General features: G+C 39.1%; 3 protein-coding genes across 3 annotated transcripts; all 3 read right to left on the bottom strand.

Annotated features, from left to right (window-relative positions):
• Positions 1–13,864: 13,864 nt before the first annotated feature.
• Positions 13,865–36,935, bottom strand: slc6a2 (solute carrier family 6 member 2). Its single transcript, XM_062441991.1, has 15 exons — positions 36,896–36,935; positions 36,024–36,489; positions 33,848–33,979; positions 32,535–32,772; positions 25,332–25,470; positions 24,774–24,908; positions 23,849–23,952; positions 21,764–21,888; positions 21,428–21,540; positions 19,667–19,795; positions 18,764–18,863; positions 17,781–17,881; positions 16,018–16,185; positions 15,054–15,125; positions 13,865–14,170 (listed from the first exon to the last, which is right to left on the bottom strand). The coding sequence occupies exons 2-15, from the start codon at positions 36,310–36,312 to the stop codon at positions 14,147–14,149; spliced, it is 1,869 nt and encodes a 622-aa protein (XP_062297975.1). The 5' UTR covers positions 36,313–36,489; positions 36,896–36,935; the 3' UTR covers positions 13,865–14,146.
• A 5,365-nt stretch (positions 36,936–42,300) lies between these two features.
• On the bottom strand, positions 42,301–53,450 carry lpcat2 (lysophosphatidylcholine acyltransferase 2). Its single transcript, XM_062420295.1, has 14 exons — positions 53,183–53,450; positions 52,654–52,796; positions 50,271–50,488; positions 49,585–49,697; positions 49,236–49,296; positions 48,731–48,789; positions 48,424–48,458; positions 48,190–48,244; positions 47,714–47,796; positions 47,283–47,408; positions 46,947–47,100; positions 46,641–46,739; positions 45,622–45,763; positions 42,301–44,683 (listed from the first exon to the last, which is right to left on the bottom strand). Exons 1-14 carry the CDS (start codon positions 53,291–53,293, stop codon positions 44,505–44,507), a joined length of 1,578 nt encoding a protein of 525 aa, XP_062276279.1. The 5' UTR covers positions 53,294–53,450; the 3' UTR covers positions 42,301–44,504.
• Positions 53,451–54,500: 1,050 nt separating this feature from the next.
• mmp2 (matrix metallopeptidase 2) lies at positions 54,501–69,037 on the bottom strand. Its single transcript, XM_062420283.1, has 13 exons — positions 68,713–69,037; positions 68,281–68,507; positions 67,240–67,388; positions 66,160–66,288; positions 65,224–65,397; positions 64,264–64,437; positions 63,277–63,450; positions 62,762–62,917; positions 62,491–62,617; positions 58,822–58,958; positions 58,032–58,191; positions 57,714–57,823; positions 54,501–55,667 (listed from the first exon to the last, which is right to left on the bottom strand). Exons 1-13 carry the CDS (start codon positions 68,866–68,868, stop codon positions 55,564–55,566), a joined length of 1,977 nt encoding a protein of 658 aa, XP_062276267.1. The 5' UTR covers positions 68,869–69,037; the 3' UTR covers positions 54,501–55,563.
• Between the last annotated feature and the right edge of the window lie 33,301 nt (positions 69,038–102,338).

Below are 102,338 nucleotides of genomic sequence, written 5' to 3'. Positions count from 1 at the left end.
CAAAAAAATCAGCTTTATACCCTTCAGGTTATCTTTAAATCCCTCTGTATGCCACTCAATCCCTCTCTAACTTCTGTGGACTGCAGCTCCCACACCAGATGCTCTGGCTCAGATTTTAAATGCATCTGATAAGAAAACAGCTCAGATGACTTTGCCTTAGTCTTGTCTCTCCTCACAGATTTAATGCACAGGCTGTGTCTTATCACAGAGATATGGTGGCAAAGTAGGATAACTGACTGTGATGTGGAATACCTACTGCAGCATGTTAAATCATATCTACAAGAGAGAGCCAATGTCAAATATCTTCAAAAATTATCCAGTAGTAAATTAATATATTTTCTTTTTGTTTTTTGTTTTATGTTGTCTTTAACATAGTTTATTATTCAATGATTTTCCTACATTGTATTTATGTAGTAAACTACATGCTTTATTGAAGTAAGAGCATTGCAAATTTGCCATTACAACTTTCTTTCTTATTTGGTGTTTCATACAAACGCTTAGAGTTGTGTCCAAAAGGGCACACACACACACACACACACACACACACACACACACACACACACACACACACACACACACACACACACACACACACACACACACACACACACACACACACACACACACACACACACACACACACACACACACACACACACACACACCATCCTCCCAGGAAATCTACTGCTGATGTGCCTGATAACATCAGGACCATACTCCTTCTCTGACAGATTGCAGACTAGGAACCAGCTCAAACAGGATTACAAATGAGAGAGTAAAAGAGATACAGCACTGCATGATGTAAACAAAAACGTTGGCCAACAATATGAAGTTATAAACACCAAGCCTCTCTTCTTTATTCAAATTATAGCAGCTTACAGTCATTTACAGTCCTTGACCTTTGTCTTGGTTAACTTACAAAGTGAGAGGTGATGTTGATTAACTGTCTACAGTTATCGAAGATGTTGTAGTGGACCATTATTGACTTGGGTATTCAATAATGTTTGTAGGTGTCTTCTTGTTTCTATCAAAGAAGCATTAATGTATGGACTCACAAGGTCCAGTGTAGATTTAAATGTTGCCATATTTAGTCACTTTCTACAACATCTGCAAGTCCCTTTCACTCACCTTCATCTTTTCCAACCCACCTTTCCCTTTCCACACAAAATGTATTGTTTTTTCCAGGTTTAAAGAGAGAGTTAAAGAGAGGCAGTTACACGTAAAGTCTCAGGGGGATTTTGAGATAATATGAGGTTTAAGAATATAAATCTGGTGTTATTTTATCGTTTATTATGACCTTGAAAAGAACAAAAGCTCACTCTCTGGGTGGTCAGTGCTTGTATTGATGGTAAATGTGTTCAACTATGCTCTTGATCTCGTTGCATTGCTTGAATGTATTAGAAACAGCTTTTAGCGCATTATCAGGGCTAAAGGTGTTTGTCATTGTGTGCTGTAGACATACTAAGTGGACCATGGACAGGGTCTCCCTTTCACTCATTGAAAATGTGTTAGGAATCAAGTCACAAGTTGGGTCATGTGTGATTTATGATTTTTTTTAACCTGTTACAGAAAGGCTGGTAGTCATGTTTTTTCAGTTCTTACCTCCACTTTACTTCTCTGTTATTGAAAGATCTCACACATCTCACTTAGCTTGTTTACTATTTGTCTCAAGCATATAGGTACAACTATCATGAACATTCAGTTCATCACTTAGCTTCAGAGTTGATTTTAGTGGCCCCTCTAAAAGAACAACCGCCTCCAGTCTGGCCTGTAGTTTAAATGAGCAGGAACCGCCAATGATTATCACTGGTGTAAAAGTGCTCATAAGGATCTACAAATGTAAGCCATATTACACTAACTCTAAATAAAAAGGGAAACTGCGTTTGGAACATAGGCATGCATGGTCACATGTGCCCTTAAATGAATGCACATGTGTACACTCTTTGTACACAAACATTTAACTTTAATATGTGCACATAAACAAGCAGTAAAACATAAACATAATATGCCATAAATACATTTTTCATTAATAAGTCATTGCATTTCATGCATGCTTTTTAAAATGTCTTTATTTTCCAGTTAAGTCCAGCTGGATCTTGGTCCTGATTTGATTCATTTTAGTTTCAACTGTATATGTCAAAGCAAAACAGATAAACTCAGAACGGTTCCTGTTGATGCTGATGCTTTAGAGATAAGTGTGGATGTGAACTGAAATTTGGGCTCAGCATAACTCAATCTCATTCATCTGTTTTTGTTTATATTTAATTTGTTTATCATTGAACACAAATGTTTTCAGTGTCAAAAGGAAACATTTTGTTCTGTTTTGTTGTCACAAAGATTTATTGTCCAATAACCAGTGAATTTATTACATGCAGTTATTACATGAATTTCAGTGATGACATTATGGATTATAGCTGCACCATGAGTGACATAGAGCGAGAACAAAAAGAACAGGAATGTTTTCAGATCATAAAATCAAGATCAACACCTTGATATGTCATGAAATGCAGACTATGAAGATTTTTTTTCTGGACAAAATTTGCTACTTTTTGTGCAGGCTGGTATTTCAAGTATGTGTCAGTGATTTTCAGGCTTACGTTCTAAACCCAATTTTTAAATGGATAATTTGTAGAACAGTACTATATAACTACTACAGTTATTTTTAAACCTAGACCTCACGGTGAACCTCCCAAAAGGATTTATATCAGATTTTTGTGGTCTGCAATGGAAATATGTGTGCGTGTTCTTTCCCAAGCTTACATACAACTGGCCAGTTTTCAGAACACTGGATGCAGCTACTAAACAGAAACAATATTTTTAAAGTAGTTCAAAAATGTAAACTGTCAAAACCAAAATCAATAAAACAATTTTTATATAAATGCTATTGCAGTGTGACAGACTTAGATTTTGATATGAGGTGATGCAGTGAAGGATAACTTATTAAAGGAGAAATATGTAACACTGACAGCGAGCATTTAAAATGGGTACAGTAGTCCAAACTTAAAATATTAGAGAGAGTTGTCTCACCCCCATTTCACCCGGTGGAAACTATCTCAGTTGATACAGTTTGTTTGCTTGTTTCCATGACTGCAGCACAGTGTGTTTGCATGCCAATGTTTTATATCTAGTAACCTGGGGTGTCAAAATGGGCGTCAACCGGATCTCACAGAATTACGTAAAATGACTATAATCTCTTAACACCACATTACATGATGGTGGCATGGCATGTTGCCTTAATTTCTGATAACATATCATGGACAATTTATGAGTAATTACAGTAAATATATGACATATTGGTCCTTTAATGTCTGGCCAGCAAAACAATACTTGTCTTCACTGTAGCAAAGACTTAAGTCATAAAGAATATATTTGTTTAGATAGATTTGATGTCTAACAATGAAGGGATATTGACTATGGCTTAAATAAAAACATGTTCCTACAATAACTGAAAGGTACATGTTTATGTTCTCTAGAAATGAACTCATTTGAGCTTCACTGTCCAGGACCTGGGTCAGAAGTGTTTACCAGGAGTTCTGAAAAGCTGTGGCCATATGAAGCCATATCTAATGTGGCAATCACAATTTGGCTTCTATTAGATTCATGTCCTCTTATGCTTGGGAGACAGGAAACAGGCACCACATTTTATGGAAACTTATGCTACAATGGATAAATAAGAATGGACTGAAATCACAAATGTGGAAGAAAGGGAAATCAACTTTACATCTGGACCTGGTCCAGGTCTTCCATGGTATTCACAAGTGGTAGAGGTGGTCCAAGAAATAAACAGGAAACACATCATCCAAAGCGTGTGCCCATGGGACGCGAGGAGTTTCCTGCCAGTTAGGAATGCTGGCCATCATGCCGTGCCCACAGCTGCTCTTTGGTTACTGTATGTCCATGTTGGTCATGTGATTTCACACTGCTAAACCTTCAGAGACCCCAGCGAGAACACAGTGTAAAGCCTCTTCCACCCCCCCTTCCCCCTTCCTCAACCCTAACTATAGGAGAAGTCCTGCAAATAACAAAGTTCAGCATAATTAATTTAATATAATAATTCAATGTAGCACACTGATGTGGAAAACAGTCAATGGGGCATTTCATCCATCATAACAGAAAATCAGTGGACTGGAGAAGCAGGACTTTCATAGATACCTGCAAGTCAGAGACTATTATAATAAAAAATTACAAATCAAGGAGGAGAAGGAATACAATTTAATTTCTATATTTCATGAGGCATATGAAAAGAAAGATAATAAAAAGTTGGTCTCAAGAATATACGGAAGTATACAAGCTTCTAAGAATCACTCTACGTTATCCATTAAACAAAAATGGGAGAAGGAGTCAGAAACACAAATATCAGAAGAGACCTGGATAGAAATATGTGAGACACAAGCGACCACTGCAAATTCGAGATCTTTAAGAGAGTTCGGCTGGAAGAATGTAGTGAGATTTTTCATAACTCCTAAATTAACAGCACTACGAACAGGCACACAGAGCCGAGGCTTTTGTTGGAGACAATGTGGAACCCCTATGGCTAACCATTTTCATGTATTTTGGGCCTGTCCGAAAATCCAGTTATTTTGGAAGGAGGTGTCAACCGAGATAAATAAAATAATAGGGGTGGATTTAGATTTTTCGTTTGTTATTTTATATCTCGGTAAAATTCCAAAAACAGTCTTGCATAAGGACAGGTACTTGTTGAAGATTCTTCTGGCAAGTGGTAGGAAAGCCATAACCAGAAAGTGGTTGCAACTAGATCCTCCAACACTGATCCAGTGGCACGGGATCATTCACGAAATTTACTGTATGGAGAGACTCACTTTTGTTTTAAGACTTCAGTTGGAGAAGTGTATGGAACGCTGGGAAAAATGGATTGAATATGCACCTTGAATAGTGTGACATTTGACTATGATGTATGTGTGTGTATGTATGTGTAGTAGAATATTTTGTTTTTAACTGTACCTCCCATGATGATCTCATGTTCTTTGTTCATGTATGTAGATAAATAAAAAGTTTTAAAAAAAAAACAGAAAATCAGTGACATGCTCAAGCAACAGCAAATATTTTTGTTAAACTTCTAGTATTGCAAGATTATTTTTGTCACAGTTGGACATCATGGTGGAAATGCTTAAAGTTTCAGAACCAGAGAGTAGTACTGATGTCTTACATTCTCTGTTAGACCCACCCCAAAGTAACCCTCACCCTAAAACTTTATCAGTCGACAAGTCAGGAATGATGTAAACATCACAGATGAGTGAACAAAGGAAAGGGCTCACACTGCATTGTAGTGGATGAATTCCATGTGACTAGGTTGGAGAGTTGACATGAGCCTTATAGATTAGGGTAGATCTGAAATCTGACACATTGCTCCATCTGTATTACACATAATGATGGCATTTCATGAGGACCTCCTAAGCATAAAATTAAAACAATGGTCCTTCACTGTAGTAAACTCAGATATAATCGTATTTAACATTTGCCACAGAGGATCTTATAGCTAATCTTTCCATAACAGCACCTTCACTGTTCTGCTTGTGTCAGGATTCTCTACATCAAGGGCTTCTGCAAAACACAAAAGGATTTTACTGCTCAGTCGCATGGATTATTCTCTGGCAATTGGATTATGAGTATAGAACAAGTCCTCAGTCTAAAGAGGCGCATTAAAAAATGGCTCGCCTTTGCCCCAATCACATTAGTGCTGCACAGAGCTGCCAATTAAGAGGCAGTCTATGGTGGTCCGGCTTGACTTTTATTGGCTAAACAAATTTGATGAAAGTTTGTGGTTTTGACCTTTTTCTTGCATTAAGGTAGAAATGGGGGAATTGAGAAGCAGGGCAGAGATGAGATGAGATGGAAAAGCAGACAAATCAAACCCTTCTTCAAAACAACAGATCAAAGGCACAAAGAGTTAAAGTGATTATAAGCTATTGTTCAATATATCTCAAGCAATTATTCATATGTTTATTCATCATCATATTTATCTCATGTTTCACCCTTGTGCAATAAAACAGTTTTTTCCCTCTTTGTCAATTATCCACTTTCTAGTGCAGTATTATAGTACAATGCTACACACCATGTGTGTATGTAAGTCATATCTATATATGTGATAGGTGTGTATAGTGCATATGGTTTCTACAGTTTAAGTTTTCCATTCACTCATTCTTTTTCCTCTAATTTTGAGCCGATGTAACAAGTTAATTTTCCCTGTGGGGATCAATAAAGTTTTCATTCGTTCAAAGTTCATCATCAAATTAGATGGTTATCTCCTTGCAAACTGTTAGTTCCAGTTTGCAAATATCTTGTTCCATTAAACTGTCCTAGCCACTTAATATCCATGTCCAATTCAGTGAAAATGGCCTACTGCATTGCACTGAATTGAATTTGAAGGCCCAGCAGGAATTTACAGCCAGCTCACTCGATGCTCATAGTAACATTGACCACATTTTTCTATTTATTTTTTTCCTCTTCTCTTAATTTAGTTTTTAGTATAATCTGCATTACAAAATAATTGCACTTGTAAATGATACATTAGGTGTATGAAGTAACATGAAGATACAATACAACAGAGCATGAAATAAAAATGTAACAGAACAGAAGGGATGAAAAGAAAAGAAATGGAAAGACAACAACTACAAAAACAACAAAAAGGGGGGAAATAAATACATAAAATGAAGCAAATAATAAATAAATAAATAAAGTTATTCAAAGGTCAGCCAGATCAAACGAGCAGTGTAGTCCACATTTTAAGCTTTTTACAATGCCAAAATTCATTATGCCCTCGCTACTATCTACACCAAGAATAGAAATAAGAGAATGATAATAAAAATACACAAATTACATATACATAATTATCTACGTTGCTTAAGATAAGAGAAAAAGGGGTCCACCTTGCCCAAAATGTATTTATAGACCCCCTAAGTGTATGTTTGATTTTTTTCCAGCTTGATGCAATTTAAGATATCTTTAATCCAAAGGGCACGGGATGGAGGTGCAGGAGATTTTCATCTGAGCAAGATTAGTCGTCTCACCAACAGAGTGACAAAGGCAATCACATGCTTGTTAATTTTGGTTAGATGCAGTGCGGGTGGAGAAACCCCAAATAATGCTGTTATGGGCTTGGGTTAAATGCCGCTAATTTCTGAGAGTGTATTAAAAATGTCTTCCCAGAAACCTGCTAGAGATGGGAAACCCCAAAACATGTGGCCATGATTCATAGGTGACTGGTTACAGAATAAATTTACTTTGGATACCATGCCGAAGACAACTGGACGATGTATGCACCCTCTTGAGTGCGCCTTTCCATAAGTCATCCTATATTTCCTCACGTATTTCCTATTCCCTTGCCTTCTGTTTAATATTGGCATATCAAAGAGAAATATGTGTGAGAACCAAGGATTAACTCCATCATAAAATCTCTAAACTTAAAGATATTTTCATTCGTCTTCTTAAATAATCAACCTTTATACCCAGTATGAACATTCGTACACTGTTGAGCCCAGTATCTCATATAAGAGTCTTCACTAATACTGTCAGGTCTGCTGAAAATGTTGAATTGAAATGAGGAACTGTTGGATTTTGGACATACCTAACACCTTCTAACAATAACTCTCTTGTTTCATTGTTACTCCATTCTTTTTCCATTTAGTGATTGCTTTTGTAGTCAATTGTAGTGTTATACCAATTCTGGGTCTCCTGAAATGCTGCTTGCCTTTTCTTATAATGTAATACAACTGAAAGTTTTGTAAATCCTCTGCAGCTACCCATTTGTTTTGCTGCCATGGCAGGGCACAGAACTCCCTCTTTCTCTCTCTCTTTGACTCAGACTTCTCAATTATGTAGCTTTTATGACTTAAATATATCTATCTCAATCTGGACATTGGTCTTGCCAATTAAGTTTTAAATCTCCTTAGGACTTGGCCAAGACTAGCCCTTTTTTGGCCCAGTCTTCCCTCTGCTCCTGTGATGTTACCTTGAGGGTAACAACAGCTAACAATATATGATAAGCAGTTTTAACATATAAATGGTTTCACCTGACGATCTATAATTATATTTTATATATTAGAAAATGCCTCGTGACAAGTGATATTGGCTGTGTGCAGTCAGAATGATAATTCAAGACTGCAATTTCAGTTTTACTTTATAATAATTCAAGGCTCTGCAATTGCAGTTTTACTGTAAGATTAATACTTTGGGTTGAAGCAGCAGCCTAAGCAAGGAAACCCAGACTTTCTTTCTCAAGGTTTTCTAGGTGGATCCCATGATGCTCCCAGATGGGATATGTAAATCCTCCTCCTTAATGAAGCACACTCTTATATCAACTTTTTTAAAATGGCAACTGCCATCCCACCTACCATTCTACAAGCACTGTCCCTGACATCCAGGTGACGTTGAACGGTGTGTTACCCAAGACAGCTCAGCAATATCGCAAACCTCTGCAAAAGAGTAGCTAAGTCTCCCCTTAAATCTTCCAACCCTGCGCCCTACACAGAAGTCATGTTGGTCAGGTTCAGGAATTCCCAGTAGGAATTAAGCAGCCAATTGAAAGCAGCCCAGGCTAAGCCTCCCATTCTTGAGTCATTAGCCAGTTAGCTTCTCTGACCAACAGTTCTTTTCCATGGCTTCCCAGAGGTCCTCCCACGTTGAATTGTAACTATAGTGACTACTGAAGCTACGGGCCTTCCTTAACAAAGCCTGAAAGGTCTCTTTATGTAGCTTCCTGGTTTTCTATTTCAATAAAGTATTGAGGTGCAATACCGAACCCTACCCTACCTCGTCTTTACATTATACCTGTTTGATGTGTGATTGGGGGGTCGAACTCTCCTTGACCTCCTTGAACTTTTGCTATGTTGACTACTGAAGCTACAGGCTTCTTAAACTAACCTAGAAAGTTTGTTTTTCTTCAGTTTAATGGTTTCTAAATGTACAAATTATTGAAGTACAATATCCTACCCTACCATACCACATCCATCCATTATTTATACCTGCTTCTCCTTTAAGCAGGTTTGCAAGGAGCCTTTTGTAAGAGAGATTGCCAGTCACAGGATCCGATTTAGACAGACAACTATGCACACAAGTAAATTAAAGCTCCAGAGTCATCAGTTCAAACCCTACACCTTCTTCTGTGAGGCAACAGTGCAAACCAGTCCACCACCATTTGCACCACCTTGAGCACCCAGTCTACAGTATGGGTTAAGGTAGAAAGATTTAAACTTGAGCTGCAACTTAGACTTATGATGGACTGAAGTGGTCATGACTACAGCCCTGCCTTATGTACACGTGATGGAGTTGACATTGTTTTGGTTTTTGGCTCTCTAGTTTTTAACTTAAGTTGTGTGTTGAGTAGGAGCCAGATTACATCAACCTCATTTATATCTGTACTCTACACAGAAGTCAAAGCCAAGTCAGGTCCACCAATAACTTGCAACAAATACTCTGACATCAGAAAGCTTAAAAGCTTCCTGTGAAATTCACTGTATGTGCCAAGAATATGTCTTTGGCATAGAGTATTTCTTTAAGGAGTATTATTTAAAACATTTCAGCCTGTCTTCACTAGAAAAATGACAGTATACGTCTAAAATTCAGGCCAGCAAAAATGACCTACAGTATATTTACATGTACGTAACTGTGGTACTTATGACACAGTGAAGTGACGCAGTTCAGATGATATCAATATAAAGTGACGTGATAAGATAATTTTGCCTAATTGGGAGTAGGCGGATTGGGTGGAAAGCTAAATGGTTAGATGGAAAATAGTGGACTCTGCTGTAGTTCGCCTACCATTTCCAACTGTCAGTCGGGGCATTTTTAAAAACCGTAACACTGTGGGGTTTACTGTTGCCATAATGAAGGTTGTGTAACTTTAAGGAAGTATAAACTATGTTTCAAGTCATCTTTTTAACCCAAACCATCCCATACATAAATCTGATATTTTTTATAACTACATAGTGTTAATGTCCATGTGTGACTTACACATATATATGAGTATAGATATTATGTACATATAAGGCACCATATATACCCATGTGTGTCGGATACATTTTAAAATATAACAAAAATGGCCACTTTCATGTCATATTTTACATATGTAATGAATATATATCTGTTGCATAAATGTTAATAAATGATTAACTTATATACTGGTTTTCATGTTATGTATCCAAAATATGTAATATGTCCATTAAAATATGTTATGTTCTTACAAGTTACATGTATGTATGTTACATGTGTGTGTGTACATATTTATATATGTACACACACACACACATGATATGTGTGATATTATGTCTAATATTTCTGAATACAGACAAATAACTGTTTATTGCATGGTATATATTGTATTCGAAAATTGTTGTTTTTTTCCATCAAGTTGATTTTTCAGCTGCTGCCAACTGAAGCCATTTTTCAAATTAAGGTCACTCCCCTTTGTCCTTGGGTTACCCTCTGGTGCTTCAACATAAGTGCATCTAGGAAGGCAGAGAACAAAGTAATCAGTTTATAACACAGTCTTCATACTGTTATGGATTAACTTATTAGTTTACCATTAGTTGAAATGTACAGTAGCATGGTTTCTGTAAACTTAATAAAAGTATGTTAACCACATTATGTATGGTAAATATTCACAGCCATAAAAGCAACCTCTTATTTTACATGATAGACTGATAGATGGACGGACAGACAACTAAGTAGATAGACAGACAGACAGATGGAAGACAGGGAGATGCAACTTAACTCAGAAAGAAATTAATAAAATCTTAACTCACAAATAACGGCTTTAACTGACCAATGCCGCTCTGACGCTACTCTCATTTTACAACTTTTAATTCTTTCAAGAGAGTGGGATGTTATTATTTGCTTCGAAAATAATGGTCCTACTTGAGTTTAAAACTTTATTGACCTGACTGGTCAGGTGCAACACAGAATACTGACCCCTCAAATTCTTCTCAGTGTTCTATCATGCCCTGCAGCAGAACCCTGGCCATAGACATCCTTATGGCAGCCAACCAGGCCAAATGCCAGGACTCAATGCCACCAGGAAAGCCAGTCACCCAACCACCAGTATATACCGTTGATAGTTAGCATCACACAAAAAGCAGTGGAAACATAAGATGGGATGAGAACTAGCCAGCACTCGCCACAATATTTAGAGATTATTGCATTACCTCTGGGTACATTCCAAGTGCATAAGGCATCTTTTCTCATGATCTTCGCTAACCCTAACCAAGTGTTTTATGAGCCTATAACCAGATCTTAACCACAGTGTTGAGACCATAAAATATAAAAATCTTTTTTTAAATTATTTTAAATTTTAGACCTATACTGTTGTTTAGTTTTGAAGATATGTTCAAACATTTAGTGACATTTGTTAAAAATGTGTTTAATATATAATAACATATGCAGTGTACAATTTTGAAAAGTATATCTTCAAGAGTAAAGGATAAATGTGGAAACGTGTGCAACAGAGGATCATAGACAATAGTCTAGTATACAGTAGCTTAGCCAGAAAAGGCACAAAGAATGGACACTGAAGGCCCTCATGTGGGTGGTACATCAGGCTAACAAAGGGAGAGGCAGTAAAAGGCAAAGTCAGCCACTATGAGAGGCCCTAAGTCAGCAGTAAAGCAAAACAGAGTTAGTCAAGTTGCAGGGACCCTACACTACAAAGCATCATAACGACAAAATGGCAACTATTAAGGGCTTAAGCTGAATATTATTTTCATTACCAATCAGTCAGTTGACAAATGCCCATCATTTTCGCCATTTTTATCAGCTATAGTCTATGTATACCGAGTACTTTTAGAGTACTCCATTGATTTATCATTACCTTTCACACTGTCAGACTCACAATTGACAGAAAAGAAGAATCAAAATCAATGCAGCCGAACCATATATCATCTTTTTAACTTCTCAAATTCTTCTTCCTAGTAAAACCTTCATTAATCACACTGCAACGCAACTTGAATGTTAATATTCGGGTGTGTGATGCTAGTAGGGGCAAATGCAGCCAGGCAGAGATAAGGAGTAGGCTGCAGAGGTCTGGTAACTTAACTTCTTTTAAAGTCCACACCCTCAGCTCCCCCCCCCCCCCCCCCCCCCTCTCTTTTTTCAGATCAGATCCCACTGACACTACCTCATGTGGCAATTTGTCAGACATTTTGCATCTCCCTTTGGAGCCACAAAACTTTAAACAACTTTTTTCACGTAAGCCTCAGTACTCCCAAGGCAATACTATACAGACTTTGATGTGTGATACTGGTGGAGTTCCCTTTAATATTTTACACATCAAAGCAACAACAGTGCTTCAATGAAAGGTGTTCTCAAAATCAAGGTTTAACTTATATTAAATCACAGCACATAGCCTTCAAGTGTGTGTAGAAGAAATTCTTTATTATCATAGTGTGAATACTTCAGACTTCTTCATAGATAGTTGTCACTCACGTTCAATAGGACATTGGTATTGTACACAGTATTTTTTGTAAACATAGTCCAGGAAAGCCAGGGTGTATTTGTTCACATTCATATGTGACAAGGTAGCCCAGAATTACACTGAAGAACATTTTTTCTTAACAGTTAATCTTAGCTATACATCAAACACCATGGTATGACAGTAGACAGGTACGTTTAAAATACTTTACATTCACGTTTTGTTATAAACTATTTGATAAATACAAGATTAGATATAACAAAAGAATATATTTATATATTTTATATCTTCTTATATATTCCACATATATTTGTTTTTTTCTTTGTGGCTTTATTCCTTTCGGCAAGGGTATTCTGTTATGATTCAAGGTTAAAATTCAACTTCAGCTTCATTCCAATAAATAAAAAAATAGAGGAACAGAATCAAAAACATTACTAAAGGACCATGTTGGCACTTCTATGGTGATGCAAAAAGAGGAACATCACAAGATTTGTTTCAAATGAAAATATAAGAGTTGTTATCATGCATTAACATAATAGTTAATATGCAGTACAGTGAAAGAGGCCTCCTCCATGTACTGTATACTAACAGCATACTATATGGTTGGCAGTAAAATCCCGAATACACACACCCTATCTTTCTCTCTCTCTCAGTCTCTTTGGAGGAAAAGCCACAGATATTCCTCAGAAGCACTGAACAGACAAAGATTTAGAAAGTTAAAGTCACACAACAATGATACAAAACTGTTTGTAACAGTTACGCCATTTCTTTAGCTTCACCCTCATTGAGCAGCCAGGCACTGACCACATTCAACCTTAATCTTTCTTTGAGATGTAAGGCCTGCTTGTGAGTCTGGCCTTTCAAAACATAAGAGGTGAATGGTGCCTGCCACAGTTATTTTAAAGCTTTGGAGTGATGCAAGCATTATTCCCTTTTCTGTAACACAATGTGACATAAAAAGCATTACGTCAGGCCTGTTTTCTCTTTGCTAAGGAGCTTGACCTCGATATGCTGATGACGTCCAGCTCTTTGACTTGGCTATCAAAGGGCTGGGTCATAACCAAGAGATTCCCATTCACAAACTGTGGTTTGATTTAGTGGGTTCCTGAGTCAACACAGTTTATTTGATTTCTTCCTGTACGGACTGTGAGAAATATGAAGTGTCTCGCTTGATAAGGCACTGACACATATAAGCCACAAGAAGAGACGTTTCCTTCCAATAATAATATAATCATAGATAATCACAGGCCTAAAAAAAAAAAAAGGTTTAAAAACTTTAAATATTTGGGTCCCCTGTACAGTAATACACAGGGAAATGTGATTGTTTTGGTTTAAATTTGAGTGTCTTTCCCTTCCAGGAGATAACAGTCACATCACAAACTATACAAAATCATAACTAAAGTTATGATTAATTTAAATATTTCATATAGACCAAAATGATGTCCATGGGCAAATAACTGTACATCTTCGGCTCCTGTCTTATGAGCTGAGTTAAGCTGTAGGATGGTTTCAAAATGTTAATCGGAATAACTTTGAAATCAAAGTGCTTGAAGCTACTGTTGACAACAAAGGCCTTGGGTAGTAAATGCACACGGAGAAGAGAGGCTGTTGAGAGACATTTTAGCCTGTTGCTCTTCTCTGTCCAACCACTGGTGGCACACAGGAACCCCAAGCATCAGTTGTGAGGATGGATGAGGGACTTCTGTTTTTTTGTTTTTTGTTTTTTCAGATTGCCAACCAATGCTTGAGCTGAAAAACAAAAGAAAGTTTTGTTTTGTGACAGAATGTTGTTTTTGCTAAACCATTTTCCTACTTCTTAAACAATATCATTCACAGTAGTCATTTCCCCTTTAGCATTTCAGTCTTTGGTGCCTCTTATTCAAATGCTAGTTTATTTAAAAGTATTAGCAAAGGTCAGTGCACAAGTAAATTCACAAATAGTTAAATGTGTTCAAATCCAGAGTAATTGCAGTTACATGCACGCTATTTCTTATTATGATTGAAATCATTCTGAAGATGTTGGGTCAACTGTTTACATGGGATGTGATGTGAGCATGTGATCTAATACATTCTGTTGTTTACATGCATGCATTTAATTAGAACAGCTGTGTGACATGCACAAAAGTAATGAATACATTAAGTTAACCCATTGTTGCTAACTTCAGGGCTAACCCCCTTCACTTCAATCAGCAGGTGGTAAGCAAGACACAGGAACTTGGTTTGGGTCTTGAGGAGTTGTAGCATTTATTCACTGACAAATAGCCCAAACTGTACACATGGGATACACAAATATACTGATAACTTCATACTCTCTATTGCACACATGCTCTCTCTAACATCAAATCATTACCTACATGTGGGTAAAAATGTGCAGAAATAATATGTATTCCAACCAGAGAGAAACTGATTGGATTAATCATTTACATAGTTAATAGGCACTAATATTTTCCTATGGATTATCAAAGGTTTATACCCCTTTCAACCTGATCAAAAATTCCTTTGGATCAGGTTCCTTCAGACCGATTGAGGGGGTTACATAAGCCATTTTTATTCTGATTGAGCTATTATTCTGACTATTAGTGGAATACTAGGGTAAGCATAGCCATCGAGAGGTAGACAAATTTGGCCTTACTGTGAACTGCCGAATATTTCCTTCAGCCACCAGATGATGTTCATGTTCTGGAGTGATGCAATAGGCTATCCTCTGCAAAACAAGTAATTACAGCACATCATTATCAACACTTTGGATGCAGCAAGTGTATCATCTTCAAAGCATACAGTAGATAACCCACTTATTATGTTGACATATTTTTACACACAGCCATCAAAGAGCTGAGGTCCTACTTTAGATGTAACAGGATATGCAATCAAATCTGATCTCAGAAATGAGAACAAAAGTCATTATCATTATCTCTGGTGAATGACTTTAAGCTTTTTCGGGACCTGCAATGATCCCGTATCAAGAACTTCAGATATGTTTGTTCTGGTTATCATGATGAGGATGGGACCAAAACATGATAGGTATTTTTAGGTAACCAAGAGTGTACCATGAACCTGAGAAGAATCATTAGTCCTGAGTATGAACAGGAAATGCCATGGGATGTGGGAATTGTTACAGTAGAGTGAAGCTGACAGTGGTTGACTGCTGAGGGATGAAAATAGCTCTCTGGTGCTTTGATGATTACGATCATAAACTCTCGATGCTTTGAAGCGATCATATCATTTTGAGAGTGTTCTCACAGTGAAAAATGTCACCAAATGGAGGGAAAAAAGTTCACTCCAAAATCAGATTGTTATTTTCTAGTTGTGTTTGAAAAAAGAACGTACTGTATGTCCCAAAGCCTCAATCATAATAACAATGTTTGCCCTGGCTACTGTTAGGCATTGTGTAGATTCTATTTTCTTTGTAACAGTACAGGTCAAATGTTTGGACACACTTTCTCGTTGAGTTGTAATTGTCGCTAATATTCCCTCCTCTTTAGTGCTCACACGAGTGCTTATTTATGTCAATGTACGGTGATTCAAATGTCTCCTAAATAGCTTTTCATGAAGCAGCTTACAGTTACTTTTTCACTCAACAAAGTGTTGATACTGACCTGTTTGAATGTTCCTGGCACGCTAAGGAATTTATAAATAGCGTAGATGGGGACAAAGAGCATGGAGGACATGCCCACACCCCAGCCGACAACATTGGACCAGTTAGGGAAGACGTAGTCATCATACTTCAGTCCTGATGATGTCACAGTACTTGCTATTACCACAAACTGTAGAAAGAGGCAGAAAGTTGAAAGTGAGAGAAGCAAACTAGAGAGAGAAACCCAGGTGAACTGAAACCTCTTTAACAGAACAGACAGTCCCTCTGTAATAATTTTTGTCCATGTAATGAATTGAATTGGGCGTCTGTGCACACTATAATAAACCTTTCTTCCTCTCTGTAACCTGATTCACCTCTTCTAGACTAAATTCAAGACTGAGCTACATGTGGTCTGTTTTTCTGAAACATTGTTTGCAGTCATGTATCATGGAGAGGTCAATATACCCCTCCTATGTTTTGACTATCAAAGGCCATAGCACTCTACTTTGTCCATGTAAAATGTCAGATTTTATAAGTGCTTCACGCTACCATGGTGATATTAAACTGTGTTTCATTATGTACAATGTTGCAGTTTTTAGATGCTGTAGACTTTAGATCACTCAGCTGCTGTAGGTTATGTAGTTTGCATAATCTGCATGTTTAGTCCTTTCAGCGAGAAGGTAGATCTTAGAAAATGGCAATGTTTATTTTATTCATAGCTCTTTGGTGTAGCTGGGTGTGAGAGGCAGTGGGCCTCTGGGGGCCACAAGGCTGGACTTCACACTCGTAAGCCCTTATTTTTTACCACTCAATCACAATGTGTAGCACAAACCATTGCCTCATGTACTCATGGACTTTGAGAGCATAGGCGCACTAGATATTTTCATTAAGTGCAGTGCACATGAATGCTACGAGAAAAAGGTTTGATGAAGTGGAGTATAATTAGAAGGGTGCAGTATTGAATCATTATTTTCTCCATCACATAACTCATCTCCCACTAGCACACTGGTGCATGATGTTAAAAAAAGCTCTCTGACAGAGAGGACACACTGTTGCACTTAATAACATGTGCACTCTTTTAGAGTACAAAAGCTTGTCATTGGGGCGGCACCCGATATACCAAAATATATCTGTAAACAATGATAAAAATAGTTTTTTTTTTTGCATTTGTCCCTTCTTCTCAAAATGTAGAATGACCACATCAACTGTTGGCCAGTGGAGGGTGTAGACAGCAATTTCTATTAGAGGAAGCACATGGCTATCTACACCATCCCCTGCACAACAGTGCAAACAGCTGTGTGCATCCTCTAATGCGCCAGCAGCTATTACACCATCTACTAATTTCACCTGCAAGCAAAGAACTCCAGAAAGATGTACTGAGGTTCATCTATGTTCCTGTGATACACCTCTGGGTACAAGCCAGAATTACCCCTGCTGATAATTGAAGCTGGGCCTCTGTGTTGGTGGATGAGTGCTTTTTCCAATGTGCCACCCAAATCATTACATTAGTTTACTTAAGCTGTGGGTGATAGGGATGCAATTAACATTTTGATTTTATGTTCAATCTCACAGCTACTGCATGGTGGAATGAACAATACCTTAATACAGCTTGCAAGCATTTGTGAATGATACTGGGAGACACCAGCCATCAATTGGCACGTCCTAATATGTCCACTGAATGTATGGACTGGATTTGACTTCAGTTAAGAAACAGACATTTCCCTATCTAAGAAAAACCTGCCCTGTACTATATGTAACTCTTGTGATGTACTGTAATCCTCTTACCAGAAGAAAAGCTGGACTGACAAATTTCCAGCACAGCCTCCAGTAAAGACCGGGCTTAAAACCCATCATGCGCTCAATATCTTCACTGAAGCGGTCCACACCTGGAGGGAGACATACATCGAAAGTTACTGTGGTGAGTAAAGTCACACACGTTAAATGATCAAGCTGTGTTCCTTGTGCCAAGTATCCAGTCTCACCGGACAGTAGGAGTAATCCAGTAGTAGGATGGCCTACACCCTCATACTGTACTCCACAAATTTTGTTTTTACTCCAGCTTGACCTAGATTGACCTAGAGCGAACATGACTCATCATGTGTCTTTGCTTCATTATCTCATCAAGACTGCCTTGTTGCTGTACCTAATACTTGATTTGTTTTGGCACTGGTTGCACAAGTTGCCTGCTGTCAGATCCCTCTCCCTCTAGTTTTGTTTTCCATAATATTTTTTTCCAATGGATTTTTCCCATGCCTCTAAGGGTCTACAGATGTTGACAATATAGACTAGGTCTTATAGGTTACACAGGACAGCATGTGATCTTACTATATGTATTGTGTTTTGTTTCTTTCCTTGAGTCTTTTTTATTTGTTTTGCATCATTCTGTCCTGTGGTTGATTTTGTTCACTCCTGTTCCGCACAGGTGAATATATGTCATGAAGTTGATTGCTCCAGTAAAGCACCTGAACAATGTAATTCACAAACTAACTTAGTTTCCTTATTGTATTTCAGATCTTGGTGTTCAACGTTAGTTTGTTTTTTTGTCTCAATGAACCTAAGAACAGGTTTATATTTTATAACTTTTTTTAGGTAGTTCACTGATGATTATTCTATCACAGATGATTCCAGTGTTTTTATTTTTATTTTTCTACTTTGAGATTCAAGCAAGCAGTAGAGAAGTGTGTGTGGACAGGATTATTCATAAAATGTTTCAGCATTACATATAAGAATAGCAAATAAGAAATAAAATTTGATGTAGAATATCTTACCATAAAACCATGACACTCCAATGGCCTCGATCAACACACCAAATAGTATAGAGGTCCCTGCTGCATACTTATCTAACAGGGTCAGCACATAGATCCCACCCTACATAAGGGAAAAGGAAACCAGAGATAAATGACTGTGAGTGTGTGCGAGGAACATAAATCTTCAATCTTGAAAATAAGTGGACCCTTGTGTGCAGTCAAAAAGCACTGTACTCTCAGACTAAACAAGATGTACTATATATCCCTGTTTTTCACTTTGAAGACTTGACATCTGAGCATAGACAAGCATCAAATGGACGATGAGGGGATTCAGTGTGCATTTTAGCTTTTGTACAATACGTCTCTGATTTTTTTCCTCAGTGGCACAATCTGAATCTTGTGCCATGGTAACAACATAATTAATTCACTTTTTTCAATAAATTCATTGATTTGATTAAGTGAAGAGACCATGTCAATCACTGACAAAATACCTTTCTGTCTCCAAAGTCTGTGCTGAGACCATGTGGATGAATGGAGACTGCAGAGAAAATTAATCCTTTGCTTCCTGGATACAGTTTTAATTAAGGTCTAATTTGTTATCAGTGCATGATGCAAGAGCTCTTTTTATCATCTCTTTGAAGGAGTTCCGTGACATTTTTTGAGCAGTTCATCTGTGCCAACATGACATCATCAATCTTACATAATATCCTCAAATTAGTGGTGGCATGCAGTTTAAATTTCTACACTATGGTCTATTCATACTTGAAGTATACCACCAAATAAATATATATATTACCTCTACAGTCGAGCAAAAAGTGAAATGTTACATTTTAGAATTGGCGTTATGTTTAAAGTGGGTGCTTGAAAGGTAGTTCATTCGTGTTCAGAGTGTGAATATATGGCACTATGAAACCTGATACTGACATTGGTAATGCAGAACAGGGCAACCAGGAAGGTTCCAAAGGCTGTGGCGAAGGTGAAGAGCTTCCTGTGTCTCTTGAGGAACTTAAAATCATCCGTCAGACCTGTGATGACTGCCTCCATGCCACCCATCTGGTGGATGAAAACAGAAAGAGAGATTCTGAATTCTTTACCCACTCAAGATGACTCACTCTAATGGACACAATTCCTTTTCCCAGACTTTTCAGTTTTATAGTTTTATATGCTGCTGGCAGTGGTTTAGTCAGGCCAGATCAGGCAAATATATTTGTCTTTGATACAAATGTTGTATAATCTCACAAAACCCAATAAAAACAGGTTTAAAAATAAATTAAAATAAAAGAAATAAGAGTGGGTAAAATGAGAGTAATCAGTCCTACTTTTTAAGGTTTTGTCACAACTTTTGAGCCATAGGACTAATATACTTTTACACCTTGTGTTATGGAACAACCAATAACAGTAAATATAATTAGAATAAATACCAATAAACAATAACAATAAAATGACTGTTGAGATGTATCTGAAGGAGGCATTTTTAACACACTGTAGATAACTTTGCTCTATATTCCCATTTAGGAGTCATGTACAGTCTTTTAAAAATACAATAAAGTCTTAACTGTAATTGATGTGGATACATTTTAATTTTTTTAAATGGTAGGTATATGAGATAACTTAAAAAAAACTTAAATTAAACGGGGTTATTTTGCAACAACAACATTGTGTCCATCAACACAGATTGATAGATACTGCATATTATTCAACCAATCTAATCCAACCAGGCCTTTAGTCTTACCTCAATAAAGCAACAGACATAAAAACAGCACATAAAACACTGAAATACACAAACCCAGTACATGAAAGTGAACATTACTGAAATGTTATTCATCTGATCTGCTTGCTGATGGATAGAAGGTGGTTTAACTATTCTTTGTAAATGTATCACCTGAGTGATTAAATGTACAGATGGTTTATTAGATTTGAATAGACTTTTGGAGGAATTTTTGATATTTGATGCTTTAATGTTGACCAGACTGAAACATTACTTTAAACCCACTGATTACTCATGGCATCATTCATAAATTATAATATTGATTCACAGTATTTACAGTTCATGGACGTACACTTTATTATTTGCCATTGAACAGCTCTCTTCTAAAATACAGCCTGCATATTTATTTACTATTAAGTAGTGCTTATTTGTTACTTAACATCCTATTGTAATATTATTCAGGAGAACTAGAGCGGGAAAAAATCAAATAAATAACTTGATAAAACATTACACATGACGTTATGATGTGTTTAGCTCAGCTTTTTACAATTACAAAACACTTTGTGGTATCACAGTATTTCCATGTCATAGCAGACTAATTGCTCAAGTGATGAGTCATGGTGATCTCAAATCACCCAAAGCTAATGAGTGCTTTGAGTAAACAAATGTACAATTTCTCGGAGACAAAATTGCGCAGAGAGCACGACATGGTGATTATTTTCGGGAAATGTCAAGTTTAATGGGCAATCAGGCTAAAACAATCTTCTAATGTGATACATGGATGTCATTACTGTTCCCAAGGTGTTTCAACATTCAGCTCTGTTTTTTTATGTGCAGACTAAAGGTAACACTGTTCTTCTGCACCACTGTCCAGATTTAAGTGCTATGCTCACATTTCTTAACCATTTTACCACTCCACTTCCATCTTATTCGTGTATTTGCACTATTCTACTGGTGCAGTGGTAGTTTGGACTCACCGAGCTGTCAATACCCAGGGTCAGCAACATGATGAAGAACACAATAGCCCAAAATGTTGAGCCTGGGAGTGTAGAAATCGCCTCAGGGTAGATGATAAACACCAATCCTGCCCCTGTATACAGTGTGTGCACACAGAAATATTCATACATATATAACAATATGTACTATATGGTAACAACAACCTAATATTGTATTAGAACAATAATTCAAAAGTATTCTTGGCATTCATAGGAAGCAAGAAAAAGATACAAACTGTTCTCATTTGATTTACATTATCACGTCATTAATGTGTTATGGTGTTGGTAAAGTGTCTTTTTGTATGTGCAGCCACTTACCCTCTGTTGCCACATCTTCTATTTTCACCCCATGTTTGTAAGCCATATATCCAAGCACAGAGAAGATGGCAAACCCTGAGAAGAAACTGGTAACGCAGTTCACAGTGCTGGTCAATAGCGCATCCCTAGAGAAAGAGAAAGCATAACAAAAACAAGAAAGTGCACTGTAATTAATATTGTTGAGCCACTGCTAGTATCAGTTCTGCATTTTTTCATAGTGTGAGCTAAGTACAGTTAAAATGGGGCTTAATTTTTTTTTCTCGGGTTGATATTCAACCTGTTCTGTGTCTTCATGTTAGAAGATACAGAGGAGATATTCAGCTTATTGAGAAGCTTTTGTTCCTTGTTCTTGTTTTGTGGTTTGATCAGTAATTAGTTTGCTGCTCCGTTGCAACAAACCTGCAGTGGTCTGACAAAAGGTGGTTTGAATAAGGTCAGCTTGAACTCATCCACCTCCCTCCTGGGCCGAAGGAGTAGAATCATCTCATTGCAACATTTTTTCCCCTGGACTCTCCCTCTGAATTTTCTTTCCTTTTTGTATTATGTGCAGGCAGCTGTGATAAAACCTTTGAAGCTTTTATTCACTGTAGTCAATCAGGTCCACACAGGTGCTGCTACACATCACCAACTCATACAGTACATTAATTCATACATTGTATGTATAGTGCATTAACTATAACTGTACTGTTTTTTATAACTATATTGTGTACTGGAAAAAGTACAAATTCTCATTAAAGCGAAATGATAAAGAAAGAAGTAGGATTTTTTTTTTTCGTTTTCCAATTGGAAGCTTCCAAGTTGAAGAGCAGTGCCAACTGTGTTATTTTAACTAAAACTTCCAAGTAAGCTTTGAATACTATTTCAAGATTTGATTTTCTTTCTTGTATGATGAGTATTCTAAATTTTAGAATTTCCTTTCTTGCTACAATTGCTTATATAGCCCAGTTTGGTTTCAATTTAAGCTCAGTTTAGAAAAGTCTTATAATAATAACAGGCTAGGGCAGACACAAGCACTTTTGAGGGCACGTATTTAACATAGTAGACATATTGAACAAATTGGCAGCAGTACTGCAGTTTCATACTGAGAGTCCCTCCCCTGATTGATCTGACATTTCTAGCAAAAAGAAGAAAACCTTTAAGCCTAATGAAGAATGAATGAATGAAGATGAACCAAAGATTGGAGAACAAATTCATATAATTCATTAGTTTTAGTTTCTGTTAAGTATAATTACCTTGTTTTTTGTTTGCCACTTAGCTGTAGGGTTTTATGATTTTGTGAAGGAGGATACACTCCTACTCACACTACCATGAGCAGACGAGTATTCAAACACATAAAGCCTGTCTTCAATGTTTATTTTTCTAACATGGCTGCATTTTCCAGGCTGTTGCTTTTCCCATAATTCAGATTTGTTCATTTGTCACTGAGGGCATAATGCAAATCCCACCTGCCAGCAGTCTACGCACATCTTTAAATGGGACATCAAAGAGGAGGAAAGCAGGAGGCCCTGTGTTGGGCTAAAGAAGGTGGAGGAAATGAGAGAGGACAAGAGAGGAGGGGTGCTTAATGTGTTTAACGTGCTGTATTACAGTAAGTAGACCGATTTAGCTTGGAAGTCTCTTGTCATGACACTTTGAATTACTCATCAAGAACCATTTTATTTTGCGTAGCTTTAGCAAGATATGTTGTATGTTTTCTGGCTCCAATATATGTACAAGCATGATAGGTTATAGTGCTGTTTTCCCCAACAGCATCTGTCTCCAACAGTTGCACTGCATCTATTAATGTGGAAAAAGATTATCTAAGCTCACAACTGATGCCCGCTTTCCCTGAGGAAGAGCAGAACTATGACAAACCAGTCAACATGCAGCCTTTGGCTATCACCTGGCAAGCCTTCCTGGCCTGTACTTTATCTATCCTGTTAACACCTGGCCACTGGGGTAAACTGGACAGATTAGCATCACCTCTGCTGCTTCGTGATCCGGTTACACAGTGAGAAAAGCAGACTACATGAAAACAGCAGGATGTTATGTTGCTGTGGGCTTGTTTTCATCGTCATCAATCACAAACAGAGCATAAGCTCTTACCTGTAGCAGTTGTTGTCAAATTTGTTGTAACTGGCAAATGCAATGAGCACACCAAATCCTGCTCCTAACGAGTAGAATATCTGGGTGGCTGCATCAATCCACACCTATGGAAAGAGAAACAAGAAAACTTTTGAACGTCAGGAAAAAGAGATGCTTCAAGGCTACAATATTGAATAAAGATTTTAAAGTAAACACAGATTTTTTATTATTTAGAGCATAATGTCATTTATTTCAATATTACAACCAAGCTATGTAGCTTTCTTTCGAAAACACGTTATTTACCTGTACTTTTTTTTTTTTTACCATCCAGGAATGCTTGGTTCTGGTTTAGTTAGGACTACATGTAATTGCCAGTAATGTTCTGCAAGACACGTAACCCCTTCTCCACCCTTACAAATATCATCTCAGCTAGTTGGAGATTGCATCTGAACTATGTAGGGATAAAGGACATTAATTTATATACATACATTAAGCATAGGAGGCACCAGTGGGAATCAACTGTAGCCTTTAACCTTCAGAGTGTGATACTCCACCCAGTGAATTACAGTAACACAGAAAGGCGGTTTTCAAACAGGTATAGATGTAAATGTTCCTCATAGAGTCCCATGGGTTTACTCAATACCCGACGACCACAAACTGAAAGCTTGTCCGATATTGACACTTAACACACACAACAGGAAATTATTTCTCACACAAATGTTTTTTAATAAAAGCTGTACACTGGTGACCCACAGCTAAAGTGAAGTACTTTCATTAAAGGGCAAATGTAATTGTCAAAACAACTGCATACGTTTCTCATAAACTTGATTTCTATGATTATTTATGGATTTGTTATGGCTTTACTGTGCTGCAGTAGTAAAGTAACTTACAGATGCTACAGAATTGCAAATATGTTCTACTTTTGCGCACAAGCTTCATGTCTAACCTCTAAATTGTTTAGCCTTTTGAAGTCAATGTGGAGGTAGGCTCTGATTCCATCCATGGACCCTGGTAGAGTGACACCTCGGATCAGCAACACAAAAAGGACCACATAGGGCATAGTAGCTGTGATGTACACCACCTGAATACACACAGAGAACAAACAAAATGGAAGAGGGATGAAATCTGTAATACTGCTCATTTTTCACCATTTTAAAAAAAATCAATAAACAGACACTGAATGTGACTGACATTTCTATATTAAGAAAAAGAGAAAAAAAATCCTGCTCAGCTTGTCTTACTGACCTCTGATGTGCTTGCAATACAGCATGTTCATATCATCCACTGTATGGATACTATGAAATCCACTATGAAGTGTGTGTGATAAAATTACATTTTTGATCAATGACAATATATTGATCATATTGTGTTGAATATAAAAAATAAAAAGGGAGAAAATTCACAGTCTTCAAAATATTTTATCACTATCCCTTGACAAAACGATTTCAAATTATTCATCTATGGGAGAAAAAATACAGAGAGCAAAAATTGTTGTCATTTGTACCTTTCCTGAGGACTTGACACCCTTCCACAGGCTGAAGTAGAGGATGAAGACCACCACAACCAGACACAATGTCAGTTCCCAGCGAGGCAGGCCCAAGTCCTGGATACCCCTACTCTCATGGAGATGCAACACACCCCGTCTGCAAATGGACACACAGGCAAACAACAAATACTGTATTGGTACATCCAAATGGCTTTCTTTAATTTTGATATACTGATATACTGTATCCTACTGTAAACTACTTTAATTTTTTTACTTTTACGTTTTAGTATTTCATATTTCAAAAGAAGATATGATATTGATCCAGGGTTTATTCTGTCTTAAGATACAAAACAATAAAAAAAAAAATCTTCTTGGAAAATGTTGAAGTAATAACTGCTTTATGTATCCTGATTCATAGCACTGTTAAACACTGATATTAAATATAAGCACCTAAGAGATGCATTGAACTGCAACAAAGCACGGCTTTAAATACTATTTGGGATGCATAATGTGATTTTTTTCTCTATAGTATGGTATTTTCTTTTTTTGGCTAAATCTTAACTGTGAGAGGTATTTTTGTCCAATAGGCCAACCCAGTTACCGCAGCAGAGGGAGTCTAAACAAAACAGTCCACACTGTGGGTGTCTGAGGAAGAGATGGGAGATGAATTGACCAAGGCTCTCTTTGGACAGGCATTACAGCGCTCCACCCTAAGTATTCAGTTATATGACTTAAAATAAATAAATTTAACTTGTAATTGAGACTAATGTATATGACTTCTTGAACCTAAAGTAAAAGCATCCATCTTGGTGAAAGTCAAGTGAAGCTGGATCATATAGCCATCTTTCTCTTTGCTACCCTCCTCCAACAACATACTAAATGCTTTGAACGTGTCAATAATGATCTCTGCTATTGTTTGGCTGTTATCAACTATTCTTCTAAAGCCAAACACTTACTGTCAGATAAAGGTCAGCGTTCAAAGGTTCAAGTGTTTTATTATGACATAATTAAACAATGGAAGACAAATTGTGTCTCTTCCTTCCCTGCCTAAATATTGTTTCCAGCTGCAAGCTCATTCTTTGAATGTCTCAAAGAAGCAGTGGGAAGGAAGCGTACAACTTCAGTTTACAATAGTAGATTAGGGGCAAAGTTCAATTGTTGTGGCCACTGTACTCAGACACTTCTGTCAGTATGGTGTCCTGTTTACCTGTCAGACTTCAAATTAATTAATATTTCTTCTCAAAACATTGTTCAATTCATTTGAAGTGGCTTGCTTCAGAAAATGTACTTTATACAGGTGATGATGTTGAAAGAAATAGCTCAAACTTTTGATAAATGGACATACAGTAAATGCTTTCATTGAGTGAGATAAGAGTTTTACTATTAGTCGCATGTTTGTGTTACATGTGTGGAGCTGGAGCCTGGATGTGATGATCATAGCTTATCATTGAGAGTGGAGGCAGGGGGAAACAGCTACCGTGGCTCTGCCCAAAGTGAAAAAACTACACCTATAACAATAAGCAGACTTATAGATATGTTGTATTTTATTTGTTTAACCTAGATATAATCAGAAATATAAAAACACATTGTATATTTGAGCTTTTATGGGGAGTTATGTGCAGGAGCTTTTTCTTTGTGAACAGCAGACGGACACAGTAACCGCATATCTTCCTCAAAGTGACGCTGTCAATTTTACATTTTTATTCACTGTGTAAACACAACAGCTTTAGCTTTAAGTTTTAATGCTATGCTAGGCTAAACATTTCTTGACTCCATCTCTGTACACACCGCACAGACATGAAATGGTTATATATCCCAGAGACAAAACTAAATACCTAAATCAGGAACTCAAAGTTCCTTTTGCACATCCAAAGGACAATTAAAATGAGACAAATTACACTAATAAAATTCCACAGATTTGTTTGACAGGGAAGTTTTGAGACATAGCAGAGACTGTCAGACACTGTCTCAGCCACTGCAAAGAAGGTCTTGGAACGTTGTGGTAGTTAACTAGATGTGCAATGGCCGAACCAACCACTTAGTCTTCATCATTTAAACTTTTTCTCTGTAATTGTAATGAAATATTGTCTGAAAACATTTCCAATAAAGTGTAAATCTCATCTTTATGTGGATTGTATAAATCTGTCTTAGAGTGCAGCATCAAGTGTCAACTTTGACAAGAGATATTAAGGTAAAATGTATACAATTATATGTGTAATTGTTTCCCAACAGTATTTTGCTGTTTAATAATAAAAAAAGACTTCAAGAATGAAGACTAATTGGTTGGTTTGGCATCTCCATTGGAGAGCAGTGCACAGCTGCTTCCACAAGCTATTCCATAAGAACCATCTGGGACTGTCCCCAACACAATGGTCGAGACAGTCCCAAACAGGTTAAACGACCCGAGCTTACTGGAACTCATCACCTCCTGAGTAGTGCTGACATTTTGGTTTGGGAAACAGAATCCATTACAACGGATACACGTTAAGTTACGGGTTGTTAAATTTTTATAGTGAAAGAATGTGTAGCTATTTTGTTGGATATGATACATCTTTGAAACCGTTACGGCCTTTATTGTTCATATTGGCTGTGACCACAACCAATAATTGCCAATCATGACAAATGCAGCTGCTCCTGGGGCCATTTGAAATTGGTATTATAGATTAAAGGGTTTCTCCCTGTTATTATGCTGATCACAAATTGAGGCTGAGCTGTTCCATGGCATAAAAAGGCTTTGTAAAACAGCCCTGTAAAATACCGTATTCAAAGGGCCTCAGCAGATAGAAGATGTCTGAGGACTTATGATGGGCAGACAAGAATCCCAAAACAAAGACAGACTATGTGAGGTTTTAAATTGTTAGATGTCTCTCCAACTTTCTGTAACACAAGGATCAGGTTGTATTTTATTTGGATATCAATTTCCTACAGGGAAACATTTAAAAGCACATTCGCTCCCTTCACATTTGTCCTGAGACTTTACTCCGACAAGATTCAATTTAGTCGGCATGTGATGTTATGGGTTGATAAACAGTGGGAAAGGATTTGGATCTGATACTCAGGTTGCTTACACAACAGCCCGGCACAAATAAAACCTCTGGAAAACACGCAAACTGAAATATGTTCAGACATACAATCCTAAGGGACCAAGCGATCTGTAAAGCTCCTTTTAGCATTTACTTATCTTTGGATGATAATAAATTCAAAGCTTTAACGTCTTTGGGGAGGAAGATAACGTCATGTTCATATCAGTTTTTAGGGAAGTGAAATTTTGAGTCTTTGCTCTGACCTGGATGCCTCGTGTCGATGTTGTAATGCCCCAAGGCCTCCTTGTTCATCTGATAGAATTGATAGTGTACTGCCAGTAAATGCTCACTGTAACATCAATCCAAGTCCCCTTGGCCCAGTTACTCTAAACACATTTACTCTTATCGTCACTCAGCAAGCTGGTTACTGTATGCTGCTATCCTCACACTCAGTCTTGCCATTAGTTGGTCTCTGTATACTTGAGGCTGGCAAACGTTTGCATGCAGCCTGGTCTTAATGTTGATTAGAGAATGAGAAACAGGGCATTCCAAAAATAAATAACTAAAAAGGACCACAGATCTAAATATCAAAACACAGCTGAGGGATTCTATCTAATTTCAACCTGATTTATTTAATTAATTACAACTGATCCTCAACTTGTTATTTTAAAAGTAATTCTTTCAACAAATATGTTAAATTGTGTGTGAGATTGAAGTGAAAGCAATCTTCTCAAGTGTCTATGTAATTGGATCTTTTTGTTTAAATGAGGGCTATTTATCAAGTCTACTTATCCTTGACATGAAATCAGATGAAGTGCCTCAGGCTAGACCTGAAAGGATATGGAATAATGTGTGCCAATTAAACAGGTTGGAGTCACTGTCATTTTAAAAAAAATGATTTGAACTTTAGTTTATATGCTCATCTACAGTACAGGTACGTAAAACCTCCATGCTTTGACTCAAAAAATACTTTTGAGTAAGTTAAATTAAATACTCTGGAGGAAATAAATAATAATTTATTTCTGTTCCTGAAACTTAATATTTTGTAACGGAACAGTCTCCTTAAAGCATGATCTATTTCTGTTATGGCTATACATATTATACTACTTGATTGATTCCATCTGTCGACAAGGAGATTTAAAAAGAAAGCTGTGTTTGTCCTATTGCATAATTTATTTTGCAGTGTCGAAATCCCCTGTATATGTGTAGTCTGTCCTCTACCCATGTCTTCATGGTGATGGAGGTTGCATGGCTCAGGTCCTATTCTGTTTTTGGCAGTACTTTGAAGTTGCTCAGCATTATACTTGTCATCCTGTGTGTCCATGCTGTATTTCTGTAATTTTTCTTTCTCATTTTATTCTGTACACACAACATCTACGGAAGAGGATTCCTCCTCTGTTGCTCTTCCTAAGATTTCTTCTATTTTGTACCAATTAAAGAGTTTTTTAAGGGAATTTTTCCTTATCTGAATCAAGCATCTAAGGACAGAAGATGCTATACAGATTGTAAAGCCCCCTGAGGCAAATTTGTGATATTGGGCTATGTAAATAAAATTGACTTGACTAGACTTGGAACAATAGTGTCCATGAACACCACATTAAAAAATCAAGGAGATTAAATATGATTATACTCCAATGTGTGTACATTTGGGACTTGAATATTTTTGAATTTTTTGTCTGATTCTTTGGCCTCACATGTGATTTGCACCATATCATGCTGTGATTTGAGTTTAACATCTGGGTGGTTTCTTTAATCTCCTGAGGCTGCACAAGTTATCAAATTAATCACAGAGAAATGCCCAGATCTCTGTTTCCAAGTCAGTTTTTTGGCAGAAACTCTGTTTTTGACTGTCTTCACACAGCCCTCTTGGCTCCACATCTCCGTAATAAGATCTGACACATGACTGAGAATTCACTTTCATATCACCCACTTTGAGTCAAGCCATATGTAGTTTTATAGTATGTTATGTTAGATAAGTGTGATTTAAAAGTCACAGCAGCTTGTTCCTCTCAGCTACAATGAATTTGACTGAATTTATCGCTAGGTGTATCAACAGAGTGTCCATAATGAGACATCTTATCAATAACAACTTTATTTGTATTAGACAGCTTTTGGAGAAGAAAATGTCTGGTGAAATCAATAAAGTCTATATAATTAAAGTGTTTGTTTTACTGTGCTGATATTCAAGCTGATGAATTACTCAAGTGATTGAAAAGGACTTTGCTGAGTTGCAAAGTTTTAAAAAAAAGAAAAAAGAAAAAGAAAATGACTTGTTCTATTACTATTCCTACAGGTGGAAGAACCTAAAAGACTAGAGTGTGCTTTATCTTTTATCATTTCTTTTTGGGTGTACTGGAGGAACTGTGTTTTTTTTTAGCATCTTTCAGCACATTGTTTTGGTTTTACGGACCTCAGCTTTACGGTTCATTCTCACCGCTCCCATCTGTATCATTTTTAGAGATGTAGCTGTGATCAACCCATTGTATGCTGCCTGCACAGCAAGAGTTGGCAGACAGTGAACAATATGGAGCATTTAGCTGCTAAAGAAACTAATATTTCCCTCAGGACTTGGTGCAGACCAAAACAGAGGTGAAAGGAAAGTAAAAATTTGAACTTTGTCCGATGGCAACAAATATGAGTCAATGTTGCTCAATGACAGCTGGATGTATGAATATGCAGATTTTTGCTCATACTTTTGCCAGATCAATTTTATGATCATATGATAATATGTCAATGATGTGCTCATTGCTTATTGCATTGCCTCCAAGTGGATAAAGGAGACCTAGGTCACCAAATCAATGAATCTGCATGAACTTGTGCAGGTGTTAAGAAAGACTTAAAGAATGATAAAATTCAATATTTGTTTTAACTGTTGAATTTTTGCTACAAGCTTCGCTCCTGACAGCCAAAGACAGTAGACTCATGAGGGTTTGTGGATGTGGCACAGTGTAAGAGGTGAAGCAAGAAAATTCTTCACTCAGTCGGCCTCCCTCTGTCATGCTGTGTCTTGGCATTGCTTCTGTGCTCAAAGCTAGCTGCAAGCAAGTGGATTTAAAGTCCCCAACAGAGCCTAACCCTATGTAAGATCTGACCTGAAGTACCCTATTGTGATCAGTCTCAAGTGTAATAGTTCACCTGGAATAAATAGTCTACCTTCTGATTTTACAGACTAGATCATGCGCTCTTGCACTAATATTACATCACTTTTCTGAAGGACTGTAGCTGGGGATTTCATGTTAAATCTTGGATCTTCATTTTGAGTAAAAAAAACCTTCATATATATATCAAGTTTAAGGGCTCCTATTGATTGAAATAGATTTGGAGCCCAGCAGATTGGGAATGGATATTTATCAAGCTCGATTATTGGCTAGCATGCATGCTAAATGTATTCTGTGCGTCACGCTTAGCATGTGCCCCTTGTATTGTCCAAGTCATTTCACAGACTTCCTCTGCGCTGCACAGTCAGTCTTCACAGAAGCTAGGGAAGAACTGGCTGTCTTTGAAGTATAAACAGATGGAGCGTTTTTTTCATGCACTTCAAAGACTGCATTTGAACTTTTTATGTATACACATTTTAGTGCACAAACATTTATGGCTGGGAAATTTTAGAGTCTTCTACTCACATTTCAGTGACAAGTCACCCTCTTCGTATGGATAGTAGTTCCTTGGGGATCAATGTGCTGCACTAATATCATTTAGACTACACTCCAAAAACAATGAAAGCATAACGTGCACGTGACGCTGTTATTGGACTGACTGTACTGACTCAGCCAAACTATATCAGTTATAACTGTCCAAATAAAACAAACACCCAGCAAGAGACAATGAACAAAATGCCCAAACATAGACAGTCTTATGAACACAGCAGCTACATTTACTTGCAAGCCAAAGCTTTGATATTTCTTCAATCACATGAATATTGTGATCAAAATATTTAAGCAGCAGCATTTATCCCTGACAAAATGATAAATCCCTGCATTAGTAGTTTGACTACTTCATTTATATGATCTCGGGATAGGTTCAGCTTTTGTATCTATATAAAAGCTTTGCCAGAAAGTTGCGTGGGAGACACTTAACTCCAAATTAATTTGGAAGAACCTTCTGTCAGGGAGTTTAATTGTTAGATGTGATTCATAGGATATTGTATTCATCTTAAAACTTGAAAGTCAGATCTTTTTTTTTTTTAGAAATCACTCACTCATAATACTCTGCTGCCGGGGTGCTCTTGTACTTGGCGTAAGATGTTCCATTTCCGAGGATGGATCCGTTTAAGGCTTTTGGGTCAGTGCAGTTCTCGCTGTTCCAGCTGTTGCCACATCTGAGCCATGGAAGCTCACGGGTCATGGAGGAGAATAGGTAGTGGAGGGACCAGGCGATGATGACATTGTAGTAGAAGCCAACATACAGGGCTATTAGGATCACAGTGTAGCCCACACCTGAAGAACAAAGGGTTATCAGTTATACGACCACAGTTAAAATGTTATACAACCACAGTATCTGTTCAACTGTTTTACAATGTGCATTGCATCACAATATAACTATTTATGGGCCAGTGATATTTGTTTATTACGTCTGATAACACTAAAAAAAGTATATTAGGTTTTTATATATTTTCATAATCCCGGACATAAGAATATGGGCATTTTAATCTGTTACACAAGAAATGGCAGCAAACAGCACAGTCAACAAATCATGGTTAATGTGGAAAGGCACTAGTGATATAATGAATTGGGAGGCTGAAGCAACAATATCAATCAACTTAATCAAAAACTGCTGAGAATATCTCCTGTCCATTACTACGTCTTACACAATTTTGATTAAAAAAAGGAAATTTTTCTTGAGGCTTTATGAAATGGTTCTCTTTTCTTGCCTTATATCTGAACACATTTTCAGTCTCCTCCACCATCTTATCATCACCATAAGGTACAGAAGGGTACACAGGGGTGTAGTTTAGGGTACACACACACACAAAGTTTACACAATATAATTCTATATCAGCTGAGTTTTATATTGTGCTCAAAGGTATCTATAATAGAATACATAATAGATCCTGTTTGAGTTTTCTTTGTGTTTCTGGTTAATTTCGTTGATTGACTTGCAGTGAAATTGACTCTGTGTTCCTCAGCATGCTGCGGATATTAGACTGCTACTGTTTTTTTTTTTTTTGTTTCAGACATCACTCATCTGATACTGACATTTGCAAAAACATAGACAGGGGTATAAGGTTGCATGAACGAGCAGAGTGAGAGATTAAAGAAATATAGAGAGGTAAAACAGAGAAAGAGACGATGTGACAGAAAGATTACTTACAAGTTGCCACTTATGAACCTATGAGGGCAAAAGGACAAGAACAGTGGGATGAAATAAAAGGGCAAGACATGGAAGGGAGGCAAAAACAACCGCGACTGAGCGGCAAATAGAGTTTAAGAGGTTAGAGAAAGGCAGAGGTAAAGAGACATTTGGGGAAACACGTGTCCGTTTATGTGTACGTTTGCATGTGTTACAGTTCACCTTTAAAGACTGGGCATATTTTCCAAACTGTAGCTGCCCCTTCCCTGTTGTACTGGCCCAATGCGAGCTCCATGTAGAACAATGGCATCCCCGCAATGACCAAGAAAAGAATGTAGGGGATCAAAAAGGCACCTGGAAAGAGAGAATTTTTAATTTTTAATTAACTACATTTTAATATTTATACTTGAAACAAAATACTGTAAGCATAAATCCCTGGATTTGTAGTATTACAAACATTATTGCGAGGAGTTAATGGGTCAGAACCACAGCACACAAACGATGGATATTAAAAAAATTTCCAGGATTAAGATCATCCATAACAGAGGGGAGCTAGATAATAAAATAAGTGCCAGACAAAACAAAATACCAAAAATGAATAGGAAAAAGACGAGGGTGGGGGTTGGAGTCACATTCTAGGAAAAACAACACATGATAACAGACAGGCAGGAAGGCTCACAGCTATTTTCATGCTGTACCACAGTAGCACATCAACCAACAAGGAAGGAAATGACCCCTCATAATTGAATTGTTCTTGACATTGTCCATCACAAATGACACATTATCTACAGTAATGAATACATTTTGCTGAAGGCCAATATGATTGACAGGCCAGTGATGGAGTTGACCCTTTGGGGCGCTCAGCACAACATGTTGATTTTCGCCACGTGAAAGGACACGCAGACAAACAGAGGACAAGGCACACCTTCTAGTGAGCACTCTGTTGTCATGAGTGTTGAAGGTAAAACAACATTGTGTTTGAAACAATCCATTGTTGGGTCAACTACACACACAATACTTTTCTTTTCTTTCTCTCACTACAGTTCTGTGTCAGTGTTCAATAGTGTTGAAAACAGTCCAGGTTGGCAATCTGTCAGCTTCTTCAGTTCAGACTTACTAAGTAAACCTGAGCAAATACACTTGTTAAAATGTCAGTAAGTTAAGGCAAATAAACCTTACAGTTTATTTAAAACCAGACGAGTAAATATTCATATTCATATTCTTATTCTTATTCTTATTCTTATTCTTATTCTTATTCTTATTCAACTTCCAAGTAGATGCTTCAACCTTTCATAAATATTTTGATCATATGAATGTTGACGGTTCAGTTTTAGAGCTACAGTGGATTTACACATGTACATACCTATATCATAGATGATAAAAACACTTTACCATCAAGGAATTGAGAGTGACACAATAATAAATCAACTTTAGAATAAAAATGTAATGTGTTATTTAAAGCATGTGTTGTACTATGGGAGGACTTATTTTGTCTCCACTGGAATGTGATGTCCTTACATGAAAACAGAGAAGCCATAAACCCATCACCCACTCATGCTAAGGAGGAAAAAAACAAACCCTCTTCAGTGTTGAAGCCAAAAAAAACAGTGAGTGGTACTGATTCAATATTGCAGACAGCAGGAATGCTGACAGTATTTAAAACTTTGTGCATCAAATAATACTCTGTTAGACAGAGACCAGGTCTTATGTGCATCTCTTTTCTAGATCTTGCAGATCTAACCAACCTGTTGTCACTGATTCAACTTTTCGATACAGTGCATCCTCAGTTTTCAGAAGAGTGAACATTGTAACCATGAGCCCAGGAACTGGTGTTCTCATATTTTTAGATAAAGTTGTAACTGTATATTCATATAAAACGAATCATGAACTTCCTATGAACCATCTGACAATTGCTGTAAATGTTTAACACAGTATCTTTTTCAATGTGCATGATTAAATGAGCTATTTCCTTCATCATGTAAGCTTAAATGCACCTCTCCATTAATACGCCTGGGACCATTAAAAGGCTAATTGAAGGAGATTAAAGGAACTAAAATTAGAACAACATAGTAACTCTGAAATTACATTGCTGTACTATTAAGTTGGTCACTGAAGACAACCCTGTCTCGTTTGGAAAGTAAAATGTTTGCAGCTGACTCTTAAATGAAAGAAAATAGAATAGAGTATCACTGAAGAAAAGAAATGTATAATTTTATTGTGAGAACTTACTAATTTACAGTTTACTTCCTATTGCAAACAGGCCTTTTTTGTTTGTATGTCATAAAGAGATTAAGTTCCTGTACCTGGCAGCGCGCCATGATAAGTTTTGTGATCTCTGTTATCAGTCTAAATTTTTAAGCATCTTTGCACGTGCATTAATCTATCAGAGTTTACTCACCTCCTCCATTTTTGTAGCACAAGTAAGGAAATCTCCAAACATTGGCCAGATCCACCGCAAAGCCAATGACCGACAGGAGAAAGTCTATTTTCTTGCCCCAAGTTTCTCTGTCGTCGTCACCGGGACGATCTATGGGGTGGCCAGGCGTGGGAATGATGGAGGAACTGGTGTACTGGACACCATTCTGGTCCTTCACCAGTATCAGTTCAACCTCTTTTTTCTCCACATTGCACTGTTTCAGCGGGGCCACTGACGAGAGCTTATGTTCTGGCAGAACCTGGATATTCATCTTCGCTGCGGTGCGTACGAAGCCCAAGCTGGCCCGGTGCTCTCACGGCCCCCTGCGGGTTCTGGCTGGGGTGATGGTCAGAGTCGGTGCGTTTTGAGGATGGTAATCCCGCTGATAAAAACCGGTTAAACGAGTGTTCTCCACAGTAAGTACAGCTGACACCTTCGCGTACATGAGCTATAGAGGAGAAAAGAGACACAGAGTTTGGAGAGGTTTGGTGTTTGTGCGTAAAGTTTCGATGAGTACAGTTACGCACAGCGAGAAATACAAATAACGTTGACATTATTCCTCCTATGGCAGACAGACCTAATGGCTGTGTGCTACTAACACCATTACAGCATTAAGATAAAACATTGTATCTGTGGTCTGATGCGCTGCAATAGCAGGTGACAAGTGAAAGATTCAGAAATCCATACGTCACCTCGCTCACTGACAGCATTTTGCGCATAACAGTCTACTCAATCAAACAATTATCTACAAACATTACTCAGAAGGATAACATTGAAAGATAAATAGGTATTTTAATATGTCACCGTTACTTTAGTAATATAAAGCCCTGCAGTGGAAAGGCTTTGCTCCGTACTTGGTAAAGCTAGGGACACCTCTCCATGACCCGATGCTGCTGTTGTCCAGATGCATCTGAGGGGAGACCGCCCATTCTGAAGTAGCTATAAGACTCGCCTTCTCCAGCAGAGACGATATAAAATGCGAGCTTTTAAACCGGTTTCCTCTCTCTCTCTTCCACGTGATATTTTATAATTGAACGCTTTCTCTCCAGTTTGATGTCGACTTGGCATGATCGCTTTTTGTCTGAACTCAAGTTTCCATAAACTTGTGCATTTGCCCCTGACTTCATAGCGCAACAATCAGTGGGCATATGGATAAGAGGTTAGAGAAAGGCAGAGGTAAAGAGATATGTTTGTAATACTACAAATCCAGGGATTTATGCTTACAGTATTTTGTTTCAAGTATAAATATTAAAATGTAGTTAATTAAAAATTAAAAATTCTCTCTTTCCAGGTGCCTTTTTGATCCCCTACATTCTTTTCTTGGTCATTGCGGGGATGCCATTGTTCTACATGGAGCTCGCATTGGGCCAGTACAACAGGGAAGGGGCAGCTACAGTTTGGAAAATATGCCCAGTCTTTAAAGGTGAACTGTAACACATGCAAACGTACACATAAACGGACACGTGTTTCCCCAAATGTCTCTTTACCTCTGCATACATATAGAATGGATATGAGGACATCATTACTGGACTTTTCAATAAATCAGATATTCTGTTGAGACCTTGGTGTAAACTTCATAAGCCATGGGCTTGCTTGTTTATTTGATTTAGAAGTTTTCGCATGTCAAGAGTGAAAAGACAGGAGATGTCTTTGCGTATCGCGTTGGTGTTTGGATTTAATGTTTCACAACAGACATACATTTCCTTTACCTTAAGCTATATGTTAGTACTTGATTTTTACATACAACAAAACTTTTTTAATGCTTTGATTTGGACTTTATCTGTTTCTCCTCTGTACTAAACAGATTGAATTACAGTTTTCTAAGAAGCCGTAAAAGCATTGTGTTCCATGTGTAATTCAATTCCACAGCAGCTTTTGCCAGGGGCAATGATTTCTATTAGATATGGTTGATCAGTTCATCCCATTAAAGTCAATGAATGTCCTCTTTGCTCTCCAGTGCTTGTTTTATAAAACCCTAATAGGGCTGGTTTTGGGCGTTTTGTTTGTGAAGATTGAATAACTGCAGTGATGGTAAAGCAAAGGACCAGGTAACAAGGAAGAATAATGTGTTATTACTGTTATTTTCTCCTGAATTAGTTATATTCTTTTGCACTTTGTTTTGTAGTGACAGGTAAATTTAAATACGCTACCTCTGATGAGGTCATAAGCCAAGAGTAACCAATAACCAAAAGTTATGAGGATTGTTGGCTTATTTCTGAATATGCAGATATGTTATGTTGTACATTCAACATTTGGGCTCTTTCACATTTTAGGGCACAAGTAATATACATCAGCATATGGCACGTGTTGAACCTCTCCCTCAGAAACAACTAACAGGTGTGTCAGTGCACACTGTAAATTCAGCATGGAAAATAACAAATGGAAATTGAACCTATAACTTTGACCATCATGCTTTAGTTGTTGAAATGCACAGGATTGCTCAAGGCAAAATGATATCATTCTTTACCTTTTACCTTGATCATTCTGGTTCCCCTTCTCTTGCAGCCTGTAATTCTTTAGACTGCCCCTCTTCTCTCTCTCTCTCTCTCTCTCTCTCTCTCTCTCTCTCTCTCTCTCTCTCTCTCTCTCTCTCTCTCTCTCTCTCTCTCTCTCTGTCTCTCTCTTTCTCTCTCTCTCTGTCTTTTAATGTTCAGGTTCTCCCATGTTGACCTTAGTGATGAGAAGCTAATGAAACAAGACGCAGCCTCTCAGCAGTCACAGTATATGACCCTCTGGATTTAACCCGAGCATCCAGTTTTCCACATCAAACATTTGTATTTCCGTTTCTTTCTGTCCTTTTGCCTCTGTACTAACTGTGCACATACGTAAATGTGCACAAACATGTTCAAATTACTTCCTTACATGACATGATGTACACACACCCTGAGTTTTGTGAGTATTTAGTTGACCTCACAGTTTCAATCCCAGTAGTTCCTGCTAACTCTACTATCAGAGTTGGCCTAGTCAGAAAAAGCACCTCAACTCCATTGTGTTTAAAAGAATGACTGAGCCATTTATCAGATGTTTTATGACAAAACATTACAGAGACTTACCAGACTGTAGTGAGTAAGAGCCAGGATTTTAGGGTGACATTCTGACGTCATAGACCTTGGTCTCACAGATGCATTTCTTGTTTTGTCATTGCTTTGACTTAAAATACCAGGTCATTACAACATGATAATCAGGTCATGGAATTAGCATTGAGTGGGGTTTGTTTTGTTCTGCACTACCATTAAAGGTCTCTGGTTTAAATCTCTCCATGCCTCATGAAAGGCAGAGTGTATTTAAGCTTCTCTGTCTGGGCTTTAGTATCTGCAAACATTTAAGCACCTCAGCAATGTTAAGTCTTTTTCCCTGCATGCTGTATTCCGTCAGTGAAGTTGAAAAAAAGGCTTGTGAGACAAATGTCAAGTCATTGAGAATGACTTTTACCAGCAGCACATCTGGAAAAAATGGTTTACTGTATGTTCAACACCAAAAGGTGCAGGCCAATAAAGAGAGCTACATAGCAGCACTGCGTCTTATGTTTCAGCACACATCGAAAAAAAATCTCTGACAATCCTCAATAAGTGTAAAATAATAACCTGTTTTGTTTGGCAATCTCCTTCATCCAAAGAGTTTTATGTTTCTGAAGGTCACGCCCCTTCAGTCTTCAAGACACTAGTGAACACAACACAATAGTGGATACACACAAGTTGAGTTTGAATGGTGGGTAGTAATTAGGGGACACAAAAAGCGAGGCTTGACAGAAAGAGGATTGGCATGGTTGTTGTTTGTACCATGAGACCGCCTGAAAAAAGGAAGAAAAGGCTGCAGTTGATTGACAAGTCTCACAGTAGGATTCAGAATTGGTTAAGACACGGCTCAGACTAAATTTACATTTCACATAAGAGTCAGAATTTTCTTGTGTAACAATACAAATCACTTTTGTAATATTGTTGCATGAATGAACACCATAATACATGATACATTTCCTTGATTGGTTCCTAAAAGAAACAGTGATTACAATGATTGAACATGTTTTTTCTTATCTCGTTGATATGAGTTTTGATTTGTTTGGACACTATAAACACTTCCACACCATATTGGCTCATCTAACTGACAAGTGAAAGACAAATTGTTCACAACCTCACCCTGACCCATCTGCAAATATTACACAGGAAAAGTTGATGCCTGTCATTCCAAAAAGCTATCTGGAAAAGAATCAAGCACAAGATGTGAAATACCCAAAACATTGAGCAAGAAAATAAACCTGGGCTGCAAAAAGAGGCCCTGGGCCACTGATGTTTCATACGGCTCCCCAAAAGTTTGCCCTAACCAGGACCTTCACTTTTCCTACAAATCATCACACGGGAAATGAGGAACAATCCCTTTCCTGTGAGAATAATAGGAGAGAAGAAATCAACAAGGTGTCATCTGGTACGATAAGGAAACGTAACAATGAAGTTTGGAGGAACTCCCAGAGGAGCTGAAGGAGACAGCTTGCCAGGTTCAAGCCTGCAGGAGTCAGGGCTGGTGGGATATGTATGTGTGTGTGTGTGTGTGTTGTGTGGGTTTATGTGAAATAGCTTGGTTCACATGAAAATAAATGTGTAAAAATCTACACATGCCAGTGTCTATAGAAGTAAACACCCCAAAGAGTTAAATGAACTCTTTGCACTGAGCAGCTGGACCGAAGCCATATCTGCTCTGTGAGCAGCAGTGTGTTCATCTTTACAAAGTTATATCATGCTGCAAATTCAGAGAGCTTTACTGTAAATCAAACAGGATATCCCAAAGATTGGCAAGATATCCAATATGCCATGCTTTTTAAAAAGAATGTGTATAAAAAATATATGTATTTCCTTTGGATGATTGATGCAGCCATAAAAAAACATGACATGGTGGGTTTAGATAGTTCACTGTGTATTAACATCAGATGGCTTACAGTACATCACATACATTACTCCTCAAAAACACTGTTCCAGTTATGTGTGAGGTATAGGACTAAATTCAACATTTCCTCTCTTTATCCAGCATTTACAGTATTTTTTCTCATGCAGAAGTTCTATCCAGCAACTTTTACAGTTCTGTAGGCTACTGTAAATGTAGACTGCACTATATATCCATGTTCTTTATGCCGGACAATGGAAAGGTCACAGGAGTGTATATAAACACCCAGGCATCCTGTTGTTATAAGCAGGAAGGGTAAGCAGGTTATTCAACAGGAACATCAAGCAAAACTAACATTGATTTATTCCTCTTATGTAACATTCTTACAATATACTTGCACCAAAGAAATGTTTGTTCATATGCATTTGCCCTGAGTATTATTTTGGGTTACAAAGTAAGAAAGATGTTCCAATTTATGTTTGACCTCTAAAGTCAAACCCATCAACACTTCGTACTAGTTTAATAACTGCAAAGTTTGTGAAATATATGGTTGACTGGATCTAAACTTGTAGCGCCGAACTCTATCAGTACTTGTCCTCATTTTGCCTGAGAAAGCCGGGCTACCTGGTTAAATTGAGGCACACAGTAGTGTCACATCAATTTAACAGCGAGGCCTGTTGGTTCTGACCTTTCCTTCCAGCTTGGCACAGTGAGTCCATATGAAGCCTGTGTCCAGCTTGGGTCCACAAACAGAGGCTGCTCACTCACTCAGGTCCTGAGGAGACCAAATCAGATTACCAACGCGTATCTCCCACAATCTACTGCGACAGGATCGCCCCCCGGGCAGGGCTGAAATGGATACAGCAATATACAACAGCCATGCAGAGAGAGGGAGAACGGAGAGTGGAGTGGAGAGAAGAGCAGGAGATGTGGGTAGGGAAGGAGTCACAGTGTTGTTAGGGCCGCAACAATGTGACTTAATTGATTCCATGCCATCTCATCAATTTTGATTAAAATGAAATGAGCCTCTGTACGTTTGAAAAGGTTAAAACAAATTGAAGGTGGAAATCACAGCTGGTAATCACAATTTGTCTAACAGCAGGCTTTTAATGAAGCGACCCGCTCTCCATCATTCATGTCAGCCTCCTCTGTGCATTTGGAGCAAGACTGCATTTTCTGTGTGTGCGTGTGTGTGCATGTGTGTGTAAGTAAGTACATACACATACTGTTTTTACCACTGCATACAGTACATTAGGTTAGAATTAGCATTATGGACTCCTTACTTAGATAAAACAGGAAGCGGGAATACGCACAACAGGGTCCCTGCACTTAAAGGCTGTTTTGACCAATAAACAGATGGAAAACTCATTTTGTACAAAAAAAAATATCTGATTAAATGTTTATTGGATGTACAGGTACAGTTTTACACAAATTCTCTATGAAATGATCTGAAGTTGTATTGACAATAGATGAAGGACCTATTCTATCTGACAAGAAAAACAAACATTCTCATGCTAAAGAATCATTTACAATCTGTGAAAATTCTCCAAGTCTCGGTTGCCTATTTACATTGTGTTTCTTTAATGATAAATGAATGGTATGTTACGTGAATGCATTGTATCCGTTCATTATTTCAACCTCTTAAAGCAGGTTGGGTCAAAGACAGGCCAGATAAAGAAATGAAATATACACAATGCACACTGCAGTGCTGACAAATAGAGCAATTATAGCACATAATTCATTAGAACATGATTATTTTCTTTAAGATATTGCTAAAGCTTTCCATGCTTTGAACTAAAAAATGATAGATTTCTTGAAGTCTGTTTGTTTAAGGTTTTCTGCTGGTCTGAGACTGTAAAGATGATAACAGTAATCATTCATTTTAAACCTTACTTTATGTTCTATCGTGAGGTTACTCATGATTAAATGTCACATTTGCAGCAATTCAAAATATTTGCTTTGCATAAGTGATGCTTTAGTTTAAAGCAATTTCATGACTCCATGAACCAGAAAAAATGTGTACACAGAACGCCTGCCTATATGGTTTTTGCATTGAAAACATCATTGTTCTCCAGAGTCATGTTACATACAGAATATATATACACATTCTCCAAACCCCAACCCATAACACTGCAAGCCAGACCTTAAACCTGGCTATCTTAAACTTCATTGTTGTTTCACCCTGATCACTAATTTAAGGACAGGCCAAAATGTCTCAAACTCAAACTGCTACTAATAAGCATGGATGAAAAAACAACAACAAATACCCCAAAGAACCAAAGAAATCCCCACACACAAATCACAATAGAACTGTAACAGGTAACTGCTGGCACCTGGTGGTGGCTCAGAGAATGAGATATTCAGCAGCAGCCCATCCACTGCATTTATACTTCGTTATAAACAAAGTCTACAAAAGTCATTACAAGTTTCCTCAGTGGTTAATATAAAAACACAAGTTAGGCATTAGTTAAAATTGTATTCTTGTTTTATTTTAAAAAGCAAACTTTGCAGTGTTAACAAAAAAAAGAAAGAAAAAAAAAAAATCACATAATTGTAATGCGCCCTGCTAAATAAATAACAGTGCCGCTAGTTAATCTGAAAGCATACCCCGCTGGAATATGCTGTTGTGAAGAACCACTGTTGCCTTTTTGCTCACAAATTGCCCTATTTTCAGTGGTTGATTTGCTTTAGTAAACTTAAAGCTGTGTAGACGCTCTGCTGTCTCAGCAACAAAAATCTTCAGTAGAAATGCAAATAGATACACATGCAAAGCAAACCTCTGGCTAATTATACAGCCGTCTTACAAGGTCTGTGTCCCTGAGCGCTGGAAAAAAGTGTAATGCACAGCATGTATGCTCTTCGTAGACATAGATTTAATACAGAGCATCGGTGGGTTGCCAGATTGAATAGATCTTAATAAAGCTTACTTTACACTAATTATACTGCAACACAGAAGCACAAGGACTCTTCGCTCATATTGAAAAAGGTGTTGGTTTGGCAATTTTTCCACTAACTTACAGAAAACCACAAAGACAAAAGTGGATTTCGACGTAGCTATGTTCATCTAAATCTGATCAAAGGTAAACTCAGTCTAAACAGAATAACGTATCCGAATCAAAAACATGGTGAGGCTATTTACTATGATGTGGGAAAAACATTCAAGTATATCATAAAACACTGTCACTGACACAAGGACTCTAAAAGTCTTTCAGGGTTTAGTTTTCTTCCATATTTTTATCCTACGACTAACTTTTCATTTGCTCTTTTCTGATAAACACGTGACAAAAGCTCACACATGCAAAACTTTACACATGAAAAGGTCTCCAATAAGACATTTCTTGTGCACTGGCAAAGGGGAACTTGATTTTGTTTTGTTTGTTTTTAAATCTCTATAAGGCACTAAAACTGAAAATAGAAGCACTCTAAAAACTGTATAAAAAGGCAAGCACATGATGTATATGGCTCTGCTGTGGTAAATGACTTGAATTTGCTAGATGTCGTTGGGAGGGCAGATGGCACTCTTACATCTTCCATCTCAGTACAGTGTTTACAGTGTTCTGTCTTGCAGTCAAGCAGAGTTCACAGTTGTACTCAGTCATCTTTCTTGTCAGAGGTGCTGTCCTCATGTTTGTCTCCTGAGCTGGTCTGACCAGTCAATTCCAGATCACCTGGTCTCGCCTCTTTGATCGCTTGGTATCTCTGAAGCTCCAGGTAGGTGGTGAAGAGCTTGGCATACTCTGGGTGCGTCGTGGCGAAGGCTTGAAATTCACCTAAAGAATCACAGAGAGAAAGGAAAGCATCAGGATACAGTACAGCTTAGAATGAAGGAAATAAAAAACATTAAAATACAAAAACAGTACGCCTTTCACATATTTACAAGGCATTCCTCAAGTAATTATTTTAGAGCCATGTCAATTTTAAAAATAAACTGATAAAAAATATTACTGCTGGTAATATATACAGTAAGGGAGGGGGGGGGGTACATTTTACTATGTACCTGGATTAATGAAACAATAAGACATGATTTTTATTTGACCTTAAAAAACCTTAAAAAAACCTTAAAAAAGTCTAAACTGAGTCCAAATAAAAGCTCTGTAACTGTTTATGACCCATGTGTGAAATCAGAAGTGAAAATAGTATGGGAGGTTCGTGGAGAATTGATAAAAATCTGACAAGCTCCCTTGGCTCATTTTCATGCACTTTTGAGATAGTTCCTAAATTCAGCTCATCAGTTTTCTGTCTTGTGCCAGGCTTCACTTTGTGATAATGATGTAAATAATAATACAGCATTGCTATATGTATGAGTATTGAACTTGGTTGTATGTTAACATTTTGGCAAACCTGCATCATGCTTTTTATATGAAACTACCTTTGATGTATGACAGAGATCCAGATGGCACTATATGATATCTGTCTAGATTTGATTGAGTTACGACCTCAACAAGATGAGGTTACCTTTGTTGGACATTGTGCACATCATGTGTTATTTTTTTATTTATATGTATGTTATCTAACAGGAATAGTGCACATTAAAAAGCATTGCTGTAAATGCATCACGGTTAGCCAAGAGGCTGTTTTTCAACTGTATTCCCTGGACATATGTTAATGATGATCTATTCAGAGATTATCATCAGTGCATATCCAGATAGCATTTAATTAGTTTACACCCCTATTCTACGCCTTTATGAGAGTAAAACAGTTGACTCACTGAAGGTGATGAAACCAGAGCAGTCAGCATCAATCTCCTTGAAGAGCTTGGCCATGTTTAGATCTGACACGCCCAGAGCGGAGCGCAGAAGAGCGGTAAACTCCTCTCGGGTGATTTTCTCATCCTCATCTGTGTCAAACAGCTGCATGAGAGGGACAGCGAGGGAGAACATGTATTTCACTTTCATGTTTTCACATATCCAGAAAAAAATAAAGGTTATACAAAGTATGAAAATTGGTAGATGGGTGAGAGAAATCAAATATTAAGGAGGGAAATTAAGTTTTGCAGGTGTGTAGTTTATCCTAAATTAGTTGAACAATAACTTCACAGTTGAAATATATAAAAACTAGAACTGCTTGTCCAAACCCACATTTGACCTTATGGTCTGGAAAATGACTTAAAAGTCTTCCATGTTCTCCACAACAGGCACACATTGTTAACTTGACATTATCCAAGCCTCTTTGAATGCTGCCTATGTTCTTCCCCACAGTCCTGCCACAGCTCTGACCAGCTGTCTGCTCTCACATCAACTACATGCAGAGCTGGGTGATGTAGCCTTTTAACTTTTAACCTTTTAGCATTTTTAAAATAATGATGGTTGATTTCTTTGTATATGTTGGTGTTGTTTTATATTTACATGTATGCTGTAGATATGCAAACATAAGATGTCACCTCTCCTAGTTCCAGCATTTTTTCTTTTAAATCTCTGATTGATCTCAACCAAAGTTTGGAGAATGGAGCAATAAAATCCAGTCAGGAAAAAAAACAGCACTTAAAAAGGCAGTGGGAAACTCATGATGCAATGGAAACAGCAGTATCGATGAACATTCCTGATACAGTGATGAATAAAAACACTGGAGGGATGAGGTTGTGTACAGAGGCAAAAGGAACTAGCTACTAGCTTGGGTGACCCATAAGAGTGGATATTACCATAGAAATGTCTGTGTATTTGTACAGACTACTGCATAAGCGTCAGGACTTATTAGGAGCACAGCAATGTCAGAATATGTCTGTCCAACCTTGAAAGCCATCAGAAGAACGTCTTCAGTGTTCGCTGGCCGACACAAGATGGTCACTCCGATAACATACTCTCTGAAATCTATGGTGCCATCTCCATTCTACACAGAATTAAGCACAATAAAGATACTTCAGTTAGTAAATGTACAGATTATTATGATGATAGTACTCTGCCCTTTACGGTCTACAAATACAGGCTTCTGTCTCGTATCAAAACAGTTTTGAATGTCAAAAGGAGTATGGGGAATTTGTAGGGCGATATGTTATTTGGACAACAGCTTAAGTTATTTATACAAAACGTCTCTCACCCTGTCAAACAGTGCAAACAGCTCCTCAAGGGCTGGATTGACAGGCAGCTTGAGGAAACTGGCAAACTCTGCGATGGTGATGCGTCCTCCCTTACAGGAGCTTGCCATAGCTGCAAAGCCCTCCAGATCTTTCTTCAAATTGTCCCACTTCAGACTGAGGGAAAGTGACCACAGCATGAGGAGGAAATTGTGTTGTGTGTCAGTAACATTAAGTAGAAAAATAATGACAACCTCCTATAACACATAACTGCTCTCAGCTCTTTTGGGAGTATATTAACAGTTTACACACTCTACTGATAAAACTGATATGCTGAGAGGAGAGTGTGAAGTTCTTACTTGAGTTTTCGACTAATTTTGGTAAACTCCACCAGGCCAGCCTCCATGGGTAGCGTCAGCTCCCCAGCTGAGATCATCAGACGACAGTCTTCATATGTATGGTCTGTCACTGGAACACCCAAAGCCCTGCAAACACACAGTTTCAAACAAAGGTCAGACAGACAGATCAAAGGATTGCACAGACTGGACCGCCTGCATACCAGTGTAGATATAATGTCAGTCAAGAATTATTGGTTTCAGTTAAATTGTAGCCATGATATACTGATATTTTTATTCATCTTTAACACCATGCTCTCAATAAGTGTTTCATTTTCAACTTACTCATACTCCATATTTGTTTTACATGGTACTGTTAATAATATAAGCACCAATCATTTTTATTAAACTTTTTTCTATAATGTGGGCTTGGGCAATACACAGAAGACACTTACTGGGCCATAATGTCTCTCACTCTGCTTGCAAGCAGAGGCGGGCTTTTCTTCTCCTCCTCTGTGGGTGTGTGAGGTGGCAGGAACTGAAAAACAGAGAACACATAAAAGGAAAGGTCTTAGCAAGGTCAAGCAGAAAGTAAACTCTTAAACCTTTGTGTAGAAGCCAAAGTCCCCTTGTGCAGATAACACACATCTGCCTTTGCGTGGTAGAATACCTCTGATTTAACTCAGCTGCAGAGAATGGCACAAATACTACTGGGAAAGCTGCACAAATAACTAAGAGAAGTAATCAAATGTTTTCTACAGACACAGATACACATTAATGATTAGAGAAATAACATGTATTAAATGTTTTATTATAAAAATGATTGCTGCACACCCATGTGTCATATCTAAAGGTTAAAACAAATCTTTATAGTACTGCAGCTACTATACATGGAAGCACATACATGAAGTGAAGATAGACATTCTGTTACCTCTATCTCGACTGTGGTGTACAGCTGGCAGAGAGTTAGAAGCAGCAGGGTCTTCCTGCAGATAATACAATTTTGAAAAACACACAGTTGGTTACATGTTTTATACCTTCTTCAATACTAACAAAAGTTATTGCAATACAAGGAAAAAACAGCAGCAGACCGCCCCCTTGATCAAACATGCATACTGTCTGTTAAACATTAGAAATCTCTCATGATTGTGGAAAGTATACTTACGAGCTGAAACCTTGCCAAGTCCAAGTCACAGTATCCTAGAGGGGGAAAAAAGAAGAGATTGCATAAAGCTTCCTAAAGCATAAACCCTAGGATAAAGTACACATTAGCTGGGTAGTTGTGCGTGAATGATTCTAATGTCTGATGCACTCAAAAGCCTGTAAACAGTTTAACCAGACAGCTTAATAAGAACTGAGGCAGAAAACATGGAATAATGAAAATAACACTGACTTATAGAAAACTCATTTAATTTTCTGATTGCATGTGCAGTGAAATATATTAATGATCAGTTACAATCACAATCACTCACTAGTTTGTTGGGATATCTCATCAGTATAGGCTGCACAGGAACTCCTGGGATAAAGGCACCTAGAAAGAAAGGGTGCAAACAAAAAGCATTACAAGTGAATGAGAGTTGAGTAATTATGATGTATGATGTATGACTAGACTGAGATGATTCTTCTCTCTCAAAACCAGTTTGGGGGTATTAGCTGAAAACAAGTCAAATCACAAAACACATAATTAAAACTGTAATTAATGTGAGATCAAGGGTTCCATCTGTTGCGTGGCCTTTCTGAATGATGTGACATGGTAATGCAGAACATGTTTGCAAATTATGGAAAAATTGGTTCCACATTAACAAACATGACCTCCAAATTTGTTTGAAATGTTGTTATTTTTTATTATCATTATTATTATTATTAGTAGTAGTAGTAGTATATGATTTGTATTCATTTTTGTCTGTTATGTCTTTCCTTGTATTTGGAATTTTTCCTTGCAAAATAAAAATGAAAAGTTTCATTTTTCTATCTCACCTTGTTTGAAAGTGATAAGACATGAGCGATTTGTACACGTTCCCTCAGGAAATATCAGAACCTGAAGAACAAAACATCATTAGTTAATGTTAAAATCATATGCTGTGTCACTTCTACTTCATGCTGTGATGGTGCTTGTTAACATGCACTGTATTTTGAGAAATACTCTGACAGAAGCATAATTATAGAATGTAGGCCTCTAAAACTAAGAAAGGAAATGAAGAAACCAAACCAACATCCTGAGTTTCTGCTTTTGGGTTTTTTTCTCTGCAACTATTTTCTTCACTAACACAAGTTTAATACTAGTCCTTTGCTCCTGAGCCTGGGTTTTTTGTGTGTGGTGACAGACCTGTGGCCAGCTGCCTCCTGACTTGGCTCTACTGTCAATCTCTTGGATTGTGTTCTTCCTGGAGTCTGGGTCCTTTCTTGACACCAGCACTGGCTGAAGACAGCGCACAAACCCTGCAGAGAGGGTAAAACACACATTAATACACACATCAAGAAGAGGAAAATATGAATAGTTTTTTTTGTTATGCTCTTCACATATTATTTTAATGTAAAACAATGCTTTGTTCGCATCATGCAGTATATTGCAGGGCCATTTAAAAGAATGGTCATTTACTGATTAACGGTAAACGGACTGCATTTGTATAGTGCCTTTCTAATCTTCTGACCCAAAGTGCTTTTACAATACAAGCCACATTCACCCATTGACACACACATTCATACGCTGATGGCAGGCTGCCATGCAAGGTGCCTGCTCATTTCTAATGCTCACACACATTCACACATCGATGGAACAGCCTTTGGGAACGATTTCAGTATAATATAGTAGTAGTAGGACATCCTACAAGCAGAATGATAATGACTTTGCATGTCGAATCTTACCAGTGTGACACACGTTTACGCTCGTACGCTCTCATGCATACTGCAGGTTGTGAACACAAAGAGCAGACCCCCTCCAAACCACACACACACACACACACACACACTTTCCTGTGCTGAAAAAACAGAGCAAAATGGAAAGTGTCTCACTGCCAAAGATGGGTGTAGCCAGATTTTCGACTCTGGAGACGGTGGAGGGCAGGCCTGCTACAATGCATACAATCCCATCAAAAAAGGTGGAGTGGGGGGCCACAGCCAGGATGGGGGCCTCACTGCTGTTGACTTGTTTGCCCTTGACCACCACCCTGAAACCCATGCAGAAGTAGTAGGTCCTCCCCAAGGCAGCCATCACCTTCTGACACATGAACCTGGGAATGACCAGAATCATTTAAATGACCAGATTCATGAGATTATGTAAAGAGATGATGTAATGCATGCTGTGTTTCACACTGGAATCAGACATGTTAAAAATGTCTTCACTGAGAGCTGCGCAAAGTATGAGTTTGAAATATAAAATATACTGTATACAATTTTTTTTAAATGATTTTACTTTAAACATTGTTATTCTGTTGTGCAACTTGGGCTGACGAAATTACTAGTGCTTTTAGTAATAGCTACATAATTGTGTACTTTTCCGTATCCACAGAATTACAAAGACGCTGACTTCCGCCACTCACTTCCTCATCTTCTGGAGAAAGGGTAGTAAGTCTCATATACAGACTGAGAACCTTTGCAACTCTTTCCGAGTATGTAGAGCTATGAATATTTAAAGCTCTATGCTTTATAGGGCAGGAGGCTTAACGCACCTTTGCTTCCTACACACTACCAACAGATCAGGTTATCATGGTTGTATCCTGAGCATATGAGCATAGAGCTAAATAGTTTTTTATTTGGGGTTGTGTTTCTCACCAGCTGTCTACCTCATATCCAGAATTTGCAGGTCTTTTAGCTCTGTTAAGGTCCTAAGAAAAATATCTTCACCAAGAACTCATTTGCTGCCCTTTTGCCATGTTGCACTGGGTAGGAAACATACCACTTGTGGGCGTACATCTGCCCACACTTTAATTGAGGAAGTTGGTGAATGGGGTTGGGACTCATTTGATTCATTGTTTACAACACAAATATTACTTAATGGAGCTTAAATGGTCACTATTAGTGAACACATACTCATTAAAGCTGTGAAAGTTTATTTACTAATCTTGTCCTTTCATAGTAGAAGCTAAGCTTCTCAAGTCATGAGTTCTTTAACCACCTTTGACAATAATTGAGCTCATTAACAGCACAGCAATAAACAGACAAAGTAAAATAGGACAAGATAATAGCTTTCTCTTTCATTTGTCACCTTCACCACATTTGATCATAGTCATATAAAAAGGTGTGGTCAAACATCAAGAATTTTCCTGTTAGCTGCAGAACTGTGCAATGTGTGTCTGCAGCACGTACTAGCCGCCCAATTTAACATTTTAAAATGCTGCAGCCTGATTGGTACTCACAGGTTAAAAAAAACTGCAAGCCAACCACTAGCAATGTAACATTTGTGTTGCTGTAAGTTATGATATGGAAAACACCTTCAAATTAATTTACACACTGCATATAAATATACACTAATATGCCCAATCATATGATCTATCCCAGTTCCTTCAGATATAATGACAATATCAGAAGATCAAAAATGTGTTTCTATTAATACAATAAAGATAGAAATCACCTTTTCAGGTCCTTTTATAAAACACCACTGACTCTTTCCTCTCTGGGCACTGATGGGAACTGAGAGCTGAACTTATGATTGTGGCGCAGATATGATCTACAGAAACATGATTCGGCAGAAGCGCAAGACTCTGCACATTCTTCAAGTCATGTCAGGAACTATTATTTTGAGAATATGCCGCCTTGGCTGTGTGTTCCTTTCTAGTTTATGAATCCAGAAACACACTTCACTGCTTTTGCCAATTCTTGCTTTGGCAAAATTTTCTGTTGTATTCAGTAAAGTGAAACTACATTTATAACTACATTAAATCTTAATAGTTTTTTACATATCTTTCCAATAGCTATGCTTGTTATGCACAAAGTGGCATTACTCACTTATGAAAGCAGCATTACTCCCCCTTGTTTATGGTTTAGGTGGATAGATTTAGTTTTAGGTTTAGTTTAATACATGGTGACACATTTTTATCTCAGTGCAGCTGGTTTGCAAACACTAAATGTTTGCATAACATTGCACATGTAGAAGAATGCAAAAAATGTGAAAACAGGTTTCTGACATAATGTATGCATCAGGCCAAAAACCAAGCTAGTTGCGCGAGCGGTTTTAAGGGCTAAATTTCCCATGCCAGTAAATAAAACGGATGTAAAAAAAAAAAAAAAGCAGAGCAAGAAAGATACACTACTTGGCAATACCTTTAAGCGATTTAAGTTTTCTAGTGATTAATAAGTGTGTATGTGATCTAAAAAGCATGCCAGTCTGTAAATGGTTTAAGTGTGAGCAGCTCTGTGGGAGGCTGTGTGGCAGAGAGATGTTTGTATCCCTAGTTACCGTCTCCAGCCCGTCATTGGTTCCACAGTTCCTTTCAGAGGATGCTTGAAGGTTATTATGACAGCTACTGGCCATGTCACCATGAGAACCAGGGACAGGAGGATGGCTCGAATAGGGACCAGGAAGATACCCAGGAGGACACACTGCAGAGAGAGACAAAGAGAGAAAGAGACACACACACACACACACATACAGGTTATCAGTAGGCCTGTATGTAAAATAACCCTGTTTATATATTTCCATAGAAATATGCACGAGTATGGAAATCCGCATCACTGAACAGCTTTATAGAAAGCACACAACGGCTCTCATTGTTTGTGCTGCATAGCTTTACAAGCCGATTGTCAAAGCCTCGTTGGAGAAGATTAGGCCCTGGTCACCCTGCAGCCTGTGTGTGTGTGTTTGTGTGTGTGTATAATCTCACACTTCAGATATGAGACACCGTGTGATGCCAAAAGCAATGGCTATTTCTGAAGAGCTTGCCTTTTTCTATATATTCATGAGCATTGAACTCAGACGCCATACTCACTTTAATAACCGCAGCTTTGGTTAGTTGTGTGTCTTGAACAAACGGGTTGATGACCGGTGGCAGGAGCAGAGACTGCTGTCTCGGCAGGGCAAACACTCGCTGTTGCGGCATGGCAGTCCTGGGAACCACGAAACACAGAAATGTTGCAGTAGTCGAGGCGCCGCAACCTTATCATCTCACTTCCTCAACGGGGGCCCTGCTCGCTCATTTCCCCCCATATCAGGCGATCTTTGCGGGCGAAGGCGAGAACACACACACACCAGCGAGAGCGGAACCGGACTGCCTCAAGCTCCACCTCCAACCTAACTAACGGTGGCCGCCTGGGTCGAGTCCGATCAGGGTGCATTTGAAGGTTGTATACGAAATTGCGACAATATCTACAATCTGTGATCATTCATCGAATGGATGCATGTCGAAAGGATTCTATCATCTTATTCGACTTATTTCTAAATGTGATGCAAGTCAAATGGTGCTGCAATGACAGTACGTGTGTGCTTTGTGGATAAACCACTGCTTATAGAAACAGAAGTGTTCTAAATCTGGGCAGAAATAGCCCCGAATATACTATAGCTATGATGAACAATTAACGAATGAACAGATTTCAGAGGAATAATGTGACGTACCGACACAATGTTTTTTTAAAACCTCCCATAAATGTCCACTAGATGGCACCGTTTCATTACAAAAATCCTCATGTGAGACAGTCCATCATGTCATGTTTTTTTAAACAGTTATAGAAAGTAGATCATGAAGATAGCCTTCATTTACTCAATATTATTCTTATGTACGTTTTATTAGCCTTCACATTTTCATTTTATGCTACTTCTTCATTTTTTGAAGAAATTATTACACCACTACATTCATTTTAAAGCTATAAAGTTACAGAGTAGATTTTCAATACAAAAGATTTATCTTATAAACTTTTGTAGATAGTGTAAAGGGTAGATATACTTATATACTTAATACGTTTCTGACAGTGACCATAATTATCAACATCAAGAGAATGGGTCAAGTCTTTCTGCTAAAGGGTCCCTGAGCATTTGCCTAGATTGCCCGTATGGTATATCGGGCCATGGCAATATCCGTAATGGTACTATTACTTAGGTATTCATTTTAATGCAGGGTTTTTACTCGTAACAAGTACTTCACATTGTGGCTAATTATACTTATGTAAATATGAATACTTCTTTCATCACTGTTATTTAGTATTTGCTGAATGTATAAGCTTGATTGAAAGCCCATAACTGTGTCAATCACTCACCATTCTTTTTGCTTGTATATGGAGACCTTTGTTTGTTTATCACTGATCCACATGATATTGACCATCTTTATTGATGACAGTAACAAAGTGCACAAGCATTACAAACAACAGAAAACATTGACTGTATTGTCAGATCCCAAGAAAGAGAAATGTAAAATCTTAAAAATAAAAAAAAAAGATTATTAAACAATACTACTGTGGTACTCTTGTCATGATTCCATCATGCAGCAAACCTATACAGCCTCTACAGGCAACCTGTGCCTTTAATCTTTCTGTACCTTTAGTCAAGGGAAATGCATAGTTGGAGTTGCCATGACAATCATTTGGGCTCCATATTGTGCAGTTCCCATATATAGTCCTATACAAAGTGCTAACCAAATGGAGAATAATGTGTGGCTGCGAATACTACTTTCTGACATCCAGAGGATACTAAGTAGTCCCATCAGACATAGTTACACTGAATATAAAGTGTATAGATATATAGGACTATATGCAAAAAGCAATTTCTAAAGCACCATTTTCGGTCAGACACATTGTGCAATTTCATTTTTTTCAAATGTATTGCACAAAAATGAGAAAATTACTTAATTAAAACTGATACATTTATAAAACTGTAAGTTGTACATACAAGTAATTCTAAGCCAACATGAATTCCTCATATGCTTCACAACAGAATCAAATTTGCATAAAAAGGCAATATCTCACAGCACAGTACAGCACTGCTTTCAATGCAGTGTGGACATACCCGATGTCTGAGTTTTAAAAACAAACAAACAAACCAAAATAAACATAAAACAAAACAAAAAACAGGGGGTACACATTGTAATAAATCTGCATCAGCATAACAAATAAAAAAGTCATTATCACACAGTAATATAGCAAATATCCAGTTGCCTAAGTTCAGCCAGTGCAGAAGGTCCCGAGGTGCCTTTCTACAAAGCTGGAGGCTGGTTATACAGGCTGGAAGGGACATGACTCCCACGGAAGCGTGCAGAGTTGCCAAGATAAAAACATTACAACAGTGTGCACTGCGGCGACCTCAAGTTGTGTACAATATTATGGCAATGTCCTCATGAGGTCATCACAGGAATTAGCCAGTTGCAAGACATTTTGGAAATGCTCAGCAACCAAGCCAGTCCTTTGTGATTTCACCCAACTTGACAATTTTCAAGCTCCTGTCTTCAAGTTTGAAATAGTGGTTGCCTTTGATGAAGTAGCTGTAATCTGGTAAAGACAAGCACAGTACACACATACTGTGTTTAAAAAACGATTCTGAAAATATAATTTCTATTTTCCATAGCTTAAAAAGGAGTTGCTTAAAAATCAAGGTGAAAACAATCAAAGCATAAACAGTAAAATCACCAAGCTTCAATAAAATAATATACACAGTATGAGTTTCAATCAATGTAAAAAGTATTAAAATTACAAATCAGCTTCTGCTTAAACCAGTGTTGAGCCTCTTACTGAATTATGCTAATCAGGAAGCATACAGAGGCCCCTCTGTAGAGGTGCACAGACTTGCTTTATATAAATGTGTTTGTTAGCTGTGTGGGGAAGGGGCTATGTGACGCTTACAGTACTGTGTATGTTAGGAGAGTAATGGAAAAATCCCTGGTTGCTTGCCATAGACAAAAATCTACATACCACCTCTAACCCCAAGGAGGCTGGCGGTGTCAGTCTCAGAGGAAGTTTACCAGTATCATGCCTAAAATTCACCACCTTATGCTATACTGCTTTCACATAAACTGTTGTGTGTTATTCACTCACAGTGAATTAAAGCTTTGAGTAAGAGATATGAAGCAACTGCTCTCTTCCTGACTCTATTCTATCAACATCCAACCACAGATGACTCCCTAACTTCGGAACTACTCCCTTTGGCCTGATTTACTGTCTCATCTTCTTTGTGTAGTCAGTTCCCTTAAACAGCTCATTTCTTGCTAGATGGCGTCATCACTGCTTACTGGTTCTGGTATATGAGGAGTTTTATTGACAGGGGCACAGAGCCAGACCCACAGATAGAGCCGACTGGATTTGTCTGCAATCTAACTAGGAATGCCAGTCTGCAGACACTCAACTACTGTAGCATGCAGAGCACCAGCCATTATGATCAAAGAACCATCACAGTTTCTACAAAATCCTCTTTCTCCTGGCTTTTATGCAAGATTTAAAGGAAGGGGTAGGTGCAAGATGGATCATTGTTGGTTTACTTCTAGACTAAATGATATCGCCCTTCTCAGAGTAATTGGTAGAGTATGAAGTGGCAGCATGTTGTCACAAAGTGATGTGGTTAACTCCTACCAAGATTATACAATATCAGTCTTTCAGTTACTCAGTCCACCAGTTGGATCCAGACTGAAACATGTCATCTATCAGATGAATTATCATATCATTTTGAATAGACATCCATGGTCCCAACAGAATGAAGCCTTATGACTCTGATCATTCTCTGACCTTTCCTCAAGCCCCACCAAAAGGTTGACTTTTTCTTTGTTTTTTAGTTAAATGCTCTAACAGGTATTAAATGGATTGCCATGCAATTTGGTACAGACATCCATGCTGCCCAGAGGATGCATTTTGATGAATTTTCATCAAATGCTACCAGCAGGTCAAAGTTTTAACTTATCCAGAGAAAACTCTTAACATCTACTGGATGGACTGGCTCACAGCTTTGTTCAGACATTGAGGTATCCCAGATACAAACACTTTCTGACTTTTGTGATTCCCTGGTTCATCTCATGCCACTATGAGGTTGATATTTGTGGTTTGACTACTATTTAATTGATTTCCATAAAATTTGGTAAACACATTCATGTCCCTCTCATGACTGTAATAACTTCAATGTTCCTCTGACATTCTTCTAGTGTCCTTAATGATCTCAAATGTTTTATTTGTCCAGTATTTCAGTTTAAATATTTGTAAAACTAATGACAAACTAATGGCATTTCCTGTATTTTTTGTTAAGTGCTGATTACTTTAGCACAAAATTAAGGTGGTGACAATGGTAAATATTATACGTGTTAAACCTCAGCGTGTTTGCATCCTATTTTTATGCTGTAATGACTTGACCTGCAACCACTAGCTGCTTGGAAAATGCAATAAGGAAATCCAGGTGATACTGATGGTATATTTTGAATAATTGTATGTAGTAATGTTTAACATGTAAAATTTGTAACAGAACACCATGATGCAAATCTTCACTGGTTCTTTAGTTTTTCTAATGGCTTTAGTGTACAGATTTACTACTATACTAAATAAATAAAAAATATTTACCAATTCCATTGAGACTGAAGGCAGAGTCAATGCCATCTGGGATGCCATTCCAGGAATCAGCAATAAGTTTGGGGAAGCCAGGGTCCATTCTCTGTGTATTTTCATCGTATCTGTATACAAATACATATTAAAGTGCATTTATAAACTTCATAAATATTTCACAACTTCCAAAAATACACACACACCATATCATACCAAGCACTAAATAAATCCAGACGTAGCCCAGTACAGTAATAAGAGGTGATGACACAAATAAACACAAGCCAGGGTGTTTCACAAACACTAGAGCCTAGTGTTTGTGAAAACTTTGCTTCTCACCTCCAGAATTTGTCCCCAGAAAACAAGTATGTCTTCCCGTTCTTTCTAAAGTTGAAGGCAGCGTCGATTTGCTGCAGGTCGGTGGGGAGGTCAAGGCTGGATAGCCTCTTGGGGTAGCCTCTCTCCAAGTTATCTCCTTTGTAGATCCAGATCTCATTGCCTGGGAGAGAAGTAGGAAAGTAGAACTAAGCTAAAATAACATTGAGAACATATGTTTTCTTGATGCAAGGTAATTATTTAAACACAGAACTGTCTGTTCAGGTTATTATCCCATATTCCAACAAATCTATAAACCAAGTATATTATAATGTGGACTGTACAGAATATCATCTGTGTGAAACCTTCAGTTAACTTTTCAAGGTAGAAAGTTTCCCCAATAGCTAAACCAGCTCTGCTGTTAAATGTCTTCAAAGCTGACAAATATATTATGTAAATCCCATCAGTATTCAGGAAGGTTGTCATATTAGTAAAATGCAAAGAATGCATCATGAACCACTAATAAGCATTGTGGAATATCTCAAGTGTCCCAAGAGTGCACACCACACAGCAGAGTGCTCAGCCAACATTCCTGCTTCTCCTAATGTTTCAGTTAGTAGAAACGACTGACTGTTAAGGGAAAGGCATGCAAATGGTAAAGAGTGAAGACACCTCTTCATTACTCATGGAAGTGGAACTGTCTCTTTTGTCTGATCACCGCAAAAGCACAGGGATAATATGAACAGTTCATCTGACATAAGTCTCAGGTCTAAATCAGACGTTTCTTTCCAGTTCCTTGTTTTCTCTAGCATACCTGCGAAAAAGACAGTTTTTTCATCCACTGGATTTTCATAGACAGCATCTATCTTGGCAGGCAGGTCAGGCCAGTAGGTGGCCACTAGTAAAGGTCCACTGGGCTTGCTTCTGAAGTTGACTGACCTGAACAGGAACCTGGCAGAGAGAGAATGAGTGGGTGAGTGATCGTGAGGTAGATGAGCTGAGGATGAAATAAGAGTGAGAGTGAAAGAGGGGCTGGGGGAGATGATGAAGATGTGAGGGAAGTGTATGTGTGTGTGTATATGTGTGTGAGTGTGTGTATAAAGGGGGTTTTAGTGCAAGTGTTCACTGGCCGAGTCAGCCACAATGGCCTGATTCATGAGCATCTGGTTCTCGTTAGGACTAAGGCTGCCGACGCCAGCGGAACAAGACCCATCTTGCCCGGATTTCCAATACACAGCTGCACAACAACGGCAGCTTCCCAAACTCTTTTCCACTGACCTATTTTTTAAAAAGAAAAAGATCTGCCAACTGCAAAGAGGAGTTAGGATAATGATAAAATGGAGATGAGCATAAAACTTCACTAACATACATGAATATCATAAAGTATGTGCCGCATACCCAAAGTTTTGTTTGCATTTACGGGGATGAAAAAGGATACTTTGACTTTGAAACTAGCCAAGAATAAATTTAATTATATTTTTTTGTGTGTTTGTGTGTTCTGGTGAGTTCATGCTGTGCAGCAACAATATCCAGAGGGCTTGAACTGTGTATTATATTTCTAATGTTATCCTCTTATCGCTCTGTCCTTTTTCTGCCTTTACTTCCTGTCTCTATTAAATAAAATATATATGTATCAGCCTAAGTGGACTGCATAACTGCAGTGATAGTGGCTAGTAAAGAGGACAGACTTGCAAATATAGTCAAATTACATACGATACCAGTCAAAGGTTTAGACAAACCTTCCCGTTCACTTGAAGAGAAAGTCTGTCAAAACTCTTGACTGTTACTGTATGTGTTTTAGATTTTTTAATGTTCATCACCTTTTAAGTTGCTACTTTTATATAAAATTGAGACTTCATATGTGTTGCAGTGTGGTAATGCAGGTTGATGTTAATGGTCTGCACTGCTTTATGATGCAACAATAATCTCACTTTGAAATCAAATGTTGCAGCCATGATGGATTCTTAAAGTCTGCATGTTAAGAAACAATTTAAACATCAAAAGCTACATCACATAATGCCTCAGAAAATTGTTAGCAGTGATGTAAAGACCGTGATTAGCAGTAAATGGGTGCAAAACCCACTCTTTTAGCCTTTAAATCCAATGACAAGTCTTATGCATCAGTCTCCTTGCTGTCCAGTGGAGACTTGTTAAGGCTGCAAGTCAGTTAGAGAGACCATCTGGCTGTGAAATATGTCCCCAGTACTTTTACAGAACCGTGGCTTCATATGTATTACTGTATGTACTGACTTGCTTTAAGGAAATACTGCCAATTACAATAAGCTTTTGTTTGCAGCAGGCTAAGATATAAGCACACACACAGAGGTTCTTTGAAACAGATCACTGTGAATATTTCTTTAGTAAAATTGAGCCATACATGCAGAAGGAACCTAATCAGTGGGTTGGGTAAACTGTCTCTATGAGACAGACTTTATAATTGCTTTCTCCAGACAGGCACACACTTTTATGCTGAGCTCAGGGAGTGCTAAAAGTATTACTCATTACATCATGTCAAGATTTGTCCTATATTATAAATATGCTGAGCTGGGAAAGAAGGGGGGGATTCCACTTTTAAAACAGGGGAGTTAAGTTAGTATTAGTCCTGGAGCCCAGAGGTCATCACTTTTATTTGAAGTTATATAACCTGGCTTGTAGCAGCTTACAAACCTGACATGGCCTTCAGGCAACTCATTTAGTCTCTGTGAAGGTCAGACTCAACAGGCCCATAATGAAACTTAGTAATCTCAGACTTTGGAGAGATATACTGTACTATACTTTCACTTCTGTGCCTTGAGAATACTCTGTCCTCAATTTCTCTCCCACGTCTATGCATCATTTCTCAATCTTTGACATGTTTTAAGACGTACCAAATCAATAATTGCTTGAAAATATCAAACAAAGGCTTATGAAGTCACACAGGAGAGCCAACAAACACAGTGCACAGCTAGACATAGCCAAACATGAAGCCAAATGTTCTTTTGATGTTGAGAAAGTCTAAATATACAATAAGTCAATGGGATTTGAGTGAGGTAAATGCAACATATCTTTACTGAACTTAAACTGTGATTTTTGACATATTTAAGCTACTGTACTGTACTGGCTGAAAACCATTGTGCTGGATTATGATAGTTTAAACATTCATTGAGACTGGGCCAGCTGCAAATAACTTAAGAGTGGTGTAGTCCTCTGAATCAAATAAAACTTTATATAATGAGTAATATAGCTACCAATACCCCAAAAGCAAATCAACGATTCAGACGATAATCACATACATCCATTTGCCTGTTGTAGAGTTCAAAATAATTGCTCTAAATCTTAAGACTACTAAAGCATCTTGAACCACAGTGAATCAAGTTTCAGCCCTGCTTGATTTACAAACAAGGGGCCAAAGTTTCATGGTCTACAGAACGTTCTGTGAGTTCCTGTGCTGCACCGCTGATCACTGCAAATGTATGGAACAGAGCCAAAGCAAGGTGAAAAGTAATTTTGTATTAAAGCAAGATTTATGAGCAGGATTGTGGCTTGTTTCTCAAAGTTTCTAACTAGAGGGTTCTCAGGGAGGAAAACCAGGCTACCTGAAAGACTAGACTCTTTGGTACGGCAGTCTGCTGGCCTGTTTGCTTTGGACACATTTCCAGCGAGGCCATGACAGATCTACAACTCTGTTGACCCTGAAATTGCAAGACGTTGATCTTATGCAGCACAGCTAGAGATGTTTACACATCATAACTAACAAGGATGTTATTTGTATTTTGTATCAGTTCTTTTTCTACCACATTATTGTTCTGAGTAAGCATCTTGGAAAATCAGAAAATGTAACAATTGTGATGAAAATGTTCATCTTCCTACGGGAAAATACACTGACTCACAAAGGCTGTCAACCAAACCGCATCACTTCATGAAACTCCTCTTCCACATGGGGTCAGCCAGTAGACACACAGTAAGCTTACAAGGCTTTTAATTCAGTGGCGCCTGTGGAGGAGTGTACACAGTGTTTATGACTAATGACTACTTCGACTGTAACTGGGTGAGTAGCGGAACAGCCTGTTTATCCATCGAACTAATTGTCACATCAGGAAACAAGTATATAAACCACAATCTTCACGTGGCACAAGATTCCAATATAAGAAACAATAATTAACAGGAAACCTCATGTCAAACTGCTCATTGTTGGTGAGGAAAAATGATTATGAGATCCAGCTTGTGTAGGCTGCCCTTTTCATTGCAAGTATAAAAAGGCTACTGGTTTGTTTGCATATTCACCCCATAGATCATAGATAGGAAATCAGGCAGAATGTGGAAGTGCTTTCAAGTTTTAAGAGAGACAAATAGACTTCACATCACATCATTTAGAGCCAGAGAAAACATTGGAGCTAGCATTTGGTACTGGTCCTATCCATTTGATCATATCTGTCATATGTACACTTACTGAAGTCTAGTTATGGTCAAAACAGCGTTAACATTTCCTGTTTGATTTGATTACCTGTCCTTGAAGAAGAAAGTCTCTCCTCTGATCTGTGCTACAGCATCAAAGACAACTGGCTCTTTGCAGATGTCCATGGGAGTGACGGGTCCCTGGGTTGGAGGCACAGGTTTGCCTGTTTGCGTACCTGTAAATAAGAGAGTAATGACATACTTTACACACGTTCATCCTTCCTGGCTTGTTTTAAAAATCACATATCTTCTTTTTTTGATTCTTGTATTAGGCTTAATCCCTGTCTGGGAAACAAGCCATGAATCACATTTCATCTCACCATAGAGCTCCTGGATGCCTTTGATATCATCCTGAGAAAGTCTGAAGTCTTTAGTGAAGGTATAAATGGGGGCCATCAATGCTCCGGTGTCCTGAGAGTGCTCCAAGCCAAGGGCATGACCAAACTCGTGGGCTGCAACCAGGAACAAACTGTAACCTGGAAACATGCAACATAGTGAAGTATCTTCCTGTTATAAACAGTACACTCAAAGAATGACAAATAATATAAGAGGCATCTTATTTGAGCTTCCACAATAAGATGGAAATACATTTCTTTCGAAGAACAGATTTCAACCATCAGGACAATTCAGATAGACCTGACCTATTGCATGATTTTGATACTTGTTGTGAATGTGCCTTTTACAGTAAGTAAGTGACTAATGCATAGAGTTCATCAAAACCGTCTGGAACTCATTGCATTGTCCTAAGTGGGAAATCCACTTTGTCTGCTCTTCCCAGCACCACAGCACGAACTGTCCACGAAAACTATTGGCCCATGTTTTCATTGCGTCATACCTTGGTCAGGACAGAAACCCCACTTGCGGTCATCATCGTAATTCTTAGTGGAGGCACACCACATCTTGCCATCACTGCGTCCAGATGAGGTACAGGAATCGTACGTATCTCCCAGGAAGGTGAAGGGGAAGACACAGGGACTTCCCTCTGAATTTCCTCCAACTGTTGACATGGCTGGAAAGAGCACACAAAGACAAAACTATGAAAGTGAAAAACTTAGTTCTTTTCTCTGTCTTATGAACTCATTCATATGCCAACATTTCCAAGTACAATTTGGTTTATATTATATTGTGAAATGAGTGCAGATGGTGTTGAAAACAGCATCATGAAAGCACTGACACAATACACATGACATCAATAACTAATCCACTAGGCACACTACCAACAAGCACCCGCCCAAATTGATTTTCTTTCAAAGAAAGATCATTTTCAATCTGGCAATCTGGTTTTTCTGCTGTTTTTCTTTTTTTTCATTTTTTTCAAGAAAATAATTTTTTATTCAGCACAAGCTATCACACAAGGCTTTACAACAAAGCTACATTCCTGCTCAATTAGAACCAGATGAAAACCCCAGTGGTCATACCTCTCTCAGTCTATCTCACTGTCTCACTTTTTACACTACCTCAACCCTAAAATCAGTCCCACTGACAGAATGGAAAATAAGCCCCGCCACTGCACATTAAAATACTTTCACAGCCATTCTGCAGACCACGAGCAAGACCTAAAACCCCAGCTGGAGCATTCCTGCAGAGCCCAACACACGGCAGGGCACCATACACTGTGTATCAAAATTTACCATTCCAGTAAAACACACTTTGTCTATTACCTTCAACATAAACAGGAAACATAAACTGAAGACAATGTATATGCTAGCATGCAAACAAATGTTGATATCTGCATGACCAAAACATTTTCCTTGAAGCACTAGGTAGTATCCTATTATGTGAAAAACATAGTCTGACATAATAGATATATGACACCACCTACCAGTCTCAGGGCAGAAGCCAAATGATTTGTCACGGTCATAGTCCTCTGTAGTGGCACACCAGCGATACCCATCATCCCTGCCCTCAGTGGTGCATCCATCATACTTTTCTCCCTGAAAGTTGAAGGGGAATTTACATGGAGCACCATCGCCATTTCCACCCAGGGTAAAGAGCACTGTAAAACAAATATCAACAAATACAAAGAAGTGTTACAGAAATCCAATAACATATAACACTGTGCATTTTTACATATTTCAATGTAAAACAAAGATCATGATCATTTCAAGCAACTAAGATCTTTTGACCTTTCAGTAATGATGAAAGACAAAGGTTCCCGGAAGAAAAGAAAAACTAGATGCACAAAAACAGGTGGAGTAGATTGTTTTTTTTCTTTTTTTTTAACATCAGTGTAAAGGCTTAATAGAACAGACAGCTCCAGTACAAACTAGCCTCACTCATGTTCCCACCATATAAAACAACTTTGTACATGTGTACTTTGGCAGTTATCTGTAATAGGCATGCGATCATGTTAGTACCATGGACAGCAACATAACACAGATAAACAAAATGTTTGACAAAGCCCAGTGTTCTAAAGTGGGGCAGTAACTTGGAAAAGAAATATTCCATAATCCACTCCAAACAAAAAAAAACAACACTTTCCTGGCATACTGTCCAACCTACTTTCTTTCTGTCCAAAAGCAGCAGAACAGATTGGAATATAGAAATAATTTGATATAAAGTATTGCCTGGTCAGTGTGAATAAACTAAACCACTGCATTTCTTTTTGGTGCTGTAAGATGCAAGTAGGGCATGACACTAGTGCTGCTAAGGTCGGGTAAGGTCATGGCATTACAAATCATTACAGATGGAATACTACAAATGTGTTAAAAGAAGACTTCTTAATGACACACATTGCTGTGCTACATTTTTAGGTCAAAAAGGAACAAGACTGTCAACTCACACTCATGAGGACAGAAGCCATATTTGCCATCTTCATCAAAGTTGTAAGAGGTGGAGCACCACAGGAAGCCGTCGTCACGTCCCTGAGATGTACAGCTGTTGTACTCAGTGCCCATGAACAGGAAGGGGAATCTACAGAACTCTCCATCAGCATTGCCGAACTTTGCCTTCACCACTGTCAAGGGGGGTATGGATCATATTTTTATTAATTTATTATAAAACATATATTACTCTCATACATTTTTCCAAAACCACATTTCTATTCAACAGAGATTTCCTGTCTCAATCAAGTTTTTAGCTCCTGCAGGTTGATTTTCATCATGTTTTGAACTTAATAGAAACAAGTAGATGTCTAGAATATGAGAAAAACATCAACAAATGGTGAGCCAAACAGACGCAATATAAAGTGATGAATTGTTAGTGAATGGGATAAAACCTGCAAACGCATTGATATGATAATAAAGAGTTCATCTACATGTTCTGAGACTTCTTTGGCACCTTCATACAGGAGAAAATAGGTTTATCGATTACTTCTGCACTGTGATGAATCCAGACAAGAGGATCTAAATCATAGGAAATGCATGAACCTATCTGGGTCAATGTGTGCAAATACAAATGTGTGCAGAGATTTTTTTTTATTTTTTTATTCAGCTTCCAGATGGCTGAGGTTTGTCATATTGAGAGCCAGAAAGTTCAGACAAAGTGAAAATAATCAAAACAAAGTATTTGAAAGTCAAATTAGTCTTATAACTGTTGACATTAGTGTAGAATTGTACTGTCACCACACCTGACACGTACCAGTGCACATCACCTATACTTTAAAAGAAGTTATAAAAATATAAAAATATTATGCTACTGGGTGTTTTAGTGAAAAATCATGTAGGCTTAAATATTGTTCTTTTTAAGTACAATTTGTTAAAGAGTGTATCTGCTTTACCTTGGCCTTCTCCCAGCGTCCACTGCTCATCATCATCAAAGTGGGAGTCTCCCCCAATTCCTGGCCCGGGAGCAAAAGCATGAGCCAAGAGGCCGTCTTTGCCATCGAAGGGGTAACCATCTCCATGCTCTGTTGATGACATCATTGAATAATAAAACTTCAAGATGTCAGAGATTTTTTCTTTTTCTTTTGCTGATGGCAGCCAGCAGGGAAATTGCATTTTAGTCAGTAAGTGGCTGGTATTACTGGTTACAAGAAGAAATAAAAAATAACAAAAAAATAACAGAATGAAAATTTCTGACATTTATGTGTGTTAAAATATCAAAAATATTCCTAAATATTTTTGTTTCTAAAACAGCTGCCTCATATCTTCTGAAGTGGCTGGATTGTGTTTGTGTTCCGCTGTAATTACGGGATTCTCTACAGGGTTAGCTCTGGTCAGACGAGAGAGATACGTATCATTACGCTGACTGTAAATATCTAATGGTTGTTTTTATTGGAATGACTCTACTTATTTGCGATATAACTACAATTCCCATTCTTTTTCAAAGTGGTGGGGTGTGGCTGTTATTACGTGGGTGTTATTTCTCCTTCACCATTAGTCAACAAGGTACTGAGTTTCTGTTCAGCTGTTTTTCTAACTCAGAGTCCATTTATCCTCCTGAAAGAGTTCAACTTGGTGATAACTCTGTTAGCAGAGTGCTTAGAGAACCCTTTTAGAGAAGATATTTGATTTTTTATCTCAAATTTCCTTCCTGCACTGTTTGCCAAGTCCCAACACAAGAGATCAGAAATGAGACAAGTTTGCAGGTTTTTTATGGGATATTGAGGCACTGTGGAAGTTATATCGTTAGGACAATATCAAACTTTTTATTGAACTTTAGGTTGCATGGTATGAATCTGCTAAGTGAAGTTTGAGTATGCAAGAATAGTTTCACCTGACTGCACTGCAAAAGGACACAGGGCTAATGTGTAACTTAGTTTACTGCAATTTGCTTATTTAGTGAAAAATGTTGAAAATATCATGTACAGTATCTTCTGTATAAACTGAATTACTATGTTTGTCTATGCATGGCATACCATTGCGGCCAAAATTTATCATGATGTCAGCCTCTCCGTCCATAAGTCGGGTGAATGTGAGTGGGGTGACGTCACTCCACACTTTGAAGGCTCTGAAGAAAGCATCATTTATGACCTCCTCATCTAGATCAGGAGTATATCCCAGGATTCTGCAGAGTAAAGAGAAAGTCAGTTTAAGATTAACAATGCATGCAACGCAATCAGGACAGTCCGTTTTTCGAAAAGGCGTGTAGAGCAATCTCAAGATCTTTTAATTCTCTTCTTGATATCATGGAAAAGAATTAAGCTAAAGGCAGCCAAAAACAGCCATGAATCATCTCATGAAAATGCTTCCTGAAACAAGAGTTCAGCCTCAAACCCTGTTATATTTCCCACACAGTCCTTTTCTTAAAGTCTAAGATCTCCTGGTTGTTATTGTCTTTGGCTTGCAGTCTTTCTTACAAACACACAGGCAGACGGGCTGGAATGATCGGAGCACACAAAACCGCTGATATAAATAAACCAATTCCACATTGTTGTAAACCTCAAACAGAACAAAAACAAAAGACCTGACTCATACTGTGTAGGAATGCTGGTGTTAGCAAGACACAAGATGCAAGCGCTTTGGGGCTGTGTGGATGGGGGTGGGGTGGTCTGGATGTTGATGGGAAGGTTTGGGGGGGTCAGGCAGGGCCAAGCTGTGGTCCATGTCTCAAAGTAAACAGACTCCGGCCCTGCACTTATATTTTTCTGCACTCATCAAATAGTACTTCGGGAATTAAATTCAAACTGTTGTTACTGTATGACTCAAGCTCAGTCCAAATAGTGTTCTTAAAACATATGGTTTGATTTAAGGGCAGTTTTTTTCCAGGAGGGTTGAGTTCATTTTATATTTCTTTGATAGACTAACTTTCCTGTCCTGGTGTGCTTTATGTCTACAATAGCTATAATACTACTGGATCCAGCTTTAAAGTTATTACATCTGGCTGAAATCCACACACAATGCCTGTTGCAGAATTCACTTAAACACTCACACTGCAGGATAATTCAAAATGCTCTGACCTGTAGGTGATATCTTTTTTCTGCCACATGGGTTTCCTGTGGAAGAAGTTGTAATTGGCCACATCTGGGACACCACAACGGGGTTTTTTCATGATATCCACTGTTTTGGCATCAATCTCTCCAGTTTCTTGGAGGGAGAAGAACTTTTGCATTTTCTTTAAGGTGTCCTTAAGCACCATGAGGTTACATCTGTCTTGTGGGCATCCATAAAACTTGTTCAGATAGTGCTGAAGGAGAAAAAGATCAAAATGGTTAACCTCTCCAGAACTAAGTATTTCCATGAAACTGAAGGGAAAATAAATAAATAAAGTGTTTTCCCTATTCCACTTATCCCCATTTGCTCACTTCCTTAATTTGAAGAGTAAAATCTGCTCTTCACAACTGACTGACCCAATTAGGTTTAGTTGTAGGAAAAACAACCAATAAACTTACCAAGGCAACTTCTTTGTCTGTTTTGGGTGTAGTATCGTCTCCAGGAAACCTGATAATAGGCGAAGGAGCAGCATATGTTGCCTGAAAGGCGATGAATTGAACCAAAAACACTTTGAGAACAATCCGACGACAACTAAATATCGTCGGAAAGCCCATTTTTAGTCGTTAAAAGTACTTAAGGTATGGTAAATGTCGTTTGCTCTGAGTTGCAGTCCTTTCAGTCCGTCAGCTTGTGTTGCCTCTGTTCCTCTGGAGAATTTTTTTTTCCTCCTTAACGGGACATCCTGCACCTCTATGAACTTTCTCTTTTCTGCTTGCACATGCACTTTTCCCCCGACGCTTTCTGCGCAGTCTCCAGGTTGTTAGGAGGCGAACTCAATGAAACACAGGAATGATTGTGGTTTTATGTCTCACTCATTCTTGTTGAGACTACAAATCTCATAGGAATATTTTCCATGAGGACAGGATTAAAGGACAATAGTCAGAAATAACAGATAGTTGAGGCAGTCAGACATCGATGTGAATGTCCGTTACCATTCCCTTATTGGCTTTAAATATCCTTTCAAAACTTGTGTGTACATTTTATTACTTTATCATTAATTTATATTTATGCTTATTTGACGTGTAGGTCCTACATGGTGAGGAGCGCACAGCACAGTGACCGACTTCATATTGATCAGGAATTTTGCATGATGGCAAAATGTTTCTTTTGTGCCATTTTCATTCAAAACTGTTTTACTTTATCTCGTTTTTAAAAAATAAAGTAATGCAAACTTTTGTTTTAATCTGTTAATGCCTGAAAATACCTCTGCACAATACTGTTTCCACGTGTTTTTATTACAGTTTAAAGTGCTTGTTGCATTTTGCACATCTGTCACCTTTTAGTACTACAGATGTGTTTTTACTGTTTTTTTCCACATCTGGAAAACTTCTTTCCACCAGTTACAATATTGTCCTTAGATCATGATATTTGCTTCATTTTGCTCAGATCAATTTTGTGATTCCAGCTGGGTCCGTCACTCACTTTCCAGCAGATAAAAAGCTGCTATTTCTCGATGTAAAAGTAACATTACACATGTGTATAGTCACATCACTCCACCTGACAGAGAGTAACAGTGACACCCAGCTGCAGTTCGGCGCAGAGTTGTTTAAAGTGTTATGTTGACATCTGGTGGTGGGATGTGAAAAGTCATTCAGTATCACATTGAAAAAGGCCCAGTGAACCACATCATGAAACAGACTCATGACACTGACTTATCCTTTTCTAAATTTAGTTTTTGTGGCAAAATTTATTTTTGAAATCTATTAAATAACTGTTTAGGTTTACTAATTCCTGCTACATAAATATTCTTCCTACTAATTTCTGGATTTTGCAAGCCATTTATTATACTGAAGAGTTTCCTAAAATGTAACTTTCCATTTTGAAATTGAAAGCTCAAACTGTAGGGAAAAAAGCTGAGTGTTCAGGACCATAAATAATTACACATAAAGTATAAAATGTCATTAGGAAACATTCCCAGAATGCACTGTTAATGCAGTAAACACATGATCATTTGCTAACCCAAATCAAACTTACTTTTTACTAATGTTATTAGCTGTATGTGTGTAAAAAATGCTGCCAGTATCTGATGTTAACAAGTGATTTCTTTAATTTTAGTCATTTTTTGTTTCTTTTTACACCAATCCCTGTCTAACTCTAGGGAGATAGTTTGAACTGTCGTAATTATGTTGTACTACATGGGATTATGTTGCAGGTCAGTGATTCATTAGAGTCTCAGTGTTCATTGAATCCGGTTCTCAATCAGTGCCAGAAATGTAATTCACTGTGTTGCAGCTGACAGCGGCTAAACTAAGAACTGATTTGAAATAAATTGCACAATTGGTAAAGGTTGCAGCCATCAGTATCACTGCCCCCTGGTGGCTGACACTTGCATTGCATCTATGTCTGTACTGAGACCTTTGGAGTCTGTCTTCTTTACCAAATTGTGATCCATGGCATAGATTTAGGATTAACTCTAACTCGCTTTGACATCTCTCTTTGTTTCCGCTCTCATAGTGGATTACTCTGAACACCATATGAGCGCGGACTCTCTAATAGAGAAAGCTAGAAGGACTTTTTTTGCAAAGAGATCTGACAGATGGATAGCTCACAAACAGGATTTTGTGGTATATCTAGCAAAGCAATTTCCCTTCCCTTTAGCCAGAGTACAGTTAATTTTTCATAGCCGGGGCTGCTGTTGGTGGTTGCAGAGTGAATTTAACATCCATTTGCCAACAATATCCAGGGCCTGTCACTTTGGAGCAGGAGCTTTATTTCATGCACTGATACATGCTGCCATCTCCTCTAACTGACACACTCACAGTGATCTCTCACAGAGCCAGGGAAGAGAATGGCGACCTATTAAATGTACATGGGTCTGCCTCTCCAAATAGAAAATGCTGAGATGTGAAAAGTTGAGCCAAAGCTACAGTAATTGAATGCCTTTGTGCATATGAATGCAATTTTGCAGGCGAAACTGGCATAAAGAGATTGAGATGATAAGGTTTGATTTGCATGTAAATTGTTTTCTTTCTTTTTTTTGCCCCCGTAGAATGCTTATGCTTCCTCTAGATTGAAGCACCCCACAATGTGTGTGTGTTTTGATGAAATGTTGGGGTTTTTTTTGGAAATGTGTGTCTTGTTGCTGTTGATTGCAAGTGCATCTCTTCCATGTGTATTTGTTTGCTGCTGAGATGGCTGATGTAAACACAATTGTGGTATTATTGAATGATTTACACTAGTAGAGCTGATTTGTACTTCAGCGTTTACACCGCATCATATAAACCAAACATGTCACCTTCATTATGGAGCATTTATTTTTTATTTTGAATGACTTTCAGGGATTTCTACATGTTGTACAAATGCAACTTGATGCAATGCTGCAATATGTTTGCTCTGGTGATACACTATACAAACTCATGTCATTAATTATGAGGATGAGTGGCTTCCTCCAGCATGCCAGCATTGCCTCCTCTTGTGACCAGGAATGGGACATTCTGGACATGAAGGCCAGTCGTATCAGAGCTCTCCAGCTGGCTCTGGATCTTCAAGCCCACTGATTGACCCAAGTCCAGCTGAACAGACCGCAGCCCTGGATGTCACCCTCTTCCCTCATCCTGGTCCTCTGGCTCTTGCAAGGACCCAGACAGATTCTCTGATGGATCATCAAACCAAACTGCCTATACGGCTGGCTAACACCGAGGTCATGAATGACAAATATCACAGCCCCACTGCTGCTCCATCCACTCCTCTCCTCTTACTCCAACTCAGAGTTCTGACCGTGTAATGTTGAGTGCTGTTCAGTTCAGGCTTGAATACATACTTAGCCTTGGTGTGTGTGTAGTTAACACTGACACTGAGTGGTTTAGAATCAGTCTATTGGCATTGTTTGTTTTATTAGCTTTGCAGAAGTAATTAAGCAATGGTTGCTGAGTAAATGAATGCAGCAACAGCGCTGTCAATAAATCGGTTTCAAGATAACTTAATTTGGCTAAGCACTGTGTTACAGAATACTGTGACACATATTATATCACTCGGTTTGAAACATTCTGATGATGAATTATTGAACATAAATCCATTATCTTGAACATATTTTATTTATGAATGCACCAAGACACTGGAGGACTTAACACTGTGGGGTAATTATTGTTCCACATTGTGTCACCACTCTTCTCTCAGATGCAACTGGCAGAGCAAACTGCAATGAATCAAAGAATTGCGAGTTTTGATTGACACTGTGTGTGTGCACAAGGCCCAAAGCAACATTAGCCGAATTGCTTTATTTAACGCTTTCTCCCTCATTCTGTTTCTCTTTTAGCACGCCTTGTAAACACTGATGCAATAATGCATTCCATTATACAGAGGAGAGGAGATGAGTGTCTCTCGTGGCTCCTCTCCATCTCAATAATAGGTCAACAGCTGTATTTAAAAAATTAATCACATTCTTGGCAGTTGCAAAGGTTAGCTGCAACGCTCTGAGATGCAATATTGGAAGCTCAGATCAGCAGCAAATCTCTGTGGAGATGAGGAAAAGTTGCCTTTGATGAGTACAGCATGTAAATGATTTGTGTGTGTTTATAGGACACAGGGCTGGCCCTGCCTCGCTCCAAGACAGCGGTGTCGGCACCACACTGTGGCAGAGGATGGCGACAGCAGATGGAAATAAGCATGTGAGGGGAGGACTGACCTTGCTACAGCACTTCACAGTTTTTCAACAGAATGTGTCTCTTCCCTTTTCTGCACTTAGTCTAACTCTTATACCCTTTCTGCACTGTTTCATTCCATTTTTGACTGTTATTTCTTAAATCTGGATACTGCATTCCACTTTGATTTAAGTATCTGAGTTCACTTGTTTCTGGGATGCTACATTATAAGAAATACAGGAAACACACCAATGTGTCAGTTCCAGGATTTGTGCACACATTTGCAAAATGCACACTGTCCCAACACATCCTCAGGATTCTCAGGTGTAATGCGGGTTATGAGTTTAAGTATTACAACTTAGGAAAACTAAACAGCTTGTTTGCAAATCCAATGTTTCCTGATGGAGACATTATAATTCAAATATTGATGCCTTTTTCACATCAAAGACAAATTACTCTCAAAGATATCTTGAGGTACGAAGACATGCAAATGAAATATGAATGGCTACCTTGGATTGCTTTTAGTAATTCTGAAATATTCAAAGTGTTTTTTTGAGTGCCATGGCTCTTATTCATTGTGCACAGGCTGACACTTGGGGATGAATTTTTCAGTTGCGATCTGATTTGGTCGTCTCAGTAAATGGATAGCCTTGATAAGTCAGGAACATTTCTACCTGGATTGTTGGATGAAAATGAAATACTGCATGATGCAAGTGAGTGAAAGCAGTGTTGAAATGCGGCCGTCTGTCTGCTGTTGTTGACAGTTCTAGGAGCTCTGCCACAGATTAGCTATTATGTTGTTGCACATGTCAGCTTCAGAAGCTTCTGTATGTCTGCTAGTTGTTTTTAAGGAAGGGTCATATAAATATCTAAGCCTATGATAATTATTACTTAACCCTAATGTTAATTTTTCATTGAGACAATTTAGCTGAAAATATTTTGGCTCATAATCTGAGGAGTCCACCTCAGCCAAAGACGTGAGTGAGAATTGTGTTTCCAAAACAACACAGGCCCCATGAGGATATCAGATTCACTATTATTACCTTTCAATGATTAAAGAAAAATGACAACCAGGCCTGGCAACATTCTTCCTGGCTCCTTCAGCTTTAAAACTGCCTTGCCTCCTTTTGAGATATTTCTTTGCCAGTGTCATTACTTGCCAGACACCAACGGTTTCAAACCCAGGTCATCATTTCATTGCAGCACGGTTGGTTTCAAGTGAGTCAAGAGCAACCTGTCCCTCAGCATCGGCAGGCCCTCATTCAGAAAAAACGTCACCCTCGAAGGTGAGTAGCTTTAATCTGATCAGAGCATGCAAACAAACTAACAGGCTGAATATGATTTGATTTGAAGTGAATCTTTCGGCATGTCTACTTTACATCAAACAGCAAATTTCCACAGCTGAACTTAATTTTTTCCCCCTTTTTTTCTACACACATTTGAAGTGGCTCAAACAAATCCCCACAGTCACCTTCCTGAGCCCACTTCCTGGAACATAAAAGTAATGCCTTTAAAGCTTAATAGGTTATTATTATGGTTCGGTCCCACCATCACAAATTCCAGACAAAAGTGAATCTCCTATTCCCTGTCAATAACAAGTTTGATGTCACCTCTGAAGGTGAGGGAGCATGATTCAATAACGTTTTCTCTTTTCTTCAGTTTGACCCCATGTCACCTTGTTAGTAAGAGAGCTGAATTACCATTTTCCCTTGCAAATACCCATACAGCCCTACTAGAAGTGTACCAGATTCACTATCCTCTGAAAATACAGCTCAACTAATATTTACCTTTGTCCACACATTTCAGAATATTCCACTACTTAATGTATAACTCTTACTACTACTTGGCAAACATGTATTGACTTCGCATTTGTTTATAAAGTGAGAAGTTGAAATTCTTTATAAATTGTAAAACTGCTATAAAACCATGCAATGCAAAAACACACTGAAACCCTGCCATGCATTTCCCTATTTGATGTTGCCCTTACTTGTTTTCATGCTCCTAGCATTAGCAATGGCTTTTTTTTACCAACATGTTACTGTCTAGACTGTTGCATGAAAACAGCTATGTTGTGTGATGTGGCAGCCGAGGTGTGTCGATGTATGAGCCAGTATTCTGACCAGGGAAGCTGTGCCTCCTCTTATTGCTTCTACCTGTGATCTGACTCCAGTTGTAGGGCCATGTCTGTAGCCCATAGGCCCCCTGTGTTTTAAGTACCGGATAGCGTGCCCACTACTGCCGCTGATGTTCATGTTTGCAGGATATTGAAAAAGACCTTTGTCAGGAAGCTGAGGCCTGCTGGCCATTGGGGAGCAGTGATCGTGCTGCTCCAAATTACCATATCACCTTTCTCTTTTCATCCTAATAAACAACAGTCAGATGTCTGACGGGTGACACTCATACAATGGCCTCTTTTGCCTAAAAGATTTGCACCTTAAAACCAGGAGCAAAAGACGAGTATTCTCCTGGTCTCCGTTTGATTTTCCACCAGAGTGTATTTATTGCTGTATACAATAATAACACATGGCAGGCGGTAACATATCTTCCTGAGTGCATTGTGTTTGCAGCACTGAAATGTGACTTGGAATGAATCAATGCACAACAGCCCCGCCAGCATTACTATGCAAACCAGATAGATGGCTTACGTTTAATTTATATAATATTCCCAGAAGAATCATTTTTATTACGGGATATCTTGGTGGGAATATCTGGCCTATAAAGAAATTAACTTTGTCTTTTCGCTAAGTACACCAATGCATCAAGCCATTATCTCTGTGATAGATGAATCATATTTGATATTACGCAAGACAAATGTATTCATATTGCATATTTTTCTAATTTTTCCTGTCTGACCATCTGTGTGTGTTACGTCTTAGCAAGATTAATCCGCTGATCCTATTGGGGTAGAGGGCAGGTGTTTTTCCTAACACACGAGTAAGTAAAGGCTGATATTGAGCCATAATCCACCACATTATATATTAGATCTTTTTCAGTATCAGGGGCAGTGATTTCCACAACTGGGCCATATTGAGACCTGATTTTATTCAGTATTATCATTAGGGCAGAGGTTGCCACCCAGTATGGCCACAGTTGACCCAGATTCCATCTATTCTCAACTACGAAGATGTGATGATTATTTTTCCAGGAAACGTCTTCATTTTATCTCACCTGCATCCATTTCTTTACTTAAGTGGCTCCAGGTCATGTGTGATTGAAGTCAGACAATAATTTACACAGACAACATTCACCTAGCACGCTGTTCGGCCTGTTACAGCCACTGTTTTACATGTGTCCTCCTAAATTCACTTATGTAGAACACTTGTCTTTCCCAAGGCGTTAGACAGGATGAGTGGATGCACTGACAGATTGCAAACTAGTGTTAATGATCGGCCTGTCAGGCAGAATCTGTATTATTTAATCTCCTGGTCCTGCTGTACACGATCAAAGCAATGCAAATGCAATGCAGTATTGATTTCTACACCATCACTGATCTTGCCCTTATATTACTCCTTCTACTGCTACTCATAGTTTCATCCACATCTCTAATCCCAGAACTATTGTCTTTAATACAACCTGGAACAACAAAACTGGTCTTCTTGTTTCTGTTCATGTTCATTTAATGCTAAAAGCAGCTTTTACTTGATATTTAACAGAAGGCAAGTGGTAATATCTCATAGTATGTGATGTTATTCTGTAAGTATAAAATAACATTCAGCACACAATGTCTACAATAAGCAATGTTTTTTCAAAATCAAGTATGTTTTTAAATCTGTATATCTCATTGCAGATATGGAACTTGTCAATTGCAGATCAGGGGATTATAGAAGATACAGAGCTGTAACAGATGGTTTTCTATGATGTGTCCTAAATGCTAATCCTGTCAACTGCAAAGCCAGCTGTGACTGATACATTATGACATATTGTAAAAATTATACTGTATGTGTTTGTGATTATCACCTCTGTGCTGTCATGGCTATTATTTAAAAATAGGAAAAAAGTATGCCATGTCATCTTGTTGAAATATTTTGTTTTAAAATCCCGCCTTAACAATTGAGAGGCTGTCCCTCAAAACAAGATGATATATAGTGACGTTGTTTTGATCAAGAAGTCTGTCTCCCTCTGGCTAAAAATTCTTGTTACTTAAAAGAATGTAACATAAAGGACATTACTGGATAGCAGTGAAACCTATTTACTGTCTCATACTTGAAATGTGTGCAGGCACAGTGAACTCTTTGTCACAATGAAACATGGTGATTAAGGCAGTCAGTGGGAGATGAAAATGAATTCCTTCAGCTCTGAAGAGGTGTTGTATGGAATTGTCACAGGTCACCCTCCAGGCGTCTGGGGTTTGCAAAGTAATTCATCCAACGCATTATCCCAATAATGATACATTTCATGCATTATGAATTTGGATGTTTCCACACACAAGACTTTAAATGATATTTAGGTAAAAGGTCCTAGGACCACTTTGCTATTTTTTAATTTCACACATGCTGCTGTTGCAGATTTGACGTTCTATTTAATCTCAGAAAGCAATTTGTGGCATACCTAAAGACACAATGAATTCTTGGCAGGCTTTTGTCTTTAAAATTATACCACAAAACAATTGTGCTATCTATTTTCCTTTACATCTTGTTGTTTGTTTTTTATTTATTTATTTCTAACTAGTTTAAATGTGACTAATGAAATTCAAATACAAGCAATAACTGACTATTTTTGGCCACTTGGGGGCAGCAGAAAGACGCTATGAACACAGGACTGACATATGCCCTTTTAAATGGATATGGCAAACTTGTAAGCAAACTGTTGCTTATTTACCCATTTGGCAGATAAGAATCAACATTAGTATTAATTTGGAGCTGTGTGTCTGGCACCTTGTCATATGTAAGTCCATATTCAGTCTCCTTTTAGCTCTGTGTTGGTCTTCACCAACTTCCGAGGGAAATATTTGGCTGTTTGGCTGCTAAATGCTCTATATTGTTTACCAGCTAATCGCTGACTTTGTCCGCCTTTTGACGTTAGACATGTAGTATTCATTGGGTTTAGAGAACTCTTTCTGAAAGCAGATTCTTGTTGCGTCCAAAAATAATATGCTATGAGAGTGATGAGAATTAATCAAGCTTTTACATTTGTAGGCCATAAAATGAAAACCATGTGGTTACCACCTGGTAGGGTTGATGGGAGCTGGAGAGGTAAGACACATTTTGACTGACACAGGTAGCCAATCAATGGCCAGAAACCCCAAATATTAATATGTCTCCACATAAGTAAAGGTAAGAAGCAAAACCTGTCTTTGTATACATCTGATATAATATAATGGTGATAGTTCAGCGGATCTTCCTTAATATCAAATTCTACAACTACTACTACATTGAAACAATGTGCTATTATGTACATTTTTTTTTTGGGGGGGGGGGGAGAATAATCTGGAGTTGTTTTTATTCATGCAAGCTTTCTTTTGGAACATTTTTGTTTCCCATCTTCTGTTGCAGAGGAAGTGTATATTCATTCCCAATTTTTGCATGTATGCAGGTTAGTCATTTTTATTTAGCAGAACTGTTTGCTGAGTAAGTTCAAACAAAAACAGAAAAGAATGTTGCACACTAAAAGACCCTATCATGTAACATTGCTGTTTATTGGTCCTGTATGATTGTTGGCCCAAAATCTTTTCAGCAGTGCTGTCTCCTCAACTCACATCCAAATAGTGCATGTGCTTGTGTGTGGATGGCACCCTTCAGTTTTCTAATTGATGACTACTGGGTGCAGTCCGACGGAAGCAGTCTGCTGGCAAACACACGGGAGGAAACCGCTGCCAAGACAGCTTTTCTATCAGATTGCTCTTTGAACTTCAGGCTTATGGGCTGCTGACAAACTCAGACTCTGCATGGCGGCGTACTGCAGTGCCCCTTGCCTTCCTTCCTCTACTCTATCCCTGAGACCTTGTGGAATCTACAAAGTCAACACTGGAGTCTAAAGAAGGGAAATATCCTGCTGTTTATCTCTCACAAATGTGTGCAATCTCTGGAGCTCTGTGATTCCGACTTAACTCTAAATGGAAACAGTGTTGTTTCTTTTCTTTCACACCACCACCTAGCAGCAGAACAGCGTGTCAGACCACTTTCCTCTGGATAATTTCAGACATGAGAGGCCCGTTTTTGCCCTCTCTTGCCCCCCTTTGCCTGCATGGCCTGGCATTCATTAGGGCAACTTATTGGTTGCACATGGCCAAAGTGGACTGTGTGTGTTATCCTCACGCAAAAGGTGCTGAGGAAATTGCCGAGTCTTCTGTCATAAGACAAGTCCTGAGGTGATTTCCTTGGCTTGCTTTGCACGCGTGGCCTGGCGTCAGCCCGGTGGCGAGAGGAATAATGAGGCTTAGAGTGAGTAGGGCCTTAAGCTTGGCAGGTTCTTATGCCTCGCTGAAAACTGATATCTACAGTGGGCCGGACACAGAGCCCTGAGGGATCTCTGATGCCGTCCTGTGGGAGATTAGCTCTACTACCCTTCGCCTTGTATGCTTCCTTTCTTAATTCACTAAACTAATAATGAGCTCACATCAGGGAGAGAAAAATAAGATTAAATAATCACAGAGAGCGGGAGGTGTAAAAATGTGGTGTAGTTGGGTTAATTAATGTGATTAATAATGCTTAAAAAAAGATGATAGTCCTGGTGATGGAATTTAGTATGGGCTAGATTCTCTGTAATGCAGTCCAGCTGATATGTTTATTAATATATCTGTCTACTTACAGGAATGCAATGCTTTCATCTTGAAGTAATAGATAAAAGGTTTAATAAAGTTATGGGACAAAGACATGAGAAGTACCTATCTAAAGAATTACTGTTTTGATACTGTGATGAACAAAACAGGCAAACATGCACACAGGTACACTGACTCTATTATTATGTGTTTATATGTCTTTCTCTGTGTGTGCTTTTGTGCCCTGGGTGAAGATGAAAAGTTTTTTGGACTTGTAACCCCTCTTCCCCTGCCGGTAATCACCCCAGAGCCCTGTAATCCCTGGCGCATGCAGATGCCGCCGGGGGAATATTACTGTTCATAATATTAATCTGCTCTCAAATTCCTTTCTGTTACCAAGATGAGGGGCCTCGTGCACCATGTTCTTATGGGTATTAAGTGTGCTACAAGAGATTCATCGAGAGGTAGATTCTGACTCGTCAGGGATCAAGCCCAGCCTGAGGTCGTATTGCTGCTTTAAGGAACACCCGTGAGCACGCAAAACCCATCTCCATATTCTCATAAACAGCCTGACATGAAAGACGCTGTGCCACAGCAGGGACTCAAATCCACACCCAGCCCACATGAATCATGTCAGCGTGATACAGAGGAGGGTTAAAGCCTCTTTAAGGTGCTCGGTCCCCGGCTGTGATACCTGACATAGCAGCAGGTAAACCCCTGTGCCACAGGGCTGAGGAGAGCTGCATTGTCTCCATCAGCTGATCAAAGGCATGACAGAGTACCACCACCACACATTTCTAAAACCACAGGAACAGAAATGAATAGGAATCCGCCAGATGGATTTGAACCCTCTTCCCATTCAGCCATGTTCATCATCCTGTACCAGGAATTTGGCATTGTAACATTTGTTATACATAGCTTAGAGCTGGAGTGGATTTGTGGCTTTTTTAGGGCCTCAGTACAACAATATTATCATGCTAAGCCTCAGGGAATTTATTATTTTAAGAAATGCACGGCTAATGACCAAAATTACTTTAATCACAGAGTAGCTCTCTTTGAGGTGCGAATTTAGCTAATATGAGCTATTAGGTGCTCTGATGACCCTTTTCCCAAAAGACAAATTTCCATGCTTCTCCAATTTTAATGCTAATTATACACTGTATCACTTGAGGATTTTTTCAACAAGAACCTGACGAGTGTGGGTGTTGAGAAACCAGTCTTGCAGATGGAAGCCTCATGTTGTCCTTAACTGACTCTGTGTTTATTGCTTTAAATATATTTTTTCCTTCTCCCTCATGACTTGTGCATGTATTTGCCTGAGATGTCTCAGCGAGTGTGGAATTGGATGCAGTCCACTGTGCTTCTGGGAGTATTTATGCAATCAGGAAGCGAGCAGGCAGAGGTGTGGTGGCGTGTGAAATCTGCCAGCAGGATTGACACTTGGATGACGGATACCTGTAAAATACATTCACGCCTCTGAGAGGGGAGGATTATTTGTCTAGTGTTACACAAAACACTCAGTGACACTATTGAGGGATTCCATCCTCCCCCACAGTATAAAAAGAGAAGCCCTGTCTGAAGTTAGGCTGAGGTAAAATGAAGAAAAAGGCCTCCACCACAACATTCAGATCATTTTGATGTCTGGGAAATGCAGATTCAATTATAAAAGCAGCGCTGCATGTAAAGCTGTTTGTTGTGTTCCCTGAGCAGAACAGCCAAACTGAGAACTTGTAATGGAAAGTCGTTCTCTTGAAACACTGAGCATTTACATGCCAGGTGTTTATGTTCTGCCTTCACTGGAGATTGGATTGAAATCTACATTATTTCTACATTATGTGTCTCCATGTCTGATCTTGTTGAGAGAAACAGAGAAAGATGGAAGAATTTGTAATGCGGCATATTGATCAGGGGTAGCTGGTATCCCTGTATCGTTCTCCTGTAAGTGGTGTGGTGTTTTGACCCTTAGCTCCTCTCTACAGGGGTATTAGTCACCATTAGCTGTTCTAAGGTCACCTTGCAATGAGCCGCCCGTCCCTGTGGAGGTGTCACTGTCAGAGTGTCACCTGGCATATGTACACTTGTATCTTAACCTTGACCAAAGAAAATGTATTTTCCAGTTGTTAAAGATTTCCAATGGGGCACAAGACTATAAGGCCTCAGGTATTTCACTGTCCAACCCCCTCTGCTTATTCTGCTGCCTGCCCTGTTAGCTATCAGTATAAATGCAGACCACCAGTCATGCATTAAGTGCATAATTATTCCATTTCCAAGATAAATCTGGTGTACAGTGTTATATCCATCATGGCTGTCACCTCCTACATGGAGAGTAGGGCACTAAATGAAAGCCTTTTTGCTCATATGCACTTCTATAAAGTCATCAATTTTGAGCAGTCTATTCATTGTTTGGTTTGACAGACGTGAGCCAATAATGAATGATCAAGCAATGCCCCTCAAACAAGAGCAGCCAGCATAAGCACACACAGGCACTGAGGAAAGAGAACGGGGTGTCATTCCATAACACAGACAGCACTGGACAGGCAATCCTCTTCTGCATTACCCCTTGCCAATGGGGACAATGTCAGAAATTTGTAGCGATCAATATTTGTGAGTATGTCTGATCAAGAGAGTTACCAATATACAAGTGTTAACAAAGGGCCTAGGCCATACCAACGTGGGTTTACAGCTTGTCTACACTCAGATATGATGCAAAACAGTGGTTCAGTTCTCAGATGGTGCCCAAAGAGGAGCTCTGATCCTTGTCCCCGCCTTGTTTCACAATAAATAACATTGCTTGTCCACTCAGGACGAACATGGAAAAGAGATTTAGGACTTGACCACAAGATGATGTTTTTTCCCTCCTTTTATTATGTGTTATTCTGTTTAACATTGGATTAGGCATGTTACTGCTGATATGCAGCTAAAGTAAGGCTTCTGGACTGATTGGAAGCAAAGCAGGTTATGTGATGAACATAATAAGAATATTTAGGCAATATTGGGGTTATTTTGAAAGGCTTAGTTTAGGACTGCAAGCCAAAATCCATTGGCTTCATCCTACTTTTCATTTGAGACTTTGGTTTGAAGACATGCTACAATGTGCTACTTCTACAGAATATAAAAAACCCATTCCCTTCTAAAATAAGCTGTGTCCTTATATACGTATCATAAATTACAGCGACAAAGTTATCTTTTTTTTTCCCTTGTTAAATTGGCAACCGTTTTACCTGCTGTGATTGAAAAAAAATGACCATATGGCCAGATGTTATTTTCTGTCTGATATAAGAAAATATGATACACAAAAGAGGCATTAGAAATGTATCCAGTATCTCTGAAGGGATGTATTTGCCATGTATTAGTTTAGAATAACGTTGGCTTCCCTACTCAATCTCACAAAAGATAGTCCAAATGCATGCTTTAGACTCCTCAAACTGAAATGCAAAGATGTGTCATGTGTTTCATGCTTGACTGATCTGTTGAATTGTCAATAATTGATTCTTTTCAATGATTATCAAATGCTGAGGGCCCTTTTGGCATTGCATGTTTAAAAGGAGTACAGGCATGTCACGCATCGCCTACCTCCAGAGATACGCTGCTTTCTTGTAATGCAATGCAGCCTCTCTGCACCTAACCAAGGTGATTATCCCCGGCGGACACAAGTGCTGCTGCTGGACTTCCTCCCCCAGATTATACCCCTGCTTTCTCCATCTGATTTCATATATAATGGCACACATACTCTCAGGGGTTTTTTTCAATCTGATTTAGCTTTTGGTAAGTGTTTATATGTTGGTTGGTTGTTGCAGTCAACTGTAATTTTTAAAACAACATTAAATGCGTATAGTTTTTTTACTGGTGAATGTGATTTTAGAGGGATTCAGAAATACCTAAACATGCTAGAATTGGTCTGGTTATAATTTTTTAGAAGTTCATGGTGACTATCTGCTTATTTCTTTTAAAGAGTTTCCATTTTTTTGTGTTCAAACATTGCTGTCAAAAGGACCTCTCTGACATTATACTGTATTTTAAAAAGCTTCGCATGAATTTTTGATTGTAGACCAACCAGAGAAATAATGCGCAAATAATACAAAAAAAGGATGCATCAAATGTACTACAGCGCTGCTGTGCACAGCCTTTATCTGTATTGTACTGGTAAACAACAGAGAAGTTATTTTAGAAATGAAGCAATTAAGCAGATCCAAAATGAACACAACCCCCTTGTAAACCAGCACATGGCAATGTCATTTGCATGCCTTTGAATAACTAATCTCTGAGGGGAGTTCCTTCAGATGGAAGTCTCAATGCCATGCGCTCTTTGTTTTAAACACAGCAAACAAACAAACAAAAGCGTCCTGGGCCCAGAGTTAATTCTGCTACCCCCCACTCCCTATCCTGACTCTCTCTGTCCCTCTCTCTCTGCTGTCAGATGACCTACAGCTGACTGACAGTGACTGTAAAGGCCATCACTCAGCACCAGTAGGAAAAAAGGGGGATGGGATGTACCCTCTTATTAGATAAACAGAAAGGGTGAAAATAGTATCTCAAGTTGAGTGTAGATCTTTTTTTTTTTTTTGGTCTTAATTAGGGACACCATCCATCATGGTCACAGCATTTCTATTCATCCAGCTGATTGGGGACATGACAAATGAATATGGGAATAAACGGAGTGTCAGGCTATGGAGGGAGATGGATGTTCTCTCAGCAGGGATGAGTGGGAGACGTACAGTTAGCACTGGCAAGTGGCCAGAGTTTCTGGGCTCCATGTCTCTCCACGCAACACCCCAGGGATCATGAGCAGGAGTTCTTTCCCTCTTCTGGTCCCCCTTCACCATCCCTCCCTGTATTTATTAGTAAATTAACACCATGTCACAGGGATACACTTTCAACCCCCCACCACATGCCCCATCTCCCCCTAACTCACCCCTGTGACCTGAAATATCTGGATGTCAATCAAAACAAAAATGTCCAGGGATGCGAAAAAGCTTTAGTTATTCAAGCAAATTCTCTTTACAACTTCCATGGTGTGATGGTGCAATGTAGTAAGAATGTAAAATGAATGTTAAGAGTTGTAGTAGCAGTTGTAAGGATGTAATTATAAAACAGACACACTGAACATTAACCAAGCCGTAATAGTGAATAGATTAAAGACAGTTTAGCACAATGCTGTGTTTTATTCTGCATCACTGTGTTCTCGGCAGGAGCTGGAGGGCCACTGTGCCCATTGATGTGTAAAGCAGAGCGAGCAGTACGAAGGGTTGCCGAGTTCAGACTGAATTAGACACCATTAGAAAGTGTTTGACTGACATACTGTAAGCCCCTTCTTCTTCAGACATTATTAGCAAACTCACTTTGATCTTATTATACAGCAGACAATTGTTATTCTAGAAATGAAGAAAAAATAATAATGTTATAAAGATTAATGCATCCCTACACCTCATTCTTCCATCCGCCCACTTTTGCATAGACCCAGCTCTCATATAAATTTGAATTGGTTTTTCAATTATTAGAGTGCCTCAGCTCTCTCTGGCTAAACAAAGAATTTCCAGCAGATCCATTGAGATGAAGTTAGATTATGCATTACCGCAATATCCAATTTAATAACTCAGATTTTCCTTTATTGTTTTTTTCTGTTTGTATTGTATTCCTTTAAACGACTTAACCAGGCTGGATGGCGGGCTGGCAGAGACAGGAGTTCTGCAGCTACGCCCGACAAAGACGTACACAGGGCTCACATCAGTGACTGAGAGCATGAATAAATACAGACCCTCTTCAGTGAGGATGACAAAAAGTTGAATTCATGGTTCAACTTATTTAGTGGAGCAGAATAGATGTGATTAAATTAATTACAGAGTAAATCACTATCTGTCTCAGCTCGAAATAGCTTTAAAAATAACAATGATCATTGTCAGTTTGTCACTTGAACTGCTTTTAATCATAATTTAATCATTGTAAATCCTGCTATTCTTCTTCCGTCACACACATATATATATATATATATATATATATATATATGAACTGCATATGTACTGTGTGTGTGTGTGTGTATACTTAAATGGCATGTGGCCAATCTTTTAACAAGAAGATCTCACAGTTCCCCTTTCCTAAAAGGGAACATGTCAACGGTGTTATTTCAAATTTGAAGAATTAAAGTGATCGAGCTGCATAAACTACCTGCAGAGGAAGTCAGATTCACTGTCACATCCAGACACTTTAGTTTGGGAAACAAAGAGAGTGGAAAAAGGGATTGTGATCGCAGCTCCATGGCATATTGGAACAAAAGCCCAACCTGAATGATTTATCTTTTTCCCCTCTTTGAAGCAGAGAAATGCTGTCTCCCCACTGCCTCTGTTTGAGCTGTGCTGGTGGAGTACCTGGGGAGGGCAGCTCCACGCAAGACAGTAGGCTGTGAAGCTCTTGTCCCCATATTTAGTCTATGCAGAGAGACAGTGCATACAAAAGGGAAAAGGAGTACAGCAGTTCTGGCCTGAGGCTATCTTGTGTAGGGCTCCCGGAGCTTGAACAAAGTGCGTGAGACATTTTCGAAACACAGATGCATTTTGTTACAGAAGAAAAGAATAGATGAGAAGTAATGGCAACTCTTGAAAACAAAAAAAAGGAAAGCTCTAATGCATACCATGTTTCAGCAAGATCCCCGGGTGATTACTTCCTATTGAAATATCCAACATGATGCTTGCTATGGCTTACCACAATTAAAGCCGAGAGGCAGCGTTAAATAAGGCCATTTGATACAAATCTGTCACTTGACACCCCCTCTGGTGCCTTTACGATGCCTGGTGTAAGTGAAGAACTCTTGAGGTCTTAGGTGTCACCACAGTAAGCCTGCTTGTGTGCAGGATTTTTTATTTATTTATCTATGTATTTTGAGACAATCTGATTTCCCTTATTTATACCAGAGATACGATATTCTAAAGACATCTGTTAGGTTATTAATTTCACATAAATCTCAATCTCCTCTATGCTAGAAATGAGGCTTAATTCAAGCTGAATTAATGAAACATGATTGTATGTCCCTCACGTGGAGGAGGCTGTCATACAATATTGAGTTGCTTATAATCACTGTGTAATCTCACTGTCTACCAGGGGAGGGCGGCGCGAAAGCCCTCCGTAAAACAATGTCTTGAAGAGATCAGAAGCCTTTGCCTGGATCTGGCAGGATAAAAAGGCAGGGAGTCTGCAGTGAGGGAGGAAAAATTACTCATTGGTCCTCAGCAGAGAAAAACTGTAGATTTATGCTGTGTACCCAGCCGCTGTGATATGCGCTAATTGTCTAGATCAGAGTGCTACATGTTTGCTTGAACTTGGGTAATTGTACGAGTGAGTGCCTGGCAGTGCACAGAGAGACACTCTTGAGGACGCTCACAGTGTTGACTGACAGTATCTTTAACTCTCATGTTAGCAGGTGAAAAACTCGAGTGCACGCCACATATGGGACTCACCTTGAAAGAAAGCTGTGGTAGGTCCTCACTCACATAAATAATTAATAGTAGAAGCAAAAACAGTAAGATGGGTGTGTGAACACGTCTTCATCAGTCATTTTTAAGCTTTAACAGTGATATTTGGCCTGTGCTGTGTTTTATCTGGCATGCACAGACTGCTGGGACTGAATGCCTCGTGCTAAAGCTCTCAGGTGTTTTGATATGTTTAATATCAGCGGCGTGGACAGCAACAGCCAGAGCACTTCATCAGACAGACAGCTCCTGTTGCCAGGGGTCACCAGTCATGGCACAGCGGATGACTGGGCTCACACTAGACCTTGCTTGTCACATTGTGTAGCACTTGTCACACCCCCACTACAGTGTCATTGCATTACTTGGCAAGGTTTGTTACACACCTGCCCTGTGACTGGCAAGTCTCTAAAATAGAGTTGTTTTGTAAATCGTTTTGCCGTGCCAAAGCTGCACATGGCATTCAATGTGTGTTAATACCCAATAATGTATAATGTACTTCACTTTCATCACTCACTGGCCTTCATCTGCCATCTACATCCAGGGCTGCTGCTCCAATGCAACCTAATTATTTTTTATGCAAAGCAACAGAAGAGGAGCGAGTGACACAAAAACACAGTTGAAATTGGGATAGACCTCATCATTGTTTGGCTGCGCCCACAACTTAATTAAAATTCGCTAGGAGCCTGGCTCCTTTGTTCCCTCTGTATTGCAGCATTGTTCATCAGAAGTGAGCAGGAGTACAAATAATCGAGTGCAAACACTTCCTCCGGTGAAGCTAGCCCTTTCTCTAGAGGTTTACCCTACTTTACTTTTCAAACTGACAGAAATGGGTTGTCTCAAATCTGCCACGGCATCACTTCATTTAAGAAGTAGCCTGCTTTAAAACAAACAAACAATACACCCACCAGTCCCAATCTCACTCCCCATCCCTCAACCCCCCCCTGAGCAGGCACATGCACACTTGCCACCCCACCCATCCAAAATGTGTCACATCCCCAGCAATCTGTAATTTTGGACTCAAGGGGTTAATTGCCTGCCATGGCATCAAAGGAGAGTTTTGATGTGCTTTTTGAGGGCTGTCTTTAGCCAAGCTAGGGAGTGGAAGGGAGAGAGGAGTGAAAAGAGGGAGGGATGTGGTGAGAGCAGAAGGAGAGGAGGGCACATGAGATTTCACTCACGGCATAGCAGCGCAGGCGTCTCCTCAGGTAATCCTTCCTCTCAAAGGCATTATTGAATTTTCTTGTTTTTCTTCTTCTCTTTGTCAAGGCAGGGAGGAGAAAGGGTGTGCAGAGGGAGAATTGGGGAGGAGGGGGAGTGGGGGTTAAACAGAATGAGCCTGACTTCTGAAGGGTCTGCAGCGGGTGCTTGATTCTCATTCACCTCTGCAGATCCACGTCAAAACACAGCCAGACCTTTTAAGGCGCCTGGCTTTGAAGTGAGAAGGGAGCCTCAAATCCAAGCTCTCCGCCACATATGCCCAGTCTGAAAAATTAGCAGCCATGTGCGTCTCCCTGCACCTTTGAAGTTCCACGAACCGCTCTTCTCTCCATGTTTTAACAGAGAAATCAGAAGGTATGCAGCCTGACTCCCAGATTAAGGCTAGTGATCGTGCTGGATGGTAGCGCAGGCAAAGTGCCTCGTCTCTGGCTTTTGTTCAGTCAAACCATGAAAAACCTCTACCTTGTTAACACTGTTTACCTAACTCTTCAGAAAAGCTGTGCAAAGTTGAAACAACTAGTAAAACAGTCAGTTGTGACAAAACCCCTCTGTGATCAGTCTGACGTGGATATAAAGAAGTGCGTGTGAATCAAACCAGCAGCTGAAGACATCTAAGACTTCAACTGATTGTCTTTTCTTTACCAATAAAGACTATAGTTATCTTCTGCTGCCTGACACCCTTGTCTTTGTTGTCAATGTACAGAAAATAATAAATAAATAATTATGTCTAACATGCCCGATAAAAATTACTTCAAATTCAATCCAATGTGCAACATAAGGGTAGCATTAAAGGGCAGAGCATTTGCCCTGAGGGGCACAAAGAGCAAAAGGTGGTCCCTGTGAGCCTTTTGAAAAAAGGGTACAATATAAAAGATGATTCAACAAAGTTCTGCACAAGTCATCACAATCACAATGAACTAACCTACTTTGTCATACACAATTTGCGAAATAATTTGCATTTTCTTGACATAATGCAGTCATCTAATTTCTCGGAGAGGGGACTTTGGGAGACTCATCAACAGAGGAGTATTAACCACACAATGTGCGGAAGCTGCTTATCCTATTGTAATCTGACCTGATTGGAAGGGTTTGATTAAAAGCGAAGGGGGCCACACGCCTCCTAATCCCGGCTGAGCAACTCTCTGTGACCCCATCTAACCTCCTCAAATGCCATACAGCCCCCTCCTGTCAAGACGGCTCAGTGCACAGTACCAGACGGTGGAGTGTGCCGTGCAGGAGTTTAGGGCCACTAATCCCCAAACTTGTCTTGTCCCTTTCTCTTCTTATCCTCATCAATGAGACTTTCTCTCTTCACAAGAAGATTTGGGAGATGACTGCTATTTTGGTGCTCGGAAGTGAAATAGCCCCGAGGGGCTGTGTAAACATTGTGGCTTAGCACTAACTGGCATAAGAGAGGCTTCGAGACTACTCTCCATACTTCTAAGTCAAGCAAATCCGCATCTCGTTATGGGGGAACTGACTGTGCTAAAGCCTCGCTTAGTGACACATCTTGTTGTCAAAGGGTTTGTCTAAACAGGTATCACAGCTGTAAGCTGTCATATCACTGTGCATCATTGGCATCTTCTGAACTTACTGTCATTTCATCATCCACCCAGTTCATGAGGAAGCATCCAGGGTTTTAGTGAGAAACATCATTTTAGTGTTAGTAACACAGGAATAACATCTGGCTGTGAGTGCACCTGTGTGTCTTCAAACAAACATGCATTTAGGGTAATCTCCTTCCTCAAGAGCATCTTTAAGGTGCATCATTTGCAATGAGTGTCGGAAGTCATCTCTAAAACCCGTCAACTCCCTTCTGTTTGGCATCTGACTACAATGAGAGAAATTGTCAGGTAGCTAGAGATGTGTTTGTGTGTATGTGTGTGTGAGAGAGAGAGAGGGGGGGGGGGGGGAGTTGAGGGGAAGGGATCAGCTTGCTGTCAGTGTCAGTCTCAGATGGTTTCCTGTTAGTAAGCAGAGTGAGATAGAGCAAAAGTGCTTGTTTGTCAGTGTATATAGCATTTTTATGTTGTGCGTGTTCATACATGTGTTTGGAGGTAGTAGTGGTAGTGGCGCTGGTCCTCTGCGGGCGGCCTGCCGCGTGGCCCTGATAAAATCCAGAGAGAGTCCAGAGAGAACGTTGTTGCAAAGCGGCTAGCCACTGGGGCGGGTGTGGTTCAGGTGTCAGAAAGAGAAGGGAAGAAAGATTAATGGCCTCTCTGAAATGAAGGCTTTTCTCAAGTTGCCTGGCCCTGCCTATCAGGGAGGGGTACGCTAACTGACCCGGGATCGCCTGGGACAGGTAGGTGATTTTTTAAGGCCTCTCTGCTGATTGGTTTGGCGTGTCCTGTGGAGGGGTCACTGAGTGATGGAGTGGTGAGGAGACAGCAGCCTGCCTTTGGTTGGCCTCTCTTAACAGTTCCCTCATTCATAGCCCCATCTCGAGCAAGTCTCAGGAGGCCTGCTGCAGATGAAAAGGTCCTAATAGGTTGTCAGTGGGTCTCAACAGTCAGCCCCTCTCCTTATCTAATGAGGATATGAGAAGAACACCTTGAATAGAAACACACCACAGTTTCTTGTTCTGCTACTTGTTTGAAAATGAGTTTAGTGTGATACTGAACAATTTGTGCAAAGCAGACACACAAGACATGACAGCACTTATGTCCTCACAACATTCAGCAAAGAATTGCATTGTTTAATCCAAGAATGTATTTGATAGCTCCAAAAAGTTTGACTAGCTGCCTCTAATCATGTATGAACTACAGTACCATGACAGGTCAGGTCAAGGCCAAGAAAAAAGGAAGTCTTTTTCTCTGTTCAAGACTATTAAGTTTTGCAGGGGCACCGAAACTATGGTGCAGACTTTGGGATGTAGATCTTTACAAAGTCTGCTAAACTTTTATCTACTGAAATGTTTGCACGCTTGAAACAGTTTTTTTAAATTCATTTTTTAATCTGTATCAGTCTCATTGCTCATTTGCAGGCGGATAAAACATGCAGGTTTTCCCAGGTTTGAGATTGCTTTTTAAGCTAATAGATGAATAATAAATAATGCAATTTAAGACTAAATTAATATATTATCATGCGCCTGCCCATACCTCTGGGGTCTATAAAGAGGCTGAGAAAAACTGTAGGCGTTGCCAGATTGGTGAGACATTTGTTATGAATTGCATATTCAGTGTGTTTCAACTCGATTTAAGTGGGGAAAGCTGTTTAGAAAGAAAACTGTTTTCATCAGTAGTAATGGCAGGCAGAGACAGAGCGGTCTTTGGTGGGAATATGTAAGAGTCTCCTGTATTGTGGTATTCAGAAACTGCAGTCATCTCAGCTTACATGTTCACACTGGATCAAGCACTTAGTCTTTTGTGCTCTTCAATCCGAGCACTATAAGCCAGTCCCCACCAAGGCTGCTTTGTGTTATGTCAGAACAGGCTATTTTCCTCTCCCTGATGGACTCTAGACACTTTTTTTGGCTGTCATCGCCATAGTTATAGACCTTTATTGCATAAACATGTTGACAAATGGTCCTTTGTAAACTTGCTTGCTGGCGACATTTATTCAGTAACAAAACAGTTACTTGAGCTGGCTCCCTGGGCTTGCTTTCCATTCAGGCTAGTGATCAGTTGTCTGCACGCCAGTGGCCCCTGGGCTGCTAGCCCACCCATGACGGGAGGCTCCATGAAGGAACTTATTTATAATTGCAACTGAGGAAAGGTTTCCTAAAAGCATTTTTCGCTTTAATGAAGTTTACTGGCACCGGTAGGCTGGTATGTAGCCAAAAGGTTTTAGTATTCTTTAGTAACATGTTAATATGATTTGTCTTGGCAACAAGCAAAAAAGTGAAATTGGCAAAGAGAGTAGCCATGAGCTGGAATCCCAATGCCAAATTTGTCATCCATGTTTTTACTTTGAGGTGGGGTTGGAGGAAAAAAATGTAATTAAGGCCATTGTTGCAGTTCTCTGTGTGGGAGCATTTGCTTTGGCTAAGCCTTGTAATTATGAATGATATCCTCTTTGGCCTGCTTTACTTTCTGAAAAATTGGATTTGTTCCACACACCCCTGCAAGACGCAAGATAATCTTTGACCCGGATTGTCGTCACCTGCATTTGCTGCTCAGAGCAATGCCTTTGCCATTCATTTAGCCCATTCACTTAAAAGCCTGCCATCTCATAAGCGACTGTGCTAACACGATGATCACAAAAAATGACCGCCCTGTCTGCGAAGAGGCTGAGTGATCCCATCAGCGTTGGGTTACCTTGCTGCTTCCCTGCTCACTGTACCTGTTGAGAAAGACATTAGTGAGGAGGTATGCTAAGGCAGTAGGGTGGGATGACCCCTGAGGGCTTGGTTGACAGTGTGAAGGCTCCTCAGGCCTGAGCGCTCTTTCACTGGGTGTCTCGCCTGACCTGGCCAGTTAGGCCCAGCACAGACCATGCTTTCATACCACCCAGCCCTGCGGCTTCAGCTCCTAATAAAGCTACCATTTGATCCCCTTGAATTTCTAAATCATTCTCCTTTTGATTCCCTCTAAACTCGTTCTGCGTTTTTCCACTTTGTTCTGAATGGAGGGTCAGGTTTCTGCTCTCAGTGATGGAGTGTTTGGTGAACTGTGCATAGCTGTGTGCTTGTTTAGTATCCTGTCTACAAGAATCATGGCCAATTGATGAGATGATTTCAGCCAATGTTGTTTGATGTGAAGATATCACATGACTGATATTTTTATTTGTATGTTGCAATATTCATATCAGTATTAATATTTCAGGGTTGGATATTTCTTTAGACCATGACAAAACTTTAAATCTCCCGTCATTAATTCAGTATTGTTTTGACATTGGTTAGAGAGCAGCAGTCTTTAAGTTGGCATTGTCAGTTAACATGTATCACTAGAATAATCAACTGAATATAATGCCAATGCATGTGAAATTATATTATCTTTAAAACTTGAAATTCAACAAGATTCCTGTGTGTGTGAGCAGGCATGTTTGATCAGTTGTCATCATTAGTTTTGCATATGAATGTGTGATCAGTTGTGTCAAAGAATATAAAGTAAGACCTTGTAGTAATGAATACAGTTTCAATCATTACTATACCTGAGGAGCAGGTTTAAACGCAAAGCAACAACGGCATATAATTTACACTTAGTACATACAGGTAGGTGTAATAGATAAGAAACAGCTCACACACTTAAATAGGGAGAGGCAATGCTTGCTTGAAATTTAAAGCAGGGTGAGCGACTAAATGATTTGAATAGACCTGAGGCCCAGAAAATTATAGGTTTGTTTTAAAAGGCTGATTATTCTCTGTTGTAATGAGAAAAGTACACCCATAAATTTGCACGGCTGCCTCAAGGCAGGGCCCAGTGTGTCAGGACTGCACAGTGTTTACTCCTTAACAACCCTCTTTAACTGCTGAGGATGGTGTTTAAGGAAATTACACCCCAGGTAGCAGGCACTCCCAGGCTTTGTTAATTGAATGCCCCTTTTTATCGCTGTTGTCCAACGGATTCTCACTGTGAGCTTTGTTTTTGCAATTATTGCTTTAAGTACACAAATTAAAATCCAATTATTGTATGAGGTTAAAAAATAGTGTGCCTTGAAATAAAACTTTTACTATCCGGTGTAAATTAAGCATGTATTCACACCTTTGGCTGTTAAACCACTTAGTGTGACAGAAGTTGGGCAATTTGTCTTGCCACTAGTGAATATATAAGGATCTATCATTAATGACAGAACAAGAGAAGAATGCGTACGGGGTGTTTAGATGTAACATGCATGCATTAAATATTATTTAGTAAATAACTGGTTGCTTTATTTATTTTAGTTTCATTTCATGGTGTGCAATTATGGTATAGTACTGAGTCCAGGACTAGTTTGTTGAAGCGAATTATATAACATTGTATCATATCATGTTGTATTGTGTTGGATCATCTGATCACACTATGTTTGTGTAGCACTTTTCCATATCATAATGCATCATATCATATCTTGTCATATTTTATTGTAGAATATTGTTTCATATTGAATCATGTGGTATTGTATCATAAAATATCATATCGTAGTGTATTGTATTATTTCATGTATGTTGTTAAATTATTCATATCATATTGTATCATGTACCATAACTTATGTTGTATCATATTGTAGTGTTTCACATCATATTATATTGTATTGTTTCATGTTGGAGTGGGGAATTAAGCAGCGATTAAGAAGTTGAATTGACATTTAGAAGACAAAATGTCATTTTTTTTCTCATAAAACCCAACAAAAGTTCAAATGTGACGGTTGCCACAAATAATTCAAGCACATATCATTTTCACACTTGTAATGTATGTCATTTTTCTGATGAAAATATTTAGGTGTAAAACTAGTGGCCTCCCTCTGGTATTTCTGTATGATCCTTTTCTCTTTTTCATTCTGTGCAGCTTTCCCATTGCTGTCCAAATGTCATGGGAGCATTAACTCGGGCCCCGCTCACTCAGATCACAGAGAAAGTATTTCCCGACATGTGTTGGTGCCCTGGCCTGTACCCATGCCCAGCTCTGTGTGTGTGCCCATGGCACTCAACAGAACAGGGGGAAATGAAAGAGCTCTTATGCTGGTGCCAGTCACAGATGCCCAGCACCACCACCCGCCCACATCACCGCCTGCTCTGTCTGCGTTCCCCTCTGACACTGTCCGGACGGGGCCCTGCACAGACCTGCAGGTGGCCCCATTAGCAGGGAAAGTATGTCAGTGGAGCTGCCCGGGGAGTGTGAATGGAGCAGGCTGTTCCTAAATTCTGGCTCTTCAGGAATGATATAGATAGGAAGTAGGGCTGTACAGTTAATAGCAAAAACATGGAAATCTTAATACTGACTGCTGCAGTTTTATAAATCTTTTTGGCCAACATTGCTTTTCTATGATGTAGAAATTCAAGACCAAAAACCAAGCTGTATTGTATTTGCTGTTTTATTTTATTCAATGTTCTATAAGTTTTAAGCATGCAAAAAAGTACAATAAATAAAACAGTGCATGTTTTAAAAATGACATAACTTCAGCACTGAGCAAAAATTATAAATTACCATACATGTTTTTGATATGTTTTTGGTCATAAACAGGGATTGTAGGACTGAGGAGGTCATGGCTTGTGGGAGTGGGACCCCTGTATGTTTCCACCATGCAGTGCATCATCCAGACTCGAGCCTCGCCAGATCCAGGCCCAGCCTCACAGCTATCTGTTCCACAAGCTGAGATCAAAGTGCTTGTGCTGGCAAATCCGCCCGGGCTCCGGCACAGCCTTGCTCCAGCAGCTGCTGAGCAGGAACAGCCCCAGCATGCCTTGTTGAGGTTGGGGAAAGGAGCTGAAAGATTCATGGGCTGGATGTGTCATTAACTCACTGCATGATTGATGTCCCACATGACTAATAATGTCACTACTCAAAAGGAGACAAGAAAAAGGCAAATATTTTCAAACACATAATTTCTTGTTCGTTTTCATGGTGCCAGAGACAGACTGCAAGAGAGCTCTCTGCCTGTCTCTCTTTCGCAACACTTCCACTCTTGCCTTGTGAGCTCTCCAGGTATTGTTTGGCACTTACAAAGAGAAAGTGCAATCAAATAATTAATATAATTTTTGGATCTCAGCGTGGCTCTCTGGGTGGCCTGACAGCTATTGAAGTTTCACCCTGCCTTTTTGCAACTCGTTGACTGTTTTCTTTTTATTGTATCATCTAAAGAGGATTTATTAATTACTTCTTTTATATAACCACCAAATGTTGATAACAACTTAGTCTATTCAGAATCATGGGTGGGCTGCTGTCTTGCATAACTTGCAGAAAAAGAGAGGCAGGAAAACACTATATGGACAAGCCTCCCATCAATGGCAATGCTAACACACAAAGACAGATAAACATAGTCAGACTCACACCTCTAGGCAATGTAGGTTTGTCCTTAGTCTGTGGAAGGAAACCGGAGAACTTGAAGGAAACTCATAAAAACATGAGAACATTCAACTGCACACAGCAAGGGTCCAGTCAGACCTTGTCAGGCTTGAATGCTTAATCACCCTCTCTATTTTTTATTTATTTACTTTTTTATCAGAATCATGCATTATACTGTTTCTTTGTAGCAACCAATTTCATTAACTTAAAGCTATTCAAGCTATTAGCATATTCAGTCTAAGAGCATCTAAGCACATCCTGGTCAAAAACGGTGTGACATTTCATGCTGTTGGCTGGTACATTCTGGCCAGTTTATCTAATTTATTTACCTTTTCAATAAAGGGCCTCCTGAGGCAAGGTGGTGCTCAGAGACAGACATGTGAGCCTTTGGCCGTCTGTGAGTGTCTGCTCATTAATTAAGCCAGGGAATTCCACCGGCCCTTGTTCTGAGGGGGAGCAAATGTACCAGATGGACTCTTGGAGGGGTGTTAAGATAAGAAAAACAAAATGGACAGAGCAGGGAGAGATAGACAGGCCTGAAGAACAGACAAAACATGCATACACGCAAACAATTACAACATTGTCAAAATTGTCATAAAAGATCAGCCAATGCCAACTTACATCCCCCCCTGGCCTGTACCAATCCTGTAGCCTTCTGACTATATGACCTAATAAGCTTTAGAATTAAATGCTGTAAAATGTTATCAAACCCCTATCAAACGGAATTTGTGTTCTCCTCTGGAAAAAAGGGCATAATCTGCCATAAAGCCAGCAATGCTGTGTTTGACCCATAAATACCCTGTTTGCATTTTGCCACAGTAAATCCTCCACCCTCTTGTAGTAAATGCCAAGTCAAAGAAGCTTAAGAAAAGATAGAGCAATGAATTTGTTGCTCATGAATACAGTTAATGTTGTTTTTTCATGTTTCATATGTTACTTGATTTGATTTTCTGTTATTGTTATTTCAGCTCTTAATCTTGTGGGATTGGAACTCTCCAGGGTGAGTGTATCTTACCATGGCTGATAGGTACAATGCAATGAAATTACAGCCAGTCTTGGCATTTCAAGCAAATATTAAGATGTTTACTGTTTTGCTATAGGAGATTTTAGCTGGAATACTTGTTTTTTAAAACCATAAATGTGCCACAAATAACAGAATTCAAAATGCTCAATAATATTTTGAAAAAAACATCTCCTTGTCATTGAATTGGCTGAATCTTGTTACATCCCGTTTGCTTATCCGGAATCCAGCAAGATCCTCTGCACTTGTTTTGCTCACCTAAATTTCCTCCCCATTCTTCATTTTATATTATAAAAAGGAACTAGGGGACCAAGGGGTAGTAAATAAATACAATGCATAGGCAAAATTGGAGATGCAGATCAATAATTTTGTCAAGAATAATTTCGAGTTCCATTTTGGTAGTGGGAAAGTGATAAAGGAGGATAGATTAATCAGTTGATGAATAATGAACAGGAGTGGAAACATGCAGGACTGAGAGATTCAGGGGAAAAGGGAGAAACTGAGGATGACAGAGTGGGTGAGTTGAGAGATTGAGCGAGACAGGGGAGGAAAAAAAGCTTCAGGTAGATAGGAGAAAGAGTGAGAGCGTGGAGAGTTATGATAGATAGATTAAGAGGGAGAGTGAGAGAGAAAGAGCTTCTTGATTGCCGGTTTCAGGCAGTTTGACTGGTCTGTGACAGCATGCTCCTGCTCCGACCATACGGCCTGTCTCCTTAGCTAACAGCCCAGCTGCACGGGAAATGTCCCCGGGCCTGACATTTTGACACGGGCGCCACGTTGACAAATAGCTGGAGTTTTCACCTCCTGCTACACTGTCTGCTTCCTGCTAAACCAGCCCTTGCTGACTGTATGAAGTGAGGGGGCGGGGGGGCTGACAGATCTGCTGTCAGGCTGGGGGCTGCTGATCGAGGTCTCTGTGGGTGGCAGACTGCTACAAAAAAGGAGGGGCGAGTGGCACTGCCCATTGACAGAACACTTGAGCCAGTTTTTAGACTCTTTGCACACACTGGTGATTGTAGTTATCTCGCACCCCGTCCCACTCCCACTCACACAACCCCTATCCCCGTCCCCCCCATATACTTCCAACTGAGAAGGCTTGTCAGTTTGGTGTTGGTGAGGCGGCAGTGTAATAACAGCACTGCATGGCATTATAGACTTGTGCGCCCAGTTTTCACATGAGGTGTGGTCAAAAAAGGGAAGTGTTTGTATGTGAAATTGTCTGTGTTCGATGCAGTCCAATTTGGCAGATTTTAATCAAAACTGTTTACTATGATAATTAACACAGTGTAAATTTTAACTTGCGTTACTTAAAATTTGCCCTCCCATGAGGAAGGATTATTATCCAGTCATCTCTCACTCCCAGTTATGACAACCACAAAGAAATAGAATTAAAGTAATACCTCAAATTATCAGCAGTCAGTTAGATTTACTTTTGTTTTTACAACATGTACTGATCCCTTTCTAACAAAAGGCAGGAATTAATGCATTTGTATTGAATCTGCGCCTCCTTTTTGCCCGAGGTGCCTACATGTTCTTGAATGTGCTTGTGCTCTAACTCTGACTACAGAATGTCTTTGGGACAGACTTGAATGGGAGACGTACAGGTGTGCATTCATGCTTCTTCCTCCATGCGAGTGTCTGTGTGAGTTGGCCGGGGTGAGTGCGATGTGCCTTGGTACCGGTGGGGCTTTAAGTGCTGGCGGTAGGCTGTTATTATGGGGCTGTATTGATTAATCCCCTCGCCTGTATAACCTCCAGCTCACTTTGAGGTGTCCCCAGTGTGCCTGTGCTCTCAGCAGAGCACACGCTGTGATTAATGCCCATCTCGTGAGTCTACCCGCTACAGAGCATCGTGTCAGGCCAGATTTGTCAGCTCACAACTATAGATTAGTCTACGTCTCCTCCTCAACTTTGGAGCCACCAGTGCCCTGTAGTGTAAATCTGTCCCCTCTCTCCCCTCTCAGTCGGCCCTCCGTCCCTTGGGTGAGAAGATGGCAGATGCATTAAACAATTCACTTAGTAGATAAGCTACAATATGCCTGACTTTTTTTTTTCTCTCATACCCTCTCCTCTCTCCCCTATGTCCTTCCTCCCTCTCTTCCCTCCTATCTCCTGCTGCTGAAATGGAATTGGATCAAAGAAGGAAAGAAGGGGGTTGGGGTCGAGGGAGGGGTCCTCATTGGGTTTTGTTGAAATATTTATAGGTCAGGGTTGACTGGTTAAATTGAATATCTATGCTGATCTCACTTGCCTGTTTAACTTGCGCCTAGGCAAATATGTTTCCTAGGTGATAACCTTTTATGTACCAGTCTGACTTCATTGAAATGCATAGAGATAAAAATGTGTCACACTTCACAGCCAAGCTAGGCAGCCACTGATGCTCGATTATTCAAATGATAATTGACCCCCACCTGTAGCTTGCTTATATTCAGTAGTCAATCACTCTATCCGCTGTTAAGATATGGAGAAAATACGTTCTGTCATTTACATTACAAACCACTGGTGAATGTCAAGTACCCCAGGCGAGCCATTTGTGTGGAGAAGAATGGGAAAAATATATGGCCAATTATGATTTCCAATCTTTTTAATAATTTAAATGCTGTTGATATGTGAATTACTGGCAGCACAGCTCTCAGTGCCGAGACCTGTTTATTTCCGAGCAGTATTATTTTCTCCCTAACAAATGACTTGATGTTAATCTTCATATATAATTTTCATTTGTCTGATATAATGGCTTCTAGTGGCTTGCTGTCAAAGGCTGATAAATTGACAAGCAGTATCATAGCACTAGAATCGACAATGCAGAAATGTTTGTTGGCCGAGACAGAGGTTTTTTTTCTACCATGTGGCACTCATGGTAATGAATGAATGCATATTCATGTATGCACAAACACACATACACACAAGCATGTGAACACATTCAATCATCTGATACTCTTGCAGTGCGAGCTTTGATCCCCATTGTACAGAATATCATACCTGTACGGGGTATTTACTCCAAACCTCCAATGGCTTGTCATTTTCTCCTCAGCATCACTCTCTGCGTTACTGTCTGATCTTTGTGGGCATGAGCAGTGTGTCTTAATGTTGTCAGTTTCATCTAAGAAAACACACGATACGGCTACAATTTGCATAAATGTCCAAATGGAAGGCGTGAAAGCATGCTCGGCAACTGTGTTTGTTTAAAGTCAGCCAAAGCTCTATAATTAGCAGTGTTTAATTATGGAAATGGCTGCCGAGGAGAATTTCAAACACACTTCTTCCCTGGATCATTAGTCACAGGGGCAAAAAAATGAAATGCTTTCAGCAATGAAGGGTTCATATTTCAAGCTTATAGCTGCTAAAAGGGTGTACTCAGAAAATCAATTTTATGAAAGTCCGTTCAGCACTAAAGGGAGTTCCATGCAACTAAGCAATTTTGAAATAATGTCGGTGGGGGCCTGATTCATGGACGGTAACAGGACTTTGCTCTCCTTGCCTGAGACATTATCCTCTAAGCCCAGGTCAAAGGTCAACCTCTGGTTTAAATCAACCTCTGTTTAGCATAACTCGATTCTTAAAGCGCTGCTGGCAACCCCACACTGAATAGATAAGTAGTCTTCTGCAGGCAGAGAGCATGCAGTGTACCAGATCAAAGCTCATGAAAGCTTTCTGGAGACTAAAGTGAGAGGGGAAAAAGTTCAGGTAAACTATAGGATGCAACCTAACCTTGACCTCATGAAGTGCTAGTTACTCTATACCACAACACTGATGTCTTAACCTTAGCCACAACGTCACACACTGACAGTAAACACACCATTTCAGCATTCTTCCACGCACACAGGCGCCCTCAATGCTATAAATCCAGTTCCCATCTCTTCTTTGATAGCCTCCCACATCAAGCTGGGTGTCATTCCCTGCTATGAAGAATATGGACAACACATGTGCAAGGGACTGCCGTGAACGTCAGGTCTCCCAAGTTCTTCCTTAGAAACCACATCAGCACCACACGGCGCCCAGTCGCTCTGTGGGAGGCCCGCCTGTGCTAATAGCTTGTTGTGGGGCTTTGGTGTCTCTTGGTGTGTCCTATGCTCCCTGGTGGCGGTGGCTATAAGGCACCAGTGGGGACATTTTGGTGGGTCGTTTAAGCTGGGAGGTCACATATAAAAACGTCTACAGCTGCACTGGGACGGCTGGCCCACGCTCCTCACAGGGGATTCCCATTAGGCAGATTGATTGTTTCCTCTCCTCTCCTCTTTTGATTCATGTCTTCCATCTGAGCGCTAATGAGCCATCGTCCGTATGGCACCACTCAGGGCATCTGTGCATCGGCCCCTGTACTGTACATAGTTAATGGGAAGCACATACTGCACTGTAAATACACTACACACACACACACACACACACACACACACACACACACCCACATATATATTCAGTACACAGAACAGTCACACTTGGGATATGTATCGTCTGTCCATGCAGCTTTTTGGCAGGTTTACATGCATTCACCTACCTTGTCCTTTTACACAACAAGGTCTATCCAGCTCCAAAAAAATCTGCATGATTTTAATCACATAGAGCTATAAATCTAGTGAAAAGATCCATGGATAACTTAGCATCATAGCACCTACTGACCTCACAGAACAAAAGCAGATTTCAGATGAGTGTAGATGTGCATTGAGCACAAGCACATGTTATTTATTCTGCCACAGAAAAGAGGCGACAGCTTTACAGCCATCCACCACAACTGTTATTTACAGTGTCAGCCATTCATATATTCTCCCATCATCCACTTTTATGGTACACGCGGAATGATAATTATGATAACAATAATAACTACCCATATAAAATACCTTTATGGCACTTTGGAGTATGTATGAGCTCTATTCTTTTCTAGATGCTCCATGTTTCTCAGTGGAGAGTTAAAGCAAGCACTGGTTTCCCTCAAATGAAACTCAGCCTGCATCTGATATTGATTCACGGCTTCGTTTTGGAAAGTTTTATTCAGGATAATTTTCTACCTTGGGAATTTTGGGGTGTAAAGGCTCCATAGCGAATCATTCAGCATGTTTGAAGATGCCGTATAATCGTTTTTTTAAGCTAGAGTCCCTCTACTTTCATAGTGCAACTGAAGGTAATGCTCTATC

This window comes from Scomber scombrus, chromosome 1 (assembly GCF_963691925.1).
Source record: "Scomber scombrus chromosome 1, fScoSco1.1, whole genome shotgun sequence".
Lineage (NCBI taxonomy): Eukaryota > Metazoa > Chordata > Actinopteri > Scombriformes > Scombridae > Scomber > Scomber scombrus.
The sequence above is the reverse complement of the archived record's forward strand: the minus strand, read 5'-3'. Positions and strand labels throughout refer to the sequence as shown.

Excerpts from the sequence above, each read along its gene's own strand:
- slc6a2 (XM_062441991.1), bottom strand. The coding sequence starts at position 36,312 with ATGAATATCCAGGTTCTGCCAGAACATAAGCTCTCGTCAGTGGCCCCG. Across the intron at positions 33,980-36,023 it reads GTGCTACAAAAATGGAGGAG|GTGCCTTTTTGATCCCCTAC; the intron begins GTGAGTAAACTC and ends CTCTCTTTCCAG. Across the intron at positions 23,953-24,773 it reads AAAGGCTAAACAATTTAGAG|GTGTGGATTGATGCAGCCAC; the intron begins GTTAGACATGAA and ends CTCTTTCCATAG.
- lpcat2 (XM_062420295.1), bottom strand. The coding sequence starts at position 53,293 with ATGCCGCAACAGCGAGTGTTTGCCCTGCCGAGACAGCAGTCTCTGCTC. Across the intron at positions 48,459-48,730 it reads TGAGATATCCCAACAAACTA|GATACTGTGACTTGGACTTG; the intron begins GTGAGTGATTGT and ends TTCCCCCTCTAG. Across the intron at positions 47,797-48,189 it reads ACACCACAGTCGAGATAGAG|TTCCTGCCACCTCACACACC; the intron begins GTAACAGAATGT and ends TCTGTTTTTCAG.
- mmp2 (XM_062420283.1), bottom strand. The coding sequence starts at position 68,868 with ATGGGCTTTCCGACGATATTTAGTTGTCGTCGGATTGTTCTCAAAGTG. Across the intron at positions 62,618-62,761 it reads AGGCATCCAGGAGCTCTATG|GTACGCAAACAGGCAAACCT; the intron begins GTGAGATGAAAT and ends TCTTATTTACAG. Across the intron at positions 55,668-57,713 it reads CTTCAGTCTCAATGGAATTG|ATTACAGCTACTTCATCAAA; the intron begins GTAAATATTTTT and ends TGTCTTTACCAG.